This window comes from Camelus bactrianus, chromosome 6, assembly GCF_048773025.1.
Source record: "Camelus bactrianus isolate YW-2024 breed Bactrian camel chromosome 6, ASM4877302v1, whole genome shotgun sequence".
Lineage (NCBI taxonomy): Eukaryota > Metazoa > Chordata > Mammalia > Artiodactyla > Camelidae > Camelus > Camelus bactrianus.
In genome coordinates this window covers 7,538,081-7,682,259 of record NC_133544.1, presented here as the reverse complement: position 1 = coordinate 7,682,259, position 144,179 = coordinate 7,538,081, and the positions used below count along the sequence as shown (strand labels likewise).

The following is a 144,179-nucleotide window of genomic DNA, read 5'->3' as shown; positions in this document are numbered from 1 at the left end:
GCCTCCCCATGACGGCTCCTGCCTGTTGCATGCTCGGCACTGCTTAATTATAGAATATGAAATGGTTTCCTTTCATTTGGATGCTATTGGGAATGATGTATGGATAACAGCTTGAGAATTCAAATTATGCTACAGATCAACATGACCCGAGAGAAGAAAAAATGTTTTGACTATTACACTAAACAAACCGGGCTGGATGTCAGAGCAACGCCAGGCTGTGCAAATCTCCGAGCGTATGATTTGCACTTGTCCTAAGTGGTTTTATTAATTAACGTGCGCCAGGACTTGCCACCATCGGTACCTGATGTATTTTTTAAGCACACTCAAGCATGCACGCGCGCACACACGCGCAACAAACGGCTCAGTAAAGGCAGTAAAGTTGGATTTCATGAAGTTTGCCCCTCCCTCTGCTCTCCGCCACTTGCAAGTGATTCTTCAGAAGTCAGCTTCCCACTTCCACTGGTCTGAGAGAATCACAGTTAAGCCCTGATTCACGGGAGGGCTGAAGCCTGTGGAACATGGGGAACCTCCAGGACGCAGCGAGTCTTGGGTGCAGGATGACGCCGGGAAGCCTGTCTTCAGTCACCACGTCTGTGCGCGCGGATTCCTAGCGGTGTCTGCGCACGGCTGAATCAGAAGCCCAGACACTCGCTGCGGGCGGAAACCTGCGGGTCTCAGCGGACATTACTGCCCCTTTATCCCCCTGGCTTGCACACAGAGCAACTGACCCGCACATCCCTGTGTTCCCCCTTCCACGGCTGGGCAGAGATGGCCGCAGGCTAATGACTTGATGGTGATTTTGGTGCTTTTCCCACCCCTCCCGTGTCTGGGTGAGGTGGGAATAACACACAGTTAAAGGGAAGCTTCTTTCCTGTTAGCCATACGCCCTCAGATGGACAGTCAAGGCTGCCTCGTGCACTTTCATTCTGCTGGTATTGATGTGAGCAAAAGAAAGTGTTTCTGCCAGAAAATTTTAATAATTCGGAAGGATGAGGCCACACACCCGGCTCCTCTGGGCGGCTCTACCTAACGGCCGGTGTGTCTGCCAGGAACCTACAGGCGTTCCTGCCACTGCAGCTATAATCGCCTGGCGGTGGATGGGTGGGGGGGTCAATCCTCTGGTGAGCAACCAGCTCTGTCCCATTGCGTTATTAAACACTTGGGCTGAGCCAGGTTGATGCTGGAGAATTCCCATCCAGGCCGATCCCGCATGGTCCAGCAGCGTGTGCTTTGATGTCAGGAACGGGGAAGGGCTTGGGCCACAGCTCTGGGGCTGTGCAGGGAGGCTGCTCTGTGCTGTTTACCTCCTTGGTTCTGCAGAGTCCTGCCGGGCGAGCTGTCTCTGCACACACCGCCCTCCTTCCTCCTTTCTTGGCACCTGTACATGTATGTAAGTTAACCCTGGCGAGTGCAGCCTTAGGTGGTCCTCACCTCTGAAGTTCCCACCACAACTGTGGCTTGGGCTCCACCTGCAAAAATAAAATGATTTTATTTTATAAAATTTATTTTAACTAACAGAAAGGCTGAAGCTCAGCAGCAACTCGGAGAGCCAAGTGGCAGCTTTCAGTCTCCTCCAAATTATTGATGTCTTTTTCTAAAATCAGATTTTCTGGCTCCCAAACCCTGTTTTTAAATATTTTAGACAAATCCTTATTCAGAAAGATTAGCACAAAAGCTCTAGGAAAGATTAGCACCATTTTAGTGGGCATAGCTCAAAGCAACATCCTGCAAAAGAAAAGAGGAATAAAATAAAAAGAGATATTATGATCAGTAATGGTCAGAATGTCACCCCTACACCCCTTTCCAAGCGGAGGGCTGCTCTCCTGGTCTAAGTGATGTGTAATATCACTGCCTTTTACAATCGGGTTTTATTTTCTTACAGTGCAGCTGACAAGAAGGACATGAGGAGTGCAAATTGCAATTTGAGAACCTCTTTGGTCAGTGCTTGGAGAAGAAGGAACTCTCTCCTGTTGCAGGGAGCTCAAGGTTTCTCAAGAAGCCAGCACGAGCAACTTGGGTTCCAAAGCCGAGGCAGAAGTGAGTGGCAAGACTTTCTTGGGAGGGGGAAGAAGCGGCTAGATCCTTCTGCAGGATGCTTCTCCACCGTGCAGGGCTTCCGCTCGCTGGCGATATTTACTAGAAAACAAGACCCATTTTGTGAGTCCTTCCCTGGATGAAGCACAGATCCCTCCCCCCACCCCCCCACTGCAGCTGTTTGTTCTTCAAATACATGATCACTTTTTAAACTGATGGTAAAGGAAAGAATACATTCATTTTTCTGCCCAACGAGACTGCAGGAAAAAGCAGGTTCTGCTGCTGAGGAATAACATGGCCTAATGTTGTTTTTCAAAACACCACCAGCTCTGCCTTCTTTCTTTTAATGGTATTCATTTTCCTTCTTAGAAAAGGGGTTAAAATTAGTAGGCACATTTCATATTAGCGTATTTCATGCAATAAAGCATAAATTATTTAAAATAACACGACCTTTTATCTTGCACCTTTTGAAGGAAGCAAATTAAAAATGTAAATTGGGAGCTAATTAATATGCAAATGTATTCATTCGCAGTTAACAATTAGCAATTAAACCTGCAGTGTCTACAAAGAGCACGGACAAAATTAGTAACTTAATTTATCATTAAAAAATGAAAACGTACACAAAATTTTAATTGACTTTCAAAATATTTCCCCTGCTTTTTTCTTTTCATATTTTAATACCAAAAAAAATTTTTTTTTTTATATTGCGCCTTAGCTCTACAGATGAAACTGGGCTCAGGCAGCATTCGGGGGAGTTCATTAAATAGCATCGGAAGGAAAGCATGGTAGGAAAAGTTTGCCTTTTATATGAGGTATTAAAAGATGACATTTAAGAGTGTTGACTTGTGTTTCATAGTCGAGTTCAAGAGAGAAATAAATACATCGGTTCTCCTGTGTTTGGGAATGTAGATGGCAGAGATTTGTACAGATAAGCGGGGGGTGCGGGGAAACTCTGCTTGTGTGCATAGGCGTGGGACTGGCTGTGTGTGTGTGTATGTGTGCGTGCCTGCACCTTCTAGAAGACGCATAACAAACGGGCAGGGTCATTTAAATGCTTCTGGTTCAGCTTTGAAAATTCCAGTACAAAACAGTTACATTGAGAATCAGCAACAAATAGCTTAAGATGTAAATAAGACACTCTAGGTTGATCATGATACACATTAACATTCAGTGTCTCATCTACGCTTCTCACTGCAACCCAGACACACAGATTTTCCACTTTCCGTTCTTCTGGAGGATTGAAAGAACAAACCTTTTGCAGTTCTTCGTGAACTGGGGGGGGGGTCTGTTCACTACCTCCCTTCACCATCAGCCCAGCTCTGCCTGCAGATGCGGGCTTGTATTTTTACGCACTCGCTTTCTAATGTCACGCAGCGTAGGAAAGAACCCAGCAAACATCGGATCTGCTGCTTGCAACCTTATTTTGGTTATTTAAACAGCACCTGCTGCTCTGACTCCATTGAGAGCTTACTATTTCATTCACAAGTGTTTTCTTTTGGTTTTTCTTGATTCCCGGCTGACTCGGGCTAGCCACTCAGCATCCTCTCCTTCGTGAACTTTGTTCATGTTTCGGACAGGGCTGCATCTCGCTGTCGGCTCAGGCTGGCTGCCCTTCTGCTGAGAGCTGGACGTGGTTCTCATTTGCTGGAACGGGATTTCACAGTCAACAAGGACATCGCCATGTGTCGCTGCAACACGTAGAGGGTAGTTTGAACTGAGATGGGGGGGTCTGGCTTCTTTCCTTATCAGGCCCCAAACTGGCCGGGGTGCAGTTGGGATCACATTTTCCACCATGCTCTTCGTTCATAGTCGTAAGAGACGGACAGCATCTGGGGTGAAAACGTCAAGGACCATGAGGGCGATAAGCATCAAGTCAGTTTCATTTGGTTTCACAAAAGGCGAGTCTGCCTTCCTGACTGATGTAACAACACTGACAAACTGTTCGTGATTAAATTATTATTATTCCCCTGTATTTATGTAGCTGTTTGCATAGATCTGGAGATGTGTTGGAGTACAAGGAAATCTTCCATCCTTTCATACCTGATTTACCTTCCCAATACGTCCAACGCACCAGAGCTTCCCAACAATAAGAACAGCCATTTAGAAATAAGCCAAAAAAAAAAAAAAAGCTTAGTTTTAATGGAAAATTAGATAATATGCTAAATACAGCTCTTGACTTGGGTAAAATTGTGATTTGGATCCAATAATTTCTATTTTTTCCAGGAAAAAATTTTAAATCAGAGCCCCCTCCTCTTCACTCCCTGGATGGAAAGGGTTTTCTAATCCCAGCGAACCTGCTACCATGCCCAGGCTGGGGACTGAGTGGTTTGGAGGTTCATAGAAGACACTTAGGAACCAGCTTATAAAAATTAATGCTTTTTCTTTTATAGGAAATAGACATCATTCTCTTTCAGAGGGGGAAAAAATGCAGGTCTCATCAATGATCACTTTTCAGGGACTTTTTCTGTTTTGGGTGTCTCAGAAGCCCTCTCATTCCTTCTAAACTCTCAGATGGACACTAAAGAGAATAAAGATCACTCCCTTCCAAGACGCACATTTCACGATGGGAACCGTCACCAAACGAAATAAAAACCGAATCCTCCACACCTTCCACCTCATCTGCCAGGAGACACAAATGGCCTTCCGTACTTTTTCTTCTTTTTAATGCGTGTCTGTGTGTGCTGGTGCGCCTGCGATATTAAGCAGCTAACAACAATCTGAGAATTAAGTTACCACAATTAGGAATTAGAAGCAGGTGGCATAATAATGGTGCTTTTTTCATTTCATTTATTAGCAAAAAGAGAGAGAGAGAGGAGCTTCATTTATTTTCATCAGCGCCTCGGTAAAAGCACAGCAATTTGCAACACAAAAATCATTTCAAGTACCTCAGCCTCGTGCAACCCCCGTTTTCTTTTTTTGCTTTAAAAGCCTTTTAAAGCTCATTTCCCCACCAACACCCTTCCCCCCCGCCCCCCAATTCTGAAAGGGTGTGTGTGTGTGTGTGTGTGTGTGTGTGTGTGTGTGTCTTATGCGGAGTGGGGAGTGCCGGTGGGATCAGACTTCTTCTCCTAAGCAGTTTTGGGGGTGCGGCTTGGAGCCGAGGGTTGGAGGTGCGGGGTCTCTGGGTTAAGTGGTGTTTTATGCTCTGTCCTTTTCGCCTGCCTTTCACTTAATTTCACACGGGCTCTTCTCAGTCTTGTAAAGATTCAATTCAGGTGTAACCTCTCCCCCAAACAAAGCGCGCCACATCCCTTCGCATGGCAACAGCTATCCGGCCGGCGCCCTCGCTTGCCCCCCGCACCCCACCGCCCGCCCGCACCCAGCATCCTGCAGGCCCCCTCGCTGTCCGCGTGTCTCCGGGGCCGCTCCTCGCGGACCAGGCGCAGCGCAGCGACCCTTGCGCGCCCTCTAGCGTCGACATCTGGGATCGCCACGGGCTGGCCCGCTGGGTGCCGCAGCCAGCATCACCCTACCCGGGAGAGGATGCAGGGGTGCGAAGGGGTGCTGGGGCGAGGGGTACCCAGGCACGCGCGTTTGCACGAGTCTACTCCGAGCCAGGGGCTGGGAGTAGGCGATTCTACCGCAAACTTTGGGGGGGGGGGTTGCTGTCCATGTCTGGGGCCTCTTGTTCGTGTTGTCCCCACATCTGACATTACTTGAGCTCTGCGCGATAGGCCCCAGGCCTCGCCAGCCGCCTGCGTTCGTCTGGACCCCGCGGAGAACGCAGCGCGCGCAGGTCCGGATTTCCTCGAGCGCCGCGGGCTGCGCGCGACCCTCTTCTCTGGTCCCTCCTCGGTGTATGCCCTCCCCGTCTGCTTTCCCCCTATGCCCACCTTTCAGGGCTCTGCGGTCCCGGAGCCCCTGTTTCTCTTTTTATTTTCTCCCTGTTTCATTTACTTTAGAGCAGCGAATCTTCATCCACATTCTGCTCTGTCCTAACTGCCGTCTTGCAACCTCTCCTGTCCGCTTGTTTCAACACCGGTTTTCTCACTGTCTCCTTGTGTCCCTATTCTTCTTCCTACAGCTCTACTGTTTCTTCGCTCTCTCTCAGTTTGTTTCTCAAGCCTCCAACTTTACATTTCTGCTTGGTTCCGCTTCTTCGTCCCCCACCCCTTCTTTCTCTTGCTCCCCGGGGAGTTTCACAAATAAACCACGAGCCTCCAGCTTCATCACTTCTAATGCAAGCCGACTTTGTCTTCGCCCACCGCATTCGAATTAGTTGGGGGTCCAAACCTCGGAAGATGAGCTGCTGGTCTGCGGGGGTCACCGGCGCCTTCGGCAGCCCAGCCTCGACTGGCTGTTTGTTTTTGGTTTGTTTTTGTTTCATTTGTTTCTGTTTGTTTTGTGTTTCTTGTTTTTGCTTTAGAAACAGAGTGTATGGGAATTCTTTTGTTCCCATTCGAGGAGTGGCTTTAACTGAGGGTGGAAATAAGGTTGGAAGGCGGTGGGGGCTGGTGAGGGGGGCCCGTCTGCAGACAGAGACTCAGTCCCTCCGCAGGCTCTCAACTTTCCAGGAAAATTAGGGCTCCTGCCTGGAGATTTGGCAGCCTCTGAGCCAGGCACACTCTCTTAAAGATGTGTCCAGCTTCAGTCCCCATGAAACTTTTCAAAGGTTGTTGGGACTTGAGAAAAAGGTCAACCACCCAAATGAAGAAAGGAATTTAAATCAAAACACTGGACTAGTACATTAGCCTAAAACGTGAGTAAGATTAGTGCAATCAGACTCAAGGCTGGTAGAGAAGAGTGGCAGGTGGAGCTTTGGGGAAATATAAACGGATGCACCCTTTTGAAAAGAAATTTGGCGATTCGTATCAAGAAGCTCTGAAATACTCATACCTTTTGACCCAGTAATTCCACTTCTGGGAATCTAGCCCAAAGAAATGAACTGAAATGTAGAAAGAGCTTTATGCCCAGAGATGTAAATCGAGCTGCCATTTATGAAAGGAAAATTGGAAATAGCCTAAATGTCCAACAGAAGAGGACCGTTTAAGTAAACTGTGGTCTGTCCACCGCCTTAAATTGATGCTGGCATGGGAAATCATGTTTGTAAGAACACGATGACGAGACCAAAGCAGGATCCAAAGCTGAGTCTACAGTGTGATCACAATGACACTCGCCGAAGTGAAAGCCACACGCAGAAAACACCATCGCAGTGCGCATCTCTGCACAGTGGAACCAGCGGTGATTTTTCCCGCCTTATCATTCTAGCTCTCTTTTAACTTCTCATTTTCTGGAAGGAGCATGAATATCCCTTTAGAACAGAACTCAAAGGTTGCCTTTCTTCTTCCTTTCAAACAGTGGTTGTGAAAGTGCTGAGGGCTTGGAGAAGGAAGGTTAGTATGGTTGAAGGGAAGGAAACCAGGTCACAGAGTGAACTGGGGCTGTGAAATAGACCTGATGGAGTGCGTGGCTTCCGAGATGATGTGGGGGTAAGGGGCAGACCGTGGATTCTGGAGAGGAGTGGACCTGGTTGGCATCGTGCCTCCACTCCCTGACCTGGACTGTGCTGGGCTCCGCCAAATGCTTTCTGCCACCTGAGCTCTTACACGTGGGGTTGGTTCCCTCACCCTGACCAGACCTCTGTGTGTCTGCGGCTCATGTCCTCTGTGGTCCTCACCAACCACCCTCCTTCTTGTTGATGCCACCGTGGGGAAGATGCAGATATGCACCCTCTTTGGAGAGAAAGTGACTTCCAGTTGGGTCTTTAACCCAAACCTGACCCTCTGTTGCCCGCACGGGAAGGTTCCCTCAGCCATAGCAGTAGCCCTGGGCTCCACGTACCTCAGACAGCAATGGAGGCGATGCCCAAAGCGAGCTGAGCGGATCGCTGTCCCGGCAGCGGTCCACTGCTTGGTACCTGCAGGCACCTGCCTGTGCCAGGGTGTGAAGTTCTCCACTACAGGAAGGAGGCTCACTTAGTGGGAGTCCACTGTGGCGCTGGACACCCTGCCCTTTCTTTCTTTCATTCAATCCATCCTTCACTCAAGGCTGACCCTGAGTAAACTTGAGAGGCTGAGGAAGTTTCTTTTAGATGGCCTCTCAGTGCCCATTTCAGAAGGTCCCTCCTCTTGCCAGAAATTCGTGCTCTCTCTCCCTCCTGCTCCACGGCGCTGTCCGATAGAACATTCTCCGATGCTGGAAATGCTTTATAATCTGTGCTGTCTGATATGGTAGCCACTAGCCACATGTGACTACTGAGCACTTAAAACATGTCTAGTGCCACTGAGCGACTGAATTTTTCATTTCATTTCATTTTAATTAATTTAAATTTAAATCAAATAGCCACATATGGCTGGTGACTGCGGTATTGGATGGCACAGCCCTATAAAAACCTGTCCTCAATTCTGCCTCTGGTCTCCCTCAAACTCAGATCCATCCTTTATATACAAATGTTATCATCTCCTCCGGCCTCTGTTAGATGTCACTTCAGTGGTGTGTCGCGGCCAGTTTGCACCAGCCCCACCAGCTGGCCCCAGCTCGCAAGAGCACGTGTGTTCACCTCTTCCTAACGCTGCAGTGACTTGACGCTGGCAGCCTGAACGCAGTTGTCACGAGAGTCTTTACACCACGGAAATGGGCAAATCAGTCAGTTTCCTCCACGGAGCTGGTGGCTAAATATTTACCAGCAGACCCTTGTGGGACAGAGCCACGACCTGCACACCCCTGAGAGCAAGTGCCTCCTTAACTTCTGCTCTCTGGTCGCCTCCCCTGTCCCACCCTAGCCCCAGCTCTGCCGTGTGAACTTCCCACCCATTTCCTAGCGACAGATTGGACCCATTGTCTGGGGTCCGATGGCTTCCAGGGCGTACACTGTTCAGCTGATTCTCACACAGCATGTGTCCATCTGCCTCCTCTGTCAGATTTCAGGTTCCCTGAGGGAGGTTAGTTCCTGTGTCCTGCTCAGGGCTGAATCTCCAGGCCCTCGAATATAGCAGTTGCTTGATAAGTACTTGTTGGATAAACAAACAAAAAAGCTTAGTGGGGAGACCTTGGGGTAGGAGCTCAAACCTGGGGCTCTGGGTTTGAGTCTTGCTTTGGCTCTTCCCAGCTGTGTGACACGGAGTGTGTTCCCTCTTTGTGTCGGTGTCCTTGAACGTTATGTGTCTATGATCATCTCTTTCCTGTCCATCTCGTGGGGATATCATATCAAATAAAATATTGGAATGCTTTGAAAAACCATGCAAATAAAGGAATTGCTTTCAGAAGTCCAGGGACATTTTGAATTCTCTTTCTTTCTTTGCCATCTTAGGCTGAGGCATAGAGAGGACCAACGGGGGTCTATATTCTCCCACTGACTTAACTGAAGCGGGACCAGCAACCAGAGAGTGAGGGAGAGGGCGTGTGTGTTTGCAGCTCACCAGACACTGGCCTGGAAGGAGAAGCTGCAGTTCCTTCTAGCTCCCTCACCAGGGAAGTGAGGACGGCTCCAGCCCAGGAGTGTTCTTTCTGTTTACGGAATTGCATGATGGCAAAGGCTGAACTGTTGGATGAGAAATTGTTTACTTCTGATAGTTAAGAAAGAAACTCTCTTCTTCAAGCCCACAAATATTTGTCAGTTATTTTTCTCTTTGAGAAATGTTTTTCTCAAATCTGCGATGCAAAAGACTGTCATGGGCATTTCAGCTTCTTTGGCCTGTGAAAGTTAACTGCATCCCAGGGCTGCTCCAAAGGGGTTAATTGCATCTAAGCATTGGAAAGTGATTATCTAATTAAACTTTGAAATGGAATGGTAAAAACACTGGGTGACAGACTGTCTGTGGGAGGGTCCCCTGAGGTGCTCTCCATTTATTGCTAATCATCTTTCCTGCCCAGGCTGAGTCTGTTTCCAGTAGAGCACGTGCTCAGAGCCCGCTCTGCCCAGCTCCGGGATCACCCGGAGATCTGTCAGGCGGATCCCCCCACCCCACCCCCGATGCCCTGTGTTTCGTGCCCTGCCTGAACTCTGCAGTTGTGCCTGGATATCTTGAAAGACTTTCATTCCTGGTCTTTAGCTTTAAATGTCTATTTAAAATCAGATGAGTATTTCCAGACTTAGAACCCTGAAATCAAAGCTATCAAAGACACGTGAAGTGTAGGGAGTTATTCTGGACATATGTGAATATCACCCAGGAAATCTGGGTTTGAGACCCAGGACGCCAACGATGAAGTCCCCACACGTGCCCTACCCCTCACACTTAAATCTGCTGTTATTTAGATTTTTTTCTGAGCGTGGCCCCCACTAGGCGCTCTGGTGGAGGTAAGTCTGGTCTCTGCTCTGCAGCAGCCTGTGGGGCGGGAGGGGGACAGGCTGGAGGAGCCGACCTGAAGATGGTTCTTTGTAACTTAAAAAGCTATCCCATCTGCTCCTCCTTCCTACCTGATGGTGCGGTTCCCTGCACCACTGCCATTTCTAGATGTGGAAACTGAGGCTCAGCCCGCTTAATGGCTTCCCAAACTCCCTTGAAGCCAGGCATCCTGACCTTGGGACTCATGTCTTTTATCTGCTGTGCTGGAAGCCATGGAGAATTTGAGAAGGTGGGGTTCCTTCCCACTGGGGACAAGGGGGAAAATGTCATAGAAGAGATGGTGTTTGACTGTGATGCTCACGGATGGGGCCTGACACAGAGAAAGGTTTGTGGACACGGAGTTGGGGGACTGGCACGTTGGCCGGAGCACCTTGAAACCTCGTACTTTGGTTTTATTTTTCAGTTTCAAAGGAGTCCTTTAGGCAGCAGTAAACATTTTTGGGGACCTATCGTGGGCCAGACCCTGGGGGTTTAGACATAAACAAAGTAGACAAGGTGGCGTCTCCCACGTTCTAGCGGAATAGCAGCCGTGCTTTGAGCAAGATCCGAGTCTCAGGACAGTCACTGCGGTGACAGCTCAGAGGAGGGGCTGGAGGTGGACAGGCTTAGAAGGTCCTTGAGGAGACTCCTGTGAAGGGCTGGAAAGGCAGGAGGAGGAGCTGGCCCCAGGGCCACCGCACGAGGGTTGAGGAGGAGGGGACAGGTTTGAAAGCAGTCTAAACTGAAATTCCAGAATGATTTCCGTGGGCTCTTTTGTCTGAGTTGAGGCATTATAGTCACTTACATTTCCTCTTTGGAATTGCCTTCGCAGAGCAACACTTTAATATTTCGCCCTCAGCAAAGGTTACGCAGTGATATAAGAAAAGCCACCCAAGGAACATCACTGCATTTTTTATAAAATGACTGTTGGGGACATAACTCATTACACTGCTCAATGCCACTTATGCAAATGTCCCTGTGACAAATGCATTCTAGGGTGCTGGGCCAGGAAAAATTGGTTCTCCTGACGTACAGGCTGGATCCCACCTATGGACAGTAAGCACCCCGTGGGCGCCATCCTGCCCCCCCGGACGCCAGGTGTTGGGAAGCTCAGAGCAAAGTTTCAGGCTTCAGTTCTGTATCATGACCTAGGCTGGCGTACCTTCCTGCTTGATCTGACTGTATTCTGCTTTTGTTGTAAGCTGCCTTTTCGGAAATGGAGTGGGGATAAAGCCCAGCGCTTAAGTCAATCTGTAAACGGCTTACAGTAGCTCCTGGCAGCCTTAAGTAGAGTTGGCCCACGTCTCCTGAACACCATTTCCCAAACTCTATTCCACGACATACGGAGGTCGCGTGAGATGTCCCAAAGCAGAGGCATGATCACAGCTGGGGGCATTTTTCTGTCTTCAACTCATTTTAAAGTATATGTTAGAAAAATACTAAGCTTTTTGGTAGCACGGTTCTAATAATCAAACAAGAGAGGTTGGTTGGGGTGGTTATGAGTCCCCAGGCGCAACTTGACCTGGGAAATGACTCCAGCTCTTTGCAGCTCAGTTTCTCCATCTGCGAAATGGTACTAACTGTAGTATCTGACCAAGAGGCTTAGAACAATTTCTGGCACTCGGGAAGTCTTTGACTGGTGGTAGCTTTCGTTTCTCAGTGAGCATCTCCCTTTGGGAGAAGCGCTCCTGCACCTGACCCTCGAGGAAGTCACGTGACGGCTCGCGTGTGTGTTTGCTAGCGGATCGGATCGTACATTTCGCCTTCCTGCTGTCAAGCTGTGTGTTTTCTATTTGAAAATTGCCGGTCTTTGTTATGCATTTTATCTCCAAATTTTAACATTTATTGGTGCAATTATTCACTGTTTATATTAAGCATATGGATCAAATTTTGATCATTTCTCATCAGAATTCTTTCAGCTGTGAGACCGTTTTTTTTTTGCTATCGACTTTAAGCGATACTGTGTGAGCCTCTACGGGCTCCCTGACAAGACAGTACAATTTACATAACATCCCGTGGTCAAACGTGTTTGGGAAGCACTGCCTGAGGTTATCCTTCAGTTGTGTATGGCCCCTTTGGGCAAGATTGTTATGTGAAAACTCAGATGAAGCACCAGCCAACTTGGTCCTTTGAAACGTCACCACCCCTTATGATGAAAATTTGATTTATATAAATTGTGGGTGTTTTTCACATGGGTAATAGTTCTGCCCATCAACACTAGCTTGAAAACAATGTTTGTGTCTGTATCATTAGTTCATTCATTCGGTGATAATTTACTGAGTCTCTCCTATGTGCCAGGTACCATGCTAAACACTGGCGGCGCTGGGTTCTAACTTCTGGGTTCTAGATCTGTGCTGTCCAATATGGTAGCCACGAGACGCCTGTGGCTAGTGAGCATTTGAAATTGTGGCTGGTCTGAAGTGAGCTGTGGGGCACATGCTAAATTCACACTGAACTTCAAAGACAGTATGAAAAGATAAGCAAAATATCTTTAAAATAATTTATTTATTTGTATTTACTATGTATCAGAAATATACAGGGGCGAGGGTGGTTGAGTGCGTGCACAAGGTCCTGGGTTGAATCCCCAGTACCTCCATTAAAACAAACAAACAAACAATAAATAAATAAATAAACCTCCCACTTCTCCCCAGAAAACACAAAAAAATTCTAAGAAAAAGAGATGCAAACACACAGACAAATAATAAACAAAAGATATATTATTATATATAATATATAGTTAAAATTAATATATATTTAGAAATTAATGTTGGTTACATGTTGAAATGATAGTAGTTTGGATACATTGGGTTTAATAAAATGTCTTATTAGAGAGAGTTCCATCTGCTTCTTTTCACTTTTTGTTTCAGCATGGCTACTGGAAAATTTAAGATCACAAATGTGGCTCATATCTTATTCCTATTGGACAACGCTGGTCTAGAAGATCCAGAGACAGGCAGTTGGGTTCAGTACAACACAACAGGAGGAGTGCTATAATATTCCAGGTCCTTCTAGAGCTGGAGCCTGACATGGAGAGGCCTCTCTAAAGGCAGGATGGAGGGATCAGCAAAGGCTCTGAAATTGGGGTCAGGAGTCTGGAGTTGGGATTCTGGGAACTGAGAGTGAACACAAACATGTTGGGACCAGATGGTGGTTTGAGGGTGTATTTGTCAGCTTTTGCTGTGTAACAAACAACCACAAGACCACAGAGACATACAACAATATGCATTTGTTTCTGCATCTCCTCTGCAGATTGGCTGGGGTGCAGCTGATTTAGGCTGGGCTTGGCTTCTCCCCAAAGACTGGGCTCAGATCTGCTCCAAGGGCATTCATGCCAGGGGCCCAGGCTGAAAAGTCCACAGCTACTTGGGGAAAGCTCTGACAAGATGGTATAGGAGCAAGAGGCAAATCTCACTTGTGCAGATGATTTGCAACCCTCAGCTCAGTCACATCTAATAACATCCCATTAGCCAAAGCAAGTCACGTGGCAGGGACCAAAATTCAGGAGCAGGGAAGTACACCCTGCCCGTGTGGGCCATGAGGCCAAGGAGAGGATGATGGCCAAGCCCTACATCCACTGGACAGAGAAAAATATGCCCACGGAGAGGGGAGGTAAGGAGGCAGTGAATTTTGTTGAATAATAATCTAATCTATCAATGGGGTGGAAGCACGATTAGAAGTAGGGTAAGGTTCTAAACGCTTGTTACCAAAGAAATAGAAAACTCATGGTCCATGGGTAGGGTGACCATAAAATTTGCCATCTAAACTGAATACTTGTAAGAGTGAAGGGGAGGGGTGCTATTCATAATTATACTGGGACAATAGGGAGAAACTAGGACTGTCTCAGGAAACAGGACATATGGTCGCCCCAAGTACAAGTCAAATCCCCAATATTGATGTATTTTGTTTTACTGTCATCGCATTTCATTTCAGCTTTCTTTTCTTTTTAAAAATAAATTTGAAGATAAATTAAAGCTTTCTTTTCTTTTTAAAGATAAATTCTCATGCTCAGCAGGGGCCCAGGCCCTGTCTTTGGTCTCACGCATGATCAGATCACCTGGCTGGCCTCTTGGGCATCGGGCGTCAGAGCTGCGGTTCTGGGAAAAACACGTGCAGCTTGCTTTTGACGCTCAGGTCCCGCATGGGTGGCGCAGCAGATGCCTCGGGCTGCTGTAACAATTACAGCACATCGCGTGGCTTAAACAGCAGAGATATGTTCTCTCTCAGTTCTTGGGGGCCAGAAATCTGAAATCAAGGTGTCGGCACGTTTGGTTCTTTTGGAAGGCTCTGAGTGAGAATCTCTCCTAGCTTCTGGTGGCTGCCCCCTAGTCCTTTGCGTTCCTTGGTTTGTCGCTGCTTCTCTGCAATCTCTACCTCCATCTTCACGGGATCTTCTCCATGTGTCTCCCCAAGTCTGTGTATCAAATCTCCCTCCCTTTTCTCTTATAAGGTCCTAAATCCCAGAGGAGGTCCCCTCGAGATTGACTTAAAGACCCCTGCAAAGACCCTATTCCCAAATACAGTGACATTTGCAGGTACTGAGGGGTTAGGACCCGGGCATATCTTTTCTGCGGAGCACAATTCAACGCCGTGCAGGTGGATTTCCAGGGAGGGCAGTGGGAGTGTGGGTAGGTGGAAGGCGTGTGAGGGCACACACAGCACAGCTGGCTGTCCCTTTGGGGAGCGGGGGCTGGGAGAGCCCTGCAGGGGAGAAGCCCCTGAAGTGGGTCTTGAAGGCTGAATGGAGTTTGGGGGAGGAGAGAGAAGGGAGGGCAGCAGGTGGAGGCCCGGCCAGGGAGGGGCTCACGTGTCTTGGCTCCCCTCCTCTTGCCCCATCGGGGTCAGGTGAGCTGGCCTGATAAGGCCCAGCCCCCAGGGACCAGTGGGGCAGGCGCCCTTCCCAAGGAGGTGTGAAGTAGGAAGTCTGATGGGAATCCCAGCCAGAAGTCCTTCCCCGGGAACCAGAGCAGGAGGGAGGAAGAGGGAGCAGGTGCTACCAGGGTGAGAGCGAAGGTCAGGAGCGCAGCATGGGTCCCGGGCAGGATGGGGTCCTAAGAGGGTTCCTCCCACAACCCCGCCCCAGAGCTGAGTGTGGAAACCAGCTCAATGGGAGCTCTCTGCTTTCTGTCCCCAGGCGGGGGCAGGGGATGGTGTGGAGCCCGAGAGCATGTAAGTCTCCTATTGGCACAGGATTAAAAGCACAGGAAGCCCTCCTGGGGACAGGAGGTGTTGCTCATTCATTCATTCATTCATTCGGCACCATTTCCTCAATAACCCCATGTGTACAGCCCTGAGAGAGGGAAGTCCTGACACTCAGGGACTCTGGCCTTTGAGATGCTCCCAACCCAGCCTGGAGGCTCCCAGGCTGGCGCAGCTTTGTCAGCGGAGAGCCTGCCCGCTGCTCTCACCGGGAGGAGATGGGGGTAGAGGGTCCAAATGGCATCTTTCTGGAACCCCAGGGACAGGGTGGCTCTGGCCAGTGGCAGCCCTGACATGGACACTCCCGCACCCCCAGGGTGAGCGCGGGGGTGCTCACCAGCCACGGGGCTCTGCTTTTCCCATTGACCAGTGAACCTCTTTGCCCCTTGCCCTTGGGGAAGGACCATGTCCTGGTCTGGTCCTTTGTGCTGACGAGCCGGCAGGCTCTTGGTGGACGTTTAATGCGATGATACGCACTTAAAGCAGCAGCCTCTGCTTCGGGGCCCACTGACAGCACAAGGAGACACACATGCATGTACACACACACACACACACACAGCCCACGGGGTCTGGCAGATGCAATTAGCCTCTGGGTCCCTCAGAATTAGAAGCAGGTGGCTAATTGTCCATGCCAGGAGGCGACTGTGGGCACAATCAGTCATGTCTCTTTCCCCGCTCGGGGCTCATAATGGGTGGGGAATCTGAGGGGTGAGAGAAAATCCGATGGGGCCCGGCTTCTCCCTATGCCTGGGCGGGGACCGCCGGCTTTGGTGGCAGTGCTCACCCTTTGGGCCTGGGGAGAGCTAGGGGAAGGTGAGGGGGACCGTGGCAGCTCTTTGGAGGCTTGGGGCCCTGCGAGGTTCTGGCCCTCCTGTACCCGTGCCACCAGCGCACCAGAGTCCGTATGTCCCAATCCATAATGGTGCCAACCCCTTGCTTTGGTGACTCTCATTAGGGTCTTCAAAGCCCTTTTACACACGCGCTTGCATCCAACAGCCACACAGCTGGGGTGTGTGGTTATTACATCTCAATTTACTGATAAGGAAATGGAGGTTCACCTGGAAATTGACAGAGCTGCTGTTCGAGCCCAGGCCTGGGATGCCCACCCGGGAGCTGCCTTCTACTTTATCTTGCTACCTTTTGTCCCCCATCCTTTCCTGGGGGGCAGGGGGAGCAGAGGGGTGGCTCCCCAGGGGCCATGTGGCAGCTTAATGCAGAGTAGGCCGGGGACATTCCCAGTGTGAAAGTGTAAGCATCGAAGGCCTTCCCTGTCCAAGGCCTGCTCAAGGAGCCACGGGAGATGGAGGTGGAGCAGGCGGTCTCTGCTGCTAAGGAGCTTGCCACCAGCAGAGACAGCAAGATACGTGCCTAGTGTCCATGACACCAGCGCGGGCTCGGAATGCTGCCCTACTCGGCCCCCTAACTTGTGCTGTGACTTTGGCAGCTTCTCATTGCTTGAGCTGCTAAACTAGGGGGTTAAGCCGCAGTGGGGTCTCAGGCTGTGTCCAGTTTTTCCAACTGATGTCCAACAGTGCAGTGATGGGGGAGGGTAAAAGCTGGGGGAGAGGGCGCACCAAGAAGCACGTTTGATGTGGGCTTGAGAGGCAGGATTTCAACAGAGAGGGGGGATCAGCCGTGCATCCTAATCCAGGCTCTGCTTGGAGTCGTCTTTGTGTCTTCAGGTGGCGGAAATGTCATCTAAGGGCTTCTAACTCTGGCCTTTCATGGTAGTTAGTCTGCAAAAACGTCCTCCTGATAAATCATGCCTCCTGGTATTCACGCCTTCAATGGGATCTTCCCCTTAAGTCTGGGTTGACCCTGAAACTCTCCTGTAACTAACAGAAGTGGCAGAAATGATCCTGCCTGACTTCTGAGGCTCAAGTGTTAGTGTCCACCTTCTCTTGAAATGTTCAGTCAGGAAAACCAGACACTACGGGAAAAGGCCAACTGTCCTTGAGACCAAGCTAGTCACACTGAGAGGCTGCACGGAGAGAGGTGCCTGACCAGCCTCAAGGTGGTCCAGCTACGCCAACCCAGCCAACGGACACGTTAGTGAAGATGCCATCTTACACATCCAGTTTGGTTGACATCTGAACGCAACAAGTGAGACCCACCTAGCTGAGCCCATCAACCCACAAGACCAAGAGGATAATAATAAGTGACTATTTTAAGCCACTACATTTTGAGACAGTTTGTCATGCAGCAATAGATAACCAGAACACATGCAAGATGCAAAAGTCCGGGGAGGTCTAGTTTCAGGTCTGGCTGGATCCAGGGGCTCAAATAGTGTCTCTGGGTCTTGTGTTTTTTCTCTTCCTCATGTCTTGCTCTTTTATGTGCTGCTTCTTTCCTAAACCACTTCTTTCCACTGATATTTCTCAGAAATTCCAGGCTTGTGTCATCCCTGCCTGCTTCCATTCATATTAGTGGACAGACCTGCCCTTTCTCGGCTTTTACAAAATTCCTGGAAATACATTCCATTGGCCTAGTCATGTGATCTTCCTTAAATTTCCCTAATGTGGCTGGAAGGGAGGGGTGTGGGAAGGACTTTCTTTGCCTCTAGAACTGGGGACTAGGCATCAACCTAACCCAAACTGTGGCCTGAACCCAGGGGGTGACACTTCCTAAGAGGACATTTAAGGGGGCTGTTGCCAAAGAAGGGAAAATGGACCCTGGGTAGACATAAATAGATGTCCATTCCTCTGACCTTGTGTAAGACACTTAACTTTCCTAAATCTTTGTTTCCTCTGATTTTAGAAAAATTCAGGAAACAATTCGTGTCCTGCCCAGCCCACTGAAGGGCTCAGGTTGGAGGACGGCATGGCAGAAAGCCTGTGAAAGCTGGCCCCAGTGTCCACCTCAATGAGTGGCCATCAGCCCTCTTAGCAACTTGCAGGTGACTTCAGAGCTGAGCAAAGCAGGACAAGCTGTGGTTCCCAAACCCAGATCCTGTCCACAGTGAGGAAAGACACCAAACACAAGTCTTCCAGGAGGCAGGAGGTTATGTCCTCAGACGCCCCTCTTGCAGGAGACCTTTATCCCGGGTCACGCATTTCTGTGCATTTGCAGAGTTTGGGTCATCTGTGAAGTCCCTGAGACCGAGGTCTCAGCTTGAGGTGAGTGGGGAGAGACTCTTAAAAAACCAAAATGTGTTCTGAGGATGTGAGGCTGCGGGACCTTCGCTGGGAGGAGGGGCTTTCCCCCGGAGCCAGCCAAGTGCTTGGAGACAACAAGGGGGTCCTAATCTAGGCTGATCCACTTCACTTGGGGGTGTTTCTCTCTAGACACTGCTCTCAAAAGGCCCTGAACACATCTAAAGAAAAGGCACTGTTACATTTTAATTATATTTTACAGTATAAAAAATTAAAAAGATGAAATGCTGGGAGTTGAGATTACCAGCACTCGAAAGCAACGCAGCTCTTGAGCTTCTAAATCTTAAAGTCTGGTGGGCACCAAAATGGTATGCATTCATTAATCTACACGACACGCCTTCATTCATTCGCCCAGCTATGCGCCCACTTCTCCGTTCACTCAACCATCTGTCTGCTCATATCCATACAAGCCTCTGTCGGAGACAAGCTCCAAATGCATGGTAGAGGTAGAGAGAAGTTCTCAGGGCAAGGAAATGGTTAAAATAAATCAAAATAAATTCGGAGTCGGCTCTGGTGCTTATTCTTAATGACACACAGGAAACTATAAACCAGCCACGCTACGTAATTGACCACTAAGGATTTTTCGCTCTCAGTCAGTTTGAGATGTACCGAATCCAATATCATATCAGTGATTTGATTTGTTAATAATCAAATTGCAAATACCTTTTCATTTGGCTTCAAAAAGCCAACAGCCATTCGGAATAATTTTTATGGGTCTTGGAATGCAATATAAACTTAAAATATTGTGTTTGCAAGTCCTATTGGCATGACCGTATTATAATTTATATTGGCCTATTTTGATGTACAGTGGCATAATGAAACTTTAAAAAATATATTCTGCAAAGCTGCATCTAAACCCAAGCCGGCAGTGCAGATTCATGTAAGAACATCACTGGGATTCTTTGCATATTTTCTTAAGGAGATTTCTGGAGAATAACTATTTTACTCACTAAACCTTTTCCTTAAGCAGGGATTTCAAAGCTTTTCTGTCACCTTTCCGGGCCTGCTGTTTGATTCTCCTCCTCCTGCCCCTTCTCCTCCCTCCTACGCGCCCCCCACCCCCACCCTACTATTTGCAATTTTGGGGGCATGTTGTGTGGGTACCTTTCTGTATTCAGTTTTCTGTTCCCTCTGTCTGTAATGTCCTTCCTCTCTTCTTGGCTTAGGGAAGATCTCTCAGACATTCTTCAGCTCCTGGCTAAAATGCCGTTCCTGCTGGGGATTTCTCTGACACCCTATGAAGCTATCATTTCCATTCTCCCACAGCAGCTTAAAGAGGACTCTATTATAGCACTTGACACAGTGTGTTATTGTTGCTTACGCGCACTAGGCTTTTGAGTTCCTTGACATCCCAGCTGTGATGTGTTCAATACAAAAGCTCCAGTGTCTTCCACCCTGTCTGGTGTTTGTGGAATGGTGCTGCGGCTAGGTGGCTGAATGGATGGACAGATGGATGGATGGATGGATGGATGGTTGGGTGGATGGGTGGATGGGAGGGGTGGGTAGATGGATGGGTAGACGGGTGAGGTAGGTGGATGGATAGATGGGTGTATGTATGTATGGATGGATGGATGGTGAGTTGGATGAATGGATGGTGAGGTGGATGAATGGATGGATGAGGTAGGTGGATGGATGGATGAGTGAATGAGGTGGATGGGGTGGTGGATGGATGGATGGATGGATGGATGAGGTGGATGAGGTGGATGAGGTGGGTGGATAGATGATGGATGGATGGGGTGGGTGGATAGATGGGTGGATGGATGGGTAGATGGATGAGGTAGGTAGATGGATAGATGGGTGGATGGATGGATGGATGGATGAGGTAGGTGGATGGATGGATGGGTGAATGAGGTAGGTGGGTGGGAGGGATGGATGGGGTGGTAGGTGGATTGAAGGAGCAGATCCTCCTAGAGAATAACGCTTTCTCTGGCATTGGAAGCATTCAAGCACAGGTTATAGAGAGACTTTAGGACCTAGATAGGTTGTTTGTACAAACTAATCTGTTAGGTTTCTTCCAATCAGAGAGCCCCTTATTCCTTTATAATCCTGTAAGGCTTTGCCTCTCAGCACAGAAATGCTTATTTTACTTTTGGTGCCTTGGAAAAGAAATCTTTGTTTCTCTTGTAAGAGGGGTGCGAGGCTCCCAATTATAGCTGAATGAGACAGAGGGGAAGGAATGTATTTACTGAATGACTACTGTATGCCAAGCATGGTGCTTGGCATTTTCCAGTCATTTTCTCACTTAATCTTCATGATAACCCTATGAGGAACTGTTATCTCCATTTTGTAAATAAGGGGTTGAGGCTCAAAAAGGCTTGATAAGTGGTGGAAAAGTGACTTAAAACTGATGTCCTCCTGGCTCGGAAGCCTAAATCCTGTCCTCTGAAACATGATCTCCAGTGGCAGAAGGAACTGTAGATAAAGGGGCACGTTTAGAATGTCAGCTTCAGGAAGGTTGCTTGGACAACCTTGAAGAAGCATCATAGTTATTACAAGGAACTTATCTGGTGCGCAGGAAATATAGCTGGTCGTGTTTGGCACGTGATGCTTCTTGCCTATCCTATTATAGGTTTTGGGGGAAGGGTGTGGTATCTCATTTAGTCTTCTTATTAACACGGCTGTCCAGGTTGATATTCTGGAGGCACTGCAGAACAGGGGAACCTCCCTGGACTAAGACCCCAGGGACCTGAATTTTTGCTCCAGGTCCCACATGGATTAGCTGGATGATCACATGCACGTGAATTATTTGCCCAGGGCCACTGAACGAACAAGTAAAATTTCTAAACCTCCATCCATGCCCTCCCAGGACCACTGCCCCTCCCAGATGACTGTTCAATTTCCCATATATCTCTCTGGTCCTTTTTACTATTATTTACAGACATCTACGATGCATGTGAGAATATTTAAAATTTCTAAAAGCATAAGTAGGATCATATTTGTGTACGATTCTGTGACCCAGTTTTTGCAGCTGTCTTGAAAATCTGCTCTGTTAGCAATTTCAGTTTATCTCATTCTTTTTAACTTCCTTGTACTATTCCAACAGCACAGAGCTACGATCATTTATGCTCCCATGTGGATGGACCGACAGGCTGTTCCCAGTACTATTGTGGACATGCTGATGATGCAGGCTCCCATGCACATGTGTACATATTTCTCTAGGATGGAGCGCTAGAAGTGGACCTACTTAGTTAAGGCTGATTACTCAAGAGTTTTGATGGATGACGTCCATAGGGTCCTTTCTCAGTCTTACCACGGACACTCCAGCCAACAGGAGAAGAGAGGACTTTCTCTTGCTCTCTGACCAACACAAAATACACACAAAAAATTAATATTAATTTTTGTTTTAGTTTTTTTAGGTGAAAAATGATGTTGCATTGTTTTAATTTTTACCTATTCTATAATAATGATGAGAATCTTTCATATATTTATTTAAGTGAATTACTTCATATTTCATCAGTGAATTACCTGTACACACATCCTATTTTCTGTCAGGCTTTCTGCTTTACTTTGTGGGAATTATCTTATAAATTCATTTATTTAACAGATATTTATGTATTTGACAGATATTCCTTGAGTAGCCACTACGAGTCGATGCTTGCCAGAGCCATAACGAGAAGACCCAAGACCCCTGCCCTCCAGGAGATTACATTTTGCTGGGGGGTGGGGGAGACAGGCAACGGGCAGATAAACAAGCATATGATACGGTATGTTCCAGAGCTGTGAACGTTATCCTAGAGAAAAACAAAGCAGGGAAGGAAGAGAAGGACGGCCAGCGTGGGATGGGGAAGGGTTGCTATTTTTAAAAAAAAAAAAAGAGTAGTCAGGAAAGGCCTCATCAATAAGATGACATTTAAACAGAGACCCGGCGGTGCGGGGAGAAGAACGTCCCAGAGAGAAGGAGCAGCACGTGCTGAGCCCTGAGGTGGAAGAGCAGCAGGGCTGCTCAGGAATGGCCAAGGCACCAGCGTGCTGGAGCCCAGGGAGCGAGGGGAGGGGCCACATCACTTAAGGCACTGCACTGGCTTCACCACAAATGGGGAGACTGAAAGAAACAGAAATGCATCCTTCCACAGTCTCAGAGGATGCAAGCCTGAAATGAAGGTGTCGCAGGACCCCGCTCTCCCCAGAGGCTGCAAGGGGGAGTCCGTTCCGAGCCTTTCTCTTAGCGTCTGGTGGTGCTGCGGTCCTGGGCGTTATTTGGTGTGTAGGGACATCACTCCAGTCTCTGCCTCCATCATCACATGACCTTCTCCCTGTGTGTTTCTGGGTCTCTGTGCCTGTTTTCCCCTTCTAATGAGGGTACCAGTCATGTTGGATTGGGGCCATCCAAATGACCTCATCTTAAGGTCACATTTTGAGTATTGGGGGTTAGGACTTAAACCGATCCTTTTTTTTTTTTTTTTTAAATGGAGGCACTGGGGATTGAACCCAAGACCTCATGCATGCTAAGCATGTGCTCTACCACTGAGCTATACCCCACCCCTACCAACCAATCTTTTTAAGGGACACAATTCAGCCCGTAACAAGCACCATAGGTCAGGTATTAATTCACTGTCTATTATAATTTTGTAAATCTTTTCTTTAGAATATTACTTGTATTATAAATTATAGTGCTTTTTCATCTTACAGAATTTTAAGATTTTTTTTGAGGGAGGGTATCAAGTTTGTTCATCTTTTCTTTTTTTTAACATTTTTTATTGATTTATAATAATTTTACAATGTTGTGTCAAATTCCAGTGTAGAGCATAATTTTTCAATTATGCATGAACATATATATATTCATTGTCACATTTTTTCCTCCGTGAGCTACCATAAGATCTTGTATATATTTCCCTGTGCTGTACTGTATAATCTTGTGTTCATCTTTTCTTTTATGTGATAATATAGCAGTTGCAAATTGACAACCAGTGGATTGCATTTGGGCCCCAAGAATTTTTTGATTAGCCTGCACAGTGCTTTAGGAGTTAAAATTTTGGATGCCTTTAGGTGGGTCATGCATCCTTTTATTCGCCTAGACTCCACTATCCTGTGACAACTTCACCCCCAATGGATTCATGACTCTATAATCTGCCAGACCCATGAAAGATGTGAGTTTGAGATCTATTCTTGGTGGCTCCTGGGTGTCATGCCTTGCTTAGGAAGGTTTCGCCCATTCGGCATTCTAAAAAATGTTCTCTGCTGTTTTATTTCTATGCTTTCATGTCTTAAAATTTCACTCTTAGCTGTTTGATTTATCTTAAATTGATTATTGCGTACAGTTTGAGGTAGGATTCTAAAACTAATTTCTAAGTGGGGAACCAGTTATCCCAAAGTCATTTATTGAATAGTCCATGGTTACCATTGATTTAAGATGCCATCTTTACCACAAGGGAAATTGTCATTTATACAGTGGTTCTTTTTTTGTGCTGTCTATCTTGTTTCATTAATATATTTGTTTATTTCTGTGTTGATGCCATATTGCTCTAGCTACTATAGCATCTTAAGATGTTTGATATTTTTGTTTTTCTTGGACACTCTTTTGTATTTTCTTTTACAGATGAACTTGGAAATCAGCTTACTAAGTTCTATAAAAATTTCATTGGGAATACATAACATTTACAAGTTAATTTAGGGAGTATTAACATCTTTATAGCAGAGTTCACCATCTTAAAATAGTATGTCATTAATGTTTTTAGTTTTTTTTTTCCACATGGGATATGCACATTGCTTGTAAAGTTTATTTTTGTGTATTTGTTGGTTTGTTTGTCCTTGTTTGGCTTTTGGTGAATGAAATTTTTTCCTATGTATTTTCTAATTGGTCATTGTTATGTATGGAAAATCTTTTCTTTCTATCTTCCAGCCACTAGTCAAAATATCTTAAAATTTATAGTACTTTTTTTAGTAAGAAAGCAGATAATAATAATGCCTGCATGTAGTGAAAATTTTAGTCTTCCTTTCTAATATTTATTATTTTATTTTCACCTAATTTCTTTGGCTGATACATCCAGAAAAATGGAAAAATGTGGAGCAATACAGATGACAGCTATCCTTTTCTTGTTCCTGACTTTAATGGGGATGCTTCTCTGATTCATCATTGGAAATTATGTTTGTTGTGATTTCTGGTGAGTACTGTATGAGTGAGCCAGGGTAAGCAGCCCTGGGCTGGTTCTGCCAGTCTCCTTAGGTATCTTCCAGACTTGCTCTGGTCCTTATCACTTTCCAGCCAGCTGGAAGGGAGATATGGAAGTCTAGCAGAAACAGCTCCTCTTTAGAGCAATAACCTAGCAATTGTAGATGTCATTTCCACTCACATCCTATTGGCTTGAACTTAATCACCTGATCACACCTAACTGCAAGGAAGGCTGGGAAATGTAGTCTCTGGTTTAGTGGCCATATAATGGGTACATTACAAAAAGGGAGAAAGAGAGAATGGATATGGAGGGGGCTGGAACTATCTGTGTCACAATACTCTTTAACCACTTAAATAAATCTCCTTCTATTTCTAGTTAACAAGCAGTTTGTTCTATTTTTATATCCAGGATTTGGTGCTTGATTTCACCAGGTTATTTTTTAACAACCTTTGAGGTGACCATATGATTTTCTCCTTGAACCTGTTAATGAGGTGGACTTCCTAATGCTGAACCATATTTGCATTTCTGGGATCCCACCCTACTCCATCAAGTTGCATTATTCCCTTCACAGACCATCATTCATGTTTTATTTAGGATTTGCTTTTATATTTATAAACTATACTGGCCTACTTTTTTTTTTTTTTTAATGTGTTCACTATTCTTGTTTTTAGGGTCATGCCAACCCACAAGGATGAACTAGGAAAATTTCTGTCCTTTCCCCCTCTAAGTAGTTGATCTGTGAAACTATTTTTTGAAGATTTGGGAGAATTAGCTCTTCACATCCTCTGGCTTGGTGGTTTTTTAGGGACAGATCCTCAGCTACTATGGCAGGGACTACTAATTGTCTCCAATATCTGTTCTCTCCTTTCTCTCAGATAAGAGAACCTTGGATTTGTAGCTGGGTATAAATGCCTGGAAGGAGACAACGTTCCCTAACCTCTCCTGTGGTTGGATGTGACTAAATGCCAACGTTCAGATTGTGAAGGATTTCAGAATTCCTGTCAAGGAAGTGATGCTGTGTGACCCTTCTGGCACGTGCCTTTACAGGTGGGAGTGTTCGCCTTCTTCCCTCAGTGTGCTGCCTAGAAGGGGGACCCAGGGAAGAGTCAGCCTGCTACGAGCTGGGATGGAGATCGATACAGCAGAAAGAGCCTGAGTCCTTCGCGCCGTGAGGCTGCCACACCAGCTCTGGACAGTTGTGCAAGTGGAAAGTTGACTTCTCCTTTGTTTAAGCTGCTTATTTTGGGTTCTTGCTGCAACCACTGCCTCACTTAATTAGTATAAACCACATTTTCAACAACTTCTCTTTTAAAAAACTGTTCTCTTCATAATTATGCTTTGTTCTCATTTCCATTATATATTTGTTCCCTCTTTTTCTGCCTCTCCCTCATCAGGATCTTTCTGGCCTCTTCTGCAAACCCACCAGGCATGATCCTCCCTCATGGTATTTGTACTTACTGTTCCCTCTGCCTGGAATGCTCATTTCCGAGTATCTGCTGCCTTCCTTCTTTCCTTTCTTCTTCCCTCTCTCCTTTTCTTTTTTCTTTTCTCCAGGTCCTATTATGTGAGACACCATATAATATGACCCTAGGAAACTATTTAAATGGTCACCGCTGGGGGTGGGAGGCCCCAGATGGCACACTCATCTGCCTGCGTTCAATGACACAACATCTTCCAGCCCGAAAGCAGGTCAGCCTTGGCTAACCAGGAATGGAGGAGGGGCAGTGGGGAACGCAGTTTCGGTTAATTCGGCCATCTGCCTTACTGGGTGTATGGGTCTGCTGGGGCCAGCATAACAGAGCACCACACGCTGGGTGGCTTAAATAACAGGAACACATGCTCCCCTCATCCCGGTTCTGGACTCCGGAAGTCTGAGGATGTGGGCCCCAGAGGAGGTTTGCAGGTGCCCTGGCCTTGCTGAGAAAGGCTCAGGGCCCCGGGTGTGCCGGCAGCGCTTCGGTGTGTGAAGACATCTGAGGTCCAGTTGCCTCAGAGGCAGGCTGCTGAGCCCTAATCCTCTTTCCTAGACCCAGCTATCGTGCCACCTTCTGTTGGTCAAACACACCCAGTACATGTCCTGAAGGAGGAATGCTTCTAGAAAAAAGATCTGAGTGAGAACACTCTCTCCTCGGACCCCAGCACCAACTTCAGCACTTCAACTAAGTGCGTAAAATTCCTTCTCTTGAAGGACAAGAACTCTGAATGCAAAACAAACAAACAAAAAGGCCCTTCTCTGAACAATCTGCAGATTTTCCCAGGGCTTCTCATACTCACTGTCGGGAATAAAGGCAAAGCTCTGGCTTGAAAAAAAGAGACCAAACGGGGGATGGTGGCGGGGTGGTCACGGCCCCACTACCTAGGAAGGTCGCACATCCAAATTTGCAGCGTCTCATGAACCTGTTCTGTCTTTTGAGAGTAGCTGACACGGATAAACTGACATACAGCAAGGAACTAATAAGTAAAATGAGGTAAATTAACATAAATAGCGATTCACAATAGGTCTCCGTTTCACAATACTGTCTACGCACAAAGGCCTCGGGTTAGAGCACTTATGTTGAATTTGTTACTTCAATGAGAATCACGCGTGCAAGGCTTGAATAATTGAAAATTCCCAGTGACAGTTCCGACGAGCGGGGTTTTCCAGCCTCTTGTGAGTGACGAGCGAGACAGTCTCGCTCAACCCAGTCCTCACATGAGAGGGGGATGCTAGCCAGCCTACCTTTCTTCCTCCGAACAAAAGCTGTGATGGCTTTGTCAGGTCCCACTTGGAAACACAATATCAATCTTGCCTTACCCATATTGTTGATGGGTAGTGGATATTCTACTGTAATTATGTCAAAAATGAAATATTTCAAAATGTGATTGGCAGGCTGATTACAATAATGCATGTGATTAAACCCAGAGCCTGCTTGTGTCACGAAAAGGAGAATGTCAGTGGCAATTAACTATTTTCTTTAAAGTTTGCCAAGATTTCTCCTGTTTTTCACTGTGCTGTTGTGAAACAGCCCACCAAGGCTCGTGGTGGCGGGCATACTTAGCAGCGTTCCTTAGAGGACCCAGTGGTCCTCATCGGAGGTCCCGATGAAAGGAATCCTCAACTCCTGCCTCGTACAGGTGGACTTTGCCAGCCTCAGGGGCTGGAACCAAGGCCAAAGACCATTCAGATTCTCTCTCCCTCTCTCTCTCTTTCTGTCTCACTCTCTGTCTCAGGAGGTCTTGGTGTCCATTTCTCTCTCTTTCATCATCTCCCTTCCCCATCTTTCAATTCAGAATCCTCGGAGGAAGGGCCTTATTCGCCCCTCTTGGGTCAGCTACCCGATCAGACGCCTGGCAGGCTGCCATTCTGTAGGCTGCGGCCCCTGCCTCTCGCCTCCTGCCCGCGGCACTGGCCACAGAGGGGGCGCTTGGTGAGCAGGCCCCCTGCCAGATGCGAAGGAGCAGTGGTCGCAGCTGCCTACGTGCGACCTGGGGCCGGGCTGGGGTTCGGTCCTGCTCTCATTCAGTTCAACAAACACTTTCAGGGCCTGGGCCTCTCCGGGAGGGCCTGGCGAGGATGCTCACTCTAGGCATCCAGGACTCTCTTTCTCCCTCTGGGAATGGCTCCCCTCCCCAAGGCCTCTCAGCCCTGCCCCTTCCGCTCAGAAGGGGGAGGGGAGGCTGAGCTTTGGCTCTTCCAGGTGGACTCCTATCCTCGGGAGGAGACGAATGGCTCGCAGTTCCCCCAAGTGCCTTCCCCACAGGGAGGTTTCTGCAGGCGTCACAGCGAGGGCTCAGATTTGACTCAGGAACACAACTTGCTGCAGAGATGATCGTGCCATGGGACTGAGACACCGACTGACATGGTGTTGTTGCTAGGCTCCTGGAATTGCATTAAATTCTCATTAATTAACGAAACCCATCTACTAGTGATGTTCTTATTTATGCTGTGTTCTTCCCCAAATGGGCCACTGTCCGCATGACTTCAGAACTGTGGCTAAATGAAGCAACACCTGCTGGGGCAGGAGACAGGGTGAGAATGAACAATGAAATAGGAGATGTGCCTGAGAAGAGTGTGTGTGTGTGTGTGTGTGTGCGTGCAAGTGCACGTGTCTATGCACACTACTTCCTCTCTTTTAACAGGATATTTTAAAACGAGATGTGACTCTGAGCTTGTCCAGTGTTCTGGGTATCTCTTACTGCGTACTGAACCAGCTCTGAATTTAGTGTCATTAGCCAACAGCCGTTTCATCATATGCACAGTTTTGTGGGGTAGGAATGGGGGCAGGGGCGCGAGACAGCAGGTCCCTGCTCCACGATGGCTTGGCCTCGGCTGAGATGACTTGAACAGCTGGAGATGGCTGAGCAGCTCAACCAAGGCTGCGCTGCTAGAGCCTCGGTCCTGGCCCCTGGCTGTGTTTGCTAGGACTGGACTAACCACGTTGGCGTTTACACTCACATATCTGATGCCTGGGCTGGGACGACTAGCACAGCTGGGGCTGGCTGGGCATCTCGCTCTCAATACAGGCCTCTCCAAGTGGCTAGCTTGGGTTTCCTTCCAGCATGGTGGTCCTAGGAGAATTGGACAGCTGGCCCCCTTCCAAAATGAGTATTCCAAGGCTAGGTGGATACTCCAAGTGGTTTTTTTTTTTTTTTTTTTTCACAGAGAAAGTCTTGAAATTTAATTAGAACCCAAAAATTCAAAATGTCAATAACTTTTCATGCTGGAAATTGAGACAGCCATGCGATGCGGGAGCTGCAGAGGGATGGGCAGTGGCGCACGGAGCCTGGAGTCTTCCCTCTGTGATTCCAGACCCCTGGCTTCCCCGTACCTCAAAGAACTGAAGCTGACTGAACTGGCTTCTGATGGCAAATACACCATCCCTTAGTCTTAGAATTTACGCAGTGGACCTTCTCCCACATTCTATTGGCCAAGCAAGTCACTAAGGCCAGTCCCAATTCAAGAGGAAGGGAAATAATCTCCCCCTCTCCATCAGAAGATTGATAGAATTTGCAGCCATTTTTAAGCTTTAAAACTCATCTTGCTTTCCAGCCATTATTTAATATTCTAAGTGGTTTCTCCAAGCCCTTCTCCATGGGGTCTCAGAACTAACATTCTTAACTACAAGTCTAACCATGTCACCCCCCTGCCCCTTACACATACGCACAAACACACACACACTCACAATCATAGAGGTCTTCAATTGTCTGCAAAGGATACCTAAGCTCCTCGGCATGCGGGGCTCAATACATTCTTCCTAGTCTGGCCTCTACTTACCTCTCTACTCCTCTCCACTCATCCCCTATTCTCCAGCATAATTTAATGACACTAGTTCATTCATATCCATGGGGGAATTGGTTCCGGGGCCCCACCCCGTGGATACCAAAATCTGTGTATGCTCAAACCCCTTTTATATACTGCCCAGTCAGCCCTCCACATCCATGGGTTCTAGATCCAAGGATTCAACCATCTGGATGGATCCAGAATCTGCAGATGTGGAGACCCGACTGTACCTGTAATTCCAGAAGCCCTCTTGTCTTCCTCTGGGGCCTTGGCATGTGCTGCCTGTGCAGCGTTCCTGCTCCTCTGACCACTTCCTCCAGCAGCAGCTCATCTTTCAACAAAGCCCCCTGACGTCTACCCCGCCCCATCCCACCCTACAGGGTGCACCTTTACCTTATGGACCTTGTCACTCTGCATGGTAATGACCTGTTCATGTCTCCTTCTTCCCTTATAGACAATGAGATCCTTGAAGCCAGGAGCTGTATTTTTTTGGGGGGTGGGGGTTGTCTTTGCCTAGAAGAGGACACGGAAGCAGAGTGCATTTTGTGAACGTGGAATGAATGTAGGAGCAAGTGCTTTGAGAACTGGTGGATGGCGTGGCCTGAGAATTCACATTACTCCTTGAGTGGAAGCATATGAGGTATTATCAGCAGGAATATCAGAGCTAAGAAATAACTGAAAATTCTGTTTCAGTATCTGGAAGCTTAACACCCTGCTCCCCAAGGGTGTTCTGCCTTCCCTTGGTGCTGTGAAATGGTGTTAGAGGTCGCTTGTGGGGAAGATGTTCTGTGGTGGAATATGTTTGGGAAACCCAAGACTGAACAAAATTTTAAAATTTCCATCTGACTGTAGGAGTTAAGTACACCGATGAGCATTGACAATCTCCTCATAGAAAGTACAGGATGCCATGTTTCCCAAACTTCACTCTGGAACTCTTCTAGGACCACTGGTCCATGGTCCCGTCTCTGGGAAACGTTGTTCTATTATTCTAGTCTGCCCTGTAGCCCCTCTCAGGGACTACTCCTGCCTTTACCCCCTGACCACCTGGCAGTGGAGCAAAGGCCCCTGGACTCCAGATATTGGCAACTGTCAATTACCAAGCGATGCTAATCATTTTTCTTTTCCATGTCAGGTGATTGGGCTAAAAGGTCACATGGAACCGGGGATGGAGGCAGCCATATGGGCTCACGCACAGCATAAAGGACAGTGACAGTTCTCCTGTTCCCTCATTTTTTCAAATTGAAGCACAACTGATGTATAATATTATGTAAGTTACAGGTGTACAATATAGTGATTCACAGTTTTTAAAGTTTTTACTTCATTTATAGTTATTACAAAATATTGGCTGTATTCCCGATGTTGTATGATATATCTTTGTAGCTTATTTTGTACATAATAGTTGGTATCTTTTAATCCCCTACCCTTATATTGACCCTCCCTCCCTCTCTACACTGGTAACCATTAGTTTATTCTCTGTAACTGTGAGTCAGCTTCTTTTTTGTTATATTCACTAGTTTGTTGTATTTTCTAGATTCCACATATATGTGATATCATACAGCATTTGTCTTTCTCTGTCTGACTTATTTCACTTAGCATAATACCCTCCAAGTCTATTCATGTTGCTGCAAATAGCAAATGTTCCTTCTTTTTTATGGCTGAGTAGTATTCCATTGTGTGTGTGTGTGTGTGTGTGTGCGCGCGCGCGCACACACACAATGGAATGAATGCATGTGATATACACACACACACCACATCTTCCTTATCCATTCATCTGTTAATGGACACTTACACTGCTTTCATATCTTGGCTATTGTAAATAATGCTGCTATGAACATTGGGGTGCATGTACCTTTTTGAATTAGTGTTCTTATTTTTTTAATTTTTTGGGGTATATACCCAGGCGTGGAATTGTGGGTCATATGGTAGTTCTATTTTTAGTTTTTTTGAGCAACCTCCAAACTGTTTTCCACAATGGCTGCATCAATTTACATCCCCACCAACAGCATATGAGGGTTTCCTTTTCTCCACATCCTCACTAACATTTGTTGTTTGTGTTCTTTTTGATGACAACCATTCTGACAGGTGTGTGATAGCTCATTATGGTTTTGATTTGCAGTTCCCTGATGCTTCATAATGTTGAGAATCTTATCATGACAGATCTGTGACATATTTGAATGCCCCTTTAAAATGAGGAAGTGGAGGCTTGAGAAGTGAATGACCTGCCCACGGTAAAGCTAAGAGATCGGTGGTCTCCACGCTCCAAGTTAGCTTCTTTCCACTGCACCTCTGCTCTCAATGAGACCCCAAATCCTTCAGTTATTAGAGAATCGGGTCAACCAGGGACAGGGAACCTACATTCTTCGAGCGCCTATATGTACCAGGCTTCTCAGCACCTGTAATAGACTGGCCCCTCCCAAGAACACTGGGAGCTGGTGTTATGGAACTTACATTACAGATGAGGTGACCCAGCCAAGGACACACACTGGAAATAACAAAGGAAGTTAGAATTAAGCTCCATGGGCTTAATTCTTAATTTTGGACGCCTTACATGTCTTGGCTTGAGCCACGTGCCTGAAGAAGCTCGTTGCTGTCCAACCAGACTGGTTTTGATACCTGCAGCTGGACCGAGAGAAAGAGCAGCCGTCTGAAACGGGTCTTACGCACTAGCTGGAGATCCAGGCCTGCCGTGGGATTAGCTGCTGCTTCCAGAGGAGCCCTCTGGGGAAAAGGATCAATGGCCAGACTGGCAGATCTAGTAGGGCTTTTGCAATAAAAGCTTTTCATGCCTCTTGTTCAAAGCGTTTAAGTGCCTTTTAGATCACAGACTGAACCATCGACATTATAAAGTGGAACCTTTTAATACCAAAACACACTTCCAGAGTAAAATTCCATTATGGGAAAAAGCATTTCACAGCACCAGGCTAGATGACAATTCTCTCACGTGTAATAGGATGTATGAAATGTTTGATGATAAACAGAGTTTCTCAGCATTGTAGTAAGACGACTTATACCACTGTGTGTGTGTGTGTGTGTGTGTGTGTGTGTGTACACATGAGAAGTTCCGACTCATTTTGGACACCGGTTTCTTTATCTGCAAATAGTGGGAATTGGACCTGCTGGGCTCTGAGGAGCTTCCTGCTCTCGGATTATACGGAAAAGCCATTTTTCCATTCTTGGTTTCCATTTCCCCATCCTTAAAATGAGGGCTTTTGAATCAATCTGGAAACGTAGTTGTAAGTGATAACTCAAAGTGGCTTAAGCAAAAAAAGAAAAAAAAAAAGTGACTATAAGGGCTCATGTCACTGAAGATCTCAGGAGTGTTCTGGGTTCAGGCAAGGGTGCGGTCAGAGGCTCCAGCAGCGTTACCAGGACTCGATTCCCTTCTGTCTCTTGGCATCGGGGTCATTCAGGCTCCCCCTTTGTGCTCCCCTCCCTTTGCCCCAGGTTCATATGCTCCCTGTTCGGCCACGCCAGCAGAAGGAGAACTTCTTTCCCCCAATGTTTCCACCTAAACCTCTGGATTGAATCTCATGGGCCCAGATTGGATCACAGGGATAAATTGTCTATCCCTGAGCCAATCACCATTTTCAGGTACAAACTACATCAATTGGCCAGGCCTGTGCCACATGCCCGCCCAGAGTAGAAGCTGGGAGTGAGGTCAGCCCGTTCTGACTGTAAAGTGAAAGTCACACAGGATGTTTCCCCATTGGCCTTGCGGAAGTTGCTGATGGAGGAACGGCAGGAGGATGTCGAGAGAATGAAACAACAGATATCCGTCTGGGGTAGGAGCTAGCTCTAGCTGGCTCCCAGGCTCATTCAAGCTGTAGAAGCTTATGGATAATAAATACTCAGTGCCTGCAACACTTTTGAGGTTATTAAATCCAACTGTTTTTGCTTCAAGTTAAAGAGACTGAGGCTCAAAAGGGAGAAGTGACTTGCTCAAGGTCACCTAAGTCTTCAGTAGCAGGCCTACAAAGAAAATTCAGGTCTCTTACCCTCCTCTCCAAGCTCCTGAGCCCTCCTCTTTGAGCTATGCAGCCAGGGAGGCCTCCTGGAAAGGGCTGATCCAGGGGAGTCTCTTCGCAGAGTCTGGTTAGGGCTTCGCTGTTTATACTTGCTTCCGCTGATAGCAACCCTTTGACACAGTCAATGCAGGCTGTTTCAGGTTGGCTGATGCCTTCCAAGTTTCCTTACACAGAGTCAGGAATCTCAGATGTCATTTCCGATTATGCTACTGATTTGCTGTGTACTCTTGGTCAAGTCACTTAACCTCTCTGGGCATCGATTCTCGATTTGTAAATTTACCTTATATCAGAGGTCCTGCTTCTCTCCCTACAGATACCTCTGGGATCTCTTGGGTTCCAGAAGGGGACCTAATAGACTCTCCCACAATCAGGGTTTCCACGAAGGCTTGAGAATCCTCTCTCTGGAAAAGTTCGTATTTTAACAAAGGGGTTTAAGGATTACGATGGCTTTCTAATAATGGGAGTGTTTCCGGCAGTGTGGGAGGGCATATGCCTGGCTTTGGGGAAGACACATCTGGGTTCAGACCTTGACTCCTCACTGTGTGTGACCTTGAGCAGCTGGTTTAAACTTTTCAGTCTCTGTTTCCATCTCTGGAGAGTGGGGACCTTTGAGACTGGCTGTGCTTGGGCCAGAGCACTTCAATGTGGCAGCAGGGGACGTGCCTAGCAGCAGCTGGTGTCAGTGGGAAATTGTCAGCACAAATGACAGCCTGCTCTCTGTATTCCATCAAGATGAATCCTCATCTGTATTCCATGCCGAATTACGGCAGCGACGTCACCATGGTTGGTGTCGTGGGCTGAATCGTGTCCCCAACAAGATGTGTCCAAGTCCTAACCCTGTACCTGCGAATGTGACCTTATGAGGAAACAGGATCTGTGCAGCTGTAATCAGGTTAAAGGTTTTGAGATGAGATCTTCCTGGGTTTAGGGTAGGCCCTAAATCCAAGGACTGGTGGTCCTTAAAAGAGGAAGGAGAGGGGGATTTGATGCACAAAGAAGTCCATGTGAAGACGGAGGCAGAGCCTGGAGTGATGCTGCTGAGGGCCAAGGAACCCTGAAAAATGCCTGGAGCCACCAGAAGCTGTAAGAGTCGAGGAAGGCTTCTCCCCTTGAGTTTTTGAGGGAGCGTGACTCTGTTGACACTTTGATTTTGGACTTCCGGCCTTCAGAGCTGTGAGAGAATACTCTTCTGTTCTTTTAAGTCACCATTTGTGGCAGTTCGTCGAGGCAGCCACAGGAAACTGATACAACTGCCAACCTAACTGCCAACCTAAGTTTATGATAAAAACAGAAACTTCGTAAGTCCTGTAGTGTTGACTCAAACTGCCCCTCTGACTATAAATTAAAAAACTCTGACTTCGGTCTTTCTCCCTCACTTTTCTCCCTCCCACCATTCATTCTCAGCATGTGCCCTGTCTCTCTGCTCAGGCTGATTACCCATGGACATTTCCCCTACTGAGCTGATTAATCAAAATACCGAGTCATTCATATCACACTTAGAAATTCCTGATCTGGCTTAAAAATAGTAACAGATACGCACACATAAACCCAGCTACAAACCAGAGTGATTATTGGTGATTTAATTCCCTCCCTGATCATAAGAGGAGGTGAAATTACACTGCAGGAATGCATTTTTAATGATATGTCTTTGCTAATAGAAAATATATTAATACACTATATGCGCATATGCTTTGGCGAGTCAGCCGCCCCAAACTATTCATTTATTCATTCAACACATTTTTATTGGGCTGTGTACCAGGCACTGTGCAAGCCCTCTGCTCTCAGGAATCTTTTGTCTGGTGCAGGAGAAAAACAGCTGAAAAATGCAATGACCCTGGATGTTGACTTTGGTGGCGAGTGCTTTATTTATGGTTCAAAATGGAAATGCTATATAAACAAAATTATAGAGATAGAAAAAGCTTACAACAAATATAATAATTAAAGTAAGGTAAAATAGGAAGGTGGATTCAAGAAAGTGGAGGAGAAGCAAGTATCTAACAGCTCACTTTCTCTCGTTTCCTGAGTCCATTAATTTTCAGATCCCACAATTCATTGATTCTGCTATGTTTTCTGTGTCCCTACATGCCTCATTTCTAGCCTAAATTCCATGGTCAGCCATTAAAATCATTACTTTATACAAATATTTAATTCTTCTGGTTATCTTAATAAAACACTTTGACTGAGTACTGTTCTGATTTTATCCAAGCTTTATCCATTACATGTGTGCAACTGCTTAGCTGAATATGACTGGGGAAAAACACAAAACCACACTGATTGTTTTAATTTTACATTAGTGACCACTAACCTGAACAGTTATAATATCTTCCCTAAACCTACTGACGCTCTGATTCTCCTATTTATCACAGCCCTCTTCCCCATTTAAACCTATAAAACAGCTTTCATTTTTCTTTTTTTTAAATCGATTGCACTTCAATTAAAAAGCAAATAAGCAACCCATTTAAAATATGGGCAGAGGAACTGAACAGACATTTTTTCCAAAAGAGGAAATGCAGATGGCTCACAGGAATACTAAAAGTTGCTCAACATCACCAATACCAGGGAAGCACAAATCAAAGTCACATCATCTCACACCTGTCAGAATGGCCACCATCAAAAAGACCACAAATAACAAATGTTGGCAAGAGTGTGGAGAAAAGGGAACCCTTGTACACTGTTGGTGGGAATGTAAATTGGTGCAGCCACCATGGAAAACAACACGGAGGTTTCTCAAGGACCTGAAAATAGGATGAGTGCTTTAAAGGGAGGATGCTGGGTGCTGAGAGGGGGGAGGTTGAGGGCACGGGCTCTGGAGTCAGAGCCCTTGGGTTTGAACCCCAGCGCTGTCCCTCATTAGCTGCAGGTCTAAAATAAGCTACTGACATTGCTAGGTCTCCGTTTCGCAGGTCCCTGGTCCTCGGACAGATCCGTTCCTGTTCAGGCTTGGTACTTTTTGGGTTTCAATGGACAGCCTGAAATTGATCAAGCTCAAATCTCCCTTGCAGTGGGCAGCAGCTGAAATCTCTGCCTCTCTTTCAGTCGTTCAATTGTAGCTTCCCTTTGGGCAGCTCAGAGCTTTGCTCATGCAGGTGCAATTCATTAATCACCCCAAGACTTCTGGGGCGTTTATATGGAGGTTTTAGGGCTGCGCCAGTGACTCCCTCCCTCCTGTGATCCCCGCCCCTCCGTCCCCAGTTTCCAACCACTCTGGCAGCTGAGACACCACCCTGATTCCTCCAGCTGAAAAGATTGTGGCTTTCTTCTGGAGTTCTAGCCACCAGGTGGCCTGTAGACTGGAGGGTGTCCTCAGTGGAAAAGTCAGATAAGCATGGATCTCCCGTGGTGGGGCTCCCTGCTTTCAGGGTTCAAATCCCCTTCCGTTTCTGCCTGCTGTGGGCTGCTGCCCTGCGGGAGGTGAGTATGACGGAGCCATTCTTTTTTTAATCTACATTCGCTCCTTGGGGTAATTCATCCGTTCTCACAGATAATCCATTGTCATTTCTAACAGGCCAACCACGTGCTCATGCTTCCCAAGTCTGTCTCTCCACCCTCTGAAATCTGTAGATATGGACATAAAGAAAAGGACCTTGGAGACCTAGAAGTTGGGGCCAGAGAAGTGGTGGCAGGAGACCCTGCGAAGGAGCTTTCAGAAAAGAAGAACAGAAACTAGGCAGAGTGGAGTTACAGAGACCAGGGGGAGGAAGCGGTTTAAGGCGAGCCAATGGGCAACAGCGTCAAATGCTGTGAGGAGGCCAGGTGAGATCAGAACCAAACAACGGTCATTGTAATTAGTAATGCGCGGTCACTGGGGACCAGAGCAAGGATGCTTTCGGTCATGTGAAAGAGGCCGACAGCATACTGGAGAGGTCAAAGAGAGGGTCAAAGAGGAGACAGAGACTGGAAGACACAGATGTAGGCGTTGGTGGCATGAGAGGGGCCGCAGCTAAAGAAGGTGCAGTCCGTGAAGGGTCACAAGACTAAGGTAGCCTTTTACAATTTCTCACGCGCCCCAAGCCACTTGCACCCTCCATGCCTTTGCATATGCCTTTCCCCCTGCCAGGAAGGTCCTTCCCATCCCTGTCTGCCCGATTCACATCCACTCATCCTTCAGAACTCCACTTGAAGGTCCAGCCTTACCCACAGCCACTCCCCTTGCTGGGTTGGGCATTTCTTCTTTCTTTCACACGCATACATATGTACGGTTCCTTCACGCCCTCCTCCTTTCCCTGTCACAGCTATGGGGGTTTCGGAATTCTATTAACTACCACTCCATCTCCTTTCCTCTGAGTTTTGCAAGAAACTGAAATATAGACACAGAATGAAACAGGTGAATATTAGAATGCAAACTTTATAATCAGTAAAGCTGGTTGGGAGAATATGGCTTGACCTGTGGATGAATGGGCTTCTTCAGACTCTGGCTTCAGATCTAAACTTTGGAGCAACTGCCCTCAGCCAAGCCATATGCAGTCAGATGCAGTGGGGTTCCCTGCCCCTTACATCTGTGGTCCTCAGCACAGTGCTTCTAGACCTGAGTCAGGAAGGCGGGGCGGGTCCTGACCTGAGCCTTCATATTCCTTGGAGGCAGGAGCAGGCAGGCAGGTCAGACAGAGAGACAGAGGATGAGAGAGGGAGAAGAAGGTACTCAGCCCCATGCTCGATTCCTTGTCTCAGTCTTACCAATCTCACAGGTCACTTCTAATTGGTGAGGAGTGGGTGGGAGAAGGGCTGAAATTCCTTTCTAACAGTGCTTCCCCTGGGATGCGGAATGGAATTTTCCTTAAGGGAAACTGAGGGTGGGAACAGCCATCCCCTCTCATAAGCAGCCACCCCCATCCTGTAACTGTCACTTCGTGTCCTTCTGTCCTGATAGAGTGTGGCCTCTTAGAGACAGCAGTCCTGTCTGGTTTATCCTCTCCGGAGATCCTCGCACAGCACCTGGGCCATAGTAGGTGCTCAGTAAACCTTTGTTAAACAGTAAATGAATAAACTTCAGTTAAACTACTGGATGTGCCAAAGGGCTCTGCACTATGTCCTGTAATCCTCTTAAAGCTGCTTCACAGATTTTTAAAACAGCCAAGGCCTTGCCTTATCTCTTTGCTAAGCTAAGGCCAATGACAGTGAAAAGAATGATCAAGTTCACAAATTATCCTGTGGCTTACATTTTAATTCCCAAAGATAAATGTTCCCTTGGTTAGATCATGCTCTTTGCTGCTGTTGCAGGTGTTAGCTCATGAAAATACTGGCTGAGCTCAGCGACCTGGTGTGAAATGCAAATCCTGGGAAATTCAAGCATTCTGGTGAATTGCAGCCTGGGTTTCTTTGATCAGTGGTCACTAACGGTCTGCAAGCCAGCCACACCCATGAGAGGCAAAACAATTAATTTGTTTGCTAGACATGAGTATAATTTATCAGCAACCTGGTTATTCATTCTCTCTCAAGGTATTAACCAGAGCCATAGATGCAGAAAAAGAGGAGAGTGGAAAGTCCACTGATCTAGTTTTAGTAGGTGGTGTGGCGTTATCTTGGCCTTGGAGTCAGACCGTCCTGGGTATAAAACCCCATTCTGTCATTAACGAGCTACAAATACAGTTAAAGGACCTGCTCTCACATGTTAGGTCATCATAATAAGACCTGGCTTTGAGTTGATGATAAGGATTAAATAAGTCAGCATCTTCTCAAGGCCTCCCATGATAGACGTGCAGTGATCTTTCATTCCTGTTCCCTTTCGCTGTGTTTTGGAATTCTGTTACTCTACACCCAAGCTTGACACTTATCTCAATGATCAGATTCCAGATTTCTGAAGATCTGGGGCCATGTGCTTTCTTCCCCGTGTAATCCCACATCCCCTTTGACATGGAGGAAGAACACAATCTTTGACACCTTACAGTTTAGTTCAAATCCTGCCTCCATCACTTATTGGCTGTATGACTTTGGGTGAGTTGCCTAAATTCTCCAAGACTTAATTTCCTCACCTGTAAAATGGGCTAATAATGGTACCTACTTCACAGAGCTCCTGGGAAAACCGAAGGAGATACTAGATATACAGTACTAGGGACCATGTCTGGCACTTGGTACCTGTTAAAATACATTAGCTGCTATTATTTTAAAATATTTGCCTATTAACTAATTGATAGGCTATGGTTTTAGCTAAAGCAAGGAGGTGGTGATGGTGATGATGTGTGGAAAAAAGGAAAAATGCATTTTCCATGCAATGACTATATTTGGCAACAAGTCTCTCCAATTCTCTTGTGATAAAAGGATTTTGTTTTGCTCAAAGCCCCTTTGAGTCTCATAATAATGCTTATATATAGTGCCTTTTGTCCTAGAATCTTGGAGCAGCCCTGAAATCAAAACATAACCAGAGTTGGATGGCTGCAAAGATAAAAGCAACAATTTGCTTTTGTTTTTGGAAAAGCTCTCATTCCTTTCCTAGTTTGCAACTTGGCAGCTGGATGTGAACATGTATGCGTATTTGACCTGGGTCTATGGCAAGCCACTGATGGTAAATGATGGTTGAGGCTTGGCTCCTGGAGATTGAGTGACGTGAGAGGTGGACCTCGTGATGTTTGGAAGGTGGGCAATAAGAGAGGGATGAGCTGAAGGAGGAGGAAACAACCTTTACTGAGTGCCTGCCAGGGGCCAGGAACTTTACACATGCTATCTCATTTAATCCCAACAGCTGCTAGTATTTGCAGATGAGGGAGGAAGCTCAGTGAGGTTAATAATTTATCCAAGGTCACACAGCAATTAAATGGCAGAGGGAGTTTCCAGACTTGGGTCTGCCTCCTTCACAAAACCCACACTCCTTTCGCATAACCACTTGCTTCTTTCTTTCTCTAAAGATGTTTGTCTTCACTTTCAAAAAGTGTGGAGTGGGAGAAAGGAGGAAAGCTGCATCGCTTGGGAGTTGGGCATGACAGATCCAGTGTGGCACGTGGGGAGTGGAATGAAAAGGAGCGATTATGTGGAGAGAAAGTCCGAGGATGCAAGCCCTAGATATCCTAGAATTCAATCCAATCTAAGACTCCATCAGTTCTAAAAGGCTCCATTATTTTATGTGCTACTAATTCAGAAAAAATAAAATCACCGCCAATTACAACTGGCATTGATTGTAAGATATACTCTGATTTCAGAGACATTAAAATGTGAAAAGCTTGCATGTTAGAACTGATACGGGATGCCATTGATCAGGGCAAGCCCTTCTCTTGTACTAGATGAAATTTAAAGCAGGACACAGGGACCGTTCTAGGTATTTTAAGCACAAAGGGATTTAATATAGGGGGTTTGGTACATATAAAATCGCTGAAGGGCTGGACTAGCAGGCAAAACTTGCCAGGGAAGCCACTAGCTCTGCCACAATCAAAAAGAGGAAGGATGAGGAAGTCACCACTGGTTCTGGAGAGTCTAGGAATTCTGAGAGAGTTCTAGCCACTTGCACAGTTAGAAGGCACACTGCCCACCACTCTCACTTCTGACACCAACTGCAAGTTTGGTGTGGAGTTCCCCAAACCACTCATAGGTTTTTTTTTTTTTTTTAAATAGAGGTAGTGGGGATTGAGCCGAGGACCTCGTGCATGCTAAACATGTGCTCTACCACCAAACTATACCCTCCCCCTGCTCTCAGTTTTGATATTTTGCTAGAAGAACTCACAGAACTCACCAAAAGCTGTTATACTCAAGGATGCAGTTTATTGTGGGGAAAGGATGCAGGTTAAAATTGCAAGGGCAGAAGCAGAGGCCAGGAGGGTTCCAAATGCGGAGCTCCAGCTGTCCTCGCCCCATGGAGTTAGGACAGTGCTACTTTCCCAGTATCAGTGTGTGACAATCCACATGGAGTATTGCCATCTAGTCCAAACCTCAGTGTCCAGAGTTATTCCTGGGGCTCCGTCAAAAAGGTGTGATTCATTGCTCACATCCTGCTCTCAGACTCCAATCCCTCTGGAGGTTGACCAATACTGTGTGACCCAAAGTCCCCACCATAAATTGCATTGTTGGCCCTTCCAGCATGGCCAGCCACCACCATAAGTCATATTGTTGGACAATCTGGTGACTCAAGGCTCCCAGGCAAACAAAGACACCCCTATCAGGCACAGCATTCCAAGGTTTTAGAGATCACCTTGCAGAGGCTGAGGACAAAGGCCAGGGCTCTTTTTGGGCAAGGTGAAATTCTCTATCACACAAACTGACAACTGGACCTGCCACCCAAGGATCACAGCGCTCCTACTGCCACCAACACAACTGCCCTCTGGCCCTCACGGCATTGGACACATGGCACTGGAACCCATGTGTTCAATCCCAAGACTCCATGACCGTGTTGACACCTCACTTTGCCTCCATATCTTCTTTGAGGAATCTCACCTGGGGAACCTCATTTGCATCCAGAGCCCTAAGACCTTGAGCACCTGGGAAATGTGGGTTTTGGCTGTGCAGTCCTGCAGCAGGAAGCGACAGTAGAAGGGGGTAGAAAGGTGTGTGTCAGTAGACCACAGCTGCCACTCCCCCTGACAAGGGGGCAGAAAGCAACCCGACCACAGGCAGCACACATCATCCCCAGCTCGCAGAGTCTCCCCAACACCCTGTGAGACAATCCAGTCGTTCTTAGAGGCTCACACATTAAAATTTTCTGTACCACTAATCTCTCAGAACTTAGAGAAGACAAGCAGCTATGGCATCTTGAAAACCTGCTCAGGAGATGGAAACGTATGAAATGATGCCTGGTTGGTGCACTGGTGGCGAGTGGTTAAATGTTCGGTCTTCTGAATCAGTCTCAACCTTGGCTTAAAGCCCAGCTGTATCGCTTACTAGCTGTGTGACCTTGAGTCAGTTACTTATCTTCTCTGAGCTTCAATTTTCTCATCTCTGTAGCTGTGGGAGGGCTAATCTCACTCCAAGGGTAATTGTGACAATTTCTTGCTATGTTGCTTGTAAATTATTAGCACAATTCTTGGAAAGTGCTTAAAACTTAATAAATGTCTGTGAGTCCGTTTCTGTTTTGTAAAAAGTTCATTTGTACTGGGGGGGGGGGTGGAGGGATAAATTGGGAGTTCAGGATGTGCAGATACTAACTACTATATATAAAATAGATAAACAATAAGGTCCTACTGTACAGCAGAGGGAACTGTATTCAGTATCTTGTAATAGCCTGTAATGAAAAGAATATGAAAAGGAATAAATATATATACACACACACACACACAACTGAATCACTATGTTGTGCACCAGAAATGAACACATAATAAGAAATCGACTACACTTAATAAAAGAGCTTAATAAATGGAAGCTGCTACCACCACCACCACCACCATCCTCCTCACCATTGATGCCATCATAATCAGGATGAAGGAAAGGAGAAGAGAACATTTTCCCAGGACTTTAAAACCTCATTCATCTACTTTTGACCTTAGACTTATCTATAATCATCAATTATTGTATCATTAAATCCAAAAGAACCTATTTCTTCTACTGTGGGCATCACTAGATTTGTTCAGCAGAGTGAGTAAGTCAGTGTTACCTTGTCTATGAGGCCTGGCAGAACAATTTGCTTTTCTTACTGCCTTCTCACTGCATGGAGTCTGTGTGCTACCAGTTAGCTCTGGTCTCATTACATTTTCTGACACCAGCAGCTGCGATTGTCATCAGTATGGACTTGGAGTCAGCCAGATCGATTGGCCACTAGCAGTATGACCTTGAGCAAATAATTCCATTTCTCTGGGATTTTGTATCCTCCTCTGGACACTGGGGATTGTGTTACCCACCTCTCGGGGTTACATGAGATGGTTTTCCCAGCACATAATAAATGGTCATAGGAATCACAGTTACTAGGATCTGTGGACATGTCTGGCTCTCCCATTGGATTATAAATCTGTAAGGGCACCATGACTGGCACATGGTCAATGCAAAAAAAGTCCTTGCTAAAATGGAACTAAGCACTCTGGGTCCCTGGGATGGGATGAGACATCAAAAGGGGATTGAGGAGTGGAAACCAGAGGCAGGGTACTCAGAGGACTTCCAAACATATTCTGCTCCGCGTCCCTCTCTTTCCCCTCCTCCCAGCAGGTAATAACTCCTTGGGTTGTTTTTAGGTGACCTACGCTGAGCAATGACACCCTAGCAGCTTTGTTCCAGGAAGATCAAAGTCCTTCTCAGACATTACCTCACTTACCGCCCATCAGCCTGGGGAGGCAGAGAACTTGTTGGCCCAGGATGATTGTTTCCATTCTACAGATGAAAACAACAAGGTCAAGGACGGGTGATCTGACTCATCCGTAGATCCAAGGTCTGCCGAAGCCAGCCGGGGCAGTACTGCTAGTGACTATCATGCTTGTCTGAACTTCACAGACTGGGTTTCTGCTATGGTCTTGCTACACCAACCTCCCCTCCTTTTCCCAAAGTGTCCCATACCATTGTTCCCTTTCTGTGCATTTATGCTTGGGTTACCGGGGTTGGAGGATTCTTGGAAATAAAAGAGTGCACATCTATATGGACCCCATGTATAGATGTTAAGCTAGTCTTCCCTTGCTAGGCAGCTGGAAAAATTTTTATTCATTGGGCTGAACCCACTCAGGGGTCACCTTGCTTCATCCACAATGACCCTTTGGCCAGGAATCCCTTTACCTGACTATGCCAGCATCTTGTACAAATCTCTATCACAGCACCAAAATTATTTCCCTAGAAGAATTATCCTCATGTACTGAGACTGAGCATAGAGGGGCAGTAAAAACCACATTTGGAAGTAGATTCAGGGGCCTAGAATCCCTTAAACTTTTTGATTTTTTTTCCTCTCTAAGAACTGAGATAGTGTATGTGGAAAAACACAGGACCTAACACATAGTAAGGTCTCCCCAAAATTAGTTAAACCAGACCCCCAGAGTTCCCATTGGTTAGCCCAATGCCTGGCTCACAGTAAGTGCTCAGTAAACATTTGTTTGCACTGTACAGATATTTTTGGAACATATGGCAGGACTGTACTCATGAACCTTTCCTCCCGACTGCAATTCTTTTTTTTTAATTGTTGAAAAATTATTTTTATTTTTATTTATTTACTTTTTAAATCGAAGTATAGTCAGTTTAGAATGTTGTGTCAATTTCTGGTGTATAGCATGTTTCAGTCACACATATACATACATATATTCCTTCTCATATTCTTTTCATCACAGGTTACTATAACATACTGAATATAGTTCCCTGTGCTATACGTCGGGACCTTGTTCTTTATTTTAAACTGGTAATCATATAGGCTCAAATATACTTTAAAAAAATCTACATTTTCCTAGTCCCCTCCCCCATATTTTATGATTTTTTCTTTTTTCTTTTATTAAATATAGTCAGTTCACAATGTTGTGTTAATTTCTTCTGTACAGCCTAGTGACTCAGTTACACACATACATATATTTCTTTTCATATTCTTTTTCACTATAGGCTATGACAAGGTATTGAATCTAATTCCTTGTGCTATACTGTAGGACATCGTTGTTTTATGATTTTGTTGTCCTCTTTTACATCTTTTACATCTCTTGCTGTTCATTGTGGTTTTCATCACATTTCCAATTGTGATTATCTTTTTACTATAGATTCTTGTTCCTTTTCCAAGTTCAATTCTTCAATTCTGAAGCCCAGCTCTGGCAAGTCCTTACTGGTCAATCTTCTCCATAACCCTGATCTTGATACCAAGCTATCAGCACATAAAAATCCATTGAGGGCCTCCTATGACCCAGAGTTGTATCCCCACCTACAGCACCTCAGACAGGCAGCCTCTGGGATGGCAGCCTGGACTGATGTCCTGCCATGCTCTGCACTGGCAGGACATCTCAGCACATGTGAGTGATGTTGGAGCTGAAGTCAACTGCCTTAGAACATGGCTGCGTTTAAGTACAGTTTATCAGTAAGCCATCTGACTTGGGGGGAGGGGGCCATGAGTTCCAGAATAAATACACTCTGTTCTCATCTTGGGATACTCCAAGCATTTTTGCTGATTTAATTGTGCTTCAGGGCTGGCCAACTGTCAACCCAGCATGGATGCAGGGATATTTCTTCTGCATGAGGTTAGGGGAACACGGTCACAATATGACAGGTGAGCCCTGTTCCGAGTCTTCATAGTGTATGTATCTGTGTGTGTGTGTGTAGAATATCTTTCTTTCAGTGGATTATGGCCACAGATTCTTGTGGGAGAATTCCACACCCCTGAGATGTGTGACTCTTGAGACTTCGCTGCCGACAGTCATTCACTGCACGCTCCCCTTGTGTGTGTGTTTCCGTCAGGGTCTCAATAAGAAGGAGATGACACATTGAAACAGGGTAATTCAAAGAGGGTTTATTTGCAACAAGAGTATTAGCAATGGTGTGGGGGTGGGATGGAGCAGTAATTTGTGGCACAGCAGCAGTCATTGTGTTATCAGCTGCGAGAGTCAGGCACAAAGAGAGGGAGCTGTCACTGCAAGCTGGAGGGGAGGGCCAGGAAGCAGTGGACTTCAGCTGAGGGCCCAGGCCAACGGGAGGTGATCTTGCCAACAAGGATCCAGCAAAATACTCACCTTCAGCAACAATTTTCTTTCCTTCCCTACTGGCCAAACCCTCCAGAAGCCAGGGGCACAAGAACCTAGAAGTAGTTTGTACAGCTCAGCCTCATGGGGCTGAGGGCAGACTAGAGGAGTATCTGGAGCACGTGAGGATATCTGGAGGGGCAAATGTGAGTCGTCAGACACAATACTGAACTGTCCAATGGACAGAGTCATTCTGGGTTTTGTGAGGACCAAAGGTCCCACAATCTGGGGGGTTCACTTTAAGAAAATTGTACAAAAATATCTTACCTTGGCAAATAAAAACAACCCCAAAACTGTCAACACAAAACTTTGAAAGAGACTTGTGCTCACGCTTCATTGATTCACTGTAAATCTCCCTCTGCCTATGGCTTTGGTGATTTTGACCTAGAACTGTGTCCACAAAAAGCTTACAGTCTCATGAGTGATGAAGGCTTAGACGATGCATGATAATTACAAAGCAAATGGTGGCAGGAGAAAATTACAGATGGAATAACTATGGAAGGTTAGGCAGACATTGAAATAGGCTTTGACAGACATATAGGGCTTAGACACATGTCTGTGGAGGGACAGAATACTATTACTACTACTATTTATTGAGCATTAACTACGTACAAAGCACTGTCTCTAGGTTATCTCACTTAATTCTGACAGAAACAGGAAACGGAGACTCGTAGAGGTCAAGCAGTTTTGGTCACAAAGCTACAGAGTGGAAGAGCTAGAATCTGAACCGGGAGCTGTTGCTTCCACAGCCAGGCCATAGCGCACTGAACCAAGCTGCCGAGGGTTCCAGGGTGTGGACCAGAAGGTGGGAAAACGCAAGCATCAGCAGGCAGATACGCTCGGCCAAAGTGGAACATAGGACTTCTTTTGTATCCAGCTCTTTATCAACACACTTATTTAATTAATCAAGCTACTTTGAACAACAGCAATATTTATTTCGGTTCCTACGGCATTGACACGTACAGCATTTTACCAGAAGGATAGACTCAGGCTGTGGACCACATTTCCCAGAATCCCACGGGAGCACACGAACCGGGAGCGCCTTTTCCCTGTAAAAGACTCCACTTCCCAGCATGCAGTGGGAGCGCGGGATCGCGGCTCCCGGCATTCCTGGGGAGGCGGCGGGGGCCAGCGCAGGCTCCGCCCCGCCCCGCCCCGGGCGTTCCCGCTCGCTCCGCCTCTCCCGCTCGCCCGAGCCAATTGGAAGGCTCCATACTGCAGGGTGTGACGGGGCCGGCGTCGCAGCGAAGTTGCAAGTCGGCGAAAGCGGCGGGAAGTTCGTACTGGGCAGAAGGCGACGGGTCTGCGGCTCGGGGTAGGGCGCCCGCTCGCGAAGCGGTCCAAGGCGCCGGCTCCGAGCAGGGACCGCGGAGGGGGCGGCCGGGGGCTGGGCTGGCGCGGGGAGGTGGCCGGGGGTGGACTGGCGCGGGGAGGCCGGGCGGCCGTGACCTCGGGCGGCGCCCGGGGCTGCTGACGGCGCGGCTCGGGCGTCCTCTCTCGCCGGGTCTCCCTCAGGCCCCGCTGCGGCCCCGCGCTGTCTGCACCGGCCAGGCCGGTTCTCTGGGCTTAGTTCCCCCTTCTGACGGCCTGTAGGCGGGTCAGATTTGCGCGGCGCCCGGGGTGCTCGGCCCGGTCTGAGAGATGGCCTCTGTGGGCCGGCCTGGACTGCCGAGGTCCCTCCGCCATCTCGGAGCTCACACTGTGCGGGGGAAACGGAATAGAAGCAAGCGCGACAATTTGCAGATGCTGAAAAGCTCCCTTAAGATGAGGACAGGCGGCTGTGGGCCGGAGGGGTAGGGGCGAGGGAGGGCATCTCAGAGGAGGCAACATCTGACTTGGACCTGAGATGGGGGAAGGAGCCTGCGCCCTTGGGGATAGCCTTCCAGGCCTGGGCATGGGGAGGAGGCCGGCCGGTTTCTAACCTGCCATTGTCCGCGGCAGGCCTGGTGGGAGCTTGCGCTTGAGGGCGAAGTTCAGGGCCGTCCAGCTCCGTGAGGAGTTTTATGAGGGGTATTCGCGCTCCTCTGACAGTTCCTCCTCTGTTCTCGCTCCCTGGCTGCAGGGTGGCACCCTACACTGGTGCAGCTGTAGTCAAGGGTAACAAGTAATTTTTCCTGCTGTCGAAATAAGTTTAGGCTCTGGTCTCAAAACTCTCAGGTAATCTAAATTGACAGATAGCACCAGAGTAGGTGGGTTGAGAGAGAGGGAGGAGAGGTAGACACTTAGGTTCCTATTGAGGCCACCCATTTTTGTAACTTCTTTTCTACCAAGTTACCCCCCCCCCCCTTTTTTTTTTCCCTTGCTTTGTATTGCGTGTTCCTTTCCCTCCCCCATCTCCCCTTCTTGGAACAGCTTGGAAATACCAGTTGTGCTATTGGGAGGTAGTGGGTTTAGGGAGCTGCTGAAGAGCCTCATTAATTCTTTTTCTTTTTCTTAAACTGGAATTGCCCATCTGTTGACTCTGAAATTTGCAAGAATTAAAGTAGGGCAGCATTTATTTTTAAGAGTTCAGAATAATGGCACCTTACTTTTCACGATATGCTGAGCGTGATACTTTTGGGCAGAATTTAATCTACAATTTTAAAGCAGTTTCAGAGGGAGGCAAGGATTCGTTATATAATCATCTTATTCAGATTATGTTGATGCTTTCCGAAATGGCAAGTAGTAATTGGAATTAAGTTTCTGGACAGATAAGGTTGTGATCATCTGCTAGCTGTGGAAGGGAATGTAACTTAAGTGGTCACTTAACAAGGGCCTTCTCTACTCAAGTTACCATAGGTGCTGTTCTCTGTGCACCTCAACACTGCTAATCAGAGTCTGAGTTAGTGTAGTAAGACAGTTGAACTCGATAACAATAAACTTGTGTTAAGCATTACTGGCCATTTAATTCTAGTCTGTAGGACAAATACCAGGTTTAGAGTGTAATGGCTTCTTATGTTCAGTGCTGCAGAAATTATGAGAGGGTATTTGTTAAACAAATGAGAAAATGGAGGAATGTGTCAAGCCTAGAACCTGGCATATAGTGAGTTAGTAAGTGCCCAGGAAACGGTTATATGGAAAGCTTATGCTGAGTTTTATTCCAGGATGCAAGTGTATATTTTAAAAATAACAGTAATGCATTCAAAATGTTGACAGACCCTAAAATTAAATTTCTTAAATAGGCCAGCTTTTTTTTTTTAAACTTGAGAACTAATGTGAAATAATAATAAATATATAAGTGAATGTCCCAGATGTCTAGGAAAGAAAAACAAGATTTTTATTTTGACAACTATGTTTTTTTTTTTCCTTAAAGCCATCCCTAATAAGATATGTGCTATGAATAGAATTTTGATTTGAAAAATAAAACTTTGAAAGTATTTTTGATTTGATAAATAAAGCTTACTGAAAATGAAGCAAAGCTTAAAAACTTACCTTCTATCAAATGAAGGACGATTCATGAATTTATGCAAATGGGCAAATGCTGATATCTCCATATATCAGGCAGGGAACCTAATGGAAATTAAACGCTGCCTCTTTGTGTGTGCCGGTGAGGCTTTCATGGAAATTGGTCTTGATGGATTTTGAGAATGGATTGGTAACTGAGTAAGACTGGATAGTATATTTCAGATGGATAGGATATTTTCCATGCTTGCCAAGGTTATTTTGCAGAGTGAGCAGAAGTGGACTCACTTATTCACCAGACGTCATGTGCCTGCTGAACACCGGGAACTGTGCAGGGTGCAGTCTATTCTTGCTATTGTACTGTTTTGTCGAAGCAAGTTTTCTTTTAAATTAATAGAGATCGTTTTTTTTTTTACTTTGGTTATCTAGCATCCAGCACACAAGAGGTCAAATATGTATGACACATTGGAAAAACTATACTCTTAGAGATAAAATGTAGAAAATACGAAATTTTTAATAAGGATGAAAGATTAATTTAGAAAGGTGATTGAATCTTGACAAAGCATTTAGCTTGGGGCTGCAACCAAGATGTGTTTATACTGTAGGATACGTTTGGCGCCTTTGACCAAAATTCCTGTGACTGTTCTTCCTTGCCATTATAAAGACATAAAGAGGGCCGTGCCCTTTGATACTTTTCCCCTTTAGCTTCTGAGGGATATTTAAGTACCTAACATTCTGAGGTGGTGGTTTTGATGTAATTTCATACACTTACCCAATTATTCCTGCTCCATCTCTCCCAGTGTTTTAAATCTTTGCACTCAAACTCAAGTGCATTCCCTCATTCCTTTCTGGAAGACATATGGACAACACTTTAAGAAAGAAAAGCTCTCTAGAGAGCCCAGAGAAGTATGAAGTCTGGCCTTCCCCCTGTAATCGGAGTTTGATTTTTAATATTCCCCGGTAAATACTGATGACAGGAAACTACTTGTAGTAACATTCTTCAGTACATTTATTAAGAATTTTGTTAGCCACAGCATTTTTTGTCAACTTTGTTTGAATTGTATTATTTATTTAGTGTTCATGTAAGTTCATGGATTTTGATGATTCTTTGCAATCACTCTTCTCTCTCCATGGGTTCTGGCCCATAGGATAGGAACCAGTACTCTAAGATTTGAAAATTAGATGTTGTTCACACTGGAGGAGTATTAAACATATACAGACACTAAAGTGTTTATCAATAGTAAGTGGGAAGATACACTAGACGGAAGTCATATAGTTAAACTGCAAGGTTAATTAATTTGAGATTTAGGAATGTTTTTATTTTGATCATATACTTTTTCAAAAATTGTGTACTTTATAGTAAGGACACATTTGTCTTATGGAGCTCAATATCCAGAAGGACATAGTGGGTCCCACAAGGGACTGAATGAGAACTGGACAGTCATTAGAAGCAAGGACAGCACCATCCCACTCTTTTTACAGCTCTGTAGTTTCTTTCTGTGTGTTTATGTCATTTGCTCTTTGCAGACAGGCAGTCTTTCTGCTGGTTACATTTGGGTCTGCTCCAGATCTAGCTTCTTGTTTCAAGAACCCCAAAGAGACTTCATTATCTGATTATAAGTTGTAGCCAGAATTAAAAAAAAAAAAAAAGTCATGAAGTTAGAAATCTTACAGCTGACTACAGCTTTATTTCAGATTAATTGCTTTTCTCAGATTGTTTTACCACGTAACAACTGAAGAAACGCCATTGATGATGATACTATGTATAAATGCGTTGTGATCACATTTCATAATACTAAGTTCTGGGAAGTGCTGTTAAGCTTTCAGTCTTCACAGACTGTGTGTGGAACATGGAGACACAGGAAGTTGCCGTTTCTACTGGCAAAGTTGCTTTTGTTTCACTTCTTATTGTAGTTTACTTCGATGTGGCAACAGAGATATCACAATACAGATTATATCTAGTTATAAATTCTTTGTTAGAGGTAATAAGACAAAAGAAGTATTTAGGAATCAGGAAAAAATTTTAAAAATTCATTTAAAAACTGGGAGGTTATATGTAAGAGTCTTAATCTTACTGGTTTTACAGGCTTTTAGAAAACATTGTAGAAAGTGTGAGATTTTCAAATTTACATTACCTCATATATTGCTGGTAGGAATGTAAAATGGTACAACTACTCTGGGAATTAGTTTTGCAGTTTCTTAAAAAGTTAATTGCACGTATGAACATATGACCCAGCAGTTGCACTCCAGGGCATTTATCCTGGGAAAATAAAAACTTACATTCACACAAAGACCTGTATGTGAGTGTTCATAGCGGCTTTGTTGATAATAACCAAAATCCAGAAACAGCCCCATGCGTCCTTCAGTGGGTAAATGGTCAAATAAAATGTGGCATAGCCCTGTAGTGGAACTCCAGTCATAACAAAAAGGAACAGACTGTTGGCACAAGCAGCAATTTGAATGGGGCTTAAGGCCATAGTACTGAGTGAAAAAAAAAACAACAATCTCAAAAGGTTGTGTGATTAGGATTCCATTTACATAGCATTCTCGAAATAAAATTATGGAAATGGAGAACAGATTAGTTTAGGCTGAGGTGAGGGCCGGGTGAGTTGATGTGGCTAAAGGTGTAGCGTGATGGTGTTTCTCTGTGGTGACAGAACAGGACTGTATCTGGATTATTGTGATGGTAAGATGTATCTTCATCCATGATGAGCTGTCACAGAACCATATACACATGTACACACACACACACAGAATGTAAAAGCTGAAATTTGAGTGAGTTCGTGAATTACTAGCACTGTCAGTGTCAGTTTCCTGTTTGGTCGCTGCTGTGCTTGTGCACTGTGTGGCTCTGCCACGTTCTATACATGTTTTATTCACTCACGAGGGGCTGTAGGTTGTTTCTAGTAAAACATTTGGCTGTTGCACGTAAAGCTGCTGTAAACACTCATGTACAGGTTTTAGTGTGAATATAAGTTTTTAATTTTTTTTAGGATAAATACTCAAGAGTGCAACTGTTGGGTTGTAGGGTTAAGTATGTGTTTAACTTACTAAGAAACTGCAGACTTTCCCAGACCTATACCGTTTTACAATCCTATCATCACTGTATGAGAGATTCATTTTCTCCACATCTTTACCAGCATTTGGTGATGGTGGCATTTTTTAAAGTCAGCCATTTTGATAGGTATGTAGTGGTATCTCGTGGTGGCTTTATGATGATGAACATCTTTACCTGTGTTTATTAGCCATTTCAAGGGGTTCAGAACGAGCCTCTCCAAAATGTGCCACTAGGGCATGTGGATTACCTTAAGCCAAAGACAGTGGAGACCCAAAAGACTCAGGAAGAGCTTTTTACCTCTCCCCTCAACTGCCTAAAAGAATTTAGGTAGGGGGCCTGGCTCAGAGAGACCTTGTTTCAGAGATAACTTTTATCTGAAAGACCTGTTTGGCCTCTGATTACCTGACATCTGATCTTACTGCCCCGTGAATTACCCTCCTCTCTTTTGAAGGCAGCTCCTGTCCCATTCCTTAGCTCAGGGTGGCATATAAGCCTCAAGTGCCAGACTTGCTCTTGGGTCTCATATTTTTACGGAAGTGTAATTAAATTTGTTTTTCTCCTGTTAATGCCTATTTAATATAATGAATACACCAGTCAAAAGAACCTGGGAAGTTAAAGGGAAACATTTTTCTCCCTACACATGCATAGCTTATTTGGTGATTTGTCTTTTCATATCTTTTGTCCATTTTCTAATTGATTATTTGTTTTCTCCTTGTTGAGTTGACTGTATCCTTTATATATTCTGAATGCAAGTTCTTTGCCAGATACGTGATTTGTAAATGCGTTCTCTCAGTTTGTGGCTTGTCTTTTTGTTCTCTTCCAGTGTCTTCTGCAGCACAGAAGTTTTTAATTTTGATGAAGTCCAACTTATTGATGTATGGATCCTGTTTTTGGTGTCATGCATGTCTAAGAACTCTTTACCAACCCCTAGGTCAGGAAGGTGTTCCAAGTTTTCTTCTAAATGTTTTACAATTTTATGTCTTACATTTATATCTATGAACCCATTTTGGGTTAATTTTTGCAGGGTATGTTGTTTATGTTTTGGTTTTTTTTGTGTGTGTGTCTGTGAATGTCCAGCTGTTCCACAACCATTTGTTGAAAAGACTATGCTTTCTCCATTGAATTTTTTTTACCTTTATCAAAAATCAATTGACCATACACTGTAAATTATATACAAAATGAAGATAGGAGGAAGTGAATAATTAATTATGAAAATTAATACAGATTGGTGAAGGTATGACATGGCTTGTGTCTTGAAAAAATATGTGTAGATTTGAGAGGAAGTGAGAAAACATTTTTACATTTTAGAGAATAGCATGAGCAAAGCTAGATCCTAGAGAAAGTAAGTAAGGACTGGCTGTTTGGGGGAGTCATGGGAGTGAGGGGGAGGAGAGAAGTAAAGCGGGGATAGTTGGCTCATGAGTGTAGAAAACTGCTGGCTAATTTATGGTTAGTTTCATTGGCCACTTGAGGTATTGTAGGTTCTTGAGCAGAAAACGGGTGGTAGAAATGGTCTTCAAGAGACGTTTTATGGCCATGTATGGCAGTAATAGGTTGGTAGGAAGACCAGGATATAGCCATGACCCTTAACTTGACTTAGCACTTTGTGTTACATCTACCAGAAAGCCAGAAAAAGTGGTGCCACTTCAGAGCATTAAGTCCTTAGTGTTTCCTAGAGAAATAATGGTAGATTTGCCACTGTCCTCAGTGACGGATACTGAGAACTCTGCTGGATTTTCAGATTCCCTCATATTAATGCTACTTTTAGTAATTTGTACATCTGGGAAGAAGAGTAGTTTCTGTTAGCTCATTGTTGATGTGGGTGACGTTTCTTATCAGGCCTAAAAAGGGTCCATGATGTGAGCAACTGAAATGATAAAAACAAAGAGTTGACACATTGGTCCAATGAGGAAAAGTTAATGGCATCACTTTTATTTATCGTGGCAAAGAAGAGACTCAGGGATTATGTAGTCAGTATCTGCTGATACTTGTATATGAAGAACTGTACAGAGAATGATGATGACCAGTTGTCCTTCAAAATCACCGAGGACTGAATGAGGACAAACGGATCAAATTGTAGCCAATGAGTTTTTAGTCTGAGGGAAGAATTTCCAGGCGATAAGAACATTAGATACTTCATGCCAGTGATCCAAAGGGTCTTAGATAGAATAGGAAACTAGATGCGGTTTAGGGACATTTTGTTTATAGTCAGGCAATGTGACAAGTGACAGCCCCCCAGTCCTAATTTATTAATTTGTGATAAAAAAAATACTCAGTTTCTGTTTTCTTAACACCCACTTCAGTTCTTGATTTCTTTCCCCGAACAAATTACAGTTTTTTTTCCCCTCTGTTCATCTTTGGGAATCTTATTTGGTTTCTGCTTTCTTTTTGTGCATTTAAAAGATTATCTTGGTTGTAGATTAGACTTAGGTCATTTAAAAAATAACCACTCAACAAAGAGAACTTACTTCATGTCAAACTACTAAATATCCATGCATTTCTGCCTTTAAATTTAGAACATGGAAAGGCATACCCCATTTTTACAAACATCAACGGTGACTTGTTGAGCAAGGGACTTTCCTGCATAGGTTACTATGATGTGTATTAATGAAAGAGTGGCAGCGTGAAAGTCTTTAGTGCCACCACTTCTTTGTCTTCACAGTACCTTTTCTATTTGATTTAATTTCTTTAGTCTGACTCTTTTCTACAAGTCTAGATCTTTTTTCCACTGAAATGTAGAGATTGACCAAGAATATTTCACTTGTGACTGCAACCCTTCAGTATTATCACGAAGGGTTTTTTTTTTTTTTTTTTTTTCTGCAGAAGAGCAAGCTCTTACAGTGCTGTGCAAGCTGCCCATTTAAAACTATCATTGCTTGGCACCTATGCCCTAGTGACAGTTTGACCAACATGTGAGCAGGCACACTGCCATCCTGACAGATGGGCGTGCGTAGAGGCAGCCAAGAAACCATGTATCTGCATCTAGTGTATTTGTTAAGGGCAGGATTCCCAGTCGGGGATGTTCAAACGTCTGTCCATCCTGAGCTTTCACGCCTATGGATAAAGGGATGTCATCATTAATCTCAGCTTCTGACTGAGATTCCATGGGTATATAAGAGCTTCTTGGCTCTTACAGAAGTAGGCAATTGGGGACAATCAGGATAATTGTTCTCTCCTTCATCATAGGACTACTTCAAATAATCCTGTCCTTTTTCTCCCAGCCAGCTAGGTTTGCAGTGAGTAAAAACCTGCTCAGACATTGTCCCACTACTTCTAGAATATGCGCTGTTTCATTTGTTTTCTCGAGTACAGAAGCTTTGAGGTATTTATGGTTTAGATAGTGATGTACGTACTTGGAGTCAGGTAGATCTGAGTTCAGAGATTGCTGTATGACAGGACAACCTAATTTTACCATCAACTCAAGGTAAAATAATAGCTATTTCATAAGGTGGTTGTGACAATTACCTTTGAAACATGAAGAGTGAATCACTTGGTATAATGTCTGGTCCACTGTAAGCATTCAGTAAATGTTTATCATTATCACCATTATCATCCTCACTGTAACATACCTGAGGACATTTTTCTCTGGAGAGTTATCTGAAACAGAAAAAAAAAATTGACTCACTTCCTACCATTCTTGAAAGTCATGTATTGGATATCATCATTCTCTGGTCTATAATGGAATACCTCCAACGACAGGGAGCTCACTACCTCTAGAAGAGGGTTTTTCAACCATGGGACTGTTGACATTTTAGACAGGTTGTTCTTTGTTGCAGGGGTTTGTTCTCTGGATCGTTGAGTGTTCAGTAGCATCCCTGGCCGGGGGGACAAAATTGTCCCTGTTTCAGAACTACTGCTCTAGAGACAGACAGTCCTGTTTTTAACAAAGTTTTGACTGTTAGTAAGTTCTTTCTTATATTGAGTGGAAGTCTACTTTCTTATTTCTCCTACCCAGCTCTGTCTTTTGGAGACTTGTTGAACAAGCTGAATTCCTGTTTCACATAACATTCTTTCAAGTACTCAAAGATGGTCCTCAAGTCTTCAGTCTTTTCGTGTTGAAACATCTCCATCAAATTCATTATTTGTTTCTTACAAGGCATGCTTTCCTGTCAGTTCATCACATTGGTGACTTTCCTTTGATTTAATTCCATTTTTAAACTGTAGTGCTTAAAATTGAATGCAGTACTCCAGGCAGGGCTTGAGGAATAAAAAAAAAAATAGAATTACGTCTCTTGTTTTAGATACAACACTTTTTTCCTAAGTCATACGTTGAACCTAGAGTTGAATAAAAACCCTAGAACTATTTAAGCCATATCTTCTTCATCCTGTTTTTTTGGGGTCCAGTCATGAGAACTTATTTTTATCCTGTTAAATTCCTTTTATTGAATTTAGCTAACAGTAGTCCTCATTCTTGGTCAATTCTGAAGTTTCTACTTAAAAGAACAAGTAGGTGATGATTCTGTCAAGTGAGATTAAAAATACCAAAAAACTAGAAAATACAGGAGAAAAGGGTGTGTGTGTGTGCAAGCATGTGCATGCATGCCTATGTGCACATATATGAAAAGGGAGCTGGGGATGGAAGCCTGGGGAATCCCAATATACAGAAGTAGCTGGGCAGAAAGGAGGCAACAAAGATGACCAGGAAGGGGTAGACACGGTAAGATGGAAATATCTTTGGATTCCAGGATGTGGAGTATCTGGAAGCTGGAGTGATTATGTTAAGTACTGAGTCAGTATTTGAATATTTTGTATTCAGGTTGATACTTGAAAACAAAATGAAAAAGGCATAGTCTCTGCTTTCTGCCCCTGTTTTTATTTGCCTGATGGTTTAACTGTTCAGTTAATGACACGACCTAGTCAATTATGCCTGAAAACTTAGTCGTTCATTATTTCTCCTTCAGACCTATGCATCTGTTAGGTTATCTACTTCTACTGATTGAAAAAAAAAATACATACTGGGAAGAGTGCACAGATCTTCAGTAGCTAGCTCAGTGATTTTGTTTTTCTTAACAAAGTGAACACACTATAATAACCACCACCAAGATCAAGGCGTTCACTGTTCTTGCACTCCAGAAGCCTCCACTGAGCCCTTTTCTAGTAATTATTCCCATTCAAAGTAACCACTGTTCTGACTTCTGTAACTATAGCCTCGTTTTACCTGGTTTTGAACTCATGTAAATGGAATTATACTCTGTATACTCCTTTTAACCAAGCTTCTTCTATTCAACATTGTGTCTGAGATTCATCCATGTTGTTGCATATAGTACATTGTGTGTTTTTTTTAGTAGTTCTGTAGTTCTGGTTGTCTATTATTGCATAACACATTAGTTTTGACTGTTGATTAGTACATGACACACCACTCCAAACTTAGGGGGTAAAACAACAACCATTTTATTACGCCCATGGATTCTGTCAGTTAGGGATCTGGTGAGGATAGCTTGCCCTGCTCTATGATGGTTGGTGTCTAGAATCGTTTAGGGGGTTCCCTCACATGTATGGTACCTTGGCTGGGATGTCTTGAAGACCAGGATAATCTGGGATTGTTAACCAGAGCACCTACTTTTTTTTTTTTGTTGAAAGTAGCTGTTTTATTTTTCCAGTGGTATATCTAAAACACAATTTCATTGTAGGCAGAAACATCTACTTGAAACTTGCTTTGCTTCTTTGCAACCTTTGAGTCCCAAGTGGACTGTTTAGATAGTGTTCTGCTGTTGCTGCTGAAAAGGCTATAATGGGGTTGAGGATCATATATGACCAGAGGAAGGTTAATGTCAGTGTCCAGAAACAGAGACTCCTTTGAGGGGGAGAGGAGGTTTAGGAAATGCCTAGTGAGCATAGCCTCTGGTAGTGGATAAAACTGCAACAGTCTGGAGATGGGAGCTCCTGCGTCCTCATTCTGGGCCCTTGTAGTGAGACATCAAGCTTAAACTGGATGTCGGCATGTGTGTAGGGGGCTTAGGTTGGTGTTATATTTTCTTCAGTGCATATGCTTCCTCTTCTGTTCTGGGACTAAGTCTTACCACTTTATCACCAGCATAGTGGTTGCTATGAAGGTGGCTGTACCCTGGTTGCAGATTCTCCACTAGGCCTTGACTCTTCATAGCATGTTGTCTGGATTCCCAGAGGAAGCTTCCTGAGAGTGACTTAATCCTCAGAAGTCATATAGCATCACTTCCACTGCATCCTATTGGTTGAAATAGTCACAGGTGTGCCTAGACTAGAGGAGTAGGAACTTAGACCTCACATCTTTATGGGAGATGTGTCAAAAAAAATTCATGACCATTTTAAAAAACCACCACAAATTATATACCACAATTTATCCCTTCTATCGTGGGTAGATAATTTGAGTAGTTTCTCCTTTGGAACATAAATTATGAATAATGCTGCTTAAATCATTCTTGTTCCTATTTCTTAATTCACATATATATTCATTTTAGTTGAGTGTATATCAAAGAGTAGAATTGCTCCTTGTGGTACATATGTATTTTCAGCTTTAATACATACTGCCAAGCAGTATTCCAGAGGGGTTGTGCCAGTTCATATTCCTACCAGCAAAGTGTGAGAGTTCCTGTTGCTCTGCAGCCTCCCCTCCACTTGGTGCTAAGGTTTACTTGTCTCTTCAGCACTTGGTGCTGGGAAACTGGACAGCTACTTGTAAAAAGACTGAGGTTAGAACACTTTCTACTATCATATACCAAAATAAACTCAAAGTGGACTAAAGACCTAAGTGTAAGAGGAGATACTATAAAACTCTTCGAGGAAAACATAGGCAGAATGCTCTTTGACGTAAATCACAGCAGTAATAAAAGCAAAAATAAACAGATAGGATCAAATTAAACTTAAAAACTTTGCACAGCTAAGGATACTGTCAACAAAATGAAAGACAACCTACAGAATGGGAGAAAATATTTGCAAATGATGTAACTGACAAGGGACTAATTTCCAAAATATACAAACAGCTCATATAGCTTAATATCAAAAAAAAAAAACAACCCAATCAAAAGATGGGCAGAAGACCTAAATAGACATCTCTCCAAAGAAGACATCCAGATGGCCAACCAGCACATGAAAAGATGCTCAACATCACTAATTGTTAGAGAAATGTAAATCAAAACTATAATGAGATACCATGTCACACCAGTCAGAATGGCCATCATTAAAAAGTCCACAAATGATAAATGCTGGAGAGACTGTGGAGAAAAGGGAACCCTTCTACACTGTTGGTGGGAATATCAATTGGTGCAGCCGCTGGGGAGGACAGGATGGAAATTCCTTAAAAAACTAAAAATAAACTTGCCATATGATCCAGCAATCCCACTCCTGGGCATATATCTAGAGAAAAATATGATTTGAAAAGACATGTTTATAATAGCAAAGACATGGAAACAACCCAATGTCAATCGACAGAGGACTAGATAAAGAAGATGTGGTGTATATGTATGTGTGTGTGTCTATATATATATTCCATATATATAATGGAATACTACTCAGCTATAAAAAAGACTGAAATAATGCCATTTGCAGCAACATGGATGGATCTGGAGATTGTCATTTTAAGTGAAGTAAACCAGAAAGAGAAAGAAAAATGTCATATGATATTGCTTGTATGTGGAATCTTGAAGGACACAAGTGAACCTACAAAACAGAAATAGACTCACAGACATAGAGAACAAATTAATGGTTGCCTGGGGGAAGGGGATGGGAAGAGATAAACCGGGAATTTAGAATTTGCCCCTCTTGGGGAGTGATGGAACTGTTAGCTATCTTGATTGTGGTGGTGGTTTCATTAGTGTATACAGCTATCAAAATTCATCAAATTGTACATCTGGAATATGTGTAGTTTACAGGTATCATACCACAATAAAGGTGCTAAAAAATAAAAACTTTTATTTAGAAAAAGTTAGAAAAATTAAAAATATTTTTAACCATTCTGTGGTTGTGTTGAAGATTGCAGTGTGGTAATTGACATTTCCCTAATAACTAGTGATTCGAGCACATTTTCATGTGCTTTAAACATTTTAGATGTCCTGTGTTGTGAAGTGCCTGTTCAAGTCTTTTGCCCATTTTAAACAAATTGGGTTGTTTGTCTTTTTTTCCTATAGAAATGTTGGAATTGTTGTATTTTCTGGATATGAATCCTTTGTTGACTGTATGAACTGTAAAAATTTCTTTCCATCCTATGGCTTGCAATTTCACTCTTGTAATGTGTTTTTTTTGGTGAGCTGAAATTCTAAATTTTAATCATTTCCAGTTTACCAGTCTTTTCTTTTATGGCTAGTGTTTTTTGTGTTTTATTTAAGAAGTTTTTGCTACCCTGTGGTAATGGATGTATTTTCTTATGTTATTGTCTAGAAGTTTTATTATTTTACTTGTCACATTTAGGCCTCAGTTTCGAGGAGTTGATTTTTGTGTTCTGAGGTAAGGATCGAGGTTCTTTTTCCCCCCATATGCTTATCTATACAAGTAATAGGTAGCACTGGGTCAGGTGGACACGAGTGTGGGAGTTAGGGTTCCTGTATTCTCAGCCTTAATCCATCTTTAATGTACCACTTTTAATCACTTGGGCATGATATTAAACCCCTCTGGCCTCAGCTTCACCTGTGAAATAAGGATTTAAATGAAATGCTTTCTGATTTTCATTTTGACTCTAGTTTGTTAGATCATTCTACTTAGTTTACAGTTTTCTTTAGGCTTATTAGAAGCTTCTTGGATCTGGTTTCTGTTATCTGATGTGTTCTTAATACCTCCCAGCTTTATGTTGTCACCAGATATGATGAGTATGCTAGATTTTCATCTAAGCTACTGGTGAAAGACAGCTTTCTTGATCACGTTGGCAAATCCTTGCACCCACATGTTCTCCTGAACTTGTCCTTTGTCAGTTGCCAGGAGCTCATCATTCTGTTTTAGTAAGCCACAGTTCAGGACACCAGTTCCATTTGTGGATGTCATTTACATATACATATACTGTTCACTTTACTTGTCCCTTCCTTCAGTTTCCTACTTGAACTTCTAAGAATCATAGATACAATGTAGAGTTTCAGGAATCAGCAGAGGTCATTCATGATCAAGTGAGTTCTAGTCTGGGCAGGCTCTCTCTCCCATGTTACATGTGTGCTCCTGGAAAGTGGCATATCTTCCAAATAGCTACATTCTGCTTGTAGTCCGGAACCACACTGATGACGCAACGAAATCTACCATTTGCTGGTTCCTTTGTGTTCTTAGTAGTCTGCGTTGGGGTGATTTCTCCCCTTCTTTCAGAAAGTATAGTTTCGTTGACACAGAAAGTCATAACTCCAGTGTAGCTACTGTTACTTCCTTTGGCATTCTTGGTGTCACCTTTTTCCTCTCATTAACCTTTTTTTAAAAATCAGCTTTATTAAGATACAGTTCATTTATCATACAGTTCACTCATTTAAAAGGTATTGTTCAGTGGTGTTTAGTATAATCAGAGGACTGCAAGCAACCGTCACCATGATCTAATTTTAGAATATTTTCGTCAACCCTTAGAGAACTCCGCTACCAATTAGCAGTCACTTTCCATTCTCTCCTGTACCCCCCACAGCCCTAAGAAACTAGTAATCTGCTTTAGTCTATAAATTTACCTATTCTGGAAAGTTTACATAAAGAGAGTCATATAATATGTGGTCTTTTTGTGAATAGCTTCTTTCACTTCGCATGTTTCTAAGGTTTGTCTATGTTGTAGCGTGAATCAGTGCTTTCTTTCTTTTTATTGCTGAGTAGTACCAATGTGTGAGTACATCACGTTTCATTTATCCATTCATCAGCCGAAGGATGTTTGAGTTGTTTCCATTTTTTGACTATTATGAATAATGCTACTGTGAACATTTATGCACAAGTTTTTGCCTGGACTGTGTTTTCCTTTCTCTTGAGCGTATACGTACCTTTAGAATTGCTGGGTCATATGGTAACTCTGTTTAATCTTTTTCAGGAACTGCCAAACTGTTTTCCAAAGTGACTGCACCGTTTTACCTTTTCACTAGCAGTGCATGAGGGTTCAGAACCTTCCAAATCCTCACCAGGACTTGTTATTTTCTGTCTTTTTTGAAATACCCTTCCTAGCATGTGTGAAGTGGTATCTCATTGTGATTTTGATTTTCATTTCTCTTAATGACTAATGAAGTTGAGCATCTTTTTGTGTGCTTATTGGCCAGTTGTTTGTTTTGGAGAAAGGTCTATTCAAATTTTTAAATTGTGTTGTCTTTATTATTGAGTTCATTAAACTTTTAATGTTCAATCTGATTTGTATTTAACTAGAAACATTTTTTCCTTGGTCTTCCTTCCTTTATTTTTCTTCCATTTTGCATTTTGTTCAGGGACATTCATTCTCTCTGTAGTGAGCAGGAGGGTTGAGAGGTTTCTCAAGCCATTTTGCATTGACAACTTGCATTAGCAAAATACATGGTCTGGTACTCTCAACACTACTCAGTGCTGAGATTTTCACTTTTCTTTCTTTTGCATGTAGATAAAATTAGATTTTTGAGTAGTTGATTTTAGTCAGGACCACTTAGTAAGGAGTGGTAACAAAAATGCCGTCATCCAGATGCTAAAGTTGCAGAAGAAACTGACTTTAGAATCTTCAGGGTTTTTGCACTGGAATCTAGAAGGTAGTCTCATCATGGTACTATTTTTATGCATTATTGTCTTAACCACTTTTTCATATATTCTGCAGGAGTTTATCAAATCAAGTTTTTTTCGACTGGATTTGTGTCAGTATTTTATATTAATAAAACATAAGCTAAAAACATTCTTGTGAACAGCTTTAAATCAGTGATTTATTTTGTTTTATCATTTTGATCTTTGGAAGTCATCCTTTTTAACAGAGTTAGGCTGTGTATTTATAGTAACGTGAATATGTTTCTGTTTTCTCTTCTATACTATTTTTATGATATTTATGTTATTAGTCATTAAAGCAAATATTTTACCTTAAGACTTTTTGTTTTGCAAATTTCTGCAGTGTGCCCTCTCTCTCAATGCTTCTGCTAATTAGGGAAAAAAGACGTTTTTGCAGAAATTACCCTTTCCGTTCATATTTTTTGAATCTTGGCCCTGTTAATTTACCTGTCCATGATTGTAAGGGCATGGACAAATTATTTGACCCCTCTTACCCTCAGTTTCCTTGTATGTGTAGTCGATATAATAATACCTATTTTTTTGGTTGTTATTGTAAGAATTAGAGAGAATGCGTTTAGATTACCCAGCGTACAGCCCGCCACATGGGCTCTTAATAGTTGATGATAGCAGTTCTTGTTACATATTAGTTCATTTCATATGTAAGAGCAGTAAGTTATAAATAATAGTAATTGATTTTTCTGGTATAGATTTATTTATTTTTATCATTTATTCATATTTTTACTCATTTAGGATTAATTGGGCAAAAATAATTGATCATATTAATGTAACAACTGGATGTCAGTATTCACTTTCAGTTAATAATCTTTCAGAGACTTGTACTGCTCTCTAAAGACTAGAGGCTGAATTGCTCTTTAAAGACTGACCTAGTATTTACATCAAACATCAAAGTATAGTAGAGTCTGCAAGTGAAAGTATTGGGAGTGGGTTTTCTACATGGTTGGCTGCTGTGTTTTTCACTTGAGGCAGTTGGTAGGGCTCACTTAAGCCCATCCTGGTGTAAAGGAAGCCCTAGCAAATTCCAGATTAACAACACTGGAAAAAGTATTTTACTTAATAAAACTCTTTTATTGTTTATGAAGAATTCTTTAAAATGTTTTAACTGAAAAATTAGTATATGCACATAATAATAAATTTAAACAATATAAAAGCATAAAGATTGAAAAGAAAACTTCCACCCCAAAGGCATTTTCTGCTACCAACTGATTATGTAGCCTGCCAGTAATATGCTGTATATACACGCATGGTGGGTACATTGTTACACAGCTCCCGCGGTGCTGATCACATATGTTCAGGCACACGTAGCATGTGTGTAACAGGTCTTTTCATTTCATGTAAGTAGAAATGTTTTATACATGGTTCTTCCCATGCATTTTTCACTTAACTATGTCTTGGAGACCATATCAGTGTATATAGATCTACCTCATTTTTAAAATAGCATAATAGTCCATTCTGTGACTATGTCATCATTCATTTAATACTTTCTCTTGATATAAATTAAGGATATTTCTAGTCTTTTGTTATTATATACAGTTCTGCAGTGAGTATCCATGTACATTTGACAGGATGTGAATGTACCTATGGGATCAATTGCTGGAAGTGAACTTGCTGAGCCAGTTAAGTTTTTGATAGATAATGGTAAATTGATGTCTTTTTCCCCATACTCTTACCATCCCAGTGCATTTTCTGACTCTGAACTTGGCCAATCTGATAGCTGAAAAATGTGATTTTTAATTGTAAATTCTCACTGTAATTTTATTTTGCATTTTATTAATAAATGAAGCTGAGCCTGTTTGATCTCCAGGGTATAGTATTAGTGAAAGAAATAATGGTGAAGAACAAGGTGTATAATCCACCGATTATCTAAGAAGTAGGGGTTCCAGTTAATATATTTTAGTATTTAAAAAGGAAAAAGGAAGGATAAACTAAAAACTAATAAAAGCAGTTATGAGAAGGGAAAGACAAGAAGAACGGGAAGGAATGGAAGCTAGACTTCTGAAGTCTTGTGTGTTTGGAAACGTAAATATTTTACAAAATTATAAAAAATTCAAAGAAGAAAAAGACTTATCACTGAAATGTTTAGGTTCATGTTGTTAAGAACCAAGATTTTTTAACAAAAGAGAAACAAGTATGAAGTCAGAGAAGTTAAGCAAAAACTCTATAATCCTAAATTTGAACAAGAATATCAGTATAAACTTACGATATTTTTCTCTTAAAAAAAAATCTAGCTGTGTCCACTCAAAGACCTAGAAATAGTGACAGCCTGGGAGCAATGAATATCTAAGGCCCAGATTTTGGTCTCTAAATACCATTTTCCATTAAAAGGAGAGAGACCCTTTGTAGAAGTGATTGATTTTAGATTTAGGACAGGAAAATATACATGAGGGACCTGGAACATCTTGTACTAGAAAGCAAGGAAAATATCCAGCACTACTGGCGCCGTGTCAGAGGGACACGGTGGTCAACCCGAAGGGCTTCAGTGTCAAAAGAAACGAGTGAACAGCAGCCCTGGCACTCAGAAGCTGGCCTGGCATCACAGCGAGGCCACTCTGCTCTCCATTTAGACGTAGAAGTACCTCAGAGCCCTCTGAGAGCATGAGAGAAAGAGACAGAGCACAGACAGAACCAGGGCACTGCCACCCACAGACTTCCTGGCCAGAATGGGTGACCGCTGCTTCTTCACTGCTGTGTCCTGGTTCTAGCCTCCTTCCCTTAGGTTTTATTGAAGTACCCAACATAGAATTAGCCCACTTTCCAACTGCATCCCTAGACCCTACCCCAATATACAACCGAAGCCCAAATCCGATCATAGATTCTTCACAGTGCTCTCTTACTGAGATGCCCCACTGTTACCACGGCATGTGTTCTCCCAGCTTCTTTAACTGCAGGTGTGTTTGCTGAAAGGTGGAAAGATACAGGACATTTGAGCAACCACAGTAACAAAAAATACAGAGAAACAGGTTAAGTGACAATTTTAGGATAATTAGCAAAACTCAAAATGTGGGAAATTTTGCAGGACAAATGACAAGGGGGAAAGGAAAGTAATAAAAGAGAGAGGTGACACTTGTCCATTAAAGAGATTCAAAGACCCATCATCAGCCAGTTTTAGTGACTGAAAAATCAACTATAAGACAATTTTTTTTTTGAGACAGGAGATTTAAACACTTAGGTAATATTAAGGAATTGTTAATTTCATTAGATATGACAATGATATATGTGGGGGCTGTATTTTTAAAAAGTCCCTGTTAGGAGTATTTACATATGGAATGATGTGGTGTTTGAGGTACGCTTTAAAATAATCTTGGGAGGGGCTAGTGAGTTGGGTAGCAATTGGCAGTGTGTGGACATTGTTAAAACTGGGTGATGTGTGTGTGGGAGTTCATTAGATCACTTCTCTACTTTGTATGTATTTGAAAATTCTCCCAGTAAGTTCTTTTTTCCTTTTTAGGTCATTTGTATTTATTTTTCTATGAATTCCTTCCCATGTCAGTTTTCTATTATTATTCTGGGCTTTTTGTCTTTTTTCTTGTAATTTCAAGGTTCTTTAATATGCCGTGAGAAAATTAGCCTTTTGTCGTATGTTCTGTAGGTACTTTTCATTTGTCTTTTGAATTTGTTTATGGTGTTTTTTAACCTGTGGAGAATTTTTATTTTTATTTTTGTCAAATGTATCAATTTTCTTTATGCCTTGTGTGTTTTATTTTGTGTGCTGGCTAGAAAACCCTTTTTATCTCTCAGATTCTGAAAAGTTTTTTTTTATGGTTTCATGAGTTTTTTTTCATGGTTTTTAATGATGGTTGTACTCTTCCAATATAGTCTGACTATTTGGTCATCCTAATTTCTTTCAGAATATTTAGAAATAATCTTCTTTTGAGCCCTGCTGCAAGAATATATAAGGAAGGATGTTTGGTAGCAATCCTGTGGAGATTTAATAGTGAACACCCAGACAATTAACCATAACCATAAACAAAATTTGGTAGTTAATTTTTCCCCCCAAATAGAATAAATGGGAAAGCTGACATTTACAAGACTATCATAATGTACTAAATGTTATATGAAAATATTAGCAATATAATTCAAAATGTCTAATGTTAGAGAAGTGTCAGTGTTGGCTTTACATGAAGAAGCATTCCTTTTAGCCGTTTTCCTAGGGCTCATGGGTCGAGGAGCCCGATGTCACCTCTCTTTGAAGTCGGCATCTTCAGGCTTGCTCCTCTCTCAGATTTGATGCTTTTGTCTGGCCAGAGCAGGAAGTTTCTAGTTTCTACTCGAAGACATTGATGGAGGAATATTACTGGGTCATTTCACCACTACATCAGAAGTCAGAAAGGAATACACAGCAGAGACTTCACGGAATTGTTCCTTTTCTGGGGAAGTGGTGGCAATGCGGTATCTTGGTCTTGTGTTTGAAATTGTACCACACTGCGTGTTCTCAGTTAAAAATTAATTCTACAGTCAGTGTTCCTCTTTTAGAACTTTTGGAAATCATTTAAAGGAAATAAAAGTTGGAGAAGTACATCTGATACTGTATTTTAAACATTTTACTTACTATACCAAAACATTTTGGAATTTAACATTAATCACTTTTCTAATACAAGTTAGAAAATCTGACTAGGGAGACATTTTTCTTCTCTGAAGATATCCACTTAAGTTTTCAAAGTTAGAAGCATGTCTTCACCTAGTTCTTTCCAGCTTAGGTGTGAAAACATGACTGGTATGACAATTGCTTCTAAAGATTGTATCACAGTTGGAGTTTAGCTTAATGTTTTTCAGGAATAAACCTGTGAATTTATGGGATCATTATCTCTGGAGGTTCACATCTAAATTCTCATGGTTTGTTGTGTCGTATTTGAGTCCTATTTTGTTAATGTTACTAAAGGTGCTATATAGCCGTGACTGTTTTTTCATACTTTTATTGGTACGTGTGTTCCTGTGAGTGAAACCAGGGGACTGAGTGGGTGTCCCTAAAAGGAACTTAGAGTTAACCTTTCTGTGTCTCAGTTGTATGTGTTAAATGGTACGGGCAGTAACTCTGCTTTTACTCCTGTGGTCATCCTTACAGTTCTGTCTCAACTGTAGAATTTGTAGGGACAAAATGATGTAAATATATGAAGAAGACTGTATTGTTGGGAAGTGTCTATCTAAGCTCAAGATTCTGTATTTTATTTTTCAGAGGATTTCTTAGCACCAATCAAATGCATTAATAAACTTCTGGTTAGCTGGCTTGTTTTTAAGAGAACTGTCTTTAGAGATACTGCTTTCAAGTTGTTCTTAATGTAATTTAGCAAAAGAGGTGGTGAAGTTTCTTGTTGACCGATTATCTCCTGTTTGATTTTATTCTTTGACTTAACAGTACATTGACAGGAAGTCATTTACACCAAAATATGTAGTTATTTCTTAATCTCAAACAAGTTTGAAATACAAATGAGTGGTTTTGGCCTGGGATATGATGGGATGGGAAAGGAGCAACTTTGAGGGGCTCCTCCTGAATCATTCATTGACTAATTTTTTTACCCAACTTCTAAAATGAACTGGTGGGAGCTTTTATTAAAATCCTCTAGTAAAACAGAGTTGTATGTAATAGGGCCCTTACATTGAAAATGAATGATTTAATGAAGAAAGGAAATGTACCAGAATACGGTTGGCCTCCATATCCACGGGTTCTGCATCCACAAATTCAGTCGACTGCAAATTCGGCTAACTGTGGATCAGAAATATTTGAAAAATTTTTTTCTAGAAAGTTCCAAAAAGCAAAATTTGAATTTGCCACATGGACAGCTATTTATGTAGCATTTACGTTGTGTAATGTATTCTAAGTAATCTAGATATGATTTAAAGTGTATGCGAGGATGTGCATAGATTATATGCAAATGTTGTGCCATTTTATGTAAAGGACTTCAGCATCTGCAGATTTTGGTGTCTGGAGGGTCCAGGACCCAGTTCCCAGGGATACTGAGGGGTGACTCTGTCTAGACCATGTTCCAGTCCGTGCATTACAACCCCCTGTGCAGCGTTAAGATACACAGATGCTGGGACTCTTGTGAAGGAGGGCCTTTATCGTTTCAAAGTTCCATTGGTGATTATGATGTGGAGCCAGCATTGAGAATTACTGACTCACACAGTGGGTCACTATGTAATTGAGTGTATACTTTTGCTCTGAAATTCCTGGCACTCTCTAAAAGAGGAAGCAGGAGTTTCATAGCTCTTAAAACCTTGAACACTTGCATCACTGGGAGAGGCACTTTTTTCCCACCATGAAACTGATAGCGTTTGATATTGTAGATGTCAACAACTGCTCACTGTCTTTAATAAATATTAGTTTTATCAAAGGATTCAGAAACATTGTTTACCTGGAGGGCTCTTTATTGATCCTTGTTTGAAGCTGATGGTATAATATTAAATCGTAATTGTGTGATGGCGTTTCTGCATGAAGCTAAGTGCAACTTCTTGAAGCCAAACGTTGCATTTTATTTGTGTTTATATTTCCAGCCCCTAGCACATTTTCCAGCACATATTCTGGAGGTGTTTTATAAATGCCTTTGGAATAAATGAGTTCAAATGTTTAATTTCCTGATGAACTAAACTGCCATAAAGATAGAGCTCAGAAAATCTCAAGTAAGAGATGATTAGCATGTTTCCTAGACCATCTGTCACTAATACCGATTGTTTCTACTTGGCACTGAAGACTTCTTTTTTAGGGGTGGGTAGCTTGTGTTAAGTTAAAAAACATTTTTAAAACCTCCTAGGGTTTTTCTGTACCCCTCTCTTTAGTGGCTTAAAATCAGTTTTTAAAAAACTGACATTCTTACTATTCAGTGAGGATTAGTGTTGTCATTGGTTATTCCAATAGCCACACCTTTGTAATAACAGGTAGCTGTTTCTGCCTTGCCCCCCAGTCTATTTGATGCATCAGCCGGAGTGATCCTTTGAAAACCTGAGTCAGAGCATGCCGCTTCTCTGCTCGAAACCTTCCTGTGATTCCCCACCTCACTGGGATGTAAGGTCAGGGTACTTGGAGTGGCCTGCATGTTGGGCGTGATGGCCACACCTTGCCCTTTTACGTCTTGGATATCAGCCAGTGCTCTTCCCCGTGCTAACTCTGTGCCAGCTGCACCAGCCTCCTTGCTGCTGCCAGAACAGGCTGGCGTGCTCTTGCCTTTGGCCTTTGCACTTGCTGCTCCCTTGATGTGGGAGGCTCTTCCTCTGGATGCCTGCATGGTTAGCTTCCCTCACGTGATTTTCAGGTCTTTTCTTAAATGTCACTTTTTTGTAGGCTTTACCAGATCATCTTTTCAATTTCATCATTAGTCCCACCGCCCACACCTTGTCCCTACTTTATGATTTTTTCCCTTAGCACTTGTTTCCATTGGACATAGCACATGTTTTAATTTTGAGAAAAAATGATCTGTCTCTCCTAAACAAAATATAACCTCAGTGAGAGCAGGTATTTTTGTCTGGTTTATTCACTGCTTTATTCCCATCTTCTAGAACAGTTTCTGGCACAGAGTATATGCTCCATAAATACTTGTTGAGCAAATGAATTAATGAAGCAGACACTATGCATTGTAATAATAAAAGATTCCATGGGATTCGGTGTTGTTTTTATTTTAAATTTAAAAGGAGGTGTAGCATGGTAAAAGCTTTTATATTTCCTGTCCAAAAGTTGCACACCATTTACTCTAGTAACACTACCCAGTAACTCACATTTAAGTTAAAGGGAGAGTAGAGCCTAGTCCTGTCCGCTGCTTCTTAGAAGTGGAATTTGATCCATTATAAAACCATTCCTACCTTGAGGTAACTTCAATGACAAAGGCCCTTAAAATTTTGCATTTATATCAAGTTCAGGCTATACATGGAATGGATTTTGAGGGTGTAATAATACAAGTTAGCCAGAAATACAAAAAATATAAAAACTTTAGTGAGAAATTGGTCAATGGGAGAATTCTTGACTCGAGCTTTCAGAGTAGGATTTTTATTTTGCTTGAAGGGTTGTGAATTAAAATGCAAGTATAACACACGTCCCAGGTGGTGTTTACCCTTTGTCTGAAGCCAGAGTCCCTGCCACGGCCCCCGGGGCTCCCTTGAGCTGCTGCTGCCGCGCTCCCTCTGTGTCTTCTCTGCCTGCGTCCCCCTTGCTCACTGCACACCAGCCACGCTGGCGTCACTCTTCCGTGGTTGCCTGGCCTTCTCCTGACGCAAGATCTTTGTACCACCCACTGCTCTGCCTGGAGTATCTGCCGCAGGTACTCACATGGCTGACTTCCTCACCTCCTTCCAGTCTTTGCTCAGATCTTACCTTCTGAAGGGGACCGATCGTGACCCCTCTTATTAATACTGTGTGCTGCTCCTGGCCACCGTGCCCTCCCTGTCCTCTAGCCCCCCGACCTGCTCTGCTTCCTTATTTTTTTAAACATAGCATCTATATTCTCTAAAATATTAGATATTTGCCCGTGATGTTTGTTTTTATCACCTAGCTCTTTCTGCTAGAATATAAATATCAAAAGGTAGGACCTTTATTTTGTTCCTTGAAGGATAGCAAGTGCCTACAACAGTGCTTGGCACCTGGCAGATTATCAATAAATGTTTGTTGAGTGAGTGAATGAACAAACCGTTACTCTTCTTCATAAGTGCACGTAATTCACAGTTAACCTTTATTTACTGCTGTGGTAACTAGTAGGTTTATGTAATTAGCATCTATAAGAACAGCCGTTGAAATAATACGACTTGTATTTGTGCATCCCTGTTGTAACGTGTGTCAGAATTTTCTTCCTTTTTAAGGCTGCATAATATTTGTTGTACGTATACCCGCGTTTTGTTTACTCACCCATCCGCGACTGGATAGTTAGGTTGCTTCCGCCTTTCGGTTACCGTGACTAGGGCTGCCGTGAACATGGGTGTGCAGGTATCTCTTTGAGACTGTGAACTCTTTTGAGATCTGTTAGCCTAAAGGAGTAATCACATCCATCAGTTATATTTTCTTATATAATCTACTCTTACAAAATTTATATTTTGGTGTAAGCTGTGGAAATGTAGTTGGTCTGCTTTTTCAGCATGAAACAATCTTGGAGAACTGTATATCAAAAAGTGGAACAAACTCCTTGGAAGAAAGAGCTAGTTCTCACTGTTGTGTCCCCTGGATTACCTATGCTGTGAGTGGCCTAGAGCAGCGGGGTGAACACCAGGAGAGTGTTGTATGGTGAAAGCAAGAGGATGAGATGCTCCAGGAAGGGAAGAGTGCGTTGCGGTGTCGCAGGCCCCTGGGCAGCGAGCTGAACCAATGAGATGACCCATCTGGGCTGGAGTGGGCGTGTGAAGGTGGAGTCCAGGTGAGTGCGCTGTGGGGAGATGAGGAGAAAGGAAGGGTTAGTAAGTACACACACGTTTAAGACACTTAGTACTGATGGGGAGAAGGCAGTTGGAATCATAGTGCAGGGGAATTAAAAAGCTTTTTTCTTTCTTTTTTTCTTTTTTCAATGGAAGAGCCTCAAGTATATTTAAAAGCTGTTGGGCAGAATCTAGTTGAGGGAGAATATTTGAAAGAAGCGTTAATTAATAGTTTAAGTCCTGAGGATGCTGAGGGGATGAAATACTGGCAAAGAAGGGCCTGACGTTTGATAGAGAAGGAGAGCTTCCCTAAGTTGTGCTAAGAGGAGGAAGATAGGATGGATGTGAAGCTGGGCCTGAAGGGGGTGCAGGTGGTTTGTAGGTTTGAGTCTTGGAAAGATACAGGAGTTCCCATTTGTTTCTGGCTGTTTTCTCTAAACTGGGAGATGAGGTCATCTATTGAGAATTGTGAGTTAGGAAGGGAAGTTATAGTTTTGAGGAGAATAAATTGGGTTGGATGTGGTCATTGGTAGGCAGTGGGAAGAGATTTCAGTTCCTGGGCTTTTCAAAGGAGTGGCATCTTCACTGCATTTGGATATATATTAAGCACAAAGTTAGATATCAGATACTTGAGGGGAAAAAAAGCTTAATCTCTTTGCTGTACAGTTTTACACATTCATTGAATTCCTACCAAATGCAGTGTATTGTAAGACAGTTCTGGTACCTAGGGAGCTTATAAACTTACAGGGAACATTTATCAAATGTAATAAGAGGCAAGACCAGTACTGAAACGTCAGAGGTCACGTCTGACTGAAGAAGAGCTAGATCTCTGCGTATGGAAATGATGTCAGCAAATGAAGACGGGGAGGGTGAGAGAAAGCTTTCTACTGCAAAAACTGGAGCTAGGAATACGTTGGTACCATGTTAATGGCATGGTGAGTACGAGCTTGTTCAAAATTACCCTTGAACCAGTGTGTCTCTGTTCAGTTTAAAAACATTAGCAAAGCTTATGACTTTAAAGAAAGTTTCATAAAAATATATGACCCACCCAGAGGAACTGACATGCATACCTATTTTAGAGAAAATTTATCACTAGTCATCAGGTGTGTGACAAGCTTTATACAGACAGCACTGTGATTTCCCAGTTTAGGCATGATGAATTCAGAGAGCTTATTAATGTGAGTGGGTGGCATTGTTTGATTCATTCAAGCTCTTTTCTCTGCTCAGCAAAAGATTAAAAAAAAAATTTCCAAATTTGAATCCAGGACTTGAAAAATGCCAGTTGTCTAAATACAGTACCATATTGTGATAAATATAGCTATTGAAATTTTAAGAATCTCTTCACAAAACTTTATTTTAATATTCATAGCAGAACTTTTTTTGGAATGTTATCTGGAAAACAGAGGACCATTTTATTATAAGAGCTGACTATTAATTAGGGTATTGTTTCAGATGTAAAAGTTGATCTGCCACTGAAATTCTATTTGAATATGTATAGTTCCAAGCTTGCTTTGTGTATTTAATAACTTTAGTCCCATAATTACTCTGTTTACAATTAAATTTTGGTGGATATGCTAATATGGAATATACCAGTGAGTGATTTTAGCAAAGGGCAGTGTTGATTTGCATTTTGATGTGCTTTTCACTTGCATCTGAGTTTCATTTAATATCAGTGGAAAAAGAGGTGGTCAGATTATGTAATAGGACGATAAACTTTCTTTTCTTTGAAACTTCTCTGTTGGGTTGGCTATGTAACAGTGGATTAGCTTTGCTCCAAGTGGGTAGAAATTATGCAGAGAGATTTAGTTTGGTTGGGGTTTGTGCCCTCCAGTTTATTCTTTTAATAGAAACCTCAGTGGAGTTATTGGTTTCATTATACAGAAGCAACCTGTAATGTACTAAAGCAATTGTTTAATTCAAATAGATATTTTAAGTTCTTTTAAAATCCACTAACTTACTGAGGCAAATGCTTATGGTCAAGTTATTTATTACAGTTTTTGAGTAAGGACTTCTGGTTTTAAATACTTCTCCTTTTCAGAAACCCCCTGAAAGGGAGATTGTGACACACAGAGTTCATATTCTTTGAAACCAGGAGCCTTCTTTAACTCTGAACCGGAAAATAAGTGGGGCTGCCAAGTGCAGTGAGGGTCAGCTGGGGGCATGGTAAGGATGCTGACAGGGGACACTCAGGTCTGAGACTCACCTCAGACGAAGCTGGCAGAGTAGTGATCTTCAGAGTAAGTGGCCCACCCTGAGGGGCACAACTGGTGCCTTTGTTAGGAAGAACAGGGATGGGTGTTGGCAGGAAAGGGCACTAGGAAACTTGATGGCATGATGAAAATGTTCTTGAACTTGAGCAGGGTGGTTGTGGGTGGAGTGTGTATGCACATGTAAACATATGTCAACTTGTGTGTACATTTGCAGGTTATCAATTTATTGCCTCAACTCGAAGTACACCTTTTTCTTTGCTCTGTGATCCTTGAGCTAGACCCTGTAATTTTCCTTTCCAGCACAATGTTAGATATTTATTGTCAATAGAGGAAGAGAGAGGGACACTGCTAGGCACACTGGGAAAGGGGCTTCTCTTGCTGTTGTAGTGTGCCTGCTGACTTTTTTTTGTTCTGTTTTGTTTTTTTGGGTTTTTTTCACCCTCTCTTAAGGTGTGGCTGCCAGTGTGCTTACTCTCTGTGATTCTTTAGCGCCCTGTAGGCAGTATCTTGATTCCACCAGTGCCCCAGTGGGCGGATTCCTGTGGACCAGCTCTAGCCCGCTGGCAGTCCCCCAGTGGCCTGGAGCTGCAGCCTGTCCAGTGCAGAGTTCCTCTCTGTGGGCTCTCCTGTAACCTGCAGACAGTAACTGCTCCCTGCGTTTGCTCTGTCTGTACTCCTTAGAGTTCTCTTTTACCCTTTTTAGTAGTCAACCACCTTTTACAAATAAATAAGTTTCATATGAAATTTTCTTGTTTAAGTTACTTGTGTATTTTTTATCTCCTGATTGGACCCTAACTCTCATCACACTTACGGTTTGTGTAATTTACTATGTTAATTTTATGTAAATAAAAAAGTAGAATGAGATAAATCATAAGTGTACAACTCGATTAATTTTCATGAAGTGAACATACAGTTTAGATATCACTCAGATTGGGGTATGGAGCATGACCCAGGTCCCCAGAAACCTTCCAACTCTTAGTCTTTTCCTCCCCTAAATGGTACCCACAGTTTGACTTCTTTGGTCACAGATTAGTGAAATGGAATCATAAAGTGTGTCATCTGGGGTCTGGCTTCTTTTTTTCAACATAGTGTTTGGGAGGTTCATGTCTTTTACTGTATCCATTTTCCTGTTGATGGACATGTGGGTTTCCAGTGTTTGGCTATTTTGAGTAAAGCTGCTGTTACCATTCTTTAACATGTCTTGTGGAGGACCTGTTTTCATTTCTCTTAGGTATATACATAGGAGAGGAATTGTTGGGTTGATTAGCAGCCAATGCCAAACAGATTTTCAGAGTGGTTCAAACATTTACAGTGTATGAGGACTCCATTTGCTTCACATCCTTACCAACACTTGGTACTGTCAGGCTTTCACAGTTGAGATCTTCAAAACCTTTAAGGAATAGATAGATGACTCAAAGGCTGTTTAAACTCTTTATATTGTGGTAAGAGAAGAAAAGCTTCTAAAGTCTTTTTATGAAATGAGCATAATATTGATATCAAAACATAACTCTGGTAGAAAAAAGAAAACTACAGACCAATCTTACTTGTGAATATCAATTTATTCCTAAATAAAATGTTAGCAAATAGAATCAAGCATCATGCTGTAAGAATCATAACTGTAATCAGGTGTTTTTTTTTTTTTTAAACAAATGGTTGTCATGTGAAATTGCCCTGCACAAGCATGTGATATACTAACTGCATTTGTTGAAGTCTTTTTGATGTGAACTTTTTTTGTACTTAGTTTACTTGGGTTAGTTTGATAATGTTTAAGTTCCTCAAACACTGTGGATGTCCTATTATGCATGCATGACTAACTAAAAAATAAAAACTAGATAGCCAATTGGAAGAAGCTAGATTCCAACCTCATATCTTATACCAGTATAAGCGTAGACAGATAAAAAATTTACCAGGAAATTTTGTGATACCATAAAGTAACTAAAAACATGGGAGATAGAAAAAAAAAACTTTTTGACTGGGAGAGGTCTTTCTAAGGATGATATGAAATCCAAAAGCTGAAAATAACAATATCAAAAGACAAATAAATTGAGAAGACTCTTTGCAAATACAAAAGCTAATTTTTTTAATACATGTAAAATATGTAAGAACTGCCTAAATAAAAAAGTGAAAGTCTACCAGTAGTTCACGGGAAATGACGTACATATTTTACTTAGAAATCTTTCTTCCTTCCTTCCTTCCTTCCTTCCTTCCTTCCTTCCTTCCTTCCTTCCTTCCTTCCTTCCTTCCTTTCTCTCTTTCTTTCTCTCTTTCTTTCTTTCTTTCTTTCTTTCTTTCTTTCTTTCTTTCTTTCTTTCTTTCTTTCTTTCTCTTTCTCTCTTTCTCTCTTTCCTTTCTTTCTTTCCTTTCTTTCTTTTGTGTGTGTGATTGAACAAGCTCATGGAGTCTGAAAAGATTTCCAGTTTTGGTCCCTTAGTGATTGTTAATTATAGGAACAGGGATTTTTTTTTTTAATGTTTAAAAATCATAAAATATTTCACAATACAGAAAACCTTATTAAACAAATATATAGACTTAATGAATTATAAGGTACTCTTATGACCACCACCTGTGTCTAGAAATACTGCTGTACCCTCCATGTGTCCTAGTCACAACTTCCTTGTGCATCTCCAAAGTAACTTGTAGCTTTTATGGTAATTGTTTTCTTTTCTTTATAGTTTTATCACTCTTATGTGCATCCCGGAACACTGGTTTAGATTTACCAGATACTTTTAGATATGTTGTTTTAAGTCTTTTTAAATCTAGTTTTCTTCTCTCCTCTCTCTTCTTTTTCGCCCTTTGTCTGTTGAAGAAATGGGATTATATGCATGGTAGGGTTTCCCACAGTTAAGATTCTGCTGATGGCATTCCTGTGTTGTAGTTTATCCTGTTCTGCTCCCTTCATATCCTGTGAATTGGTAGACTTGATGGGACTCAGGGTCTATTTATTTTTTATTTCTTTCTTTTTTGGCAGGATTACTTCATGGGTAGTGGTGTATTCTTTCATCAGGAGGCATATGTCTGGGTATCTCTCATATTTTGATATTAGTAGCTATCAGTGCTCAATGTCTAGATCCAGTAATTCATTAGGAGGGGAAAATGGTGTTAAGTTAAACCATTCTTACTCATTTATTAGCTGGAATTTTTCTATAAGGAGAAATTTCTCTTCATCTTCTATTTGGTTACCCAGTGGTATAATTCATATAAGAAAGAAAGGATAGATGCTTGATTTCTTCCCTTTATTCACCGGTTTTCAAAATTGAGTGGTTTCCTATTATCCTCTAGAGGTGACCACTTAGGTTTTCATAGTGTTATAAACTCTTGGATTTATCCACTTTGTGTGTTTTGATCCATTGTGGTTATTATCTGTATTGACTGAAATTGGCTCATCTTTGGTCAGTGGGAACATCTTCCAAGTTGGCTTCTTACACGTATTTGACATAACTCTAGCGGTTTTTGATAGCTTCCTTGACGTCTGGAAATGATGAGATGTTCCAAGTTTATCGTGTACATTTCCGGCTCCAGACCGGGAATCAGTCATTTCCTCTAGGAACCTGGTTCTGTTTAACAGGAAATGTATTTCAAGAATACATTTTCTATACTAGGGTTGCTCATTACTACTGGGTTGTTTATTATTTCTATGCTTTTGTGTGTGAAGGGCGAAGGGTGTGTGTGTGTGTATGTGCTTCTGTGAAAGATAAAATATCCTCTGAATTAAAAAAAAATACTTGCAAGTACAATTCTGTCTCTCCTATCATCTGCATCCTTTTCCATATTTGAATCCTGATTTTTAAGGCTAGAAGGGATGACAGTTAAAATATTATATAATTATTCACTTGCATTTTCCACATCTCTGCCTACAATAGCCTCAGTTAACAAAACCAACTATCACCACAATATGATTACTGAAAAGTTGCTTTTTTTTTGCATGCTTTCCCATTTTTACTATGTTGTACTGTGTCCGTATTGTCAGAACATGTACCCATCACATATTCTATCCTCTCCTTTGTAACCCTCATTGAGACTCAGTTCTACAAATAAATATTACTTACTGCTCACTGTCAGTTCTTATAGTGACATTTCTCTGGTGATTCTGGGTATCTGAGATGTGTTCTCTAGCAGATTCTTACCCATTTTTCCACTTCCATGCTGATAACACTTTGAAGTCTTTAGACTTGAAGTTTAACTGAGCATAGAACCTTTGGTTCATGTTTTCTTTCCTTGGGTCTTAAATATGTTACCTTTTTTTTTCTGGCATAAAGTGGTGCTGTCAAAGTGATGACAATATGATTTTATATTCCTTACAAAATATCCTTTTTGTAGTGTGCATATACAAAGAATATTTTCTTTTACTGTTAAGTTCAGTAATTCTACTAGACTAGCCTCTTTCTTAGTGTTGGTTGATTAGTGTGTGATGTGATCTTTCACTTTGTAGTTTCACGTTTTGTTTTTAAGTGCAGGGACGTCTTTTTGAATTAAAGCATTTTTAGTGTTCTGTTCCCATGCTTTGATTTCCTTTGTTATATGTTTACTGGTTTTTCTTTTCCCACGCTTTAAAGTTGTGATTTTTCTCTTGAAACTTTAAGAATCTTTTCCATGCTTTTCAATTTTTTAAAAAATTTATTGTTATTATTTAATTATTATTTTTGAATGGATGTAGTGGGGATTAAACTCAGGACACTGTGTATGCTGAGCATGCCCTCTGCCACTGAGCTATACCCACCCCCATCACCCTTTTTAATTTTTAAAGTTTATTCCTTTTCACTTTCTATTTCTCTTAAGTTATTATTTTTAAATTTCATTCAGTATGATGATCCTTCTCGTTTAGTCTTCATTTCTGAAATTATTTTGACTTTTATTTTTAATTATTTTCTTCTATCACTTGCTTTCTGAGTTTTTCTAATTCCCATGTATCTTAGTCTTTTTATATAAGATTTTGGGTGGCTTGATTTGAAATATTGGTTTATAGTTCTCAACTTTTTGAGAGTATGCTTTTCTTATGTGTTTTTCTGAAGGGATGTTTTCTTTTTTCTCTTTTTTCAATATCAACTTGTGTAGGACTAGGTCCTGATTTTTTTCTGTTGCTGAGTTTTATGTGCAGTTAGTTTAGCTCAGTTTTGTTTTTTTAATGTGCGGTTAGTTCTAGATGGTATGTCATTCTCTAGAGCCTCCTTTTCTTTTTTTTTTTTTTTCTTTTTTTGGATGTGGTGGTCGAAATATGGAGGCTAACTCCTAAATCCACTTTTATTTGAAGCTGCTTTTTCATTTCTACGTGTTATCTTTGTGATACTGAGTTTGGATTTTGTTCCCAGCAGTTTCTCCTCGCACAAGTCTTTGATCTAGAGGAGAACTTCTGCTGGTTAGTTTTGAGAATTGTGGAGTCCAGCCTGCGAGAGCCGCTCCAGCCCCCACCACAGACCCGCACTCCCCCACGGTGGGAGTGTGCACAGCCCTTCCCAGTTTCAGCCGCTGTTCTCACATTGTCTCTGTGTGTCTGAGAAGTACCTGTGGGTAAATTGGGGGTTCTCAGGTTCATCAGAGGTGCCATACTCTCCTCTGCTTCTGCCTTTACAGCTGCTGGTACCACGTAGATCTTGGTGCTGTCTGTGGTGTCTTCACCCACTCGAATTTTGGACTTTGTGAAGATAGGGCCTGCTGTCACCTAGTTTTGTCATAGATGTTGTCTGTGGACTTTGAGTTACACTCTTTAATGTCCTGTCTGGTTTTATGGGAAAACTTAGGGAGATTCAACTGTGCTGCTGCCCCCGCTGTCTCAGTAGCAGAGAACCTTTGGAAGCAGTGGTCTGTACAGGTGTTGAGTAGCCTGACTGTGATGACAGCCATTCTGTGGGCTGTTGTTAGGAAAGAAATAAAGTCTTTTCAGTCTTTATTAATTATTACAGTTAGACTATAGGAATAAGACTAATAATAAGAGCTAACCACTTAATTTAGAGGGAAAACTTTTTATTGACCACAATTTATATTGAGTAGAAGCTGAGCCATAATACTTTGTTTAAAATATAATATTTTTGCCTCTTTTGGAAAGGAAGTCCAGAAAAACACAAAAGATAGTCTAGTTCCTATTTTGAGTTACAGAGAGATAAAACAGGTTTTTTTTTTTTAAACTCATTTTAAACTGTCTTGACTACTATAAGGAAATCATCAAATGGGAGATTGCTCTGGTGACTTGATAGAGTTGGATAAAATTTAGAAGGTATTCACTTTAGTATTTGGAAGTACTGTGTGTCTTATTTTACTCAATTTAGTACTGTAGCTGTAAAAGTCACCTTTTTTGGTGTTTTGAGTCTGGGCTGTCATTGTTTATACTGAACTTCCATTCAGGAAAATTCTACAATGATTACAAACTAAGATTGAAGGATTTTGATATGAAGAAATAACAGGCACATTCATTTATTTTGAAGATTTTTTGTTAAGTTAGAGAAGATTTAGACAATGAAGGTGTATCAGTATTCTGTAGAAAAAAGTTAAATAAAATATCCCCAATAAATTAATAAAGAGCATTTGCATAAATGGAGTTTGTGTATGTGGATTGGTAGTAGGTGGGTAGTTGCTAAAAAAAATTTCCAATCGAACGTAGCGTGTACATATTTAGACTATCTAGGCTCAAAACCAAACTACTTACTTTGTACATTGTCAGGTATCTTTGATCTGAATAGCCGTTTCAGGTGTTGCAGACCACCTGACGTCTCTTATCACTCTTTATTCTTTACTGTATCTCTAATACAGTTTTAGGAACTACAGGATCCTAAAAACTATTTGTTTTAAATCTTTTTCAATTAATAGGTGTAGAACTGAGTGTTTGAAATCACATACCACACACATGCTTATCAAGTTCCTTCACCCAATGAAGTAAGTTACATCTGAGGGCCCTTAAAGCCCAGAGAGAAGTGACTTGATCAGGTTCACCCAAAACTGGCATCATACCTAGACTGGAATCTAGATCTTTTCATTGTTGTCCAGTGTTCTTTTCACAGTAAAACACTACTTTCCCTGAATATTACACTCAACTTGTCTGTTAGTGATAAAAAGTGAGTGGAGACTGACCTCCAGAAGGATAGTTGATGAGAAGCGTAGACATGCTGGAGGTCCCCAGCTTTGCCTTTTTGGTGAACCCAAATGACTAAACAGCCGCAGTTTCTCCTTGTCACTCTATTGAAAGGTCTGCTCCTTTGTTATGGTGACTTTCCTAGTTGTGGGGCATGTTGGGGAGGCTTTGGAGCCAGGGTGCAGAAATCTCAGTGCAGATTTCTGTTGATCTACCACTTATTAGGTATCTAACCTTGGACACTTTGTTTAACTTTGCTGAACCTTAATTTCCTCATCTGTAGAATGGGGATGATAATGTGATTTTTCACAGCGTTGTGAGAATGGATGGGGGCCCATGTGTGTCATCTGCTATCATGCCATAAATGCTTTCCCTTTCCCCTCATGTTAAGTGTCCTTTGTTTTCAGTTCCTATACTGTGTTCTTATCACCTCAGTATTAACCTTTATAAATTTCTCATTGTGTTACTATAAAGTATGCATTCTAAATGGATGCACTTTTCTCCCTCAACTTCATAGAGCAATTCTTTTTTTTGTTGTTGTTGTTAAATAGCATTTTTAGTCATAGATGATATTATACCACTGGAACTTTAAATATTTTCTTGACAGTAATTGCATAGATCATTTATGTATTGCTTCCTCTCCTAAGTTAAGAGATAAAATCAAGTAAGATTGAGCACTTATAAATCAGAATAAACAGATGTCCTTTGCTTAAGTTTTCAGAGTAAGTAGAAATTTGAACAGCATCTTTGTTGCACAGGAGCTTTCCTTAGTGAAAATGTTTTCAACACTTCTAGGATTATGATTTTGAATGTTGCTTTATTTTATGTTGTAGTGAAAATGCCTCGTGTAAAAGCAGCTCAAGCTGGAAGACAGGGCCCTGCAAAGAGACATCTTGCAGAACATTTTGCAGCTGGGGAGATAATCACTGACATGGCAAAAAAGGAATGGAAACTGGGATCACCCATTGGCCAAGGTGGTTTTGGCTGTATATATCTTGGTAAGTGTATGACCACTTCCAGTTGTCAATCCGAAGATTTATATGCTTTGTTATCAAAATAGTTTCTTAATTGCGAACTTTTACAGGATCAGTTCCTAGTAATCTACAGTCAACATAATATTGTATGGTTAGGCAAAAAGGCATCTCCAATGTAGAATGGAGAGGATGGCTATTTTTTAATTTTTTTAATCATGATAGAAACAGAGGATAAACTATCTGTAATATTGTCATTAGTGAGCATATGACTAGATCTTTTAAGATTATATAATCTTCTTTGAGACCCAAAGAAGCCATACCTTTCTTTCCCCACCTCCACCCAATTAGGATGTATTCCCTTTATTTTGGTTTAATTTGGAGATTTTCAGATCTTTAATAGGTATGGATTTTTTTTTTCTCTCTGTACAACCCTAATAGTCATTATAGTGGAATTTAGGATAATGACCTAGAAATGGCATGTTAGGCCTGAAATGTACTATTTAATTAGCATATTTACTCTGAAATTTTGGGGGACCCATTGTGGAACCCTGAGCTTCTATAGGCTAACTAATTTGTTTTTGTTTTTGTTTTCATTTTTTAACTGAAGTGCAGTCAGTTATAACGCATCAGTTTTTGGTGTACAGCCTAATGTTTCAGTCACACATATACACGTATATATTCGTTTTCATGTTCTTTTTCATTATAGGTTACTGCAAAATATTGAATATAGTTTCCTATGCTATACAGAGGAAATGTTTTTAATCTATTTTATATATAGTAGTTAATATTTGCAAATCTCGAACTCCCAGTTTAAAATATGGAACGCTTCACGAATTTGCTTGTCATCCTTGCGCAAGGGCCATGCTAATCTCTGTATCGTTCCAGTTTTAGTATTTTAGTATATGTGCTGCCAAAGCGAGCACTAATTTGTTGATTTAAAAAATATTTTCCCTGATTGCTTCTAAAGGTGTCTGCTTCACTAAGAATATTAGTAGTGATACAATGCATTTCATGGTTGCTTTTGATATTTCTCTCAGCTTTTCCACTGTATATTCTTACTCCACTTCTGATTTTGATTTAATTATTTAATTTCTGCCATGAGGCTTATAAAATCATTTTTAGCAGTGAACCCTTTTTTTCTTTCAAGCAATGTCTTACTCAGAATACTAATATTAATGCTAGATGAGCGTCGCTGTTAGAACTGCGTGTCCTCGGGTCCCACCCCAGACCTGCGAATCAGCAGCTCTAGGGAGAGGGCCCAGCAGTGTGACTGGACAAGCCCTCCGGGGGAGTGAGGCGCATGCGAAAGTCTGAGAACCACTGACACAGATAAAACCGGGTGCACTTACTCAGGAGGGGTCCGACTCAGCTTCCAGGACCAGTAGTTGGTTAGCCAGTCTCTGGAGGTATGTTCAAGAAGCAGTTTAAAGACCAGCACTTCACGATATTTTATAAATGTAATCTCTAGTTCAGTGGCACCTGTCTTTGGGGAAATAGGTATTAATTCTTTAGTTTTGTTCAGAACCAAACCCATTCCAGTGAACTAGGCTGAGTTAAGCTGAAAATCCTCATAGGTCATGAATGATTAGTTAGTAGCCATATCAGCCAGGTATGTATTTTTGACCTTATGATTTAGAGATGGCAGATTATATAAGCTGTCTCTGCTGCAGAACGTGTGGGCCTAAGACATCCCATGTTAGGAATGGGAACTTGTCTTAAAACAAGTAAATTCTTCATTTTATACTAGTTAGTTTGCTTTTGTAACCTTTGGCAAATCTGCAACTTGCTTAGCCTGTGTGCTAGCTGTTTTATCTGTATTTGTATTTATCATCAGAAAGTTTCATCTAATAGTAAGTATTTTTAATATCCAATGGTTTGACAGATTTCTGTAATAAAACTTTGCTTTTTTAAAACTGGATTGATCAATCTGGGAAGGGGTTTGCTTTAACATTGCTGTCTCCTCTTTATCTCTCTGTGCCCATTGATACCAAAACAGCTGTATTCATGATCATCAGCAGTTTCTGCTAATGATAATTTTCTGCTAAAAAGGTTGCTTTTGAATTTTGTTTAGATATTTTCTGCAGCATTTGATACTGTTTATCTTTCCTTCCTATAAAAATTGCTTCCGTTGTCTTCCATGATAGCACTCCTTCACCTCCCGTTTTCCTCCCCTCTCCGGATGTGCTAATTCCTCTTCTAGGTACTTCTGTGCTGTCCAGCTTTCCCTCCTCGGCTCCCCTTTCCTTCTGTGGCCTCTGTGTGCTCTCGTCGTCTCTCAGCCCCTGTTATTACCCCTGGGCTGTTGATCCCCGTATCTTCTATCTGCAGCCTAGTGATCCCTGAGCCCAAGCCCATAGGCAGTGGCCTTCAGGGGATCCCTGGATGACCCACAGGCGTGTCTGAAATTTATATCACCATCTTTCATCTCCTGACTCTGTCATGATCAGGAGAGGATTGTCTGAATGACTGACACCCCTCAAGCCAGACTCTGGGAAGGCATTCTCAAGTGGTGCTTCCCTGATATTCCCAGTTCTTCGTCTGGTCTTCATTGCTTTAACTGTGTGGCTTCTCAGATCCATTCGTTTCTCTCTGTCTCTGCTGATACTCCCTTAGTGCAGGTGGTTTTCCGTCTTGTCTGGATCCTCAGCATAGCAGTGAATTTTCTCTGCTCAGTCTTGCCCCCTGCATCCTGTTACTCCCATTGTGGCTTGAGTGATCTAGTCTATTTAAACTTCTTTAAGGCTCCCCAGCGCCCTGAGGATAAAGTGCCAAATTTTTGGCATTGGCATACAGAGACCCTTCATGTCGACTGGTCCCTGCGTAACTTTTATCTTCATCCCTTTAATTTTCTCAAAATCTGTTCTTTGACCATCATACTGCCCTTTGCCTCTTGATCTTTGTATGTGATGCTTCTTTTGCTTCATTTTTACAAAGCTGAGCTTAGGGCAGGTACTGTTTTTAACACCCCTGTGTTAACCCTTTCGTAGTGCTTTCTTGCCGCTTTGAAGCTTCTTTTCTTTCTTCCAGAATAAACGTGTGCTTCTTGGCAATGCGACAACGGTTGCTTATTGTTTTCCTGGTGCCTGGCCTATTTTACAGTATACGTTGTTTGAATGAATTATTGAACTTCCTTTTTCTCCCTTTCCTCATTGGAATCATGCAGTATTATTGGGATGCTATCTTCATTTTAATATTTTGTACAGTAAATACTTACTTAAAAATAACTTAACCTTGCTTTATTATTAATTCAGTATCTAAGCGGTGTGTTCCTTAAGGAGCTCAGACTTACTCATTTGCCCACTTAGCCGTTTTTATGACGTGGTGTTCCTTCTATAGTCTGAAGTTGCAGCCGGTTCAAAATACTGCTGCTTCCCAGCTGATTGATGGTTCCTTGACTTCCTTTGCCTGCCCCTCTTCGTCTCTTCAGCGTCTAATGCGAGAATGCCTTCGGTCTCAGTCCCAGGATTTCTTCTTTTCTCTGTCTGCACTCTCTCCCTGGGGCACTTCCAGTTTCATGGCTTTAAGTGAATAGTGTTTCTCTGTTGATGACTCAGATTTATTTCTCTACCTTGGACCACTCTTCTGAATTCAAGACTTGTATATTAGCTGCCTGAGCATCTCAAACTTAAGGCCCCCAGCACACCAGCTCCTCCTGCGGTTTTCTCCATCTTAGTAACTAGCAACTTTCTCTTTCCTGTTGCTCAGACCAAAAGCTTGGAGTTATCCTTATCTCTTTTCCCCTCCTTTTCTCCTCTGTGTCTAATTCATAAATAAATCTTGTTAGCTCTTCTTTGAAAATTCATTCACCAGGGTTAGCTCAGTGGTAGAGTGCATGCTTACCATGAACTGGGTCCTGGGTTCAGTCCCTGGTATCACCACTTTAAATAAATAAATGAGTAAATAAATAAATCTAACTACCTTCCCCCTCAAAACACACACACACACACACACACACACACACACACAACACACACAAAATACATTCATTGGCTGACCACTTATCACGACCTTGTCTGCTACAACTCTGGTTCCAGCCACCACCGTTTCTCACCCGGAGCATTGTAACAGCCTGACTGCCCTCCCTCCCTCTGCCCTTGCCCTCCACACCCCGTCCTCCATGAAGCAGCTGGAGAGTTCTTCAGAAAATCGAAGTCTGAGCAGACTGTTCCTCTTCTCGAAAGCTTCTAGTGGCTTGCCACCTCACTCATAGTAATAGCTCTATGTTACCTGTCAAGCTTATTGCACGTGTTCCCTGCTGCTTTTCTGATCTGCCCCCCATTACCTGCCACCTCACGTCTTCCTCTCCAGCTACATCAGGGCCTTTGTCTGCCTGGAATGTTCTTCCCCCAGGTGTTCACATGGCTTCTTCCCTCGCCGTCTGCCGACCGCTGCTCCGACGACACACTGTCAGCAAGGTTTCTCTTTCTTACTAACTTGCAATACTCTCTGCCTTCCTTTCCTGCTGAATTTTTCCTCGGTAGCACTTCCCACCATCAAACATACTTTCTGTTTTAGTTGTTGTCTCTCCTACCACTGAAATGTTGGTTTCATAAGTGTAGAGATTGTTTTTTCCTGTTCACTGCTAAATCAGTTTCCTAGAAACTGGCATATAGTAGGTACATGGTAAAAATATTTGTTTAGTGAATCTGGACACCCTTATAGTCCTCACTCAGCATTTCAAGGCAGCTGTGCTTCTTATTTTTATGAAACAAAATGACAGCCACATTAAAATTACTCTGGGTGGCGGTTTAAAGTTCTAATGTCAATATCTGAACTGTTGAGCTACATGAATTTTTTTCCCCCAAACGAGTGCTTTTTAAAGCTTTTGCTCCCTCTTTTCTTACCTTCCTGATGCTCCTTCTTAAAAGGATTCCCTAGTTTGTTAAATTTAAGAAATTGCATCAGTTATGATCCTCTTGGGAATTCACAACATACATTAGCATATCAAAGGCCATGAGTACTTTTGAATTAAAGAAATCTTTAACTCAGTTTTCCATACTTAATTGATGATCATATTGAAGATAGCAGCAATTGTAAGATGCATTTCAATTTCAGACGTGTTAAATTGTGGGGGGAAAAAGGTCTTAAAATTGATGAAATGTACAGTAATGATATCCTGAAACACATATTTGGGAACTGAAATTAATTCTATCAAGAGGTTATAGATTATACAGACCTAAATGTTAATAAAGAGTTAGTAACAAACTATTTATAATAATGCTACTTCTTGTTCTGATATTACATATGTCACTTTTTCTAACAGCTGATAAGAATTCTTCAAAATCGGTGGGCAGCGATGCACCCTGTGTTGTAAAAGTGGTAAGAAAATGTTTCAACTGATTTTTTCTGTTTAGTGTAGTATTTATTTTATAAAACATTCTTTTTGGTAACTAGAATTAATTAAACCATTAAGTACTATATTTTAAGTAATGCTTCATAAATATTAAATGAGACACAAAAGTAGCTTTATAGTTTTAAATAATTGGGTTCAAAAGTTCTCCTCTCTTTTGAGTTAGAGGGGCACTGGTATTTGTGGAAAATGAATGAAAGCCTGGAGATTTGCAGATGTGGAGTAAAAATATTCAGCTCCTTCTAAAAATTTCAGCTATATTTGCAATAGATGAGATGCTTTTTATATTTGTATCCTACAAAGCTATACTGCTTCAGTGAAATTTTATTGTATTTTATCTTGCATTTGCTTCTGAATTTGCACTTGGTCAGTTTTTTCTTTTTATTTCCAATTGTCTTTCCTTCCCCTCTCATTTTAGTAAATGAAATTATTTGTCATCACTTGGAAACTTCTTTTTGGTATTCTGACATTGAAATTAGTTTGTAATGAGTGAAGGTGGACAACATCTTGTCTGACATAGACATTCTTTGAATAGCCAGGTCAGTTTATATATTGGTGCACTAAAAGGTATTTTAACTACTATTTTTTGTTATCAAGATAGTATGCATCTTTTTTGCTTACGCACGTTTGTAACTCTGCTCTCTCAAAGTTCTTTAGTACCTGTGAAGAACAAGTTTTTGTTAAATAGAAGAGTAACAGAGTCTGTTATTTGGGCAAGTTACCACATAAGTCCCACACCCTGCCTTTTTTCCCTAAAGGCTACAGAATTCTAGAATTAGAATTACCCCAAGGTTTTTTGTTTTGTTTTGTTTTATTTTACTCTCTTTTCAAAAAGGACTATATTTGATCCCTCATGAGTTAATGGCTCTTTTGGACCTGAACTGTTTTAGTGATTGTTTTCATCACGTTTTATTCAGGCCATAGTTTTCACAAGAAAATAAATAGATATTAAATAAACAATTGAACACTTTTGACAAGTGCATATGTGTGTGTAAGCCTAACCCTATTAAATTATAGAGCATTTCCATCACCCCGAAAATATTCCTTGCGTCCTTTTCTGGTCAAACCCCTATTTCCCACACCCTTGGAGGAAACCACTTGTCTAATTGTTTTTTTTTTTTGCTGTAGGTTAGTTACTCCTGTTCCAGAATGTCCTATAAATGGTATTTATACAGTATGTACTGTTTTGTCTCTGACTTCGTATGCTCAGCATAGCGTTTAAAGGCTCATCCATACTGTTGGCGTCTCAGTTGCTTGCTCAGACTCACTGCGTAGCAGTACTACATCGTGCAGCCACATTAGAGTTCGTTTTCCATTTCCTGTTGATGGACATTTGGATTGTTTCCAGTTTTTGGCTATTATGAATAAAGTGTCCATAAACGCTCTTGTACATGTATTTTTGTTTTTCCTGGATCAATACCTAGAAGTGCAATTGCTGTTTTATAGGAAAGATGTATATATAAATTTATAAAAAAGTACCACACGGATTTCCAAAGTGGTTTTACCATCTTATGCACTCGCTAGTGTGTATGAGAGTTCTGGTTGCTCCACATCCTCTTCAACACCTGGAGTTGTCGCGTGTATGTGTTTTCTTGGCTGTGATATCAGGAATACAGCCGTGTCTCATAGTTTTAGTTTATATTTACTTGATGACAATTTTGAGCACTTTTTCATTGTGCGTATAGGCCATTCATATGTTTTCCTGTGTGGAGTGCCGCCTCAGTCTTTTGTGGGCCTCCCCCTCCCACTTTTTAAAATAACTAGGTTGTTTTGCTTTTTTATAATTGGTAGTAAGAGAGTTGTTCTGGAGACAAGTCCTTTCTTAGATATATGTGTTGTAAATATTTTCTCCCAGTTTACAGTTTGCCTGTTTATTTTCTGAATACCTTTCCTGCATCTGTTGAGATAGACCATAGGATTCTCCTTTATTCTGTTAACGTGGCAGTTATATTGATCGGTATTTGAGCATTGAACTAACGTATTTTTAACATACACTCCAGTTATGGTGCATTATGCTTTTTACGTAATGCTGGAATTGATTTGCTAATATTTTGTTAAGAATTTTTATGTCTTCGTTCATGAGGCATATTGATCTTTATTTTTTTCTCTAATATTTCTAAAGTTAAAACGTTTCTCATCTTGTTTCATTTTGGTGTCAGGTCTCCCCTTCTGGCCCCACAGTATCCTAAATGTCCTTTCCTCCTGATGTCTCTGTGAAGAAAGCTGGGGCTGTCATGGGTCAGGTCACTTGTTTGCTTTCTGTCTTTTAGAAGTCACAGTCCTATACTGTCTATTTTGTCTGATGTCTGAGAACAGTAATTTCCCGTGTTTTGTCCAATTTTTATATTTGTTTGCTCTGGGGGCGCTAATTGGGTAGAAGTAGAAGTGACGTTGATGACTTCACGGTGTGTGTCATTGGTTTGTTTCCCCTACCATTTCACTTTTCTTCATGCCTTTTCATGTTGGATTTTTCTTCATGCCTTTTCATGTTGGATTTTTCTTCTTTCTCATTTGTGGGATAACATTCCTTTTGAAATATTTAGTTTGCTGCTGTATCAGAGAAACAAAAGTTTTTATTATTAAACTGGGTCATTTACATGGAATTTGCATGGAATATTATCTGCATTTGTCTTTGATATGACAAATTAGAATATTAAAATCTATGGATAAGATTAGTTTCTTCTTAGGATCTTTAAATAGTTTCCATTGTGAGAAGAAAGCAAGTCCCCTGATGACTTCTCATAATCTTGAGGTTCAGAAAATAACTGTTACCTCTGAGCACTTTGCAGCTGGCTGCCCTGTACAGTTGGTTCCATGTCTTGGAAGGAAAGTGAGCCAATGCTGAATATCATAGGTGGGGCTGGTGTGTAACTGTGTCTTTTCTTCTATATAACCTGAGCTTTTAAAAATTGTGTTTTATTTTAAAATTATGATATTCTTCTTCCCTATGGGTTAATTCTAAGTATGTTAGTTGTCATTCAGTATGAGTTTACTTTTACTACCTTTTTTACTTAACAGAAAGAAAATGGGTGGAAACAAATATTTCCTAACTGCTTAAGGTAGCAAATTACATTACTAAGTTTAAAGCCATTTGTTTACAGCCCTAGTTCAGTGCTCTGTGTCTCCTGTCTCCTAATTTAGTTCTGTTTCCATTAGCCTATGTTATGCCTTCCCTTTGTAATTAGGACAGTGATAAATACTCAGTTGATGTCCCTTTTGCATTTAATATTTCAGTAACATTTTCAAAGTCGTAATTTGTCTGTGATCCTGGAAAAGTGCCGTAAACAAAACAATGTTGACTTTTTCTTTCCTTTCTAAGGGACAGTTTAATAACTGCTGTTTGCTTGTTTTTTTCCTAATACCTGTCTTTTCTCAGCTCCTTTAAGCCTCTGTAGCACTCACTCTATTTCCATTTATTTTATAATTCATTTTCTAATGTCCTTCTCATGCCACTAGCTGTTTTAGTTTTTTATGTGTTTATTAAATCTCCCTAACTGGATTTTAAGTTTTTGATGATAAAGACCTGTTTTAAATTTTGTTTTCTTTATGCCACCCTTAAATGCCTCTTTTATTCCTTTGAAGACTTTTTAGCCATAATTTCTTACCACCTTGTAACTTCCTGATGCCACCTTCCCCATCTCTTGTCTCTGAGGCCTTTTAGGGCAGCCTCTTCATGATTCACCTTCACTTGTGAGATGCTGGCCGTAACTCTGTCCCTTACTCTCTGCATTTCTTACTCTCAGAGCTTTGTAGTGTTAAAAGTGAAATGGTTCATCAAACATAACGTATAAAATGATTATCACATCTTTCCAGTATTAAAACCAGAACTATTGATGAACATTTGCCATTTAAACACCAGGGGCTATGAAATATCATATTTTCAAACAAGTATTATTATTTGGGGAAATTTTGTAATTAATTACCAAAAAAAGCAAGATGCAAAACTATATGGTATAGAGGTAATTTTATAAAATAGCTATTTATATGAAGAAAATATATCAAAATATTTCCAGATTTCCTAAAAAGATATTTTATCTTTAGAGAAAGAAAAAAAAAAACCTCAGCAGAAGTTATAAAAGAAATAATCAAGGGCAAATTGATTTTTAATGGAAATTAGACTTAATAATGTGACACTATATCAGGTTGAACAGTGGTTCTCAGCTCCGGTTGTGCAGGACAGTTAGAATCTCTGGGTGCAGGGCCTGGTTATTGGTATTTTTAGTAAGTCTCTCAGGGCATTCTTTTGTGCGTCTAAGTTGAGAACCACTGGTGCAGTCTGGCGTCCAGAGCATCTTAATTATTTTCAGTGGAGTCCTATGTGCATGCTTATGTTTACCTTTGCTTGGGGATCCTTTTATTCAGTAGGGCACGCAGGTACCCTGTGCTTCTGGTAGGGCTTCCCCGTGATGTGGAAGACTTGTTAAAAATTTGGTTGCTGCTGATACGGGTATCTGCTCTAGGAAAGAGCTCCAGTTAGTTAGTCCCAAATTTCTTACATTTGGTCTTGAAATGAAGTTAAGACTAACATTTAAGATAGTTGTTTAGGTAAGATAGATACTAAAGATATTCTCTCTCCTACCAGATGGCTATGTCTGGTTTTGTTTAGGGCCTTAGTCCTTACTGACGTAGGGAAGCAGCCTTGGAGTCGTGGTGGGGGTCCCCAGAGGTGGAGAACTTGTGATCTCTGCCTCTAAATAACTGAGAGACACTCTCTATATTTCATTTCAAGAAAGTAAATGTGCAGAGAGAACTGGTAAATTGATAATTAAAAAGTTAGGTAATACCAGGAGAAAAATATCCCTTTGTGTTTTCTTACTACCGGACTTTATAATGAATTAGTTCTTCAGTTACCCTTTGCCGTCATGTCAGTGAGCTCACAGCAGAGCTAGGGGTGGCGGTCAGGCTCTGGGGTCTTGTTTCCCAGCAGCTGTTTATTTCATAGCCATTTCCCAGTATGTACTAATAAAAATCTGGACTCTGAAGTTGTATGGAAAGAAGTTTCAGACTGATGTTTAATTTCCCTCACTGATGTTATGAGAAGTGACCTGAATTTTCAATTCACATGTAATTTTTTGGTAGGAAGGAGAAACTTTATACAGATTCATTTTTAAATGGCAGCCAGTTGCTTTTAGATGGTGCCATTGAAATATATCACATTTTAATTTTTTTTCTGTTGTCATCTTCATTTTGACACTTAGAAGTCTTAAAGAAACGTTTAGTGATATTCTAGTTAAAATGTCAGTCCCAATTTCTTTTCTAAATCTTGGCTATTATAGAGTTGGCAAAGTAGTTTAGATTTGAAATATGTTAATAAAATTTTAGTTATGAGTTAAGGTATTTTCTTCAACAGAAGTAGCTAGCTTTGGCTAGAATGCAATGCCAAGGAAGTAGTTCCTTTATTTTGTTATAATGGAATCTTACTGGGTTAGAAAAAGTGAAATGAGCTCAAAGAGCCTTCATTGTAATTGGGCTTTCTTTATAATAGCCTGATTTATATAGGTTGATTTTCATTATAAGTTTAATAAATTACTGCCTGAAGGAAAGCTTGAAAATTAAAGTTGATGTGACATAGGTTGAAAGTGAATAAATCAGAATTTTGTACTGATGGTAGTAATAGGCCAGGGTTTGTCTTAGGAAAATCCCTTTCAAACCTGAGTTATATTAATGAGCTATTGTAAAAGTTAGCCTTCGGAGAGTAACTTTGCCAAAATTCCTCCCTTGAATTTCTGTTTCTTTCTTCACTTCTTACACTGAATCTCTTACTCCTATAGAAGGCCTGTTATCGGCCACGTGCTCTAAACCTTCACAAATGTCTGTCTAGCTACCATTGCTGAGAGGAAAGGAACCACAGGCTATGGTGACACTTGAGATGATGAGTCCACAAGTTGGGGATTTGGCACACCTTGGTGCATTGGTTAGTTTCTACTTCTTAAGAGGCGATGACGTGCCCAGCCCTCGAATACCATTCTCTTCCGAGGCTGGGCTGGAAGGTAAACTTACCTGTAACAAGTAAGGCAAGCTCATTTTCTGGTTATGTATGTTGCCTGTTTGCTGCTGAATACTTAACCAGCTACTGCCTCACTCTTTGTAGATTGCCTAATCATTATTCCTGTAAGTACTTTAACTGAAGACTCCTGTTTTTCTGAATTACAAGAAATCTGCAATATTAGAACTGTGTGTTTTGAGAGTTAAGTTTTATTTAAATCTTAAGGAGAAAAATTAGCTTCTATGACAGTGGGGTATCTTGAATGAAAAAAATGAACATATTTTTAAGTCTCTGTAAAAGGCATCTCTAGTAGCAGAAATCTACATATTATCACAAATTTCCTCTCAGATAAGGTAGTGGACCTCATCACTTCTAATGCTCGACTGACCTTTGAACTCCAGTTACACAGGTATTCTGTCCAAAATAGCTTTCCTCCCATACTGGCTAACAGAAGGGCAGCCCTAAAATCCATTTAGGAATGTTAGCTTCTTCATTTGAAGTTTTCACTACTTTTCACATTTTTTCGCAGATTCTTAATAAACAAGAAAATATCAATGCAAAATGTCAAACATTAAATAAATAGTAATCAATTTTAGTTTGACAAAATTTATTAAGTCCACAAAATTATAAGATTGTTTTCACTCTTCCAAATTTATTTAACAAGGCAAAACTCCCAACAGGCTGATATTTCTTGTGTGTCAAATACCTTTTTGTGAATATAAGCCTCTTTACAAATAATTTTAACTGCTAATTTCCCTTAAAATAGGAAATGAATGTAGTTCAGTAAAGTTGGTGGAAAACAGTTCTTATTGAGCCTCATTTTCCTCTTGACTCTAAATTATCACGTGGGAAGTAAATTGTAGGGCTCCTTAGTTTGAAAAACGTGGGAATCAGGGCCAGAAAGGAAAAGATGAAGTTAAATGGACATACTTGCTCTCTCTGGAGTCCCAGAACACTTCTTTGTGGTAAGGTTGGGTTTCTGCCAGTTCTGATAAGCTAGATATAGCTGAAATGAGAAACAGGAAAGGCATGGGGTTTTGCCACTGATTACTTAAATCAAGTATTGAAATTTTATTAAATCTGAGAAGCACATTGTAGCCCCTTGGGGGAACAGTAAACATGGTTGCAGATCTTGCTTAAGAGGAAGCTTAAAAAATGTGAGAATAAGTTTAACAATTTTCCTAAACTTCTGCCAAGACTGAGCTGCATATCTGATTCTGTATAGTTCATCACTTACAGAGGTGGAACTTGAGAGAAATATAAAACTTCTGGACTTTTCTGAGACTATATGAAACATTTTTGAAGAGTTTTACTTAATCTTAAATATAGTTTATAAAGTTAAATATCAAAATCATATTGTTTAGAAAGAAAAATTGACTTATGTCTTTTTTGAAAGTTTATTGACAGTAACTCAGTAATTTTAACTACTGCTAGTACTAATTAACTCTTATGTTTTGAGGAACCCAGTGACAATGGACCTCTTTTTACTGAACTAAAGTTCTACCAGCGAGCTGCCAAACCAGAACAAAGTAAGAAACAAGTACACATGTTTATGCTTTTAAGATGACCACTATTTTTGTTTTGTTTAAGCCAAGACTGGAGCATTGGATCTTACATTATGACATTTTGTTATGTTTTACTTTATAGGTAAATTCCACTTAAATGAGAATTATATGTAAGAATTTTGATCTCTTAATAGATTGGTTATGATAAGATTTCACTTATATTGATATTAATCTAGTTAACAAATAATATATGATTTAGGAAATATTGTTAAAAATTGAGAATTTATTGAGTATGGCTCAAGGATCTCCAAGTCTTGTTGAGTATTTTTCTAAACTCTGGAGAACGCAGCCTGCAGAGCTGCAGTAACTGATGGACTAGAACAGACTACGAGGGAAGAGAACTCTTTTAGCTGCCCTGGTCCTTTCTGTCCTCCGGTCCCCTCCCCTCGCCCCCTTCCCACCCCCTCTAAAGATCCAGGGAGTCTCCTGGGAGGATGGTCTCAGGCTTGGCAATCTCTCAAGAGAGCCTTCTGACTCTCCTAGAACTTGACTTTCTGGTTGAGGATTTTTAGATTGGGGTGCAAAGTAAGTCTTTCTGTGGAAGGAACTAAACATTCACAGAACTGGAGATACTAATTGCAATTGCAGTACTGTGGTTTGATTTTTTTAAAATGATTTTTCAAAAAATATTTTCTTTTGCAGATTTTTCATATGTTTAGGGCAGGATAACAAAGTTTTCTGAGTTAATAAAAATGTTTTGATTATAAAGTACTTTTCATTTACTGGGTATAATGTTCTGTTCACTTCTTTTTTTTATGAATACAGGTGAAGTCTTATTGCATGTATAAGTACATTCTGTTCTTAGTGATTTATTTATTTACTTACTTATTTTTCTTAATGATTTTTTGAAAACTACTTATGTATCACAGAATTGAAATCACAAGCATGTGTTCTAACTTGCAGTTCAGAAATGGATTCGTACCCACAAGCTGAAGTACCTGGGTGTTCCTAAGTATTGGGGGTCTGGTCTACATGATAAAAATGGAAAAAGGTAAAAATATGCAGATTTTGTTTTTCTTCTCCATTTCTGAGCATTTACTGTTCAGTTTGTTCAGTCAGGTATCGGGTACTAAGCACCTGTCTACAGTACTGCTTGGCCTTCACCTGGGCTGCGTGGAATGTATTCAACAGAGATGAACAAGGTGTTATCTCTCGTCTAGGAGACTTGAACCAAGTGGTAGCAGCTGCCTGGAACCTAGCTGACAAGTAGGAACAAAGCCAGACATGCCTGCATTATTTTTTTCCCTTAAAAATGAATAAATAAACAGACAAAAATCTCCATGCTGTTTATGTAAAAGGAAGCCCTCAGGCTTCAATTTGGCATTTCACGTTAGATACATAATCTGCCCATCTTTACGAGGTTTCAGTCTAACTGGTGAGAAAAAGCAAACCTGTATGAAACAATCAGAGACCAGTTAAGTGCTGAATTGTGAGATTCTGACTCATACGTGTCTTAGGAGTTCAGAGTGGAGAGGATATTGCTGGCATTGTTGAGTTGGAGAAAACCTCCGGTACTTTGATGCATAATTGGCACTAAAAATACCTGAATTAATGAATGGAATGTCACAGAGTTTTGTTGGTAGCTGAGAGCTGAAGAGTAGATTTAGCTGGAGCGGGGGCTGCGTTGGTAAGCATGCTTTTAGCTGCAGGGAGGGGTAAAGCTGACTCGGCTCTCTTTAGTGGTCATCAGGAGCCCAGCGTCCTCACCCTGCCCTTTGGCCCTCTTCATCTTAGCTTTGCTATTGGTTCTCCATGGTGCGGTCCCAAGGTGACTGTCCGTCTCTGGGCTTCTCGTGCAGACACACCCAACAGCAGAAAAGGGGGCTGCTGCTTCTGAGTCTCAGTTTCCTGGCAGGGAAACCTTTCCCAGGGGTTTTGTGGCAGACTTTCCCTGGTTTTCTTGGTCAGGGTTTTATCACAGCTGATTCTTAAACCAGCCACTGGCAGGGTCAAAGTGGTCACAGTGATGAGCGTGTGAGGCACTTGGGTAAGAGGATGGTGAGCTTGAGACAAATTGGTGCTGTCAGACGAGGCGGAGAGGAGAGTAGAGGAGCCGTCGGGTGGCAGTCGTTGTTCACGGGGAGTCCTTACCCTGGAACCCAGGCATCTCTTAGGGAGCACAGGAATCCCCTGGAATAACGAGGTAACATTTTGTTATATATGGTTTTGCTGAGACAAGTTTCTATAGTTTTTGTGAAATTTTCTGGAGAAACAGCATGGAGCAAGGATTCTGGAGCCAGACACTTGATTTCAAATCTTTGTTTTGCCCCTTAAAATGTGTATGGCTGGATAAGTTACTCCTTTTTGCCTCAGTTTTTCATCTGTGAGATAGAGTAACACCTGCCCACGTAAGAAGGGGTACTAAGTGTAAAGCTGTTGGAACACATGCAAGTGTTAGCTTTTACTCTCAAAGGGACCGTCGATCCCTTAGAAAGTCATTGTAGAGAAGGGGTAGCATCTCAAGGGGAGAGCGCCGTGAACCCCTGGGCAGAGTAGGCTTCTGGCCTGCTGGGTGGCCTCCTGGCTACCTTGCTTTAACAAGGGGAGGAGGCATGCATGCGGAAGAGAAGGAAATAACTTGGAGAAAGAAAGAGGCTGAAGCAGATAATGAAGACCTGGAGGGAAGGGCTGTTGGGAGCCCGTGTGCAGGAGGTGACCGGGAGCTACTGCACGCTGTCCAGCTAAGGACAGCGACATGCGGGGTGAATGCGGCATTTGGGGATTGGTTTACATGGCGAATTGGAGCCTCGCTGTGGGGAACTTGGGCAGGAAAATTCCTTACAGATGACTTGTTCAAAAGCAGACACATTTGTACCCTGGTATACAGTCGTGTTCCTAAGAAGCGGTACGTTATCAAAACCTGCGTTTTATAGAGATAATTGGAAGTGTGGCTGGGGCTAGGTCACTTTAGACTTGGAATAACCAAGTTTTTTTTCCCCTTCCTTCTAGAATTTCAGTACAAACTTTTCTTTAAAAAAAAAAACAACAACAGCAAAAGTGTATCACAATGAAACCTAAACCTCACTGAACTTGAATGTACTTGCCTTCTTCAGGGGTAGTCCTAGGTAGTCTCTTTGTTTCCCATGTTTCCTCACCCGTCAGATGGGGGTAACAGTGCTTACTTTACGGAGTTATTGTGATGGGACGAGAACATGTGACTCATAAGCGGGATTTTCTGGCACATAGTATGTGCTCAGTAAATGTTAATTGAAATCATTATCGTTGTTATTATCGGATTTGCTTATTTATTTTTCTTTGGGATGATGACTTTAAAGTTGTCAACACTGTGATAGCACACTTTATACATTCTTATCACTGATTTTGTGATAAATCAAAGGGCCAATTAAACAGGGCTGTGAGTGTGGCTCCTGTGAAGTGATCAGGGCCTGGGAGATGGTGGGGCGGAAAGCTGATTGTGAACTGACAGGAGCGCTGCAGGACAGAACTCCCCCGTGTGGACCAGAGGATGCTGTGGAGTGCAGGGACTCGAGCCACATCTGCCTCACCACAGCCCAGTGGTGGCTGTACCGCTCAGCCTGTTTCTTCTGTAACATTGGAGTTGCTAGAATGAGCTCCTAAAAGGGAACACTAAGCACCTGTAAAGTATTCGTTTACTTTTTAGGTTGATGCTCTTAAAAATAATCATTTTAGTTCTTACAAAAGTAAAAAAAATAGAAAGTAAGATTGTCTTTCCAGCTGCCAGAAATCCGTACTTGGCCCTGTAACTCATGTGAAGTGATATGAATATAGTGTTGAGAACAGTGTTAGGCTCGTGGAAATGTTAGCTACTGTCATTATTAAATCATTTACACTGGTTTGTATATTCCCATTATTTGCATTGTTTTATTCAAGTCCCCAGGAAATTATACATCGATGGTTTTACTTTAGAAGAGTTATTTAAAAGTAGCTTTCTGTTTAGTACTCAGTGGCAGAACTATCCTTGCAGAATATGGTAAAAATTTCTGTGCAATATGTAGAATCATGCTTTAGTTGATGTGTATAATTTAGAAATGGTGAGGTTAGAACTGTGGTGGCATGATCTGTGAATAAAAACAAAGTACTTCATGTGATATATTAACAGATCCCAGGTTGAATTAAGCAATTGTGTTTTTGCTCCGTTTCAGAGTGTCAGCAGAGGTTGTATTTTTGTTACTCACCTATTATTTTATAATAATTACACACACATCACTTATTTGTAGAAACAAACATGTACCTGTGAACTTGGCCTCATCCCTCAACCTTTCAAACCTGTTGTACAGGGGACTCAGGAAGTCAAAATTGCTGTTCCCTCTTTATCATCGTAGAGGTCAGGGTACCAAGGGTCTGACATGAATGAATACCTTTTGCCACTGACTAATTACATGGCTTTGGACAAATCACTTTACCTCTATAGACATTAATTATTTTATTAAAAGATGTTTAGAAAGATGATCTCTAATTCTCTTCCAGTTCAAGAATAAGTAGAATCCTGAATTTTTAGTTCGGCGTGTTGTGTTTTAATGTTAGCTCTTCCTTCCCTGTTGAACTTGTTGTATTGTATTTTTATCTTAGAAGCCTACACCATATAAATTGGCTTTTGTGTCCTACTTAACATTTATTTATTTTGGTGTTTAGTTTGGTGGTCAAAAGCATGGATCCACCACTTCCTAGAGGACAAATTACTAATGATCAGTTTTCTTCTGCTGTAAAATGGGGCTGAAGGACCACCTACCTATAAGGGTGATGTGAGGTTTAAATGCACTGGTACATCCACGTGCTCAGGACAGTGCCGTGAACATACCAAGGCTTCAGTAAATGCCAGCTTTTGTTGTGATGATGATTAACCTTGTCCCTATTAGAAGATACTTCGATACATTTTGAGTGTGGTCTTGGTTTTTATTGATTTATTGAGCGATTTAATCAGACAACTCCGAACCTAGAAAACTATAAAGATGAAAGCGGTCCTCAGAGCACATGCTGAGCCGTGTTACCGCAGCTGGGTGATGCCTTTCTGTACGCACTGAAATGTGACATGGTTATTGAATCTTAGAATTTGGGTGCTGGAAAAGAGCTCTGAAAGCACAAGGCTCTACTCTCACATTTGACACCTGTGGAAATTGGGGCCCAAACAAGAAATACGACTTGACCAAGGTGACAGAGTCGGTTTGTGGCAAAACCAAAAATCTTCACATTTTTGCAGGACATCTATTCTTCCTCCAATCTTGGCTATTGAGTACTTAGTATGTAATTCTTTTACACCATTTAAGCCGTTTTATTGTATTTAGCTGTTGTTACAGCATCTCTTGACAGTCTTGATTTTATCAGAATGTTAATAATACTGCTAAAATGTGCCTTAAAACAGAAGAACAGCCACAAGCAGGAAGCTAATATTCAGAAATAAAAATTAACTTAATGACAGAAATCAGTGCTGTCAGTCTTACTCAGAGGATTTTGTCTTCGCCGTGACTGGATCTGCTGTGTTCTCTCTGTGGGTGTTGTTGAATGTTGTCTCCTGTAACCTGCTGAGATCCGGAGGCCCCAAGGCGTAAGTCAGGACAGGAAAGCTCTTGCAACTCTTGAGATTTCTGGTTGGGAGAACTTGTTTCACATGTTTATCTTTCCTTCCTTCCTTCCTTTCCTTGTCTTTTCTTTCTGTCTACTTTCTTACTAAACATTGCCTTGAAAAAATTCCTTTGAAAGGAGAGTACTCATTGCAAAGTAGGTGTTCCTGAGGTGCAGTTTGTTCATTGGCTTTTCTTGTTTGTCTTCAGTTACAGGTTTATGATAATGGATCGCTTTGGGAGTGACCTTCAGAAAATATATGAAGCAAATGCCAAAAGGTTTTCTCGGAAAACTGTCTTGCAGCTAAGCTTAAGAATTGTATGTGAGCTACATTCTTCTCCTTTTTAATCCAGTAAAGGCTAGTTGTGTTGAAGCTCGGTCCTCTGCTGGTTGGTGTCAGGTACTGCATTAATTTATTCTATATGATGCTTTCATAGCTGGATATTCTGGAGTATATTCATGAGCATGAATACGTGCACGGAGATATCAAGGCCTCAAATCTTCTTCTCAGCTACAAGAATCCTGACCAGGTAGCTTTATACCTTTAATTTCTACCATTTAAAACCTGTTGTTTGAAAACAAATATGGTTGCTATGAACTTCTGAACCCATGCAGAAGTTTTACTTTTTGAAGTAGATATGGTAATAATAATATTTCTTCTTGACACTTTTATCTAGTTAACATTCTACATTTTTGAAGCGATTTGTTGGCACTTTATCAAGTTGGCTATTTTGCCCTAAATAATATTCAGAAGAAGTACTTGTGATACAAAATGGATTTCAAATAGCTATTTGGGGGTGGAAACTTAAAATTATATAGTGCACCAGTGAATTATGTTTGCCTGTCTGCTTTGTCATTTTTAAAAAATTTCCTTTGTTCAAGAAATCCATCAATGTTAAGTGTTCTGTTACTTGTAAAATTTGGTCTTTAACATGTTGATTATTCAAATCAGTTGGTTTACAGAAATATCTTAGCTGTCTAAGTTTGTATACCCATAGTGTTTGGAATTCAATTGAGCATTTTTTTAAGTTTATTACATTTTCTTTATAATTTTTACTTCTTAAGGAAAGGAGAAAAGCTAATGTTACTATACTTTTATTTGGGTCAGTTTAGTTGGAGTAGAGGGATTTATAATTTTCTTGAAGCTGATGCCATGATGTTGCTAAAGGTAGGGTTTCGGAGACACAGTTGGGTCACGGCTTAATCCCTTTCACATGTGCTCTTACTTGATCTTGTATAAGAAAGGAATATTTTAGAATTTTAAGTGTGTTTATGTTGAATGTCATACTTTATTTTTCTTTTTCTGAAGGATTCCATTAATTAATTGAAGTAGACTGGACTTGTATAATATAATAAAAATACAATTTATTTCCATTTGTAGTTGAGTAAAACATGCTGCCTTTTGTTTAGATGGAAATATGTTTGCAGCTCTGTTACCCTTTGGGCACATGTTTCAGGTGGGGTTATTTTTCTAGTGTTAGATGTGTGGTCTCGACCCATCCCCTAGTTCTAGTCCAGTTCTCTCCTGTGACTAGATGCCTGCATGTGTGAGACCATTTCTGGGAGTTAGAGGTGCACTGTGTGGTTCTGGATTAGAGGAAAGCCACATTTACTAGCTTTGCACGCTAGTCAGATACACACACACATGCCTGCAGATATGTGTATATGTTATATCAGAATTTAGGTTTTAATTATGAAGACTTGACGTTAATATATATAATATTTAAAGGTAGATAAGAGCCTCATCTAAACGTTCTTCAGATTATTATTATAATCTATGAAATGTTTTTATGGAATGAATTGATATTTGATTATTTTTTAAGTGAAGAAGGAGAGGAATAACTAATAGAGCATGTGTCAGCTGAGTTAGCCGTCCTACACCCAGTGTGTGGCAGCTGTAGTGCAACAGGTATTAATGGTTTACTCTGTGCTCAGTTTTGTTCTGGGTGCTGTAAGAAGTAGTGTAAGATTATAATCTTTTAGATTAGGAGTTTGGGATTAATAGACACACACTACTATATATAAAATAGATAAACAACGAGGACCTACTGTAGAGCACAGGGAACTATACTCAATTTCTTGTAATGAGCTGTAATGGAAAAGAATCTGAAAAGAAAATAAATATGTATGTGTATGTATAACCGAATCACTTTGCTGTACACCTGAAACTAACGTTGTAAATCAACTACACTTCAATAAAAAATAAGAATTAAAAAAAAGATTTACAATCCTTGCTCAAGTTGAAGAGACAAGATTATTTACAAGTGTAACACGTACTTGTCTAAAAAAATCCAGTGGTTATTATCTGCACTATAGCTACATGGTCATTTAATGTTTTTCTTTAAATAAAAAGTCTTTCGGAATTGAGTTTTCGCTGCTGTTTGCGTACTGGACCTAACTTGTCTGGGGCACTGTGGCACGTCCTTGTAGATGAGTCTACCCTCGAATGACAGAATTTTGTTTCTGGGCTTTAAAGGAGTGTATATGCCATCACCTTGGCTTTAATTTGTCTTGGTGCTTGGACATTTTTAGGTGTACTTGGTAGATTATGGCCTTGCTTATCGGTACTGCCCAGAAGGGATTCACAAAGAATACAAAGAAGACCCCAAAAGATGTCACGATGGCACGATTGAATTCACCAGCATCGACGCGCACAATGGCGTGGGTACGTCAGTGGCACCTGAGCAAGAAGTACCCTGCTGACGTTTCCAGCTAGACTCCTGCACGGTTCTTCATTCTGCATCATAGATAAGTAGATAAATCAGTCAGAACTGAAGAGGCAAGGCAGGGTGGGGGGAGAAGGGAGTGCTAAGCTCCTGCAGTTGTGCAGCAGGGCCGCCTGTGTGCGTGCGTGCGTGCGTGCGTGCGTGTGTCCGTGTCCCGTCTCCTCCCACCCTTCAAAGATCGCCAGGGTTTGAGGCGTGAAGGCGGGTCAGTCAGCTACAATGATGACTTCTGCTTTTATTTAGCTCAGCTGGAATGTTGGATCTTTTCCTCCCTAAAAGTCTTCACCTTTCTTATGCAGCTGCAACTTGGTAACCGATAAACTGTTATTTGTCACCTATCAAGTTGGCCTGTTTCTTCAGCAGTCATTTCTTTTCTGTGCCCAACACTGGAGGAGCTAAACCCCCCAGTTCTCTGGGCCTCTTAATAGCTTGTAGCACTTTTACTGTCTTCACATTTTCCAAGGACAGTATGAAATGTGTCATTGTTTTATAACTTATTTCCTAGACTGATACTCTCGGTTTGAAAATTTAAAGTTTACCAGTTGGGTTTTAAAGTAAATTATTGATTGGAGGTAAATTATTTTTGTATACTGCCCCAGGTAACAGTGCTTTTTAAAAAACTGAGTCAAGATTTTATGATGAGGAACAAGACTGTAGAGTTGACTCTTTTCCCTTATTGTTTTAGATACACCTGAGGTTCTGCCGCAGACACTGTGTCAGTGTGCTTAATCTGCTCCTTTTGTGTTCGTAGCCCCCTCAAGACGTGGTGATTTGGAAATCCTTGGCTATTGCATGATCCAGTGGCTTAGTGGCCATCTTCCTTGGGAGGATAATTTGAAAGATCCTAACTATGTTAGAGATTCCAAAATTAGGTAAAGGAAAACTTTTAATAAATTATTTTGGGCAAAATCATGATAAGACAAATGTATTTAGTCAGAACTTCGTGACAGGAACTATAGTTTTAACTGATACTTACGAAGAAATAAGAAAGTACTTATGAAACGGTAAAATTCCTTAGTCTTTTGCTCATTTTATTTTAGAAGAATGTCCATAAGCATGTTTAGGGTGTAGCACAATGCTGCTTAATGTGCTATTTACTGGTATTAAATATTAATAACTCTTCATGGCATCAAGCTTCAAACAATGACTCATTCTTTAATTTTTAACAGATACAGAGAAAACATTGCGGGTTTGATGGACAAATGTTTTCCTGAGAAAAACAAGCCAGGTAGGAAAAGACTTCTTAATTGTTTGTAGGGATTTTGTTTTCTTGGAGAAAGAGGAGTCATGAGGTGCCTGGACTATCCCTTAATATAAGAGTGTAGGTTTTGTTAAGTGTAGTCATTGCACTGGGGCCAGCTCTCATGACAGACTGCGTCCCTTCCACAGGCGGGCCTCGCTCAGTTATTAGTCAGTGCTTTCAGTAAAGAAATCAAATTTCATTCATTAATTCAACTTTTTTTTTTTTTTTTTGACACTTCATTGTGTGCCGAGGACTGTTCCAGGCACTAGGGAGCCCCTAGTGAACAAAGCAAGCAAGAGTCCCTGTCCTCGTGAAGCTGGGGCGCTAGTTGGGAAAAGTAACAGTAAACTAATGAGTGAATGGCCTCGCTGAGGAGACGACACCTGAGTGGTTGTAGGAAGGAGACAGGGAGGGACATGTGGACGTCTGGGGAAGAGCGTTTCTAGGCAGAAGGAGCGGAAGTGCTGGGGTGTTTGAGGAATGCCTTCCCATAGGCCATCACGAGGGCTTTGGCTTTTACTTTGAGCGAGACCTTAAGGTTTAGGTGAAGAGAGGCATGAATTGTCTGTTAAGAGAAATCTTTCCAGCTTCTGTTTTAAAGACAGACAGACAGCTAAGGAAACAAGGCGGGGTGTAAGCAGGAGCCAGTCAGGAGGCTACTGCAATAATCCAAGCAAAAATGCAGCAGTGGCGGTAGTGAGGAGTGGTCCATTTGGGTATGTTTAGAAGTCTTGTCAAGCCTTTGCTCTGTTGTCTCCGTTTTAAGGAGGTCTACCCTGACCTTATCCATTTAAAATTGCAGCCTACCAACCACCTCAAGAAATGGGATGTTATAGGTTTCTCAGAATCCAGCCCCCACCCCTCCCACCACCCCCAGTGCCTCATGCCAGTCACGAGCCTCTCCTTCTGGTCTGATGAATCACTAGCCTAACTTCCAACACCAAGGCTTTGTTTTTGAACTATATAGAAATGGAATCAGGTGAACAACATACATCACTTCAGGAGCACAGGGATTTTTAATGTTCTGGTTCTGTTAGGGTCCCTTTTCTTTCAGTATTGCATTTGTGACATTCATTCCCACTGTTGCATTTTTGGACGTTTTAATTTATTTTCTAACTATTGAGGAGTAATTGACAAATACAGTTGTCCAGCGTGATGATTGGATGTGCAGGCAGAGCCCTGCTGTTATGCTTTGCTTTATTGTGCTTCATAGTTATTTCTTTTTCTTTTTCCACAAATTGAAGGTTTTTGGCAACCTTGTGTTGAGCGAGTCCATATTGCTGCCATTTTCCCAGCAGCAGTTGCTCACTCCATGGTCTGTGTCACGTTTTGGTAATTCTCACATTATTTCACACTTTTTCATTGTATTTGGTTTGATGATCTGTGATCAGTTTGCTTTGATATTACTATTGCCTAAAGGTTATGACTCACTGAAAGCTCAGACAGTGGTTGGCATCTTTTTAGCAATAAAATATTTTTTAATTAAGGTATGTACATTTTTTTAAACGTAATGCTATTACACACTTAATAAACTATGGTATAACTTTTATATGCACTAGGAAGCCAAAAAATTCTTGTGACTTTATTGTGATATTTGCTTTATTGTCAGTCTGGAACTGAACCCATGGTCTCTCCGAGGTCTGCCTGAACCTATACAGTGTAGAATGATTACCAAGATCAAGACAATCCAACACATCTCTCACCTCGAATAGTTAAGAGGGTTAACAGCGGCCTTTCTTGGAAGGACCATTCTTTCCTTGTGATGCCACCTTTGTCTTAAATCAGGTGTGCATCTGTGGATCTGTTTCTGGAGTCTTCTCTTTCATTGTTCTGTTTGTCTGTTCTTGAGCCACACTGTCTTAATTACCATAGTAATAAGTAATTAATCTTAAATCCTAATATCTGGTAGTTCAAGTTCTGTAGCCCTGTTTCTGCTTTAAACTTGACTTTGCTATTTTGCTTGACACTTTGTATATCTGTGTATATTTTAAAGTCACCTTGTCAATTCCACACACATCCCCTTCTCCAGTTTGCTGGAATTTTGAGTGAGACTGCATTGACTCTGGACTAATGGGGACCTCTGACATCTTTATACTGTTGATACTTTATATCTTCCATTTAATTTGGGGTCACTTAATTTCTCTCACCTGTATCTTAGAGTTTTAATCTGGAAAAAAATCTTTCCCATCTTTCATTATACTTGTTGCTATGTATTTGATGCTTTTTGATGCTATTATAAGTGATATATTTTTATTAAATTTTATTTTTCCAGTTGCTTTTGGCTAGGATATAGAAGTAGAATAAAATTTTAAATAGTTATCTTATATCCTGTGACCTTGTTAAATTTACAGATTGGTTCTAGAAGTTTTTTATAGATTCCTTAGGATTTTCTGTATACACTGTCCTATTTGTGAATAAACTGTTTCACGTCTTCCAATCTACTCTTTATGCCTTCTGATTCTTTTCTTGCCTCACTGTACTGGCTAAAAACGTACATGACTTTTGTGCTGAATAGAAGTTGTGCAAGAGGACTTCCTTGCCATCTTCCTCTCTCAGAGAGAAAACTTTCAGTATTTTGCCTTATTTGGTGATGTTTGCTTTAGGTTTTCTATAGATTCCCCTTTAATAGTTGAAAGAGAGGGGATTTTTTGGTTCTTTTTTCTTGTGTACCTGAATATTTAGAATCATGCCTGGTGTGTAGTGGGTGCTCAATGAATATGTGAATGAATGACTATATATGTACGTACGTGTGGATGTAGCATTGAAGATTTCCTGATTTATTGGGTGTGGAAAGAGAGAATTCTCGGCTTGAGGATCTGAAAGGATGGAAGTTTCAGAGAAGGGCAAAGTGCAGGGGGAGCAGGTTTTAGGGGTTGGTCAGGAGTTTGGATTTGCACTTGTTGGGATTTGAGAAGACGGAGAGCAGGTGTATGAGTCAGTGGATATACACGTCTGGAGGTCAGTGGAAAGGCTAGGCTGGGGATAGACATGCATGAGCCATTAGCCTAAAGTGGATTTTTAGATGGATGTTGAGAATTGTTGGTCTTAACTAGGAAGATTTCTTTTTATGCATTTGTTTCTGCCTCAGTGTACAGTAAACCCTTTATTATTCAGAAGTCGATTTTTCTCTTTTATAGGAAATCCAGGCCATGCTTCTTTTTTTTTTAACCTGTTTTTCATGTTTTATTTCTCATTTGCACAAAGAATGCAGCTGTCTTCTATAGAACTAGTGGCTTCCATGGCAAAAAAAAATACTGGCTATGATATTTATTGTACTTAAGCACCTTTTGCTTCATAATCTTTATTTTAGGTCCTTTTTTAAAAAAGCTTTGAACCTACAGCAGTTATTTTTGTATATATTTAAATTTTAGGCATGTCTTCTATCTTACTGTCTCTCACAATTAAAAAATGTTTTTCACATTGTATCTCAAAATCCTTTTTTTATTTGACTTATCTGACAATTCCTGAATTCAAAAGCATACTTTCCATTGAAGAAGTGATTGAAAAAAAATGTTTAACAAGATAATACATTTGCTTTCTAATTTTACTGTTAAAAATCTATTATTTTCTTAGAAGAGACAAGTATGTGGTATATATGACAAAAATTTACAGAATAGTTATGTTCTTTTAGATGAAATTGCTAAATACATGGAAACAGTGAAATTACTGGACTATGCTGAAAAACCTCTTTATGAGAAGTTACGAGATATTCTTTTGCAAGGACTAAAAGCTGTAGGAAGTAAGGACGATGGCAAACTGGACCTCAGTGTTGTGGAGAATGGAGGTTTGAAAACAAAAACAAAAGCAAAGGTGAGTTTTGTTGTTGAGTTTTCCTTTGGGCTTCCTGTGACTGTAACTGCAGCAAATACTAATTTTAGGCAAGTAAATCAGTAGCTCAGTAAAGAGAACAATAACAGATTGCTTCACCATCAAGGGTTTATCACTGTTATGTAAGTGCAAACTGTTTATGCTACGGAAAAACATGTAGAGGGTTGTAGAAAGATGTCCAGTAGTGAATTAGGAAATTCGTACGAAGATCCTAGCCTGGGCTACTGGTACCTGGCCGAGGGATGTGGGCGGGGCACTCAGCTCGTAGTCTGTGTGTTCTTTTCTCCCAGCTCACCCCTCAGAGTTGATTTTGTCTTTCACTTTTTCCTTGTCTGTTGGTGTGGTCCAAGTATTTATCTTTTTAGAATTGGTATTTGAAAAATTACCATTTGAAAATTTCCTGGTTTGTGGTGTGTTTACCATTTGAACATTATTTTGGTCTTTACAGAAATGTCATTATATAAAGCTGTGTATCTGCATATAAGGGAATTAATTTTTTGGAAAGAAATGTTAAATAATAAACTTTATTGGAGAAGTATTGTATAAGCAGGTAAATAACACCTGGTTATCACTTTAAAATTTAGATTTTATAGGTAAGCGTTCACTTATTGGTTATTTTTAATAATTATTGATCAACTTACTTATTTCCTTTATAATATAAAATTATGTAGTAAAATGTTAGCTACTTTTAAATGGAAAACTACTTTTAGAAGAAAAATAATTTTTATATTATTGGCCATCTTTACTGTTATTAATTCTGTAAATTCCAGTACGTTCCTTTGGAAATCTCATATTCCAAGCTATGAGAAAAAGAGTTAAAAACAAATTTTCTCTCTTTAAAATAATAAGCAGCATATTAAAAGATTTTTGTAATTCTTTTTAACTCACAAAGGAGATAGGAACTTTGAAATTGGATCATGAATTTGAGTTTTTTTGGCAAATAAATAGTAGGTCTCCTTGTAATTTCATCACAGAACCTGAAATTATACATATGCATCTACATATACATTTTTTTTTGTCTTTTGTAAATTTTGTTTTAATTGCATCTGCTCCATTTTTGTGGTCAACAACTGTGCAGAAAGCACATCCAGCTTTGAAGTGAAGAGGATAAATGGAAGGCTGAGTGGAATTTTTCAGTAAGGAAGTACACTTAGAGTTTGCAGACATGTAAACATACAGCATCTTCTTGCTTAGGACAGATTAATATTTATAGCTGGCTTCTGTAGTGTTTTTCTCTAAAATTCTGCTGATTGAGAAGCCCAGAGCTCTGTTGCAGTGAGATCTCTTCCAGGACGATTCCCCTCTCCTTTGCAGATCACTGTTGTTTGGACCCACGTGCTAGAGAAAATTTGGTTTCTGCAGGTTGGCTGACTTTACAGCTGAATAGGTCAGTCTGCTGCAGAGCTAACATCTGCGACCTTATAATTCTCCTGTGTCCTTGGGTAGTTCAGAAAGCTGGAAATTTCTTGTTGGATCATCCCCTACGTGTATAAAGCTTCATTTAGGAGGTAAAAAAAGAATGAAAAGTTGAACTATTAGATTTCCTTCATTAGTCTATTGCTTGTCTTTCCCTCAGAGCTGGCACAGGACTGTTTTTGTACTAAAAAGAAATTAATGAAAGTTAAGATTAGGTAAGGTCATGAAGCTGCCTGATAGCTGTGTAACAGTAGCTGAATTGTCAGTTTTGTTGGCCTTTTTCTTTCTGTTTGTAAAAGTGGGAGAGTTGGACCAGAGCAGTTTTTTTTTTAAACCTCAAAAGGTTTTCTTCAAATAAATTGTAAATAACCCACATCTAAAACACACAAACTCAGAGCACCAGTGACTGAAAAGTTGGGGGCTTCCATCAAGGAAAAGCTTTCTTCTTTGAGAAATTAGTAGTCATCTCTTTTTTGGGAAGGAATAAATAATTGAGATGTCTTTTTTTGCTCCGGTTACCAGGAAGTTCAGAGCTGAATATAACATTTCATCATTCAAACTGAATTAATCCTTGTAGTTGTATATTTGCTGCTGCTTCTTTTCCTCTGTCATAATTTTTTAAAACTTAAAAAAAGTATATGTTCTTTGTTTTTATAAGGCTCAAATCTCTTTTGGAAAGGGGTAGGTTTAATCAATTCAATATATATTTCTCTTTATAGTCCTAAGAGCTATCTGTTATGGTAAAAAAAAAAAAACCTGTAAGAATTGATCAACAGTAGAATGAAACAAGATTTCGATCCATTTTTTTACAGCTATGCTTGATTATGGTATAGTAAATTTGGAAATTATAGTGAAATATGAATTTATCCACTTGGAAAAGTTTTTAGCTTTAATAACCTAGGAGTATTATTTAAAGCACAGAATTTTGGGATGAGATGAAGCTGAAGTAGAAAGACACTAAGTATCAATCTGCTCTTAAAAAGTATGGCAGCCAAGGATTTTTATTGTTGGTTAGAACTAGGCACCTTGATTAGAACCTGAAAGTATGGATCCAACAGTTACTGGATTCAGTGTGTATTCTTACAATTACATATAAGGTCTAGTTTATGTCCCTGGTCTAGGTTAGGTCCCTGGGGCTACAAAGATCAATAATATGTAGTTCCATCCTTAAAGAATTTCTTCCTGTCCCATCTGGGTTAGGAACAGCTTAATTTACTGGAGAGAACTCAGCAAGTTAAAAGGGCATTAATACTTCCATTAGCTATTTTCTTGTAACGTTTTGATTAAGTTACTTGCCCAAGCCAGCAAAAAGCTCTGTTCATTAGAATCTCTCAAGTCTCATTCCTGGAGATTCACTGAGTAGGTCTAGAGCATGGCCCTGCAATTGTCAATTTTTCTGTTTTCAATTTTTCTGTTTTCTGGCAATATATATGGTTGCTTCCTATGAATGATGTATACATACTCTTCTTTCCACTTCCCAGTTTTTTTTTTCCTAAGTTATGCTAGCTGGCCTTTCTAGAGTTTCTCTGAAAAATCATTACCCATTGTTAAATATGTAATGAATTCCTGCTGGTACTCATCCTGGAACATGGTACAAAGAGCAAAGAAAGGCCTTCCTTCCAGTGCAAATCAGTGGCCTGCAGCTTCTCTGGTGGCTGGCTTCCTGTCTCTCTGAGGTGATCACAGCTCGTGCAATATTAAATTTATACTATGTAGCCTATAGTTTAAATTAAATTGCCCCAAATATACCACCTAAACTTGGTGAAGATCTGTCTAGCTGCTTTTGCATGATAAAATGATAGAAACCATGTTTTCATTATATAAATTTAACTTGTGGACGTTGATATGTTTCTTTGTTTTCTCATGGTAGTTTAACCATAGCTGTGTATTTCAGTGTTTATTAGCAATTCCTTTCCTTAGGTACCCCATTATTGAGCTCTTCATTTTGAGTCTTGTCTTATTTGGTTGGATTTGGTCAAGTATCTTTTTCCCTAAATTTTTAAGAGAGATTACGATATATGTACAGAAAAGTACACAAGTAACTGTGGAATTTGAACTTTACAAAGTGATCATATGCATTTAAACATCACCCAAATCAAGATACGGATCATTGCAAGAACCCCAGAAACCTCTGTCATGTCCCATCCCCAGCCATTTATCCCTTCATTAAGAGTAACCCCAGCCATTATCCCTTCATTAAGAGACTTCTAACGCTGTAATTAGTTTTGCTATTAAAATAGCAGTAGTACCATACATTTTGTATACTTTTGGGTCTGTCTTTTATTCATTTGTATATCTGTATTTTCATGCTGTTGCATGTGACGAAAGTTTTTTGCTTTTCCTGTGTAGTACTCCATTATATGACTATATCATAATTCACTTATCCCTTCTGCTGTTTATGGATGTTTGTATTGTTTCCAGTTTTTGGCGATTGCAATAATGCTGTTAAGAACGCTCATAATTTCTTTTGGGAAGCGTATGTTTATTTCGAGTTAGTTATATATGTAGAATTACTGGGGTGTAGCCCTTATGTATGCTTAGCTTTTGTAGATGCTGCCAAGCAGTTTTCCCAGTCTTCTCTCCCACCTGCAGCTTAGCTCTGGTTGCTCACTGACTCTAGCTATTACATTATGTTTAATTTTATCTATTTGGTAAGTGTTTACTTGTGTTTCTGTATAGCTTATTTATAGTTTTAATTTAATCTCCTTGAGAATATTGATTTTGATCTTTTTATATGCCCGTGAGCCTTGATTATCCTTTTTTAGTGAGGTGCATTTCGGATCTTTTGTCCATTAAAAAAAATTAGGTTGTCTGCTTTCTTTTGATTTGCAGAGGTAAGTCCTTTGTGTGTATACAATATATGTATTGTACATTTTTTTAAAAGTCTGTGCTTTATCTTTTCCTTCTCTTAATAAGTGCTACCTTATGATTTTGAAGAACATTAAGTTCTTCACTTTAATGAAGCCTAATTTATCAGTCTTTTTGACTATGGCTAGTGTTTTGTGTATTCTATTTTAGGAAAATTTTGTCTACCTCAAGATCATGAAGATATTTTTTCATTAAGAAATTTTATCTTATGTTTTTCATTTAAGTCTATAATTTAACAGGAGTTGATTTTGCTCATGGTGTGAGTCAGTGTTTATTTACCCTCTATGGATATCTAGTTGATCTAAACCATTTATTGAAAAGACCATAATGTCTCCACAGCATGTAGCTGTAACTGTATGTGTTGGGTCTGTTTCTGGATACACTATTCTGTGCCACTGACCTGCTCATCCATCCATCAATGCCACATTGTTTGAACTACTGGCTTCATAGTGATACTTGACAGTGTAAGTCCTCCAACTTTGTTCTTTAAGATTGTCTTTGATACCCAAAGTTAATAGAAGGAAATAAATCAATGATCAGAGCAGAAATAAATGAAATAGAGACTTAAAAAAAAACAACAATGAAAAAGATCAATGAAACTAAAAGCTTATTTTTTGAAAAGATAAATAAAACTGATAAACCTTTAACCAGACACATGAAGAGAAAAAAGGAGAGGGCCCAAATCAATAAAATCAGAAATGAAAAAGAAGTTACAGCTGACACCACAGAAAACTACTACGAGCAACTATACACCAATAAAATAGACAACCTAGAAGAAATGGACAAATTCTTGGGAAGATATGATCTTCAAAGACTGAACCAGGAAGAAATAGAAAATATGAACAGACCAGTTACTAGTACTGCAATTGAAGCAGTAATTTAAAAACTCCCAGCAAACAAAAGACCAGGACCAGACGGCTTCACAGGTGAATTCTAGCAACCATTTAGAGAAGTTAATGCCTATCCTTCTGAAGCTATTCCAAAAAGATTGCAAAGGAAAGACCATTTCCAAACTCATTCTGTGAGGCCACCATCACCCTATTGTTTTGGGAAAAACTTAACATCTTCTCAATATTCTTTTCTGTACCATGAATATGGTATACCTCTATATTTATTTATTTAGGTGTTCTTTAATTTATCTCAGTGATGTTTACAGTTGTCTCTGATTATGTAGAAATCATACACATCTTCCATATCTGTTTTCTTCTAACTCCTTAATTCTTAGTCTGTTTCTTTTGCATCACCTGTGATTATTCCAAATGTTTCCTTCATTCAGTTGTCAGCTCTGTCTGCTGTTTTTTGATGTTTCTAATATACTTATAAGTTTTTTAATGATTATCATTCTGTTTATTAGCTATGTAGTTTCCTTGTTATCTCTTGTTTCTTTTAAAATTATTTCTCATTGTCTCAGTCTTTAAAATCTTTTCATTCTAAACTTCCAATGCATTTTATGAAATTTTCTTATGGGGGGAAGAATATATTTTCTTTCAGAGTGGTGTCTTTAGCTATTTTTTGCATGCTATAGTCATTTATTTCATTTTCTCCTTTGCCCCAACTATTGTAACTCTGTTGGCGTGCTTTTTCTCTTCATCTTATTAATATTGAATAGGGATAGCTTTATCTGGACTCACCACGTTGTATTTGTGAATCCTTGGCTTTCCTGTTTTATGAAACTATTTTTATTTTCTTCGTATTTGGGATTTGGGGGCTCAGTATTGTTAATTGATTTTCTTTGCCTACAGGTGCACACTTGGGGAAGAGCTGGAGAACCATGGCTCAGCTGGTACTATAGGCCAGATTATCTGTCTTTCCCCAGTAGCTGCTTCAATTCTCTTCCTACCCAGAAAAGGCAAAACTGTGGTGAAATCCACTGATGTGCTAATGCGTTGTTAGTTAATCCACAGTGGAAGAGAGACTTCATCGGAGATCTCTTCTCCATGGCTTTAGCTCTTTATATTTACTTATTTCTTTTTCTTTCGCTGTATATTTTGATAAATCCTTGTTTATTGTTAGAGGTAATTAATCCTGAATGATTTGATTGTTCTGCCCTTTTTCTCCAGGCTTCTTCCCAGCTAGGGAAGAATCAGAATTGTAGGTTCTGCTTTTGATGAGTTTCTGTGGAGTAAGGAATGTCTCTTCTTTTTAAGGGGCTTTTCCAGTCTTGTCTTCTAAGATTCCTACTTATATTTTGTAAATTGGAGGCTATTGGTGAAGATATCAGGATAGTGTTCACTCATGTTCTTTTCCACAAAATTGTCGGGGTGTGTAAGAGCTCGTTGCTCCTGAAGTGCCGACTCTCTTCTTGGCCACCCTTCCCAGAGGTTATGGTGTGAGGCTCTGCCACTATTTGCTGCTGAAATATTTTTTAATTGTTATTTTGGGTTTATTTCTTCAGATTTTGGGGTGGTGAAATACTACCAGGTTGTGAAATATTACCCTCCAAATATCCCACCCTTGTTTTTTTTTGTTTTTTTTAAACACATTTTAACTTGTGTGTGTGAACATTGAGTTAACTAGAACATGTGTCCTTCCTCCATAAGAGTAAACCAAACATGTTTTACTTTTACCCTCTCAGCGCCTCGCAAACCATCTCCCGTATTACAGTCAGTTACGATTTTAGTTCAGGTTTTTGTTTTTGTAGACTGCGTTGTCATTAGTTCTTTAGAATTAATCATGAGTCTTAACTGATTTGTTGTTGTTGTTACCACTTTTTTCTTGGGTCCATGTTTTTTTTTTTTTCCTTGGATTCATTTTTCAAAGTATGCCCAAGTAATTTTTTAAAAGAGGGTTCATGAATGGTAAAATTTTGAATTTTGGAAAGCCCAAATCAGTTTATATTTTGCTCTAGTTGAAGAATAATTTAGCTGTATGGAGAGTTTTAAAAACATGAGTCTGTTGTCTTCTAGCATCCAGTTGTGTTAATTTTTATTTCTTGTTAGAGTTACATGTTTTCCACTCTTGAAGCTTCTTGCTTTTTTCTTTATCTTTGGAATTCTGATTTCCCAATAAGTATGTGTGTGGTTTTTTGTTCTGTTTTGTTTTTTAAACCTCATTCATCCTTCTCAGTACTTGATGTGGACCCTTTTCATCTGAATATTTAATGCCCATTGAAAAATTTATCCTTTACGTATGTATTTCATTTCCATCTGTTTCCATTCTTTCCCTTGGGAACTTACTCCACGAATCTGGGAACTTAATAATCGAGCATCTCTTCTTTGTGTCTCCTAACTCATCCACCAGATTTTCTTTCTTTGTCCTTGACACTTGGTGGGTCTGTGGGCTTCTTCAAGCTCACTAGTTTCATCTGTTCTATTTTTCAGTCATGTTTTAAATAAATGTTACCTTATTTCTACGTCAGCTTATTCTTATCTTATTGATGTGACAGCCTCTTAAACCTTTTTGGGAATAATAATTATAATAACTTTTTCCTGTTAACTTTTGGCAAAGAGATTAGTTCTTCTGTTTGAGTTTAGTGTCTTTCTTTTTTGATTCTGTGATTTTCCTTAGATTTTGGTGGTCTTTATTATATGTTCATATTTTTTGTTGATTGGCTAATTTTCATTTTAATTATTTCCTCTGCCAAAATTGGAATGCCTGTTTACCTGTTAGTTTAATGTAGTTTTCATTGCCTGTGGTTGATTTCTGTCAATTCAGAGGATGAGAGACCTTTGGCCAGATAGCTCATTTTTTGGGGTATCAGGAATCCCTGCTTCTCCACTATGTTTGTCTCGTCTGGGAGGGCACTGTACCACAGGTGCCTCAGGTGATTCTACTGCAGATGAAGGACAGGGGGTAGCATTCTTGGCTGTGTACTGAAATCACCTGGGAGCTTTTAAAAATCTTACTGCTTGGGTTGCACCCCAGGCCAAATAAATTAAAAGCTATGGGGATGGACCTAGGCCTCAGGATCTTTAAAAAATTTCCTAGGTGACTGCATTGTGCTCATATAGTTGAGAACCACTGCAGACCAAAATCTGGGTATCTGAAGTCCAGCTTCTATGTGGAAGGCAGCCCTTTTGCAAATAGACAAAGGAGATTTGGTGCATTTAAGTCTAAGAGATTTTAAAGAATAGCATTTACCAGCCATATGACCAGTTTGTATATTTGGGCAGTTATTCACACATGCCATTTTTTTGGTCTTTGCTGTAAGAGATATAGAAGGAAGTTTGGCATCATATAAGTGCCTTGAATGGTGCCCAGGGGATTTATTTTTTGACATAACAAAAGGATATGCTTATAAGATGTGTTCAAAACTTAGATCTCAAAGGACAGTTATTAGGCCAATATTCTATTTTTTTTTGGTATCATGATTAGTTTTTAGGAATTAAGTTAAACATTTGTGTGAATTTCTTTTAAATAAGAGATGAATTTTTTAAAGCTCTTATTTATTTATTTATTTATTTATTTATTTATTTATTTATTTATTTATTTTACTTTTTTGAAGGGGGAGGTAATTAGGTTTATTAATTTTACTTTTTAGAGGAGGTACTGGGGACTGAACTCAGGGCCTTTGCATGCTATGCGTGCGCTCTACTACTTGAGCTATACCCTCCCCACTAAAGCTGTCTTTCTGTGGAAATAATAATGTTATCTGTCTTGCTTATAAGATTGTTGTGTGGATTAAATTAGATTTATAAAGTGCTTAGAACAGTGCTGGACACATAACAAGTAATCAGTAAACATTAACTGCAGTATTATTAATGCTGTTGTTTCCCTGATTATTTAAATTTTCTTAAGTCTCTCTTGTTTCTTGATGTCGAGAATAGAACAGAATGTTTTCATTTGAATCTTATAACATCTTTTGAACTAAGATCATACATCTTTAAAAGTTCAGCTTATGAAATAGAGTATATTGGGCAGATGTGAATGAAGACAGGCTTACATTTCACTTGGTGAGTATGTGTGTTAAAATAGGTTGTTCTGAATAGTAAATGATGGGGAATTGGTAAAAGTTGGTTTTGCAAAAAAGATAAGGTGGTAATTACTGTGAAATAAAGGCTTCAAAATTTAGCTCTCTAACTTATATTAGAAATAATATAAATCAAATTAATTAGTTTGAAGTTAACTTTTTCTCCTGAAGCTATTGATTGATACTAAAAAAACCATCAGGAATTGCCACGAAGCAGAGGACTTCCGAGTGCCAGGGCAGCCTAGGTCTGCCATTTTCTGGCTGTGTTTGGCAGTTAGGTGTTTTGTGGACATAGCTTTGTTGAGGGGAGGTCAGGCAGTCTGTTTTTAATAAGAACTCTAATGTAGCCTAATTTATTTTGTAAACAACTTGTTCATGTTTGGCTTGAGATCATTTAATTCCTCACTAGTACATACATTTTCATTGAAATGTGTATCTTTATAAATATCTGCCTCTTTAGTTTGAGCAAGGTGGAAGGGATGCGGGGGTGGGTGGGCACGGGCTGACTCTGCAGGAAGGGACACGTTAAGGGACACGTTAAGGTGACAACAGCTAGGACCTGCTTTTCGCACTGAAGGGCCATGTGGGGAGGCAGTGTGGTTCTGTGGAAGGAAATTGTGGTAAGAACCAAGAGCTCTGAGTTCTTGACTTCTCACTGCTGCCAGCAGACACGGAGCAGCTTCTCCTAGCTGTCATCTCTCAGCCTCAGGAGGCTGTCTGTGTGCGTAGTGAACTTTAACTAAAACCCACTGGTTTGGTAAATATTGTGGCATAACACAGGCACTTGCTTTGCCTTCATAGATGATATGTCCTGTCTTGTTCCTCTTAGTCCTCGCTGAGTAGTGTATTCTATTTGGGGTTACTGTTAAGTAATATAATAGTAATTTATAACATGTATACATTGCATGAGAATTTCAAGTGGCCTTAATTAAATGAGTAAAATAAGACTACATGAGTTTTGCAGTCTTATATTTGTGTTGAGAGTTCTTTGTTCTTTGACACATGTGCAATCCCAAACATTTAAAAGTTTTAGACTGTCTATTGCAAGTCTCTATAATAAACATTTATGATTTTTGTAATACGGGGGCAAAACCCAACAACAGTCCTTGAGTACTCAGCTCCTTTGATAAGCCAGTGAATCTGATTGGCTTTTTTAGAGGCCGTTGAAAGCATCTAGGGATGATCTTTGACATTTGAGTTAGAATGCAAAGAATTGGTCTATGGTTTTTGTCTCTGATTGGTATTCTGTTTTCAATTAAAACAGTTTTACATCTATAACTAGTCTCCCATCAGTATTTAGGTTATTAGGAAATTATCAGTCCAAATGCATCTAGCTGATTTGTCTTCCTGTTTCTAAATTAGAAGTGAGAAGCTGCTAATTAACTAAATTTTACACCAGCATATCTGAGCACTTCAAATATACAGTGTGTAATATATACACACTAAAGCCCTGTGAAATAAACTTAATTTTTAAAAGATAATTCAGCTATGTTGAATTAAAAGAAAACTCTACCCTAAGCCTGTAAGTTCTTCTTGTGTTGTACAGTATTTTTGTTTCATTTATAAAGGCAAATAAAGGCGCCTGTGAGACTTGGTATGGAATACGAGAAAAGTCAGAGATTATTAGCACACTTTGTGAAGCCATTTTCTCTTCAGAGAGAAGCAAAATGTGCACCGTCTGAAGCCTTAGATGTCATATAACGAAGTGAAGTGTTTGGAGATAATCGGGAGAAAGAAACTAGCAGCAAGTTGTTTGGAATTTTACTCATTGCATTATAAACAAATAACATACTTAAATACTATTACGCTGGCAGGGTTTGTTGTTGTTGTTGTTGTTATTCATTTCTTAGTCTGTAGACCATCGGCCCTTTTTATCCAAATTGTATACATTGTCAGAAAAGTAGGGCAAGAGATACCCAACCGAAGTGTGGTTTAATGAAATTCAGCGCTTTACCCAGTGTTTACTGCTTAAAACACAGGTGTTCTTTTGTTGGTTGAATACTGTCTGCTTTTCATTCCTATGTAATTTACCTGCACGGAGATTAAGAAAGTTTTTTTTTTTTATTTAATAAGCTTGAAAACAAGATGAATGCACTAGGTTCTTGGGTAGAATGTATTGGATAGCTCCCTTTATAATGAGCATTTAGAAATCTGCCCTCCTAAAACTGGAAAATGCATCCTCTCCTATATGGAAAGCAATATAGTACTGAAATATTCCTCCTTAATTTTGGTCCGAACGAACAAAAGTGTCTGTGTTTATTCCTGCCTAATGCATCACAAATCTGCTGACATGCTAACCTTGGAGTCTTGGCTGGCGTTAATCAGGCCTGTGCACCGGCAGGAAAGATGTACCTAATGCACTCCATCAGTGCAGTTTGCATATGGAAGTTCTCACAGGGGAGCTGCCCCGTGCCAGCTGAGGGTTACCTGCCCACTGCAGTTATTGTATGTAATTATCGAACCAATCTGTTCAGCCCAGCAGGGTTTAGATGGTAATCATGAAGCAACACTTTGGAAAAGAAAGATGTAAGGCACTCTCCCCTTCTCTCATCAGTTATATGAAGTTACTGCCACTCTTACAGCTATTTTTGAGAAGCAATACCTCCATGTACAAATCCGCTAAATGAATGCCTTTTAAAGTTTCTTAAGTCAAGATGTTATTTTTGTATATGTGAAGCATTTCCTTTAGGAACATGGTGGGTATCTCTGAGTTCTAATCTTTCCACAGCTACCTTAAGAATATTTTGAACCAGTGGGATTAATTTTAATACCTAGATAATAACAGTCCTGACCGTTTGGAGGTTTTCAGATAATGTGGCTTGAATAGAGTCGAGCCTTCCGTGTAGTTCTCTTTAGAACAGAACCCACGGTTGCTGTTAGGGAAGAGAGCAGTGCGCTGTCAGCAGGCCTTACACCTTCTGTAGCCGCACACAAGATGGCCGAAGCGAGGAAAATTCTCAGGCAGAGTTACACTTAATATTAATTGTTAGAGAGTATAAACGAGGACATCCTGATGCATCCTGCATCCGTGAAATGTGGGAAGGATCAGATGGTTTCCTAAATGCCACAAACTTATTTTAGTCAACCTAGAGAAGCTATGGGTTCTGATGTGGATTGTGACACATTTAAATGGGATAAAGTTTATGAAAAATATAAAGCTTTAAATTTATTACTAATGTCCTTTTAGAGTTATACCTACAGAGGTGTTAAGTATTTTCAAAAAAAACTTTACACAGGACTGAACTAGTTAGAAATGTTGTAGTGATAGAAAATAATAAAAAGAAATTGAACATTTGGGAAGAATGAGTGGTGACAGAATATAGAATATAATTCCTAAGTAACATAGCTAGAAAAATACATAGAAAATAGGAAAGGCCTGAGAGAGTGGTGGAAAATCCAGCCTGTTTTTGAGATCTTAGGAGAGCTGAGTACTTTTAAGACTCTTCCTTAACAGTAAGGTTTGTGGCTCTTTTAATCTTTACGTTATAAAAACATTTACTGGAAGTTTGCCATTATTGATTGATGAATAGAATTTTCACCAATTTATAGGGTGTGACCACTGATAAAATATGTCAGCCAGGCATATATTTTCCTATTCAAGTAGATTTTTCTCCCTGCTCCCGTACACATATAAAAGTGGGATCACTGGCCTGAGTCATAATCTCAAATGTGTAAAACACTCTGCTTTAAAAGAGAATATCTGTGTAATCAGTCCTGATGGTTAGAACACGGCTATCAATGATAAACTGTAAGAAGCACGAAAGGCTAGAGGTGGGTATAACAGATACGCCCACCTCCCAGCTGACTGTGTAATCGGAGGTCCCCTCAATTCCGTCTTCTCTCACCCCCCACCTCTTTCTGTCCGTGACGCCCGCCCTGAAGTTGTTCTGACACACCCAGACCTGCATAGATTCATACATATACTACTATTTGGTAAGTTTATATATTTGTTTATTTGACCATCCCGCCATCTCTCTCTTTTTTAAAATTTTTGTATGTAAGAAGAGAAAGAAAGAAATTGAGGAAAGCATGGAATCTAGTGTTGAAGATATGGAATGCTCAGATACACGGACAGAAGAGGCCACACAAACCCGTAAGTGAACAGTCTTGCCTGTTAGCTGTTTTCTTATATAAAGGCAAATTTCATTTCCTCCCACTAAATAAGGAGTTAACTGTTTGCGTCATAACATTCTGATGTTATAACTGAAAAAACATAGAAGAAGGTCTTACATTTGTACAGTACATATCACAATGACTTCTGTTCACACATTGTGTTACTTAGTGCTCACAACAGTCATGAAGCTGGGACCAGAATTCCCTCTCATTTTGCAGATATGGAGCCCAAGACACGGAGCATTTAAGTGGCAGAGCTGTTGTGAAAAGGTTAGATGTGGAGACCGGAGCTCTCACCTCTCAGGCCACTGTCGGTTTCCTCTCACTGACCCCCCGACTCTGGGCGTGCGAGTGAGGTCAGGAGTCAGTGTTCGTGCAGGACTTATCGCAGCTGCCCAGTCCCACTTGCCCAACCTCCTGGTTCTTCCCCACCAAGTCTGCCAGCTCTTCTTCTCTCTCCGCAAGTAGGGGTGTAAGGTTTTAAAGCCTTGAATCATCACTTTTCAAAGTTGTTGAAGCAAAAAGCAAGGGATAAAGTCATCTCTTCGGTGGCTCATAAACTGGTGCTGAAGGCACTTCAGTGTGGAGTAGTTCCAGAACGACGTTAGCTAGGGCAGCATCTGCAGAGGGCAAGACTAGGCTGGACTTTGGTCCGATTAGTAAGTGGCCGGTCTGCAGTGTGCAGGCACTCCCGTGGGACCCAGTGAAGGAAAAATGCATTCCAGGTTGCATGAGAGCTGGTTTACTTGCCTCAATGAAGAGAGACTCTGCTGTCTACAGTACTATCCCCCCACCCCCCAGATTTCTCTCTTACCTGCCTTTTGTTTGTTTATTAGCTTATTGGTCCTGAAATGTTTCTGATTTCTAACAAAAAAGGCTTATTTTTGGTAGAAATTTCACTAAAGGGTAAGTGCCTTATTGAGTCAGGCCAGTGACGGATTTTTACCTTCCCTTTGACAGCGGCACGGCACGTGTTTGTGGAAGGCAAAAATTTACTTTCAAAGAAAATCGTCTTCACCCTGATTTTATTAACATTTTCTTCATTATGTATTATGGACAATATATCCTTAGGTTTATCTGAAATATACCCGAGAGGATACTTGGCCCATCTGAAGAGGGAGTATACAGCTTCGCTCTGGAAGCCAAAGGCTTTAAAATAGCTAGTCCCTCTCACTTCTGTGCTGTCATCTTCCATTCCCTCCTGTTCCCCCGCTCCCCTGCCTTGTTCATTTTGTTATTAGGGAGTGAGGCGTCCCACGCAGCAGTACGTCGAAGCATGTCTCGGCCAGAGGCTAGCAGCAGCAGCTGTGACGGGGTGGGAGCAACGTTAAGGAGCATTTATAAAGATAGAGTGATGTTCTTACTTAAAAGAAAAAAATCCCTTAAATTTAAAAACGGACAATTTCAGTTTAGGGAAGGGCCTGCGTTGTTACAGAAAGGTTGATACCCATTTGGACCGGAGCGAATTCCCAGCCGCGCCGGGGAAGACTCAGGCCTCTCTTCACTGCCCAGAGGCCACTGTTGACTGAACTTTCTTAATGAGCCTCAGAGGTACTTGTTTTGATACATAAATGATTTTAAATTCGCCTGTTTTTTATGTCTAACATTTTAATTTAAGGTCCTTATACTGATGGTTTTTATTGTGAGAAAATATATTAGTATTTTTGTTTTATTTATTAATGACAAAAGAAGAGAGTAGACCCACCATTAATTTAAGGAGAACAATCTAAATTTTTTTAATATTAAAAAAAGGTAACAAATAATCAAATTCTCTTTTTATTCAGATAAACTCTGAATTGCTTTAATTAAATGCTGATTTTTCCTATTCTAATTCTTTTCTTTCCCCCTAAAGTATAAGGCTAGTTAAGGTATTTTACTATCTGAATATTCATAAATGAGAGAAATATTGCTTGAGATGGTAAAATGTTACTGCTTCTATCAAAAAAGAAAAAAAACAAGCCAAGGGTTCATGAAAATATATGTATTTGTATTCATCAACTTGAAGTAACTTGAAGGAGAAGGCACATTATTACATTTGAATTTTTTTAAAGAAATATATAATACAATTCAGTGAGTTCTGTGTTTTAGAGCTTTAAGATTTTGTGTCATAAACATGTTTCAGAATGGTTACCTCTAACAGCTGCTTTAGAAATGTCAGTTTCTTCATTAACAATTTTATTTTCAAACACAATTTATGGTTTACAATATGGTAAGAGATTTTTCTCACTGTGTGATCTTTCAGAATGCTGTGCGTAGCAAAATGGGAGCAACTTTCCTTTAATATCTATTTAGACCATTTTAAAAACGTGTGTAATTTTCTTGATACACCTGAACTCATTTTGACTAGCTGGGGGTCTATTGTGTACGAACACATTCTGAAAGCTTTCAAAATGTGTATTGTGTAGGTTTTCTCAAAGAAAGAGGGGGTGACAGGGTGGTTTTCAAGAAGAACAGAGGCCTCTAATCCTTTTATTTTTATGCAAGGCATAATTTTTACCAATTGAGAAAATTTGGTAATTTACTGCAGGTAATTTTTTCCCCCACAAAAATGATAAACCTTTAAAAACCATGCATATTCTGGCATTTCAAAATCATGCCAATATTTGAGAATTATATTAAAAATTAGTTAATATAGCCATGATATTTATGGCTGGTGTACATTGTCCCTACTGTTCAAAAAATGGACAGAACTCAACAACCTGCTTTTGCTGGTGTTATTTTTGAAGTACCTTGGATTTTGGACCATTCTTGAGAATTCTTTGGGGAAAGCATGATTTGTGTTTACCCCTTGAATATCTGTGGTCTAATCGAGAAAGAGATATTTTTAAGGTGCCCTACAAAGAAACTCCCCATTTGTTTTTCCTTTCTGCGTTATAAGGGCATCCCACCTTGTATATTTCATGTTTCAAATGCTAAATTTTATACGTTAGTTATGATTGGACCTTTTACTAGCAGTAAAGAATTATGAAAATGAGTGTATATTTTAAAGAGATGAGAAGAGTAATAGTTTTTTTTTTGCAACAGTCAGAATTGATTATTGGGAAAAATATTGGATTGATACTGGGAGCAAAGTCTCTTAAGTTGCATAAAATTGACTGTATAATAAATTCCAGGCAGTGATGGCATTTTCAGTTGCAATGAGAAACTTTAAATCTAGATTGGGGATAAGCAGCAATAGTATTTAATCTAAGAGTAAAATGTCCAATGAGGACATTAATGAGAATACTACTACTTGAATATAGTGAAAATCGTTAACTTCCATGTCCTCTGTCATGCGACTGTAGACTCAAAATTTATTGAAAGGGATTGTGATACTCTTTATGCCAATCTCACAATCACAACGTTCTCAGTTGTCTGTGCAAAATTAATTTCAAAATTGTTGAAGTAAAAATTTAAAAATCTATCATGGGATATTTTTAAAAGAAGGCTATCTCAAAAATTGAAGAAAAAGCTCAGAAGTTTAAACCAGCTATAGAGACCGAGAAAAAAAGTACTCGTGTAAGTTTGAAGTTTGCGTGAATTGAACAATTGAATAAAAATTAGAACTTGGAAAAATGAAAAACAGACCAATCTTCCAATTAAGTAATTAAATAAACCTATAATCGGAAAACCTTTAGAAACTATTTATAATTCAGCATGTGTGGTAGATATTTTTGTCCTAGATTCAAAAAATGTCTTGTATGTTTCAGAAAAGAAGTATTGATCTCTTGTTCTTGTTGCTCAGTGCGTTCGTTGATGAATTGTGGGCTGCGCGCTGCCCTCAGCCCGACACTGTTGCTCCTTCCTGGCAGAGGGCAGCCCGGGCGTGGGAGGCACGCCTCTTGCCAGCACAGCACAGGCAGCTGTGATCGGCCTTCAGCTTGTCCCTCTGCCTCTGCTGTGCTGGAGGTGGAGGTGGGTTGGGAGTGGGAGCTGGGGATGGAGTCTCTTGGTGAGGTGGGATCCTCATGCCCCCAGTAAAGAAGCACTGGTTTCTTCTAGCCCAGGAACAGTTGGAGAGGAACTGCCATAAGGTAGACAGTTCAGATGTAACACTTTTCTAGAAGGGCACTAGCTGGTGTGTGGAAATTCCTAGTGGAAAGGACTTTGCATTTTGGAATCACCCAGCCCTCCTACCTAAAGGGTAGAGGGGACAGGCTTTAAAAAGCAACACATTTAGAATAAAATTCCTTGGTTTTTGTAGTATGTAGAACCTCAGTGTTGCCCCCAAAGAGTACTATCCTGTTGCTATAGTTTACATTAGGAGTCAATGTTGTAAATTGTATAAGAAGAATTTGGGGGGAAGTATTTCAGTACCAGTGTAAAATGGGATATGTTTTAACATTGAAAGCATTCTGATACAACTTCAAACTGGAATGTAGACTTGGTTAGCGTATGTTCTGACAAAACTAAAAAGTTGACACAATTTCCTGAGATTTTCAGGATATTAACAGTTACAACTTTGTTATGAATTTCATCTCCACAAATCATCATAGTTAATTAGACTTTTAAATATTAATAGCCATGTATGGAAATACTTACATTTCTGTTCTTTTGCTTTTATAAATTAGTGATTAATGATGTAAATCTTTTTTGTTTTCTCTTCAAGGTTCGAAAACCAGAAAGAGAGTCCAGAAGTAAATCAAATGCTGTGAACCAGTTTTTCTTTTCTTCCTTTCATTTGACCTTTTCCTCTTTTTCTTTATTAAGTGTCTTCTTTTCATGTGAGTCTTGTTGGGAGGGAGATAGCAGTAGAGCACCTATGTCTTTGAAAAACAAACTTTTTTAATTAAAATAAATACTTTGTACATTTTATTAAAGCCTAATTTATAAAAGTTTGCAATCTTAAGGTTATACCCTGTAAGCTATTCCATGCTTTGTGTGTTTGAGGTTCTGGAGTACATATAAGAAAAATTACTATGACATGCACTTTTCTAATCATTGTATATTTTCCAGAGTGTATAAAATCTGGCAAAATCATTACTTTTAAGGAAACACACAACTTAAAATAAAGGTCTCCTTTTGCTTAATACAAATACACAATTTGTTGTGGCCATAAGATTTGGTTTGTATTGACTTTATTCAATGCCGCAAGCATTTATTAAGTACCTGCTGTATGAAATGAGAAGTACAAAGATGGGAAAAGATTATGAAGGAAAAAAATGGAGCAGTAAGTACATCTGTGAGGGATGAAATATATGTATTTGAAAGATTATATGAGAATTACGTAAGTATGTAAACTGTATGGTAAGAAATCAGGCAGTTAAATCCAGCGGTGGTGTGATCAAAGATTTTATAGACTGGTTTCCTTTAAGGATATCGTGTCAAATAAATATATATATACGGCTTATTGTTCATTCACAGGAGATTATTTTTCTTACCAGTTTTTTTTTTTTGTAGCATATAATATGTGTACACTAAACCAAGCATTTTAGAGTTTTAGTGATTAGAAATTTTAAGATGTGGACTGTTTATGGTTACCTTGGGAACAAAATCTTGGAATTTCAACGTGAACAATTTAAAGATTTACTTTGTTAGAGAAATTGGGGTTGGGTTGTATTTTCTACGGGTGGCACACCTTACACTTGTAACCTGCACGGTGTTTTAGACAGTGTATAGACATGCTTTTATTTAAATACTTAAGCACTCTTTTACTATGTATTCACAAAATGAATAGCGCATTAAACTGGTGGTCTCCCTAGTGCTGAGGAGAAGCCTCAAGTAGATATTTCAGTTTTTAAAAAACAAGTTGATTTGAAGAAAATATTAAGTAAATAATAGTACAGGTGGATGTAGACTATCAGAAGCTGTCGAGGTTGCACCGCGTTTGAGCAGCTCTGAGCCATCACGCGGGCTAAGTTTCGGCTCTCTGACGTGGATGGTCAGTTGTCACTTGAGGCCTGTATCACTGCTGTGGTCAGACGCTGAAAAATGCGAAGCAGATCTGCCGACTTTCTTTAAAGGTTAATCTTTTAAATGCCTCCTGAGGTTCTAGGGCTCTGTGTCTTTATGGAATAGAGAACTAGATTTGGGGCAGAGCCGCCTCCTGTTTCCTGTGGAACGTTGGATTTTCGTGCTCATCAGTGTTACGGTCCCAAGCTTATTTGTTACACCTAAATCAACTCTCAAGTTCTGTTTCAAACACATTGACGCTTAAAATAGGGTAAAATGTGTGTGGTGTGTTTTTGTGTATATGCCTTAGCCTTTTTTTATTTTTCAAAACACAAAAACATAGCAAAACCTGTTGGTTAAATATTAAGAAAACAGATATTTCCTCACATATTGTTTTTAACAAGTGCTGGCACTTTCTCGAACGTTTCTCTACTGGCAGGGCTGCGGAAAGGAGAACTGGTAGCCTTCGTAGCCAGTTTGATCCGTCAGCTGTGCACCCTTGTTGTGCTGTTCTTCTGTTCCCCACCTTTCTCTGGTTCTCCTTTCCCCCTTCATTTAAAAGTGGTTAAATAGCTTCCTTGTCATTGGGAGTTGGGCTTTTCTCCTTGCCCTTTCAGTTCTGTACTTACTGTTTTTGTCGTGTATTGTCATTGCTGTCTGTCTCCTGCGCCCAGTGGCTTTTGCCGTTCCCTGTCGTCCCTTCACAGTCCTGCTTCCACGTTGACATGTGCTCCTGGCCGCCTCGCGGCCTGCCTTCCCTGCGCTTCTGTAGGTCCTTAGTGAGCTGAGGTTTCCTGGTCTGTCGAGGACCCACAGCTGCACCAGCCCTTGTCCTTCACACAGTGGGAGCTGCATGTCCTCTGCATTTTCTAGAAAGCAACTGCTAAGTCTTTGGTAACCGTCTAAGCTCTGATGTAAGGTAGTTTCTGGCGTTCTTCAGTAGTGATCTTTTAAGATAAATCAAACACTAACAGGCCAGAGCAACAAAACCCCAATTATTTGAGTTACCAGCTTAGATGTGTGCATCAAGACCTGGTAGCTTAGCAGTAAATTACTGGTGGAAATACAGATACATTGCATGTATTTGTGTGTGTACATATGTGCTTGTTTATCCTTTAAAGTTCTGTGTTTAGTGCTCTGTGTTCTTCTGGTTATCGAGGTATGTTAATAATATATGATCATATAAGAAAACTTAGAATTTAGGCAGAAAAGTATCAAAAGACAAAGTAGCCATATTAGTACCACCCACAGGTGACTGCTGTTAACATTTTTTCCAGCCTTTTCTATGCATTTTTATCTTTAAATACCATACTTTATGTAAAGCTTTATGTTTTGCTTTTGAAAGCTAACATTAAATTTTTCCATGTTATTATAGATACTTTATAAATACAGTTTTTATGTTTGTATATCTTTTATTATGGGTTTATGATACTTTCATGACCATTTTCGTAACATTGGACATTTAAGTTTTCAGTGTAGGGATGTTATAAACAATATTCTGGAATAAAATTGGACAGAAGTCTTCATCCACATGTGCAAATATTTCCTTAGATTTTCAAAAGGGAACCACTGGTGAAAGACTATGAAAGTGGAAGATTATTGATGCATTTAATTAGCTCGCTTTGCAGAACTTCGTCAGTTGACACTTTGCCAAGTAAATCAGTGCTCAGCTTGCATTTTTGTCATCCTACTAATTTTTATAATTTGGTAAGGTAAATTTTTTTAATTGCTAGTGAACCTGAGCAGTTTTTTATCTGTAAGCTAATCATTCTATTTTCTTTTCGATGTGTTTGTACTGTTTGTATAGTAATGATCTTAACCTTTGTCATGTTTGTTGCTGACTTTTTCCAATTTATTTTTTGTTGGTTTAATGTTTATGGCTTTAATCTATTGATCTTTTTCATTACAATTCCTGCCACTGTTTTAAAATATTTCCCATCCTGAAATTAGAAATATTTACCATGGCTTTTTCTAGATTTTTTGTTTTAATGCTTCTGCATTTTTAATCCATACAAAATTCGGTGTGTGTGTGCCGTCGGGCAAGGGTCACAGTGGAGTCTTTTCCGGGGAGCTAACCAGTAGCTTCAGGACCAGTTGTCAGATAATTCTCTTCCCCACCCCCTCTCCACGGTGGGTTGTGAGGCCTGCTTTATTGCATATTAAGTTCTTATACCAGGGTCTGTTTCTGGACTGTTGGTTTGATTTCATTGATCTGTCGTCTGTTCTTATGCCAACACCACGCTGATTTAATTAGTGCCATTTTACTTATTAATTCTTATTTACTGCCCAAACCACATTAACAGAAATCGAAATGAAAGAAAAAAAATTCATTTATGATCTCACCACCACCACAGAAATCAAAGCTCTTGTCCTTTGGCTGTGTTATGTTTTGGTCCATTTTATGCTTACATAATGTTTCCTTATTGTAATAGCTGCTTTGGTGAAGTTTTGTGTGTGTGTTTTAAAGTTCCACAGGTTAGTCTATGTACCCCTCATTCATTAAGCTCTGCTGGTACAAAGAATACAAGACACACTGAAAAAGTAATACTGGAAAAGGGTCTTTAGAGAAAGACAGTCTCACGCTGTATTAGTGATTCCATCCAGGGTGCTGCTGACCAGATGGCTTCAGCCGCTCTGTCACGTGAGTGCTGTGTTATAAATAAAATGCTTACTATCTCCACTGTACTAAGGATGTTATTCATACACTGGCGAGTTTTCTTTTACTATAGTGGTAGCACTTTGCAACTTAAGAGTTATATTCCTGATTTTTGTAGTTTTGGCTCATCATGAAATTACCTATAAAATTTCTTCATTGAGCAAATTACAGTTTTATTTATGAACCATTGCAAAAGATCTTCAAAAAACTCTTTTCCTGTTTTTGATTTAGTTAAGTCCAACATGTGTTAGCAGTCTGAGTTACCAGTGGAGATGATCTATAAGATAATCTTTGGGCCTGGAGTTCAGAGGCAGGAAGGAGTTTTGATGGCATGAATCCAGGGTTTGGGGGTCGGGGGTGGGAGGCGGGACAGTAGCCTGAAATCTGTTTCCATTTTCCTGTAGGTTGTCCTGCTTCTGATACCTCTCAGAAGCAAAAAGTCATCACAGTTACGTAAATGATCACCTTATCTAACACCTGGGCTACAGCTGATTTAATAACTGAGAAATCGCTGTATTTAAAATTCTTTCTGATCTTGACAGAAAAATCGTACAGAAGTTCATGGTGGGCCTTCTTGGTATAACTTCCAAATGTGAGAGATTCCCCTACACACGTTCTCAAACTTTCTTCACGAGGGTGGAATGTGTACTTAAAAGTCAGAGTAAAGCAACTGATTAACTTACACTGGGAAGTTCCAGGGCAGTCTGTCACAGGGCAAGTTACAATTAGAAGTACATGTTGATTCTATCAGATTGCCTGGCCAGGAGAGAAACAGTTTATTTCTTGAACTTTTCTAGAGAGAAAAATGTGCCTTTAAGATCCTTAAGAAGGCTTTTATGTTCTGGGCAGTTTACTCCCCCACCCTCCGAAAAAAAAGAACTTTGTTTTTTGTCTTCATTTTATTACCTCTTACAGAACATTTTGGTGCTAAGTCAATCTGACTAGGGAAATGTGCCCACCCTGATCTGTTTGTAGTTGCAAAGGTGTGTGATCTGGTCCTTGTGTAACACGCCACTGCCTCCTGTCACCCCCCTGAAGTTTTTTTTCCAGCTTTATTGAGAAACAATTGACAAACATCACTTATAAGTTTAATAAGGTGTAAAGCACCCTTCAAATTTGTAGCCCCAGCCTTCACAGACGTTTAGAAGCGTGAGACAAATACGTAATTTACCCTGCAATCTACAATTTTAAGAAGGATCATTAAGACATTTCTTAAGATATACATGCAGTCACAATGGGTCAGACCCCCCCCCCCTTTTTAAAGTTCCTAAATAGGCTTTTGAAAGAGAAGTCTGTATTCCAGGTGCTGCAGGCCCCAAATAAGTTTGATGTGTCGTGCAAAGTGTTGAGAAAGCAAAGGTGGCAGAAATTACATCAAAATGGTTTCCAAGGCCCTGCCTGTTCCTGTAGAGGTCGGAGAAACCACAGCCAGCCGGCACAAACACAATTTCAGGTCAAGAATCTGGAACCCCTGCTGTTCCCAGTGAACTGTATGATGCATGTAGAAGATGTTCCGAAGGGAGGGTCGAGCTAAGTGCACAGTCACGCTAATACCTGGTTGGTCTTTTAGCAGCAAAATTGGGTGGGGGAAGAGCAGAGTATGAAACTTTATAAATCGGTGGGGGTTTTTTTGGTGGTGGTGTTGGTATCTCTATTTGAATGTAAAGTCCCTAACAAAAGCAGCAAGCCGCCTTTAGACTGCATTTACTGCTCCTGATGGCTCCAGTTGTGTGTAAATATTAGAAAACAGCAGGGTCCTGCATTCCAAGAATCTCTTGAGCAGTGCCACGAAGACAAGTGTCCTGACTGGTATTGTAGTCATACTCCCAAGCTCTCCTGCTGTTTCTAATCTGTGCGCACAGCCGTGAAAAAACTGGACTGACATTTACAGGCACAGCAGGGAGACACTTGACTAGGGAATGTTAAAGACTCCAGCACCTCCGATCCAAAGTGGCCACCGCACATGGTAAATGTTCACAGGAGAGCCGCCCGCACTTGAGCTGAGGCCGTGAGGAGGGCGTCTGTAACGAGACAGAGTGGAAGGCTGCCCCCGCACCCCCTCAAGCTCAACTTTTTTGCGGTCAGATGTTTACTGTTGTCTTTTTCAGACCTACATATCTAACGGGGAATATAATTCTGTGTCCGTGAAGGATCTGTTCCTTTTGAGCTGCTTTTTGGTGCCTGTTTCCCATCGTCCTCACTGCTCGGTCCCTGCTAGGCTTTGACTGGGAGGTTCCTCGGGAAGGAACACTTCCCCATCAACTGTGAATAAAGCTGAAATTTCTTGGAACCTGCTATAACTGGGATGTAAAAGAGGGTCAGTTGCTTTCTGCCTCGCGTTTGACAGACTTGACTCCCTGTCTTGTCCCAGCGAGCTGCCAGATTTGTACGCCATAATACCAGTAATGCAATTAGGTTTGCTGCGCATTGTCTGGCTGACTTCTCAGTTAAGAGTTTCTTTCCCTATGGGAATAAGACTAGACAGACTGTCATTTGCTATTACTAATTCTGCTTAGCATTATCACTGGAGCTTTTTTTGTAATTAGCTATCTTAGTTGGCTCTTAAATTTTAATAGCCAATTGAAGCTACGTTTTAGCCAAGTTCCATATCTAAATTGCATTCAGTCCATTAACAAAGTTGGTTAAAAGGCTATTAAAACAAAAGCCAATATACGGTGGTTCGCGCTCCATCTCTGCAGCAGGAGCAGCTCCAGCCTCTCCTGACTTCTCTAAAGGAACCTCCTCTCCTCAAAGTTACCTGTAAGCTGGACGCCACTTCCAAGGGATGAGAAATTAATGTCAGCAAGATTTTTAGTACGTTAACATGTTCGAAAATGTCACTGCTGACCCCCTTTTCCTTTTTGAGAGGGTCCTCTTGGGGTTTGGTAATGTTTGGTTGAAGGTGATGGAGGGAGGAAGAAAGGGGCATTTAATATTCCAAGTTAACATTGACAGGTTTTGAAAAATGAATAATTGAAATGATGTTTTTCTCCATTTCAGCTGATCAAAATTATTAGCAAAACCATCTGAGGCACCTTCTGGTAGAATTGTAGTCTTGCTGGGTTTAGTTTGTAAAACATTCTGCCAGACATTAAAAAAAATTGTAGATGAGCCAGCATACAGGCTCAGAGCCCTCGTGCCTAATTGATAGTCCCCATTGTTCGTGTTTTAAAATTCCGACCATTTTAAACACTGACACCTGCCCCCAACCCTTTGTAAATTGGTTTAACCATGATTTTACTTTCTACATTGAATGCCCCCTCCCTCCACGTTGGGACAGTGGGTCTGTTTTCCGTTTTCAAAGATACTTAATTTCAAAATTTTTTATAATTTGTGAAGCAGGCTGTCAAAAGAAACTAGACTAGTCCAGGCACGTTCAGTTGACCTTTTGTCTATGAGTCATCAGGACCCTGGGAATGAAGATGCGGAGAGCTAGCGGTAGGCGAAGAGGTCCTGTCACCCTGACTCAGCTGAGTGCATCTGAGCACGTCCCCACTCCCATCGTGACGATGTTGCCCATGGTCTGCTTTGAAATGAATAGTTTATCTGCTTCAAAAATATACAGGTTTTTTTCTAACTCCAAATGGTGGCTTCTTCTATTTCCCCATTCAGAAGGGACTAGAAATTGTAGTTTAATCTTTGTTTTTAAAGCAGTAAACAAGTTTGGATACGTCCCACTTCCCAGGTTTCTCTGACTCCCCAGAGCTGCCATCAGGCTTTAGCTCTGATGGCGCTGTCCTCCCTCCTGAAGGCCACCTGGCAGGCCAATTCCAGTGCAGCCCACGTTGTTTATAATCAGGCTTCCGTTTCAAGTGCGTGAAGTAGCCCACGTCCACATGCGATCTTTCCTCCGGATCGGCTTCTCTAGCCTCTGGCCAGGTGGCCAAGGTGCCATCAGTAGGTGTGGCCTCCCTGACAGAGGTGAAGAGCAAAGGACCAGAAACGCCAGCGGGCCTTCTGCCGGTTTTTGTCCTTTGCCGGAAGCTGAAGGAAGAGGGCAAGGAAGCCATCTACCCGTGTTAGGTTATATACAATAAAGTGAATATGCTGTTAAAATATACATATAAAGAATTGGCCTTTGATAAAAATAGAACTGGCTTTGAAAATCGGCTCACAGACTCTTAAGAGGTTACGGCTTGGCGCTTTTTCTCCCATGAAGGCTGAAGCTTGGCTGTAGTCTTTCAAGGGAACTTCTAGCTGTTGACGGAGGGGCTTTGCGCGCTTTAAGTGAATGTTAGGCCTCCCCGACATGCACACCGTTTTAAACTAATTTTTAGGAAATAGTCACTCTTTGAATAATTAAGTAATACATGTATGGTTACGTGATATACAAATCAGTAGGCATAGAGGTAAACGGTGATTTTATTGTTCACCTGTAACTTCTGTAATATTGTACATCAACTATACTTCAAAAAAAGCTCTAACTACTATGTATAAAATAGACAAACAACCAGTTTATACTGTACAGCACAGGGAACTACATTCAATATCTTGTAGTAACTTACAATGAAAAAATATGAAGCGGAATATATGCATGTATATGTATGACTGAAACATGCTGTGCACCAGAAGTTGATACAACATTGTAAACTGACTGTACTTCAATAAAGACATTGCTCTGAATCCCCACATAGCACCCACCAAGCATTATCTGTAAAATGAGTATCTCACATGTATGCTGTTACTATTATTTAAAAATACACGTGGCCACTTAAAAAAATCCATTTAAAGAGGGAAAAAGGCTATATAGAGAGGATGACAGAGAAAAAGTAACTGGTAGAAATTTTAAAATAGCAAATCATATATTTGGAAGCCTATTGTATTTTAAATATACGTGCTAAAATTAACTTTCAGCATCAAGAATATATAAAAATGCTTTCATTTAAGAGAAAAATTATTTATCTTTTATAAATTATTTAAAAGATAAATAATGAAGTCTTAAATTGAAGATTATGGACCTCCAAGGAGTCTGGATAGAAAATAATCTTGTTTTTATTGCATTAAAAACTGAGAGAATCCATGACCAAAATAAATAATTTGAGAAACTTTCTTTTTCCCTAGCCTTAGGTTCCCTCTCCAGAAATAACAACTGTTGTAGGTTTGGACAACCTTCCAAAGCCACTGTCTGCGAATCCATTTGTGTGTGTTTGTGTGTGTGTGTGTGAGAGAGAGAGAAACAGACAGACAGACAGGAAAGGGGAAAGAATGAAAACCACCTAATTTGCAATTTATTGGGATAGAGGCTGTAGCCAAGCTATGAGGTCAGATGCCTGACTGTAATGTGACTACTCATGATGTCTGGGGGTGTGTTGTCTCGTCAGTCAGTCTCGGTTTTGCACCATCATCTGTGAAAGTCTGCTAGCGCTCCCGTCAGTGAGAGAAGCTGGCTTTGCCTGTCTACACTGGAGGCAAGTGGTTGGCTCTGGAGCCTAGAGCGGTCCTGAGGCACAGATGTCCAAACCTTTGCTGGTCTGCACAGTGGTCTTCCTGGGCCGCTCCTTCTCCCTCACTGTGGGGCTTCCTCTTTGCATCTTTTCTGTGTTGGATCGTCTGTTTCCTGGCCCAGTGTGGCCTTCCTCTTTGGTTTCCTCCTCTTGTCTGGCAGAGCACACCCTCCACTAGCTCCCTGAGAAGAAGATGTGTGGGAGGTAAAGTTTTTGAAATCTTGCATGTCTGGAAGTGCTTTTGTTCTGCCTTTCCTCTTGGCTGGTAGTTTGACTTGTTTAGCGTTACAGATGGGATATAATTTCCCTTCAGCATTTTAAAGCCATTACTCTGATATCTTCTAGGGTCTAGCGTTGCTGTTGAGCACACTTGAAGCCATTCTGTTCTCTCTGAACTTCTGTTCAGATGTTGGGACCATGGGTTGATCCTCTAAGCATTTTTCCTTCTCCCCTCACCTACTTTCTTTTGTCTTTTTCCCTCTACTTCCTGGGTGATTTCTCAATATTTTGTTCTAACTCTTCTGATTTTTAGAATTTTCTACTGTCATGTTTTTAATTTCCACGAGCTCTTTGTTCTCCAAATGTCCTTTCTCGTGGATGCAGGATCTTCTTATATCTGTGAGAGTTTTAATTATAGTGTTTGGAAGCTGTCTCGTCCCTTCATGACCTCTGCAAGCTCTGCAAGTGCCCACTGCCCCATCCTGTTTGTTTTGATCTTTGTCCTTTATTTTAGATGGTTTCCTCAAATGCCTGGCACTTCCTCAGCTGTCTGTTTATATAGAAGTGTGGGCCACTAAAAGGTGATTGGGACTTCTGAGTCTGTGTGTGTGAAGGAGAGGGGTTTAGAGCTGTCTTTTGGGGGGCTTCCCTGTAAAGTGACTTGGGGGGGCCATTTTTAGAAGGGCCTCATCCTTAACCTGGGATCTTCAGAAAACTGCCTGAGGTGAAGGCTTATGTGCAGAGCGTATATTTGTGAACGTGATCTCGGCAGAGGTGAGGGACAAGGGAATGGAAATAGGGAGGAAGGGAGAGCGGTCACGCGGATACATCATCAGGCAGGCTACAGCTGAGAGTGACAGGCACTCACATCTTGCAGGACCTTCCAGGGAGCCCGCAGCAATGCATCTCACAGTCTCCACCCCGTCTCTCTTTCTCTGGGTGCTAAGTTTCCCACACTATTGAGTCATACGTGTGGAACGTCCACTGTTCCTGGCAGGCCTCTCATACAGACCCCAGAGAAGGAAGTATAGGAGTGGCCATCAGGTTACACGCAGCAGCTGGGGGAAGCCATGTGGAGTCTGTCACTGCAGCTTGGGCTGGAGCGAGACAGGATTTGAAGCGATGCACTGCCAGGTAATTATCCTAAGATTTTCCCTCTGGGACTAGCCAATTTCCATAGAGAAGACTCTTTTGCCCGGAGAGTTGAATTATGAATACTAAAGTTAAGAGAGCTCTATTGTCTTAGCTCGGGCTGCTTGTAACAAAGTCATCATAGACTGGGTGGCTGATTTCTCAGGGTTCTGGAGAAATAGGGTGGAAGTCAGGTTAGAGTGCCAGCGTGGTCTGGTTCTGGTGAGGGCCTTCTTCCGGCTGCAGACCACCAGCTTTTTGTAACCTCACTTAGAGGGGGCAGAGAGGGGAAGCACGCTTTCTTGGACTCATAAGGGCTCCATCCTCATGACTTCATATAATTCTAATTACCTTCCTAAGGCCCCGCCTCCTAATACCGTCACACTGAGGGGATGAACTGAACATGATGCGTCTGAGGGGACGCAGGCATTCAGTCTGTGAGGCCCACCCGGCATGTGGGTTTTGCCTTGTCCAGATCATGCTTTTAGCGTCAAATCTAAGAACTCAGCCTCGCTCTAAATTTTCAGGATTTTCCATTTTTCCCCAAAAGTTTTATTTTTGTGTTTTACATTTAAGCCTGTCATCCATTTTGAGTTAATTTTTGCATAAAGTCTGAGTTTTAAGTCAAGATTCAGTTTTTTGCCTATAGATATCCAGTTGTTCTAGGACCATTTGTTGAAAAACTATCCTTCTTCCATTGAATTGCTTTTGCATCTTTGTCAAAAATAAGTTGGACATGTTTGTAAGTGGGTTTTTTCCTCCTTTTTCAGTTTTATGAGGTAGAATTATTACAGTTCGACTGCACATTCACATTATGTTGCATGTAAATACATATACACAGTAGACTGCAGATTTTTTTAGTTTACATATTGTAAGTGGGTTTATTTCTGGATTTTCTGTTCTGTTCCGTTGATCTCTGTGTTCATCCCTCTGCCAACCCAGGGTGCTGTTTTGATTATTGTAGTGATGTAGTAAGCCTTAATATTAAGTAGAAGGACTCCTCCCACTTGGCCCATTTTTAAGATTGTTTTGGTTATTCTAGAACCTTTGCCTTTCTGAATAAGTTTTATTATAAATTGGTTTATGTTTATAAAACATTTGCTGGAATTTTGATAGAAATGGCATTAAAACATATCAATTTTGGGAGAATTGACATCTTTACTATTTGAGTCCTCCTATCTGTGAACGCAAATCTCTTTCCATTTATTTAAATCTTTGATTTCTTTCATCAGCGTCTTGTAAGTTTCAGCGTGCCAGTCCTTTACTTATTTTGTTAAGTGTATACCTAAGTATTTAATTTCCTTTGGAGTAACTGTAAATGGTGGTGTGTTTTTAATTTTGGTTTCCACAGGTTCACTGTTAGTATAAAGAAATGTAATTAAGCTTTGTGTGTTGATCTTGTGTCATGTGACATCAGTGAACTCACTAGTTATCAATTTTAAAACTCAAGTATTGAGTTCTTATTATAGTAGAAAGGATGAAAGATCTTGTGGCAGCTCACAGTGAAAAAGAATGTGAAAATGAATATATGTGTATTCATGTATGACTGAAAAATTGTGCTCTACACTGGAAATGGACACAACATTGTAAACTGACTATGACTCAATAAAAAAATTAAAGATCTTAGCTCTCTTCTACTCTTTCCTCTCCTATCGTTTCAATAAAGTTACATATTTTTAGAGAAATTGGTAGTCACTATTTACATTATTTTGACTAGGTAGGTATTGTTTATTTCCATGTACTGTGATACTGTTTCCTTTTTTTGGAAAACTTTTTGTTTCTCCTGGAATTAAGAAAGACCTCACTTTTAAAAATTACTTGTAAAGTTTTCTACATATTTTTGATTCTTCACAGTTACTCTGTCAGACTCATTATCATATCCATCCGTAGCCTTTTTCTTTTACATACTCAGCCGTATCAGAAAATCTGTCAATTTAGTTTTCTTTTTGTAATTAGAGGCATCCCTTCTGGAGCCTTCCTCCTTGCTCCATTGAATGTCAGTTATTCCCTGGGTCCCTGCACAGCCCTTCACCTAGGGCGCCCCCTCCGTGTAATGCTGAACGTTTCTTTACCACTTGGCTGTCTTCTAGCTCCTACTCCTGGCTTCTGTTTCTTCTTTCTTGGTTTTCTCCCTTGCTTTGCACTCATACACCCTCCAGAAGCTTCTTTAAAAATATACATGGGAGGTTATTGTTAATTTTCTTAATCCTTTCATGTCTGAAAAATATCTTTATCTTCACATCTGATAATTTGGCTAGGTATAGAAACCTAGGTTGAAAATTCTTTTCCTTCAGATTTTTTAAGAGTGTTGTCAAATATTGAGCATTCACTTTGTCCCAGGCGCTGTTCTAAACTCTGGACATTCTGCATGAATAAGACAGATAAGGTTTTCACTCTTACAGACCTTGCAATCTGGTAGGGAGAAAAGATAAGAACTATGCAAATAACTACAATAATTTCAGGTGAAGACTATGAAAGAGGAAAATGAATTTGAAGAACGTCTGAGGACAGCGGGTGCTGTGTTAGTCAGGGTGGCCAGGGACCATCCCTCTGATGAGGTGATGTTAGAGCTGGGGCCTGGGGGACAAGAAGGAGGGAACTGCCTGGAGAAGACAGTTCTAGATAGAGGCAAAAGCAAGTGTCAAGGTTCTGAGCTCATCATGTCTGGGGAGTAGGGTGTGGCTGGAGTGGTGGACAAAAGGAGTGGCAGAGGGTGAAGCCAGAGAGCTCAGCAGACACCACATCACGCAGGGCTATGGAAAGGAGTTTGGATTTTATTCTATTTGAAATGAAAAGCTTTAGTGGGGAGGGTATAGCTCAGTGGTAGAGCGTGTGCTTAGCAAGCACAAGGTCATGGGGTCAATCCCCAGTCCCTCCACTAAAAACAAAAAATGTGAAAAGCCCTTGGAAAGTTACACACAGAGGAGCGATGGGCTCCACTTCCCCCTTTTAGGAGACCGCCCGAGCTGCTGTGGGAGGATGGGCTGCAAAGGAGCAAGGGTGCAAGCCAGGGGTGACCACTGCGGAGGCCGGTTCAACTGTCATGGGATGTGGCTTGGGCTCCGTGGCCCTTTCAGACCGGAGGACTTTGTTCTCAGTTCTGAGAAATGTTCTTGTATTCTTAGATTATTTCCTTTCCTCCAACTTCTGTTTTATGTTTCTGGACCTCTTAGAAATTACTTGTTAGACCTCCGTCCTATTTTTTTCTCTAATCTTTTATTTCATTTTTTGAGCTGTTTTCTTCATTTTGTCCTTTTACCCGCCTATCCAAGGAAGGCTAAGGTCCAAGTGAGCTGCCTAGTTTTCAACCCTGCACCTCTCTTCCCAGCTCCCCGAGGAACTCAGGGTCCTATGCTGCTCAGGGGAGCCCTCCAGGGGCTCCCTCTGCTCTGCCAGGTCAGTGGGTACCCACAGGCACTATGCAAGTGCAGGCGGAGGAAAGGACAAGCAGAACTGTTAGAGGACAATACTTCTCTAAGGGATGCTCAGCGCTCAGGATGCACATCCAGAGAATCCAGCTGTCCATCAGGCACTGATGGCTTGCAGCCTGGGGGACAGCTGGAGTGTGCTGGTGTGTGGTGGTGGAAACTCTTGGTGATTTTTGAGTAATCACAGAAAAACTAAAAAATGCCAGCAACCCAGAGTGGGCCTGTCTCCAAATGTGAGTGTCATACTATATTCTGGATTTAGTTATGTAAGTATGATGCTAACCTAAATCTTTTTCTTTTCTTCATGTTTTAAAGTTTCCTTCCCTCCCGTCCTCCCTTGTGTATTTACTTTGCCAGGAGTTAGGAAGAATAAAAAGAGTGAAACTTTATTTTAACAAGGCAAAATGTCCTGCAAAAAGTGCAAAAATACGGGCGCTGTGCCGTCAGGTGGAGTCGTAGCTGGCTGGCGGAGCTCACCCAGAGGAGGCCCCGCTGCCCTGCCGCCACGCGCAGCCTGCCTTTGCACACTTCAGTCGCCTTGTGTAAAGACCTAGACACCTGCTTATCGTGCTTACAGATGAAATCATTTACTAGGAATAGCAGTTTATACTTTGGATGCTAAGTGGATGACTCTTGATATTATTAAATTATCAGTCCGATCACCAGTCCATTTCCCTCAGCAGCCTGTGGCCCTCTTGTCTTGGTCTTTGTAGCCTCAGAACTAAGCCCAGTGTCTGGCACATGGTTGATGTGGGATAAATGTTTGCTGAATGAATGACAGGTCAGAAGATGAGGAGAGCTGGGAAGTGAAATTAATCTGCCAGTTCAGGCAAAAAGTCCCAGTTACCCAAGAATAGGACGAAGAAGACATGGTCCGGCAGCAGGTCCCGGGAGGGGAAGGAGGCCGGGGTTGTGCACCATCTCCCGGGCTCGGTCAGCGGAAGGGTGACGGCGGATGGAGGCGCCTTGGCTGGCTTGCTCTTCTCTGCAGGCGATAGCCTACTTCTCGGTGCCCCGTTTGCGTGGACCTGGACAGAGTGAGGTGCTTCCAAAGGAGGGTGGGAGGGCTGGAGAGCGGTTAAGAAACCACGTCACATGAGGAGACACTGGAAAAACTGGGACCATTTGGTTTGGAGAAGAGGACAGAAGCGGTCGTGGGGAGTGTGTGGTGAAGGGCAGTGTCTACAAGTATTTGCAAGTCTGTTGTGTGAAAGAAGAATAGGTCTTTCCTGAGACCCTGGAGGAGGCAGGAGCCTGAAGAGGTGGGAGTTCAAGGAGTGGGCACAACACAGAGAAGTGACTGAGTCCAGGAGAACCAGCAGCCCCAGTGAGCCAGGAAGCTCCTTCCTCAGCCCGGAAACTTCAAGCAGAGAGTGCCAGGCAGTACTGTTGTGGGAGTCTCGTATTAGCGCCTCCACCTTGTAATAATAATACATACAAGATGTTGTTAATAGCATTAACTTTCTGAGCACGCGCTGCGTCCCAGGCCCTGGGCTCTCCTACACGCACTATCTCACTCATCTTCACAGTGACCCTGCGACAAGGCTGCGATGATTTCCTGGGAGTCTGATGCTCAGAAGATTTCAAATGATTTCCCCGAAGTCACACGGCTCATGAGCGGTACAACAGGCTCTGAGACCAAACCTGCCCGGCTCCCAAACCACCCTTTCTGCTACTGTCCCCTGCAACCACAATCTCCGTAACTCGGGCACCATGCTCAGCCATTGCAACCTGGCCCTTGCATCCCCTAAATGTTTTCAACCCTGGCTGTATCAGGTACTGTGGGCTAGGTCATACTGCCGTGACACACGGTTCTAAAATCTCAGTGGCTTAAAAATCACACGCATTTATTCTTTCTGAAATTTCCATGACCCAGGCTGCCCTGGGAAGAAGAACTGGGAATACTTGGTGACCAACATGAATGGCTTTCACACCTATGAAGTAGGAAGTTAAAAATAGCAATAAATTGTCGGGGAGGGTATAGCTCAGTCGCAGAGTGCATGCTTCACATGCGTGAGGTCCTGGTTCAATTCCCAGTACCTCCATTAAAACATATATACTAATTACCTTCCCCCCAAAATAAATAAAACTTAAAAAATAAATAAAAATTTTAAAAATAGCAATAAATTATTGGTGTCCGATCATGACCTGAATGGCAGGGATGTTAAGTAATGAGCCTTGAATTTTCTTGTAACTCATGGAAGGTGATCTTTTATAATTTCATAATTTTATAGTTTTATAATTAACAACAGACCGTGAGGACATCTCAGTCATTCACTCCCTCGGGTGCCGCTTTGGTGGCAGAATGTGAGCCCTGGTAGCCCTGCTCTGATAGGCCACAGGCGTGTGGAGAATTTTGGATGCGCCCCATCCCTTTCTTCGGGGGTTTGGTCCTGGAATGCAGGTGGGAATCTATCACACACCTTCCGTCCACAGCCGAGGGTGGGTCCTGCGCTGCAGTTTCAGATCTCCATCCGTCTCTCTCTGTCTCTCCCCATCTCTCTCTCCCCCAGCTCCATCTCTCTCTGATTCCAGCTCTCGCTCTCCGCTGCCCACCCGTCCCACCCCTTCGCCAGCTTCTCAGGCATAATGTAGCACTCTGTCCTTGTTTGGAAAGTCAGGCTCCAAATCCAGACATTAGCCAACATAAA

At 41.2% G+C, this 144,179-nt stretch overlaps 1 protein-coding gene and 1 non-coding gene across 4 annotated transcripts; one reads left to right on the top strand and one right to left on the bottom strand.

Annotated features, from left to right (window-relative positions):
* Positions 1-47,794: 47,794 nt before the first annotated feature.
* Positions 47,795-139,723, top strand: VRK1 (VRK serine/threonine kinase 1). 3 transcript variants are annotated; one of them, XR_012507396.1, is made up of 14 exons: positions 47,795-47,892; positions 83,094-83,258; positions 88,498-88,553; positions 96,030-96,099; positions 97,039-97,126; positions 101,886-101,994; positions 102,114-102,206; positions 104,209-104,341; positions 105,154-105,274; positions 105,572-105,630; positions 109,277-109,455; positions 114,097-114,221; positions 122,672-122,759; positions 127,368-139,723. XR_012507396.1 is itself a non-coding variant. In XM_074365064.1 (13 exons), exons 2-13 carry the CDS (start codon positions 83,099-83,101, stop codon positions 127,397-127,399), a joined length of 1,188 nt encoding a protein of 395 aa, XP_074221165.1. In that variant the 5' UTR covers positions 47,795-47,892; positions 83,094-83,098; the 3' UTR covers positions 127,400-139,723. The 3 variants fall into 3 exon arrangements, 2 of the variants coding, with proteins under 2 accessions (XP_074221165.1, XP_074221164.1); XM_074365064.1 differs by lacking the exon at positions 114,097-114,221; XM_074365063.1 differs by lacking the exon at positions 114,097-114,221 and having other exon boundaries at positions 122,669-122,759.
* LOC123612494 (U6 spliceosomal RNA) lies at positions 84,046-84,147 on the bottom strand. Its single transcript, XR_006719763.1, has one exon. It is a non-coding gene; the product is annotated as a U6 spliceosomal RNA (small nuclear RNA).
* Positions 139,724-144,179: the final 4,456 nt, after the last annotated feature.

Bases quoted from the DNA above. Each gene is read 5' to 3' on its own strand.
- VRK1 (XM_074365063.1), top strand. From the start codon at position 83,099: ATGCCTCGTGTAAAAGCAGCTCAAGCTGGAAGACAGGGCCCTGCAAAG. The intron at 96,100-97,038 runs GTAAGAAACAAG...TCTAACTTGCAG, and splicing joins AGCTGCCAAACCAGAACAAA to TTCAGAAATGGATTCGTACC. The intron at 109,456-122,668 runs GTGAGTTTTGTT...TTTGTATGTAAG, and splicing joins AAACAAAAACAAAAGCAAAG to AAGAGAAAGAAAGAAATTGA.